Genomic DNA, 121,896 nt, shown 5'->3' on the forward strand with positions numbered 1-121,896 from the left:
ATCGGAATTTGGATGTTTGTGAATCGTTCTCGAATCTTCCACGGCCGAATCGCGAATAATCTAAGAATCGGAAATTTTGCACACCTCTAGCTGCGACTGTGACATACTTTAATTGGGAGGGGGCAACAGTGAATAGAAATCAAAACTGTCATCAACACTTTCTGGCTGTGACTCAGTCAGTCTGCCTCTTTTCTTCCTTCAACCTCTGCATCAAAACTTCCTTCCTCAACTTGTTCATCTGAGAACAAACCACATCAGATGGTCACTGAGCCACCAACAGCACAGTTTTCTTAAAACTATTATTTCATTATTATCCATACTTAACAACTCTAGCACCTAATGATTAATAAAGCAATGACATAAAAATCTTATAGAAAAATAACATTGTAATTGTGTTCGTAATTGTATTTAATACCAGACTATCCTTGCAAACTTGTTCTTACCAGGTCTGCTATTCACCCAGCTGATGAGGTATCCACTGCCTTTAGCAGCCTCATCTAACTCCTTTTTTTATCCCTCAATCTCCCTTCCCAACGATGCATGTCATTGTAATGAAATATAAATATTCAAAAAAACAAAAAAAAACAGACTCCCCAGTGGCTTTTAGTTTTAAAGCTTTCTTAATTTCTTTCTCAATAACGATGGAGGTAGATTTGTGTTTTTATTATTCAATCAAAAACAAAGTTACTTCTATCAAAAACAAAGTTGCTTCAATCAAAATACAGTATATACTTTTAATCCCCAAAAAGTCACTTCAATTAAAAAAAAAATGTTTTTGACTGCAAAAATAAATTTGAGACAAAAAAAAAGCATTTGAAAACTATTTTTCTTGATTGAAACAAATTTTTCAATTGAAGTAATGTTGTTTTGCGTTTGGGCCACATTTTGGCTAGGACATTTGTGTCTTTATTATTCAATCAAATAAGTTGCTTCAAACAAAAAAATATATATAAAAAGAAAAACTTTGCACATGTGTCAATCACCGTTTACCAAAGCCTGAGAGGGTTTGAGTAGACTCACTATGAAGCATTTAATAAAGCCAAACATTTTGTTACTACTTTATTCTTGTTTAAAAATAATTCGGTGGGGCAGTAACATGTTTAAAACTTATCATAATTCTTACATTTTAAAGTGCTTGAAAACCATTTATAAATGATACTTTGATGAAAAAAGTGAAAAAACATGTCATATATATATATATCTTTTTTCCAATGTAAAATCTGAATAAATGCATTGAACACGCACAAAAAAAATGGGGGGGCGGGGGGGGGGGGCGCTACTTCGCGGTTTTCACTTATTGCGGCGGGTTCTGGTCCCCATTAACCGCGAAAAACGAGGGATCCCTGTATTTCTGAAAAGCTTTAAGAAGCAGGACTCATTCCCACCACTCGTCGGGCCGGTGTTGTGCCGACACCGGCCGTCAGCTCAAATCCAAGCCGAAAATAACGCGTCTCCGGCGGACGACGGGAGCGATGTGAGGCGCCCCCTCCATCCAAGAGCATGCCCCTTAATTTGACTCAACAGTGTGTTTCTTCGTTTATATTACCGCTAAATACACAAGCTTGACGGCAATTTAACGGGAGCTATTTTTTTTCATGGGAGATTTGGCTAGCTCTAGCAGTGTTCAACGCAAGATGCAACGAATGGCAGTAACTTTTTATATCGCAAAATGTGAAAATGATTGAAACCATTACTCACCAAATTCAATCTGCTGGCAAATACAGGCAAGTGTGTATGCTGCGCTCTGGTCTGCCCCGGTGTGGATAAGGCCTGCTTTTTGTTTTCGCAGCTTTGCAATGCAACCAAAGGCTCTCCGAGCACTCCATGTACAGTAAAGAGTGCGCGCGTTTGGAATAATGGAACGCAGCTTGGGCCGATGATTGGTTCTCGTCAGCGAAGCATCTAGAAGGATTTGCTGACTGTGTTCTTAAGTGCTCAGTTTACGTACTAAGTTAATCACATGATGATAATAATAATAATAATTAAACAAAACCTCCCGACCCCCCCCCCCCTCCTCCCAAAAAGAATTTCTCCTCGGATCTACGCAATTCACGTAGGTCGCCCTTTTTTGACTTCAAAACGGCGAATTTCGCCGAAAGGTGAGAGATTTTCATGCCTGTATTTAGATTAATTAGTTCAATTAATAACAATGGCTCTCCATTTGATATATTGTGTTGTTTGCATAGAATTTAAACTTTGTAACATATATATATCCTTAATTTTTCCTCCATTGTAGGTGGGTCTGAAATGCATCCCTTGAGATGCTTCAATGTCTATCAAGAGCAGCACTGCGTGTTAAAACACTTACCTCCAAATACGTAGAGATAGCTGTCTACCACCGCTGCTGCATGGTTGGCCAGATTGGGGGCGCCCCCTGTGTTTGGAAAGCCAAGCTGCTGCCAATCATCTTGCAAGGGGCGGTACATCCAGACATCGCTCGCCAAGGAGCCATTGGCTAGTTCCCCTCCGAAGATTACCATGTATCCTGCCCACTCCACAGCAGTGTGGGAATGCCGCGGCAACTGTGGGCCAAGAGCATGCCATTAATACAGAAATAAAACTCACTCACTTTTCACTCTGCTGCCTTTTTGGGCAAAAACATTCCTGTTTTTGTAAACAGCACTTACAGGAGAGTAACCATAAGATCTGCTCTCCCACTGGTTGGATGTGAAGTTGTATTTGTTCAAGTCACCAAGCGCTCTGTTCAAGTCAAATCCTGGAGGTTTCAAAAGAAAAAAACAGACACTTAAGTTTTTGACTGAATGAATTTAACCTTTAAAAAAATGGAAAAACAAACAATCATAGTCTCACCTCCAAACAAGTACATGGCTCCAGTGGAGGACAGGTACACACCAGCAGAACCCGTCCGAGGCGACATGTAAGGGTCTCCCTCACTGACGCGCCACCACTGCCCGGCCCCATTGTCATCGTGGAGACCGAGTTGGCAACTGTGACCCAGGAATCCAGGGTTACATAGGCAGCGCTCTCCTTTCTGATGTTAAAAAAAAAAAAAAAAGGTGGCAAACAATCAACTCCTTTGGCCAGCACAATTACAGTCATAGACGTCATAATATATTGACGGGACACGGGGAGCGGGGCCGATCAATAGGGGGCAGTGTTTCCCACAGGATTTTAGGAGACTATGGTGGGAGGGTCTCTGACCCTCGGGGTAGGGTGTGTGTGTGTGTACATTTTCAAGCCTGGTGTATCTCTTTTTTTAGGGCATTTTGAGGTATATGAACATAACAGGTTGGTATCATCCTTAAGAACACACAAAGGCATATCAGGAATATTTCAAATTTAATCTTGAATCAAAAAGCCATGACACAAAGTCATTAATTCATTCACTCACTCATTCAATCCATTGTTCATTCACTCACTACTGACACACTCTCCACCCTGCCATTGAACCTTTAATTTTTCCTGGCTTTGTGAAGAATATTTCCATAGCTCTTCCAAAATTGAACGCATCAGGGCTTAGTCCATTTATAGAGACTCTCAGGCAGGCAGCAAGGTGTTCTTGCAGTCTGTTCCTGAGGTCTGATTTGACCTTGTACTCTCCTTTACTTGACAATTATGCACCATATACCCCTTTCCCACTGAAACTAGTGGGTCACCACGCGTTTTTCCAAGCCGATGCAACCCGCTAGCAATTGGCATTTGGCACCTTTCCCATTGACAAAAAAAAAAAAAAAAAGCCGTGTCTTTTTTTTTTTTTTTTTTTCCCACCCGTCTAACCACCAACCCCTCCTCAGCCGTGCGTAAGGTTCGTGACGTCACCACGCTAAGATGCGCTTCGACAACTGCGCCCGAATTCATTCAGTTCAAGGAAGTAAACAATGCAAAGCAACATAGAAGCTTCCTTTCCGTTTGTGTTCTCTGTTTTCATGCTTTTTACTGCCTTCAAAATAGTCGAAATGCAGCAAAGGATCAACACTCTGCTTGTGCTGAGGCAACGTAGGCGACGTGAATTTTGGCTTGAAATTGAAAGGAGTCGTGTACGTCACAGAAGGAGGAGTAGAGCCTTTGTTTCATTTGTTATGGCTATTGCTAACGCTGCTACACCGACTGTTCGCTCTATTGTGGATCCGAGCTAGAGCACATGGTTTTTGTTTTTGTTATGACGCATCACGTACTATCCTACGTCACCACGTAGATTAGGGTGTTGACTGTTGACCCGGGGTTTTGCTTTCACACTGCATGGCGATCAGAGCAGAGGTGATTTTAACGCGGGTCGCTTGGCGGGTTGATTGACACGGCTCGAAGTGGGTCGCTGCACCTTTCCCACTTCCACCAAAAGCCGATTGTTAGCGGATTGACACGGGTTTTTTGGCCAGTGGGAAAGGGGTATTACATTCACACCAAATATTATGCAAATTTGGCACACCTGTCAGCACCCCTCGTCATGCCCTTACCCTGTTCATTGTGGAGAAGTCCCTCTCGCAGTTGACGCTGGAGACTGGAATGACCAGAGCAACTCCTGCCAAGTCGCTCAACGGGAGAGCCGGCAATATGTTCCAATCCGCGGTAAATTCGGTTTTACATGACCAAAAACACATCGAGTCGCTAAAACCAACAGTGTCTCGCGCTAGCCATGTTGAATATGCTGAAATGTCTCTCGCTAGTTTCTTGTAGCTTTACCGACGTCGCGTCAGCCCGTCGCTGATTGGTCCGCTCCGCTGTCTATTTGCTGTGGCTGGCGCCGCCCTGGAATTTTTTTTCTGCTGAATGGTGGCCAGACAGCTATGAGTCTGGTTTACCAGGCTAGTAGTCCCGTCTATGAGCGCGACCTGTTGGCGCGTGTGTCTGTGTGTGTGCACGCACGCACGCACGCACGCGCGCTCTCGCTTGCGCGGGTAGTAGAGTGAAGTGGGCTACAGCTGACTGACGCATCAGATTATTATCTTTTTTTTTTTTTCCGGCATTTTTCCGGCCGGGGGGGGGGGGGGGGGGGGGGTCAAACGAGACTGTGGCGGGCCCAAACAAGACTGTGGGGCCGCCACAGTCTCGTTCATTGGTGGGAAACACTGGGGGGCCTATCTCCATCAAAGCTGATCGAGTGGAAACACAGACAAAGATTTTTTTACGTTGAAAATTCTTGTGAATAAATGCTTAAATCCCTGAATTCTTTATAGATATGGACGTAAAACAGTCTGGGGAAAAAAAAAACAAAAAAACAGGCAATTAGCATTTATTTTTTGTAAGTACGTCGAATGTGCTGCTAGTCTTTAAGCCACTGTGGCGCCGCCTTATCACAACAAAGAGCTTTTTACGTTAAAATTTTTGGGAATAAATGCTTATTTCCCTTAATTCTTTATAGATATGGACGTAAAACAGTTTCTATTCTTGGTTAAAAGCAAAAAAAAAAAGGGCAGTTAGCATTTATTTTACGTAAATATGTCCAATGTGCTGCTAGTCTTCAAGCCACTGTGGCCGCGGCCTTATCACCACAAAGAGCTTTTTACGTTGAAATTTTTGGGAATAAATGCTTAAATCCCTGAATTCTTGATAAATATGGACGTAAAACAGTCTCGATTCTTGGTTAAAAGCAAAAAACTGGGTAGTTAGCATTTATTTTATGTAGGGCTGTCAAAATTATCGCGTTAACGCGCGGTAATTAATTTTTTTAATTAATCACGTCAAAATATTTGACGCAATTAACGCACATGTCCAACTCAGACAGTATTCTGCCTTTTGGTAAGTTTTAAAGCAAGGTTTTTTTTGTGCTGTCTAACAGCAAACTCTTGTGGTCGCTTTGCGACATGGTTTATTGCTTTCTTGCCAGTTCAATATGGCTGCACGACGTCTCGGGCTGACGCCTACGTGGTAATGTTGTGCTTATATGATCCTTGGACAAGATTTGTCCGTAAGTATGGTTGTTGTAAAGAATGTACATATAACGTTAGTAAGCGAAATGTTATATTTTTTGTATGAAACGCTTTTTGTTTATGTTTAGTGAACCTGTATAGCGTGCTAAGCTAACGTTGTTGCTAATGCAATGCTTGTGTACTTTTTTTGGGGAGTTTTACTACGGTCTAAAGAAGACAATGGTTTGAGGCCATTTTATTAATAAATCAGATGAAAAAGGAAGAAGTCTGATTATTAAGGCGTCGTTCACTAGCTTTGGAAAAAGTAGACGCTTCGGAGTGAGGACAGCATAGACAGATTTAAATGACAGTAGAGTCAAATGCCCACTACAGTCCTTATGTACTGTATGTTGAATATATATATCCATCTTGTGTCTTATCTTTCCATTCCAACAATTCATTGTACAGAATATATATATAATTTACGGAAAAATATGGCATATTTTATAGATGGTTTGAATTGCGATTAATTGCGATTAATTACGATTAATTAATTTTTAAGCTGTAATTAACTCGATTAAAAATTGTAATCGTTTGACAGCCCTAATTTTATGTAAATATTGCGAATTATGACGCCATTGCCGTCGCAGTAAATTTCTCCTATTGATTTTTTTCACAACGTCTCAAAATGCATGCATGGTTCGAAAAATACATGAATTACCTTGAATCCTTGAACAAATCACTCCTGAGACAATCCTTCCTGTTTGTATGCGGTATAGCTTTTGTACTTTTTCAACCTAAATCCGACGTTGGATCGCTGCATGTATTGAATAACTTGCGACCGACTTCAACTGACTGAAGCGGAGTGTAGGATGGGCCCCTACCTGAACGCTTGGTGCAGTGTCTGGGGAGTGTGACCCGTCAATATCATTATGAAGTATAGTTTTTGTGCCATCCGGTGGCATCTCGGTATCAAGGATGTATGCTAAACTGAGATTAAGAGCTTCCTTTAAATGTAAGTAGTTCTCTACTGCCATTTTGGGGGGTGTCAATTTATCGTGGCTTTTCCTAGTCACTGTTCCCCATTAATACAGATATGCAAAAAACATGTATTGTTAAATTCATTAATCACTACCTGTGTGCAGTATTTCCAGAACTCACCTTGTCACACTGGCCACGTGCCGCGCATGCGTGGGAGCACAGCGGTGTCGTGCAAGCAGACCCACCCCAGCCCTGGTGGCAGTGACACTTGTGCGTAGATGGGTCACAGCGCCCGTGGCCACCGCATGCACCGGGGCACACAGAGAACGTGTAGGTGGCGTTGAACCCCAACAGATTGTAATTGGCGTCGCTGAAGAGATGAAGGAGCATCTAGGAAAACAAGAAGAGGGATGTTAGGATCCAAATTGAAGGATGTTGAGAAAGGTATGGAGAAACGCACCTTTCCAGATGTGGCCTCAATGGGCTGTGGTAGAGTGTTGCCACTCAGACTGGCCAGCAAGGGGCTTTGGTAGGAGTCTCCATCATACACAAATAGGTAGTCGTAGGTGCACTCTGTGTCCATGAACGTGAAGTTCAATACAATGCGATAGCTGCTGCTCGGTGCTGGAAGGACGGAAAGATGAAGGGATTAATATTTGAAAAAGTAATTCTTTGTAGAGTGGAACATGATTCCATCTCAGGGATTTGAAAATCAGATATGTCCTTCCTGTGGAAATAATAAGCTAAATATAAGCTGTGGCATATTACTTGTATAGAAAAAAGGTTAAAATTCAACAAATTCCAACAAGGTACCATTGCATTTTATACAAACTAAAATTGTAATAACAACCATTGATGAGCCACTCGCAGTTGCCATTAACCGAGTAGTTCCCTGGTCCATCAGTCACATAACCCGGTGGCCCCCTCAAAACCTGCCGGTGACCCTTGCAGTCGCCCGCCTGGCTCGTGGGCCACCCGGCCAGTAGCACCAGCACGAGGAGGAAGTAGACGGGCATGGGAGAGGCCATCACTGGCACTGCCTGCGTATTTGGTAGACAGAAATATAAGTAATATTAATTCTAAGACTCATTTTAATACATGTACATTCGTGATTCCCGACCACTATCCTACACTTTCACTAAACTGGTCCAAAAATGTATTATTTATTCATTACAAATAATGATTCTTTGTTCATCTATTACAATGTCGTCTAGTGACAGACAGAACAATGAACTACTCTGTCATTACATGGACCCTTTCAGACATCTGATATAGTCGGATATTTACCCGGTATGCACTACGTGAGCATGCATTTTCCGGCTCAGATGATACGGACATTAGCCAGAACTACAACTTGCGAACTGGTCAAAATGTCGGCATGTGTGAATGCAGTAGGTAATGTCTGGCTTCAGAGTGCAGAGGTTGATGGCGTAGCTATCTCGTGAATACACTACATTTCCTCCATTACCTTCACCTTAAGATGAAATAACAACATTTGACAAACTGTAAACAAATAACCTATAAAATAACTTCATAACGAACTATATCTGACAACTGTTCGACGATCTCAGGGCTTACCCCGGTAAACAGCAGGCACGTCTACGGCGTGACAACGTTGCCACCGCGTCAACGCACTACTGACGCTCGCCCCCAATTTCCATCGGACGCGTTTTACGATCAGAGCGCCTGTGGAGTGGCTCGATCGGTTCACGCGAGGGTTGCAAGATCGCGTAAGAGTAGCGGGTATTTAAAGATAATAATACAACATTCATTTACCTTTCAGACCCCGCGAATTAGTCAGCTTTCTTTTTGAAACAAAGAAGAAAAAAGAAGCCCTGTGCTAAAGAGAAAAGCAATCCCAATAACAAAGATTTAAACATGTATTTTACAAATGAAAATCCTCAATTAATCATTTTTATTTCTTATGAACGGTTGACACAAGCTTTATGGATATATTTTCTCAAGTTAAAGCGCCTCGCAGAAATTAATAAAATTTAATTGCATATTATTTAAAAATCGACCTGATCCACTGTATTTTTACACAAGTGACTTCCGGTCGGCCCGATCCTACTTAATAGATCCCAATCACATGACGTTACAACTCCGCCCCCCTGACTGGAGTCGCCATATTGTCCGTCAGCTCGTCGTGTTTACACAGTACCGCTACGTACATGCCTCCTATTGCGGCGTGTTTTTCTGCTCGTTAACATTAATAATCAAAATGGTGAAGGCGTGTGTGGCGGTTGGACTTGAAGTTCTACCGTATTCCGAGAGACCCGAAGAGGAGAGCGAGATGGACTGCTGCAATTCGACGAGAAAACTGGGCACCAAACGATCACCACAGACTATGTAGTAGTCATTTTATACCTGGTAAGATGCATTTAATATATATATAGAGGGTTTTGGGCTGACAACCACAATTAAGATCTTTGCGAGGCTAATCGCCGACAACATACAGTTTCAAATTCAAGATGTTTATTTCTTCCGCTATCATTATTTTTTGAATAATATTTAGCTGGTACCAAGTGAAAGAAGCTGGCCTTGTCTCCGGATCGTCAGTTAAACAGGGCTGTCCAAACTTTTTGCAAAGGGGGCCAGATTTGGTGTAAAAATGTGGGGGGCTACCTTGGCTGATTTACGTAGAACAATATATTTAGACAAATTTTAGCAAGCCCTTCTGTGTGTCACATTTGCTTTATTATTATTTTTTTAAATTGATAACTTCAACAATATCGCCTTTGTGGCGTTCTCGTTCGACACTCGGGCTCTTGCGAAATACTGCTGCTGTGAAATTAAACTAGCTACAAGTTGCTATAATTTCTCGCTGCGTATCTTCCCTGTAATGTTGTCGTACATGTCAGCGTGTCTTGTTTGGTAATATCGCGTCACATCGAACTCTTTGAAAACAGCGACTGTCTCCTTGCAAATGAGACACACAGTTGTTGCGTACTTTATTGAAGAAATAGTCCAATGTCCACCTATCCTTGAAGCGTCGGCCATCGCAGTCCACTTTTTTTTTTTTTTATTGATAATCGCCATTTTAGAAAATTGGAAGTAAAGGGTCACACGGGGTAATGTTGCTTAGACTGCTGCTCTTAAAGTTTTTCAAACTTTCGTGAGAATAGGCTGAGTTTCTGTGGACAAGATAGTCGTAGATATCAGGGTAGCAGATGTCAGGCAGAGACGGCGAAGACAGCGGGTTGAAAAATATCGATTTCAAATATGGATCTGGCGAATGGATCGACCGAAGCTTTTCCACATAACGCCTTTTATGCAACACATCCAATGAGTTTACAGCGTCTGAAAGCACCGGTGCTTCCATGAATTGCACTATAAATTGCACGATAAATTGAGACCATTGAGAATACGGACACACAATGACGGACAATATGGCGGCACAACACAGCGATCACGTGATTGTGTGACGTTGGTGATTGGGGTCTATAGTATTGATGCAGGAGGGTCGCGTCTCGCATCAAGTAATAAACTCTGTTCTTTTCGAGTGCGACGCATCGAACCGCTTCTAGGACACGTCTAAAACGCAGCCGCACTGCGACTGATTGACTTTAACGGCCGCGTTTCACTTCGTTGATGCCGCGGCAACGTTGTCGTGCGGTACACGTGCCTGGTGTATTACCGCGGTTAGGAAGAGACTGTTAACCATTGAGTACCCATGGCTGAGCAAAAGCATTTTGGGATGTGTTATAAACTATATTCCAAAATAATTCATATACTATAATTTATTTAATAAGTGGAAACAATAGAATAGAATAGAATAGAATAGAATAGAATAGAATAGAATAGAATAGAATAGAATAGAATAGAATAGAATAGAATAGAATAGAATAGAATGTCAGACTTCTGAAAAATTTGCCTTTTGACATTTTTAAAGACAATACACACAAAAATTGTTGACTACAATCTTCCGGATGACAATCTACGCATGCACATTAGTTATACAGTATGATATGATAATAATGTTAAATTTAAAACTCACTAGAGATCGTGCAACTTTGCAAACGATATGCGCCTTGGCTCAATAAAGGTTAGGAAAGGCTTGTGTACATTATGACAAATTAATAAGATTCACAAACAAAACGTTTGTAAATTAGCATCTAGATTCACACAATAACTGTGCTTTTCCAAATAACATGTTGCACCAGCTAACTCTTGTTATTTGAATATTAATCTCTGCATATTATAATACATAATGCCGCGAGAATGACATTGACAAGCATTCCAAAATTGATGCTATGTAGCTAAGCTAAACCAGCACTGGTAATCAGCACCGGCCCGTTAGCTCACTAGTTAGCCACCTAGCATTTGTTTCATGACGTTTTGCCGCCTTTCAGTACGTACCAGTCCCCGTCTCTTCGGGCCTGTATCCATTTACATTTTGTTTCTCTCTCTTTCTCCCCAAAACGGAATTAGCCACCCGCTTGCTCGTGGTCGTTTGTACAGTGAGAGAGGAAGCCGCCCCGTTAGCTTGCTGCTAACAACACTGTTATCCACTCGGTGACTCTTCAACGCAGCCTCAGTCCCATTCCAGATGCGCAGTCAATCCAGCCATTATTGATAGTGAGATGGGGGGCGAATTTAACACGCGCTCCGGCCGGATCGTTTTGAAACTGACAAGGTCAATAAACGGAGGAGTGAGGAGTTTCGGAGTACTGGCAGCTCCAAGACAGATGCCCCTTGTGTTGTTTTGGTGGTCGCCAACACAAAAGATAGTCAGTCAGTCACGCCTGGCTCGGCGGCGTCACCCAGTGGAGATGCAGCATAGGGCACATCTGGATTCTGCAAAAATCGTTTTGATGACTGATAAAAGGCGTGGATTATTTTGGGATAACATGCAAATTTCGGCTGAATTTGAACCCACCCATAATTCCCCAAAACGCATGCAGAAATTTGTAAATGAGCATAAACGTATAAAAGATTTCTACACTTTTGGTCCAAATTTGTCATGCTCGCGCTTTTTCTCCATACAAGGCGTGCGCAATGGTAGTACACACGATGGATAGCTTACGTACTACTACTAGGGTACTACAAAGACAGCGTTCTATTTCACCTACAGTGTATGTTGGAGGTTTTGTATTGGGAAAAAAAAGCACCTCTGTATTATAAAGCAAATCCCCGCAGATAGATGGCGCAATGACACAAAACCACATTTAAAAAACTAAAATGTTCTATAAGCCTTGGTTAACACCAAGTTTTCACAACACTGAAATAAATTGCACACTAATGTCCAACAGCGCTCTGCACGGCGACAGCTCAACAGCAACAACAAACAATTTAATATGGCTACAATGCAAACTATTTGAAGTTCTCCACGGTCTAAATCTGCAGCTAACTTTTCCTCGCTGGGTACTATTATAAATTAACAAAATGAACTTCATTTTCAACCTTGAATTGAATTATAGAAAATGTAGCTGTTTTTGTCAGCTTTGTTTTGGCGCTATGACACCTCCTCTGCCAACAGTTAAATTTTAATTTCCAATAGCGTCTTATCCAACGTGACATGGCAGCAAACAAGGTGTCAAACAAACAAAAAAAAACTTTTTCAACATATACGTTAACACCAGGGGCGGACTGGTAATCTGTGGCTTCTGGAGGATCACAGAACGGCCGGTGCCCTGGACGGCCGGTGGCCGCCATTCATTATACATCACTGTTTTAATCCCCCCTATCCTCTGATTATGTACAGTTCGCATCCTATCCGACAGGTGGCAGCAATGCGCCTGGCTGTTCACCGCCAATCTGATAGCGACGAGCGTTAATGCACAATATGGATGGTGGTGGCAAAAAAAAGAAAAGAGAAGGGTGGCGCGGAGAAGGAGGTGGTAATGATAAACTGGTGGAAGCTCCCCAAAACAAGCGCAGAGCAAGTAAGTAGGGATGAAGAGGTTTATTTGCTCGGTATACTGACAATTGTTATCCACCAGGTAGCTCCATTTTAAATGAAATAAATGACAATTATAGGGTTAGTGCCAGCTAGTCCATGTACCCGTTTTAAATCGTGTCAAGTTACAGTATGCTAGTCCTACAAAAAAAATATTTTAGCTTTAAAACAACGAATGCACACGCAGCAGCAATATTAATTCATAAGAAATATAAAATATTAATGAAATGAATGGTTTTACTTTAAAGTTTAGGTAGCTAAATTGATATATATTTTTAATCATTTATATATCGTTGTTTTCTGGTTAATACTTTTCAATGAAGGTTATGTATAAAGGATTTGTCTTCAAATGTTTATTGTATTTTCATTTAAATTTATTATTTGTGTGGTAAGATTAATTATGGCATAGACAATGAAGTCATTGTATAGACACGGGGGATAGGTGCTATTATAATCAATTGGATACATAAAACTTGCTTTAAAAAATATAAATTCTTTAATTTGTTTGTTCAGGTTGATCACAGAGCTAGGGCAGAAGATGAATCCAATTCCAGTTCAGCCTTGTAGTACTTTGAGCGCAGACAGTCAGTCACAGTCTAGACACATTTTTTACTTACCACCCTCAGAAGACAAAACACCTGACTGTACAAAGAGTATTCATACGCAAAGATGGCACAGATAGAAAATGGCTAACATACTGCGAAGAAAATAATAAACTATATAGTATATGTATAACAATGCAATGTGTAGTTCTTCATAGCCGCTTCATTTTTTCTCAAAGTGCACGAAATTGATGCATTTTACAATAAAATGTAAAAAAAAAAAAAAAAAAAAATTCTCCCAGGGGGCATGCCCCCGGACCCCCCAGAGGGTCTGTTTCCCTTCGTACAGCGATTCTTGTGGGCTGGGCTGAGTCAAAGTCCAGGGCTGCTTTTTGGTCCCAGTCCGCCCCTGGTTAACACCCAAAGTTAAATGCACTATTGTTTCAATGTTATATTTATTGATTTGTTAGGAAAAAAAAAAAAAAAAAAAAAGAATCTACCCAACACCAGGGGGTGCTGCAGAAATCTGATGCCGAAACCTGCGGATTCCAGGGGGGATAATTATGATTCAATGATGGGACATTGTTGAGCAAAAATGTATAAGTAAACAATTTGTATCTGCAGTCACAGCGTGGACAATATTGCACTTTTACAGATTAGCTGAACTGTAAGCTCTGCATGGCAACAAATCAGTCACAATTCACAGAAAGGGCTTGAAAGGTTGAACACAATGAACAGGAAATTTAAAGAAAAAAAAAAAGTGCCAAAGGTTGGTTTTTGCGGTTTCAAATATTCTTGTGTAAAACTTTCTTGCAAGGTGACATGGAAAACCAAATACCTAATACATGAATACTACATTATTTTAGTCAAGTCCTAAAAATATTATCAAATTGATGATAACAAATGTTTACTCAGTTTTTTACTTTTAATTGAATAAAAAAAAAAAAAAACTAATATAATCATTTGTCTTCAATCAATGATTACTAAAAAAAAAAAAAAAAAAAAAAGTTTTGTTCATTTTCGTCACACAGCATTTTCCCAGAAACAATAACATATTAAAAATATTCTTCCAATAAAAATACATACACAGTATTTAATATATTGTTTTATTAATATATATTTAGAATGGCCAATAAATAAATATACAAATAATTAAAATATATACAGTACTGGCCAAAAGTTTTGACACACCTTATTCTTACACAAAAAAATGGTCCCAAACCCACTGATTAAGCAAACTTGTTTGGAAAATAAAAAAATATTTCAAGTAGTCACATTATTAGAATTAATAATAATAACAACCGTGCACATCCAATAAAGTGAACTTTAAAAAAAAAAAAAAAAAAAGAAAAAAATACAACATTTATGTATTCTTATTGCATTTAATGGACAATAAAGAAATCCAGCAATAGATTTTATTAAAAATACATACGGTACATGATGCATTTATAAATAACAAATAGACAAATTAATTGATCCTATCTGGCGTAAATTTTGGGTATGGAATTTAAAAATATAGGTCAAAATTTGAATGGAGCAAAACTTGGCTGCAACATAGACTTCATAATTATATTGACAGGATGAAATCCACAGACACTACGCCACGCCTTCAAGTAGGGGGTCGTCCCACATTCAGCTTCAGTCGGTCGCAGTTATTCTCAAACAGATGCAGCGATCCAACGCTGGATTTAGGTTGAAAAAGTACGAAAGCTGTACCGCATACAAACAGGAAGGATTGTCTCAAGAGTGATTTGTTCGAGGATTCGTGGTAAATATTTTATTTTTCGTACCATACATGTATTTTGAAACGTTGTAAAAAAATCAATGGGAGAAATTAACCGCTATGGCATTGGCGTCATAATTCGCAATATTTACGTAAAATAAATGCCAACTGCCCAGTTCTTTGCTCTTTTAACAAAGAATTGAGACTGCTTTACATCCATATCTATAAAGAATTCAGGGATTTAAGCATTTATTCACAAGAATTTTCAACGTAAAAAACTCTTAGTCTGTGCTTCCACTCGGTCAGCTCTGAGGGAGATAGGCCCCCTATTAATCGGCCACGTGTCCCGTCAATATATTATGAAGTCTATGGCTGCAAAATCAGTCACAAAATCAATGAGATGGGCTTCTACAATATGACAGTACTGTATATACTTCTTAATCTGTCAAGTTATGGACTTGCAAACTTTTTTTATTTTTATTTTTTATTTTACTCAGTACAACAGCTCGACCAATTTGGCATATAAAATCACATATTTTTGGGCACCCACTTTATTTTGCATTGATTCAAATGCACTGATAATCCGTAGATAATGTGAGGTATACCATACCCTCGCAAAATATGCTCCTAAACCATAATGCGGTCAGACCACCGAAAAGCAAAAAGAGGAAGGGAAGTTGTAAAAACATACCTGCGAAAATAAATGTGCATATTCTGCATTTTTGTAACACGCAAAAAGTGTGGGTGTGTGCATAGTGCACACAAATCTTGCAAAAATGTGGCTTACATTGTAGCTCTTGAAAAAACACGTGCTTTGAGTTCAATAAACAAGTGTCAATATGTATTTATTCACCACTTGATGGTTGTAAACACAAGCCATGTTGTGTCTGTTCATACTAAACCGTCATAAATTAAATTGTATTGTAGTGCAATGTGCAACTAGTGTGGAACGTCTGTAAGCCACACAAAGAGCACTTTTAAGGCTTTTATTTCATGTATGAATATTACAGAAAATTCATTCAATACTATTCTTATTTGTGTGGGAATTAAACGCAATTACACAAGATATATAGTACTTGCATTAAATACCAATTTAAACAAACTAAATATTGAATATGACTAATAAAATGATATTAAAAATCAAGTAAACTGGATTCAGAGATTGCTCTCTAAATTCATCTGAATAAAAGCACAGATCTGTGTTTTATCTACAAATTCTGTTTCCCTACAGACCAAATACCACCTTTAATGCGAAAGAGGAAGTGTCACCATTAGATACGTCTTCACAAGTGTTGTAGAATACATAACTGTGAAAAGTGAGCTGAGATTTTGTACATTGTGTAAATATGATTATAAAACTACAGAATAATACAGCCTACTTTGGTCCACAAACAATTGGACAGTAAGTTTTTATCATATACCAATTTATTGTATCCTGTACAGTAGGTACCATTCATATCATTGTTTAATTTCTAAATTGTAAATGTTACAACTCTAATTAAAGCTAAAACGTTTGGTTCAAATGCACCGTGTTGGTGTACAAACCACAATCGTTAAAAGTGTCATTGTCAGTAGTGCTGCACTGTGTTGCTGTCAGATGGTAAAGAACAAAACAAAAAGTAGAGAAGTAAATGTGCAAAGAAAACAGGAACACGTCTCGAAAAAACATCGACGGAATAGGTTCGCTTACAGATGTCAGTCAGGTCAGTGCAACGCAAACAATAGAAAAACAAACCAATCAATTTATAATAAGACATTGTATACTAAGATGGTCGTCCAAACAGAAGGTCAGAAGAGACAATGAAATAGTACAGTGTACTGGAACTGAAACAATTTGCCAGGATGTAACCAGCCTGCCTTTTCCTCTCATTCAAATACTGCAAAAATGTTTACTTTTAATGCTCGGCATCAACTAAAATGCGTAATTTTGAGAATAATTCTGACATTTCTTGAACGAGATTATCTCTCATGTCCTTTGTGATGAATATTAGCGAACAAGTGAAATATCACAATTTTTCTATAATTATTCAGGGGAAAATAATCTTTAATAACTTTTAATATAGAACCACTGGCAGAACAAAACAGGGCCTGTGTGCGATGAGCAGAAACGGGACCTCCCAAGGAAAGAACAAGTTGAAAGCTAAAAAAAAAAAAAAAAAAAAAAAAAGATGCAAATACGATTTCTCTAATTCCCCTTATCTTAATGTAACAGCTTGTTCTCGAAAGGCAACACCCCCACGTCTTTTTCTAACCACTTATTAAAGTCATATGCTGAAGCAACTTAAAGCAAACCCATTACAACTATCAGTAAATAAGTAAGTAATTGTAGCTGATGGTTTCAAAATAGTTTTTATACCCCTCCCACATGCTTTGAACACTTGTAAAATTGCTGTAATCTACTTTTTAAAATTGATTGAAAAATTATCTGAACGTACATGAAGTAGTTTTTCGTGAAAACTTCTTTTATCCCGGGCAATAGTGTCTTTCAATATGAATGCATGTAATCTAAACTAATTTATATGGGGAAAATTGCTCTGATACAGCGCACAAATGAATTAAATTAGGAGCAGGGTCATGGAATGCACTAAATTGAATGCACAAAATAAGTGTACAGTGGGGCAAATAAGTATTTAGTCAACCACTAATTGTGCAAGTTCTCCCACTTGAAAATATTAGAGAGGCCTGTAATTGTCAACATTGGTAAACCTCAACCATGAGAGACAGAATGTGGAAAAAAAAAACAGAAAATCACATTGTTCGATTTTTAAAGAATTTATTTGCAAATCATGGTGGAAAATAAGTATTTGGTGAATACCAAAAGTCCATTTTCTCAATACATTGTTTTGTACCCTTTGTTGGCAATAACGGAGGCCTAATGTTTTCTGTAACTCTTCACAAGCTTTTCACACACTGTTGCTGGTATTTTGGCCCATTCCTCCATGCAGATCTCCTCTAGAGCAGTGATGTTTTGGGGCTGTCGTTGGGCAACACGGACATTCAACTCCCTCCACAGATTTTCTATGGGGTTGAGATCTGGAGACTGGCAAGGCCACTCCAGGACCTTGAAATGCTTCTTACGAAGCCACTCCTTTGTTGCCCTGGCTGTGTGTTTGGGATCATTGTCATGCTGAGAGACCCAGCCACATCTCATCTTCAATGCCCTTGCTGATGGAACGAGATTTTCACTCAAAATCTCTCGATACATGGCCCCATTCATTCTTTCCTTTACACAGATCAGTCGTCCTGGTCCCTTTGCAGAAAAAACGCCTCAAAGCATAATGTTTACACCCCCATGCTTCACAGTGGGTATGGTGTTCTTCAGATGCAATTCAGTATTCTGTCTCCTCCAAACACGAGAACCTGTGTTTCTACCAAAAAGTTCTATTTTGGTTACATCTGACCATAACGCATTCTCCTAGTCCTCTTCTGGATCATCCAAATGCTCTCTAGTGAACCGCAGACGGGCTTGGACGTGAACTGGCTTCAGCAGGGAAACACGTCTGGCAGTGCAGGATTTGAGTCCCTGGTGGCGCATTGTGTTACTGATAGTAGCCTTTGTTACTGTGGTCCCAGCTCTCTGTAGGTCATTCATTAGGTCCCCCCGTGTGGTTCTGGGATTTTTGCTCACCGTTCTTGTTGTCATTTTGACACCACGGGATGAGATCTTGCATGGAGCCCCAGATCAAGGGAGATTATCAGTGATCTTGTAAGTCTTCCATTTTCTAATAATTGCTCCCACAGTTGATTTCTTTACACCAAGCGTTTTACCTATTGCAGATTCAGTCTTCCCAGCCTGGTGCAGGTGTACAATTTTGTCTCTGGTGTCCTTCGACAGCTCTCTGGTCTTGGCCATAGTAGAGTTTGGAGTGTGACTGACTGATATTGTGGACAGGTGTCTTTTATACCAATAAGGAGTTAAAACAGGTGCCATTAATACAGGTAACCAGTGGAGCTTCATTAGACCTCATTAGACCTCGTTAGAAGAAGTTAAACCTCTTTGACAGCCAGAAATCTTGTTTGTTTGTAGGTGACCAAATACTTATTTTTCACAAATTTGGAAATAAATTCTTTAAAAATCAAACAATGTAATTCCCCCCGCCCCCTCCACATTCTGTCTCTCATGGTTGACGTTTACCCATGTTGACAATTACAGGCCTCTCTAATCTTTTCAAGTAGGAGAACTTGCACAATTGGTGGTTGACTAAATTCTTATTTGCCCCACTCTATTGTAGCGTCTACAAGGACAACGCCAACTTCCTGGTAATACGTACCTACATTCATACATACAGTTGTATGTTAAAATAACTGTCCAGTAGTTTAAGAGCACGCTCACCATTAGCATTAGCCTAATGTTAACGCGAATTCTATGCTAATGCTACGAGTTACATTTAGTATGGGATGATCACTCAGCATGGACCTTTAAAGGCTACAGCAACATTGCATTTTCTCTCTGGCCAAGATAAGAAAACAAAATCTAACCATGTGCGTGTGTGCAAGTCTTGAGAACAGCAGCACGTCACATGAGTGACACAACCAGACACTGCTACGATGCAGGCTAACTACACATAAAATGTGACACATTGTAAACATGTGACGGAAACACAATTTTGTCTCGTTCTCGTCTCGTCAGTCGAAAACCGGCACGAGTCTCATTATGTTTTAGTCTCGAAAACCACTTTTTTAGCACGTTATCGTCATGAAAAAAAAATGTTGTTTTAACAAAATATTTTTGTTAAAGTCATCGTTGACAAAAACAACACTGCCACACTGATACAAAAAGACTAAGGGCCTTCACTGTGATGTCATTTGCATTCACCTCCATGCATTCAGGACTCTGCACACCTGCTTGCAATGTGGTTTTTACTTTCTCTCTCTCTCAATCTCTCTTCCTTTTAAAACGACTGTACTTCCTCTCTTATAAAGGCAGAGTTATTGATCGAGTTGAGTACCTATTGTACATATTTTTGCTGTGGTATCAACAATGTCACATGAAATCAGCTTGGTAAGTTATTATCATTATTGTTATTATTTATCATTATTATTATTCATTCATTCATTTTGTTGTTGCTGCTATAATATTTATTTCTTTAACCTAAAATTTAGTTGATAGCATGTTTATTATCATTATGAGGGCTTTGTCCGTGTCCTGCTGTGGTTGAAAGTGAAAAACAAAAAGATCAACTCATAAAATAAAGAACATAGAGGCTTTACCACTGAAGTGGTTCTAAATGCCATACATATGGTGCAACAGTTTGTAGAGCCAAGGTCACCACCCTTTTAAGACTGAGACCTACTTCTCAGGTACTGATTAATGCAAATGGCAATTTTAAATATAAAATTTGCTCTGCTGCAGATGTGTGAGTAGCAAACTAAGGAGCAGGTGCTTTCAAATAGTATACGTTTACATGCCTCATTCTGAACTGGCAGGATTATTTTCTCATTTGAGCTGTACAGTTCAGGTATTTTGTTTACCAACAATTTGTGAGATTTTATCAAACCCAATTTTTTTTCATCCAGGAAATGCAGCGGAGTAAATGTGAAGCTGGAAAACATTTCAAAAATGTAAATACATGAAAGTTCTGCTCGTGGTTACACGCGGTATTTGAACACCAGGAGTGGGAGCCATTTAAGACTCAAAATTAACCACGAGTGCAACTTTTAAGCGTGAATTGCATTTTGTTTTTATGTTGCCTGCTGATTCACAAACGACTTGTTCAGTGTGTGTAGTTTGAGTTTGACTCCAGACACTGCGATTGACTCCAAATGATTGTTCTAATCCGCATGAAATCATCTGCAACACCGATTAATGTGACAATCGGTAGCTAAATTGCACCATCATGTGGTAGTAAAAATCATTTTCAGTTGCTTGGCAGTTGGAGCCTATCCCAGTTTATTCGGGCTAAAGGTGTACTAAACACTGCACTGGTCGCCAATCATAGTACACATATACAGTGGGGCAAATAAGTATTTAGTCAACCACTAATTGTGGAAGTTCTCCCACTTGAAAATATTAGAGAGGCCTATAATTGTCAACATGGGTAAACCTCAACCATGAGAGACACAATGCGGAAAAAAAACAGAAAATCACATTGTTTGATTTTTAAAGAATTTATTTGCAAATCATGGTGGAAAATAAGTATTTGGTCCATACCAAAAGTTCATTTCAATACTTTGTTATGTACCCTTTGTTTGCAATAACGGAGGCCAATTGTTTTCTGTAACTCTTCACAAGCTTTTCGAACACTGTTGCTGGTATTTTGGCCCATTCCTCCATGCAGATCTCCTCTAGAGCAGTAGTGTTTTGGGGCTGTCGTTAGGCAACACGGACTTTCAACTCCCTCCACAGATGGGGTTGAGATCGGGAGACTGGCTAGGCCACTCCAGGACCTTGAAATGCTTCTTATGAAGCCACTCCTTTGTTACCCTGGCTGTGTGTTTGGGATCGTTGTCATGCTGAAAGACCCAGCCACGTCTCATCTTCAATGTCCTTGCTGATTAAAGGAGATTTTCTCTCAAAATGTCTCGATACATGGCCCCATTCATTCTTTCCTTTACACAGATCAGTCGTCCTGGTCCCTTTGCAGAAAAACAGCCCCAAAGCATGATGTTTCCACCCCCATGCTTCACAGTGGGTATGGTGTTCTTCGGATGCAATTCAGTATTCTTTCTCCTCCAAACACGAAAACTTGTGTTTCTACCAAAATGTTCTATTTTGGTTTCATCTGACTATAACACATTCTCCCAGTCCTGTTCTGGATCTTCCAAATGCTCTCTAGCGAACCGCAGACGGGCCTGGACGTGTACTGGCTTCAGCAGGGGGACACGTCTGGCAGTGCAGGATTTGAGTCCCTGGCAGCGCAATGTGTTACTAATAGTAGCCTTTGTTACTGTGGTCCCAGCTCTCTGTAGGTATTCACTAGGTCCCCATGTGTGGTTCTGGGATTTTTGCTCACCGTTCTTGTTGTCATTTTGACGCCACTGGGTGAGATCTTGCATGGAGCCCCAGATCGAGGGAGATTATCAGTGGTCTTGTATGTCTTCCATTTTCTAATAATTGCTCCCACAGTTGATTTCTTTACACCAAGCGTTTTACCTATTGCAGATTCAGTCTTCCCAGCCTGGTGCAGGTTTGTCTCTGGTGTCCTTCGACAGCTCTTTGGTCTTGACCATAGTGGAGTTCGGAGTGTGACTGACTGAGGTTGTGTACAGGTGTATTTTATACCGATAATGAGTTAAAACAGGTGCCATTAATACAGGTAACGAGTGGAGCCTCGTTAGAAGAAGTTAGACCTCTTTGACAGCCAGAAATCTTGCTTGTTTGTAGGTGACCAAATACTTTATTTTCCACTCTAATTTGGAAATAAATTCTTTAAAAATCAAACAATGTGATTTTCTGTTTTTTTTTTTTTTTTCTCCACATTCTGTCTCTCATGGTTGAGGTTTACCCATGTTGACAATTACAGGCCTCTCTAAGTAGGAGAACTTGCACAATTGGTGGTTGACTAAATACTTATTTGCCCCACTGTATATAATTATTGACCTGGATTTGAATCCAAGCTGACACTGTTATAGTCACAGCACCTAAACAATGTGTCTCATTTTCAGAGCTCTCTGCTAGAAAGCGGTGAAGCGGTTACCTTAGACGTGGAGTCATTGGCCTTGGACGACCTGCTGGAGGGAACTGAGGATTACAGCAACGAGTCTGTGATCGGCAACAAGTCATTCATTGGTGTGTGCAACCTGAAAGAGGGCAGGCACTTCGAAGCTGTTTTTATACCTGTCCTGTATTCCGTGGCCTTTATCGTGGGCATCGTGGGCAATGGGGTGCTTCTGGGAATTCTGGCTCGGGGCAGAAAGACGTGGAGTGTGACGGACACCTTTATTCTGCACCTGGCATTGGCTGACATCCTGCTGTTGCTCACGCTGCCCATGTGGGCCGTGCAGGACGCCCAAGGTGTCGGTTGGACCTTCGGCACGCCTCTTTGCAAGATCACTGGCACTGTTTTGACAGTAAGATAAAATATTATGTCATTATTATACTATTGTACTGACTAACCGACTGACGTATCAATGGATTAGATGCTGAATTGTTAAAACACAGTTAGAAGTGCTGCAATAGATAGACTGATGAGGGATTGCAAGACAGATTGTCAGACCGATTGATGGTTGAACAGTAGAAGACAGACTGACAGAACACTGTGATGCAGTATAGACAGATAGACCTACTGACAAACGTTGGAGTGATTAAGCAGGCAGCTAGAAAGACAGAATGACTGACAGATTTTTTGATAAACGAACTATAAATGAATGAACAGAGGAACGGATTGAAGAACCAACTTTCAGTCAGATAGATGGCTGGATGGATTAATGGAAGGTTCTTGGCTTGATGGAAATACAGATGAAGTAATGATTACAGACAGAAAGATGAATGGGTTGATAAATGGGATTGGTAGGTGCAATGTCAGATAGATCGATGATATGACAGACCGATCATGGAAGATCAAAAGATTGACAGATGTGTGAATAGATTGATTGGCAGACATGTGAACCAACAGACAGACAGATGGTCTCTTAAACAAAGAGGTGGACGGACCAGCTAACTGATGACAGTATGCGTACAGTCAAAAAGATGGCGTGATTGACTGTATGGACAGACAGGCAGTTAAATAGAAGAACAGAGAGCTTGGTTTATATGCTTATAGAAAGAGATAATTCTTTGGGTAAATCCTGAAAACAAAACCAACATGTTGTCATTGAATTTTCAGATCAACTTCTACTGTGGAATCTTCCTTCTGGCGTGCATCAGTCTGGACCGCTACCTGTCCATCGTGCATGCCACTCAGATGTACTCCCGCCGGAAACCCTGGGTCATCCAGTCCAGTTGCCTGGCTGTCTGGCTTTTGTCATTTTTCCTCTCCGTGCCAGACTGGATCTTCCTGGAGGCGGTGAAAGATGTAAGGCGAAACAAGACCGAGTGCATACGAAACTTTAACTCCTGGCAACTTGCATCGCGTCTCCTCTCCCACATTGTCGGTTTCGTGCTGCCATCACTTGTGCTCATCTTCTGCTACTCGTGCATCCTGCGCCGGCTGCGTTGCGGCACGGTGGGGCTCCAGAAGCAGAAGGCATTCCGGGTCATCGCTGCTGTGGTAGTGGTGTTCTTTCTCTGCTGGGCGCCATTCAATGTTGTCCTCATTGTGGACACGGCCTCTTCAGATGACACCAGTACCAGTTGTGAATTCAGAGCTTCCTTGGCAAAAGCTTTGATTATCACCCAAACTATGGGCAACCTTCACTGCAGCCTGAACCCCATCCTGTATGCTTTTGTTGGGGTCAAGTTTCGCCATCAGCTCTTGGACATATTGAAGGTAATCACCTGCAAATCCAAGACGGGCATCAAACTTCAGTCAGTGGGCAACAGGAGAGGATCCATTTGGTCTGAGTCTGCAGACACTTCCAACTCCACAGCAATCTGAAACCAATGTTAACATAACCATGCACAATGCACACACCCCAAAACAAAAAAAAACGGTGTGAGGTGTGGGGAGGCGCATATAAAGAGAAAATTTCATTGTATTATAATAACAACCCTGAATTGCTTTGTTTGGGTATGCCCAAGGACATACCTTTACATGTATTTCTGAGAATGTCTTTTGTGAATACAACCATTTTCTTTGCCCCCTTTTTTTAACAAGCACTGATATATGTATGCATACCACAATATTGCAATATGCTGTTCCATTTACGCATATACATAAATAAATGTTTTTTTCCCTGATTTGCACAATGAGAGGTAGAAATACTCCAACTGTGGTTGTTGATGTTGTGACATTTATAAAAAATGCAGCCGACAAAACAAAGTTATATACTCAGTATAGGCCTATACAGTATGACACGATATAAGACAAATGCGACAGAGGGGTCACATTCATTTATGACACAGGGTACACGGTTGGCATGCAACAAACAACTAAACACGGCGGTTCTACAGCCAGGCTGAAACACCCCAACCAGACTCCAAAGAGTGGAAACGTGACCAGATCGCCAGAGGCGTAGCAAGGGTCCCCGGGGGCCCCAGGCAACAAGCAACATGGGGCCCTTCGAGCGTGTGCAAGTAAGGGGGACAGTTGGACTTGGAGCAATAGCATATTTTAAAAAAGTGTAAAAACGCTTTGGTCTCATAGAGCACTTTTTAGGACACTCAAAGTGCCCGGCTTCTACTACATTAGGACATAAAACTACAGTAACATAGTACACTCACCGCTGTCTTGCTTCCTTTTCTCCTCTTCTGCTTTTTTTTTTTTCTTTCTTTTGTCGCTTCCACAAGGATAACTTTTCTTTATTTTGGATATCCACCAATTACCGTATTTTTCGGACTATAAATCGCAGTTTTTGTCATAATTTGGCTGGGGGTGCGGCTTATACTCAGGAGCAACTTATGTGTGAAATTATTAACACGTTATAATATCATTTCACATGTTATTTTGGTGTTTTGGAGTGACACTGAAGGTTTGGTAAACTTGTTAGCATGTTCTTTATGCTATAGTTATCTGAATTCATTCCAAAACATGATCAGGAATTCGTCAAAACGTTTCTTTTATCCCAGGCAATAGTAGGTGGTTTATTTACCTGACTTGTTTCGGCGAACACTTCCACCTTCGAAAAGTTTTGACGAATTTATAAGTGTTTCGGTGAAGCGGAAGTGTTCGCCGAAACATGTAAATAAACCACCTACTATTGCCTGGGATAAAAGAAAAGTTGACGAATTTAACGTGTAGGCAAAATGAACTCAATACAACTATAATCGGGGATTGCCTCGACTTAGCTTTCGGCCAACGTTGCTAGCTTCTACTGTACAATGCACAACATGATTGGGGTTTTGCCTCGAGTTAGCTTTCGGCTAACGTCACTACCTTATGCTGTTCATTCCAAACAGTTGGCGCTTGCACTACTTTGACAAAGTAATCATTCCATAACAGTTGGCAGCTCTGCTAGATAAAGTAATCAGTCATCTATCCAAAAATCACACTTACTTTTTTGCAAATCCTTGATCATAAGCAGTCCGGTTAAGGAAGCAGGCATCTTCGAAGTGTTTGTAGCAGATAACACTACTCGATGATGGCGTGAAATTCATTCGCTTCGTGCGAACGAAAGATGTGCCCTGGTATCCTTTGGCCACTCAAACAACTTTTCGTTAGAGTGAGAACAAAACATCGCCACACACCGCCGTGGCATCTTACCGAGAAGCAATGCAACAAACAATACTGTGTGTATGGTGGACTTCCCCCACAGTTCTCGGTGTGACGTCAATTCCGAAGATTTCCGAAGATTGCCGAAAAAAAGCATTTTCGCTGTCAAGGACGTTGCTATGGGTTAAACAAAGAATCTGGAAGGGTTGCGTTAAAAAAAATAATGAAAATATGCTTATAATTGTTTAGCCATTGATATTCAAAAACGTGGTTGGCCAACCTAACTTCACATTAGTGCTTTAATAGCTGTGGCCACGTTCGCGTTCTGCCATTGGCAATGTGTGTTCAATTGTATTATTGACTTTTTTATATTGAAATGCATGCTTTAAGCTTGTGGCGCTTGCACGCCCACGTGAGGGCGCACTTGCTCTTGTTTACGTGAAGAAGAGCGCTCACACGCCAGAAGAAGATCGACAGCTACGTACGTAGCTCTGACTGAGTGGGCGAGTTAGCGAGAGAGAAACACTGCTGCAAACCTACGCTCATTGTTTATGCTTGTTAAAATATCTCTACAGAGGCAACGCCTGTGTGTATCATCTTTTCCGTTGTTGTTGTGTGTTTTCCACCCGCGATCGGACACTTAAGAGCCAGTTGTGTGGTTGTTTGAACGATGCGCTAATGCTAGCGAACACATGCTAACCGTTTGTGTCATGTCATTGCTGTAAAAGCACCTAGTTATCATTTATTTACGTTGATGCGAACCTGTTTGGTATCGAGGGCGAAATTGATTCAGCAAATTATACGGACGTCCAGCATCGTCATTTGGGAGTTTAGCCCACTGAATAGCCAGGACCGAGCTGTAGCGTCCTGGTGAGGACAGTATATTCGCATTTCGTTGTTCATGCACTGTACACTTATTCAGCATGTTGTTCTCTATTGTATTTTTATATTAAATTGCCTTTCAAGATGACATGTCTGTTCTATGTGTTGGATTTTATCAAGTAAATTTCCCCGCAAAAATGCGACTTATACTCCGGTGCGACTTGTATATGTTTTTTTTCCTCTTCGTTGGGCATTTTATCGCTGGTGCGACTTATACTCAGGTGCGACTTGTAGTCCGAAAATATGGTAGAAAACAAAAAAGCCAAATCGCTCGCTTCTTCAGGGAACTCAGACACCAGGCTTAAGGCGACAAGTGCGACACTGCAGTAAAGCTGCGTGTGCTAAATCTGTTGTCCCTCTAGGGGCCACTGCTGGCTGGGGGCCCTAGGCAATTGCCTGGTTTGCCTAATGGAACGCGAGGCCTCTGCAGATCGCAGCCCTCTGGGCCCCCACCGTCAGCCCCAGTAGTCTGCATTTGGAATGTCAACTAAAAGTTCATCTCTTCAACATGGGTCCTTGTCACCAAAACGCCACAAGATGGTGGTGTAGCCTCTACTAGGAAATCTCAATTATGACGTCAGTTTTGTAGATGGCTAATTAAGGTGCTTACACCATTGCTGAACACATTAATGCAAATGAAATGGAACAAGGGGAAGCGTTTGAAACTGGAATTTACTTGCCATATTAGCTAACATGCTTCTTCTTCACCTCTACTGTATGGTGCCACTTTTCTTCTTTCTATTTTCAGTTTGAGTTTCAAGTCTAGAAGTCATGTGGCATTGTTCTGCTCACAAATCAGTTATGTTGCAATGACAAACATGTCAGTGTGTTGTGCTGTGCTGATTATCTTAATTGTGGTACATCACATACATTAACAAGCAGTAAGCACATGCTAAAGTTTAATCTGTGATGATTTAAAATCAGTCAGTATTTTTTAAATTGATATTTTCATGCCACTTTAATCAAAGCCTGTTGCCTTAGAAGCAAGGGCGTAGTTTTGATCTCAACATTGGTAAGGACGATGTAACAGCATCAAGCCCGTCGACAGGGGGGCGCAACCGGGCATGTTGTCCCAGGCCTTAGGACAATAAGAGCCCCTGACTGATCCTTAATTTATTTTATTTTAAATTCACATATTTCTTTTTTTTAAATTGAAATCATTGTCTGATTAAATATTATGTTCTACTCAATATGCACTTAAAATTTTTAACGTATTAAATTTTTCAAATATATATTTTTTCCGTTTTTGCAAAAGCCCCTCCCAACCCCCTCTGTCTTAGCAGAAAATGGTTTGATGCCACTCTGGTGCACTCAAGGCTACACTACGTACGTGCCCTGAAGCGAGAAATTAAAATCTATCATTGTTATAAACTCTAAACATGGTGAGTCGTCATAAATCAGGTGCGCAAAAAAGAAAAGAAAAAGTGATGAAGATCATAGAGGTGAATGAGAAAAAATGTTTTAAAATGGGGACAAGAAGCCAGAGAATTAGGGCTAGAGTTGGCTGTGGACAGTGCTGTCGATACGTGAACAACAGCCGCTAACACTGAAGGTTAACATTCGCGATCACCGTGACCAAAGCCCGATTCAAGTCTTTCACCGGCCGCTTGTAGCCTATTGAGCTGCGGTATGACAAGACATGCTGCTCGCGTTGAGGAGAGAGAAGGTGATGGGAGATCAGGGATATATGTTAGTCTGTGGGGAGCAGGCTGAACAGACTCGGGTCCGGTGGCTGGATTTATCTTGGGTTTACAATCCACTGTGTATTATAGCAAATGCTAATACGAATCCATCACCAAAACAGCACAAAGGAGCAGCAGAGGAACAGCAGAGGAGCCTGTCAGGGAGCCCACAGTCAGAGCTGAGGAGACAGGCCTTCAGTAAAATGAAAATAATTAAAAACTTGCTCAGAAATTGGATTTTACTGATGTAATAAATGACTTTCCTGTCCAAAAATCTAGGCGTCTCACTGTTTGAGGGCTTGATAACCCCAGGGATGTGGAGGGGGCAGGCACAGGATGTTTAGTTATACTGTTTTGTTGCTTAGCAGGCAGGCATAGCACTCTCAGTTGTATTGTATTGTAGCCCACATGGGACAATAGATGGAAAGAGTTTGTTTATATTGTGTCACATCACATTAAGGTCTGTTAGATTTAACTGTCCTTATTAAGTGAAATAATTTGAAAATTTTCACTGTCATTGCATGCAAAGAGCTAAAAGTATTGCGTATGTTGTCGTGACAAGCCGGTGGCATAAATTTCTCTTGTCTCCGGGTCCCTGCAAGTCTGTTGACAGCCCTGAAAAGCATAACCTGCATGTACGCTTCAGGGGTTCTGGGTTACATTTCTCACGAATATGAACCTAATTAATTGATAGGCTAAATGATCAATGCAAAAAAAATCTGCATTGATTATGCTAGATTTCATGTGTATTGGTTCAGGTGATACAACGTTGGATTCAAACCTTTGTTTTCAAAAAGTACGAAAGAAACATTTTGAAGTGAAAGTCCCTTTATAAAAAAAAAAAAAAAAAAAAAAAACGGGGAGCTCTACAAAAACGGGTCCACTTCTGGGGGAGACTGGAGCATTCATTGACTCAAAGTATTGTAATATGAAAGTGATTTGGGAACAAAAATAATGGATAAAAATCTGAAATATCCAAGGACCGATCTACATCTGAGGCATACTACACAACCCCATGACTTGAACCAAATATTCTCATGAAATGCCGATGTGTAATTTCATTTCACAGATTTTTTTTCGTGTCAATTCATGTCCATGTTAGTGTCCCCCCGAAGTGGACCGGTTCTTGGATAGCTCTCCGTTTTTCTTTTTAAATAAAGGGACCGGCACTCTGAAGCCTGCTCGTTGCATTACCATAATGCACATAATGCAAACAATGATCCAAATGCGGACAGCTAGCTTGACTTTGTTTTTCCTTGTGGGGAATGGCCTGACCACAGTAGTTATGCAGGATAGCAAGTCAACTTGGAGAAATTCACACAGTTTAATGTTATGCTAAATCTGATACTGGTCGGACTTTCAGTCGCAAAATTAGTGGTGTTTCTCCCACCTCCACAACATTGGCATCTTTTTGCATTACTTACAGTGGCTGCTGCTGGTCAAAAAAACTTGTAATATCCCTCCTCTTTGAAGGGGGTAGAGGATGCGGCATGTTGTCGACATGAATCTGTCTGGGCTGTGTGAGTGTGCGTGTGTGTCTGTGTGGCGGAAGGGGGGGTCAAGTCATCAGCCAATCAAACTTGCGTTTGAGGGGAAAAATGGAACGGCACATTCAGCAAGTAAAAAGGGATAAATGTAGGTCTGAACATAATGAAAATAGTTCACTTAATAATGGAAGGGTCTATTTTCTCCTTACAACATATGGGAAGACAATCTAAATTACCAATATAACTGAAGTCATTATATAATGCAAATAAGGTTGCTTAAAAGTTGGTGGGGACAATTTCAGCATTCTGAAAAGTGTTAGTGTTATGACCCTAACGTCCCTATGCAAACCTACACCCTTGCTTAGAAGTAATAATTGTTCCTTCCTTTGACACTATCAGAGGTACATAGTCATTTCACAAAATGTTGCCAGATTGCATAATAAGCTTATCCACAACACAGCTGTGGCAGATATTGGAGAAAGTAAAATTTCAACATCAATTGCACTCATACTCCCCACAATAGTTTTCCACATGATCACTTTCATTCATTTTCGGTACTAATTATCCTCAAAAGGGTATGGGTGCTGAAGCCTAGCCCAGCTGACATGGAGCGAAAGGTGGACTACACCCTGAACGGGAAGCCAGACATTCACATACCGAAAATGATTCATCTGTAGCAGTGGCGCTTGCAACTTGACAGCAAATTAGATGTTAAGGTAAAATAGCACTTTCATAATTGCTTAACACTACTGTAGCTGCTCTTAACCTAGTGAGGATTAAATGAAAATTTTAATCATAGGAAAAATCGTACTTCTGCATAGAAAAAAAGGCTCATAAAATAAAATACAGTAGGGTAAATAAGTATTTAGTCAACCACTAATTGTGCAAGTTCTCCCACTTGAAAATATTAGAGAGGCCTGTAATTGTCAACATCGGTAAACCTCAACCATGAGTGACAGAATGTGGAAAAAACAACAGAAAATCACATTGTTTGATTTTTAAAAGAATTTATTTGCAAATTACGGTGGAAATAAGTATTTGGTCAATACCAAAAGTTCATCTCAATACTTTGTTATGTGCCCTTTGTTGGCAATAATAGAGGCCAAACGTTTTCTGTAACTCTTCACAAGCTTTTCACACACTGTTGCTGGTATTTGGGCCCATTCTTCCATGCAGATCTCCTCTAGCGCAGTGATGTTTTGGGGCTGTCGTTGGGCAACACGGACTTTCAACTCGCTCCACAGATTTTCTATGGGGTTGAGATCTGGAGACTGGCTAGGCCACTCCAGGACCTTGAAATGCTTCTTACGAAGCCACTCCTTTGTTGCCCTGGCTGTGTGTTTGGGATCATTGCCATGCTAACAGACCCAGCCACGTCTCATCTTCAATGGCCTTGCTGATGGAAGGAGATTTTCACTCAAAATCTCTCGATACATGGCCCCATTCATTCTTTCCTTTACACAGATCAGTCGTCCTGGTCCCTTTGCAGAAAAACAGCTCCAAAAGATGATGTTTCCACCCCCATGCTTCACAGTGGGTATGGTGTTCTTCGGATGCAATTCAGTGTTCTTTCGCCTCCAAACACGAGACCCTGTGTTTCTAACAAAAAATTCTATTTTGGTTTCATCTGACCATAACACATTCTCCCAGTCCTCTTCTGGATCATCCAAATGCTCTCTAGTGAACCACAGACAGGCCTGGACGTGTACTTTCTTCAGCAGGGGGACACGTCTGGCAGTGCAGGATTTGAGTCCCTGGCGGCGCATTGTGTTACTGATAGCAGCCTATGTTACTGTGGTCCCAGCGCTCTGTAAGTCATTCACTAGATCCCCCCGTGTGGTTCTGGGATTTTTGCTCACCGTTCTTGTTATCATTTTGATGCCACGGGCTGAGATCTGAGCCCCAGATCGAGGGAGATTATCAGTGTTCTTGTATGTCTTCCATTTTCTAATAATTGCTCCCACAGTTGATTTCTTTACAACAAGTGTTTAACCTATTGCAGATTCAGTCTTCCCAGTCCGGTGCAAGTTTACAATTTTGTTCTGGTGTCCTTCGACAGCTCTTTGGTCATGGCCATAGTGGAGTTTGGAGTGTGACTGACTGAGTTTGTGGACAGGTGTCTTTTATACCGATAATGAGTTAAAACAGGTGCCATTAATACAGGTAAGGAGCCCCGTTAGACCTCGTTAGAAGAAGTTAGACCTCTTTGACAGCCAGAAATCTTGCTTGTTTGTCGGTGACAAAATACTTATTTTTCACTCTAATTTGGAAATAAATTCTTTAATAATCAAACAATGTGATTTTCTGTTTTTTTTTTCCACATTCTGTCTCTCATGGTTGAGGTTTACCCATGTTGACAATTACAGGCCTCTCTAATCTTTTCAAGTAGGAGAACTTGCACAATTGGTGGTTGACTAAATACTTATTTGCCCCACTGTATGTGGATAATTTAGGTGATTAGCATTTACAGTAGTTGTTGCAAATCTGCAATGCCTGCCTTAGCGAGCACTCAGGAACACACTGGAGTGTGTTGCGCTAAGGTCAAACTCCCAAAATCAGGAGAAATAAGTCCTGCTTGAGGGTATACAAGATACAGGATGAGAAGTTTATCTGGAGCACAGTTCACCATAATTGCATTAGTTAGCAATTGTGTACCACAGTAAAAATAATTTTTTAAAAATGAAAAATTTAGGTAAATTAGTTTTTCCTCAATTGCTTAGGTACGTTTCTCAGATCAGAATTGAAATTCTTGAAACTACGTGTTCAATCCTCACAACACATCGCACAAGTAGCAAAACAACATGGATTACCTGCATAAGCCTGTTTTCTGTGCAAAATACTTTATCGCTCAAAATTAAAATTTCTGTGTCAATGAACATGTCAGTGCTGTCAGAATGATAAGTCCTTGTTTCATTGTGTACAGAAGACAGTCTCATTGCTTAGTCATGCTCTCAATTGAACAGTTACTCTGGTGGACGGCTCTGATACTGATGATGGTGTACGTAAATTTTGATGAAAATTGCAAATTACACCTTTGTGTGTGGGAGATTGATTGCAAGAGGCTGGACAAGATTCAGTTTACACTTTTACTGTTTTTACAAACCTTTAAAGACCATGTCATTGCAATACCGAAAGCAAAAGACAGCACTGAGTATCACAAAGAAATATAACATAAAAGCAAAATTAGAAATGTGAACATAAGACAATCAGCGCAACTAAACTTACTTTCAGGATTACTCACCCATTCTTTCCACACATTCCTCTGTTTGGCCACAAATTTTCATCCACGTCACAACGGATGTCCTCTCTTGCTATACAGCGTGGAGAGAATCTTCTTGAATGCCTTATACAGCCTCTCAAGGCATCTGCTGTGATGTCAATGCATGCTGCATTAATGGCATCCAGGAGAGTCATTTAATTGTGAGGCTGGCGATCATAAACTTGCCATCTCCATGTGGGAAAAAATATTCTATGGGATTGAGAAATGTGAAGTATAGTGGTAGGAACTTTATTACCATTTTGTTGTGGGTTGCAAACCATTCCATGATTATGTTGGCGTGGTGGACATTCACATTGTCCCTTTTACACATTTTGGCAGGTTAAAATAAGTTACCTAAAATAAGTAATGAAAATGCTCAGAAATAAGCACACACGTTGACATATTCTGACAAAATGTTCATCCATTTTGCATATAAAGGCTTATGCAATGAAGTAATGACTAGATGTTGTGGGTGGTGAGCCGTGTTTTTAATAACGGCGTTAGAAAATAACGGTGTTACTAACGGCGTTATTTTTTTCAGTAGTGAGTAATCTAATTAATTACTTTTCTCATCTTGTCAACGCCATTACCGTTACTGAGGCGGGAAAGGCATGCGTTACTATGCGTTACTAAGTTGGATGAATAAAAAAAGTCTGAGAGAGACGGACTCACGGAGACGAGAGAGCAGAGCAGGAGTGGGGAAGACGCCATTGCAAACGCGATGCTAGGTGGCTCCAATAATACCTGACTGTAGCCGATAGCCTACAAACTACGCCCACATGATACGGTAGATATCACATATAATAGAACTAGATGCAAATGACAGACACGGCTGCATTGGCAACATGTTTTAAGGACAACATGCGTTAGTAAACAGCCGGCATCTTAAAGCAGTAGACCTCTTAGGAAGGCTGTGTTGTAGAGAACCTTCCTACCGAACCTAAGAAACTTTTTGATCTAAAATGCTCCTAAATCGGCAAAATCTTGACTTAAATCTATCTTTAAATGATGAAACAGTTTTAAAACTTACACATGTTGAAAGTAGACAGAAGGGAACTAACGCAATAACGGGAGCAATTTTAACAACTTTAAGGGTTGATTCACAAAATTAAATGACTTCCACACATAGCAAAGGTTACTACCTAGTTATCGCAATACCCCTGTGTCTAGTTAAGTGGAGGGTAAAGAATTGGGCTAGGGCCAATTGTCCCAAAAATCCTTTAAACTTCACATTGCGTGACCTTTTTTTTTTTTTGGAGAAAAAAAAAAACATGAAAATTATTACAAGTTACTTTGCGAAGTAACTAATTACTCTTACATTCAGGTAACTGAGTTACTAACGCAATTACTTTTTGGGAGAAGTAATTTGTAACTGTAATTAATTACTTTTTTAAAGTAAGATTAACAACACTGGTGGTGAGACTATTCAATAGAGACCTATGATAATCCATTCTGACCATCATGGCAGACGCAAATGATCACGTAGGAAACAGCAGAGAATTGTACAAAATCATTTGCATGGATACACAAAAACACCTGCAACTTGCTCAAAGGAATGAGAAACTGCTTTTTTGATGTGCACTAGTGATGCGATGTTGTGAGGATTGAACAAGTAGTTTTGAGATTTGAAAGTCTGACCTGAGAAACGTACCAAAGCAATTGAGAAGAACTAAAACTTCTCTGAACGTGTCAACCCAAATGAGGAATATCTTTGAGAGGCATCAATCTATGAGTACGCCCCAAGTCAAACGTTTTGAGACACCGTCTCAAACCTCAAAACACATATCTGTAGGCTACTTTCAGTGAGTTGCTCAGCTTTAGAGTTTTTAAAGTTGACAAACAGACAAAAATCACTGTCACACGAATCGATGGCAACTGATGTATTGCAAGTTTTTTTTTGTAGAGTATTAAAAAAAAAAAACAGGACAGAATTCTTTGCAATAATTTATATTCACCACAATGACAGCTCATATCACATCTTTTCACAAATAAAACACATAACACAAATGCATTAATGCAGGCTGTCACTTGAACTTGCAGCCAGAGGAATAAAAATCCTCTTACATGCTGACACAGTACAGGTTAATAATAATATTAGCGGCCCTTTATATGGTTAATGGAATAAAATTGTCCTATTTTCTTTTATATGTACAATCGTAGGCTCACCATGTCTGCTTGACAACGCTCAGGCATCACCATAAAGATGATGTACCCTACAAAATTGAAGCACGGCATTAAAATAAAACCTTGTCTCCTCTGTAAGCCAGAAACATAAAAGAAGAAACTACTCTTGCATAGATTGCTTTAATATTATGTCAAGGTATCTGAATAGCTGTAGTATATAACTGATGTTTTGCTTTTTTTCTGTACAGGAGTTGAATCAGTACATTAACTTCTGCCATTTTTTCTAAAAACACAAGTATATACTTGTACAATGAGTAGTCAAATAAATAGACATGCAAGTTTGTCACACGAACACAACACATTAGAGAGAAACATCTGGTAGGATTCTGACAGGAAACGAACGGAGGAAATACAGAAACGCAACCTTGTGCAATATGTGGTTCATGCAAAAGCAAAAAAAAAAAAGAAAAAATCAGACGATAAGGAAAAGTGCAGAGGCCTGCAAACTTCACCAAACTATGCAAGAGTGTGATCAATCTCCCACGGCTTTTATCTTTAGTTGCTAGTTGTAACATGTTTTTTTCCTGTACATGACACAGATATTTGCTTATTTGAGGAAATGTAAAACACAACTGAACCCACAAATACTTAGAATACACATTTTTTTTATTGTTTTCATACATTTAGTTCAGGCCTCACAGGATTTCATATACACTAAAGTCCCCCCGCCCTGTTGTACACAAAGAAGCATTTGTGAAAGTCTTTGCATTGACACGACCTCAACTTACAAATCAGGTTGGTCTGGTTAGCTGTGCGAGACGAACCTTCCCAAACAGACAGGGAGTCGAAATGCAAGCGCTTTTTATAGTCTAGCAGACACATGATCGATGACCTCACCCAGGTTTCTGTGTCAACACATGTTGTAACAGTCAAAATTCAAAAAGCAGGGCAGGATTTGCCCCAAGGAAATTCCCTCGCATACATTAAATTTCGTGTATTGCATAACTGCGTAGTTCTTAGAGTAAAATGGCCGGATTACTTTGTCATAATGGTCGACTTTATGACTACTGTAATATTTAAATACTAAAACCCAGGTATAAAACCCCCCCGATGTACTCAAGTCAGAATACCTATCGCTCTGAATACGGCAAAGTCTCGTTGATAATATACAGTGGATCACAAAAGTGAGTACACCCCTCGCATTTCTGCAGATATTTAATTAAGTACCCTAATTTTCGCACTATAAGACGCACCTGACTATAAGCCGCAGCCCACCAAATTTGGCACGAAAACGGCATTTGATCATAGATAAACTGCACTGGACTATAGGCCGCAGCTGTCCTCACTGTATCATGGGATATTTACAACAGAAGATATTAACCGGTAAAACTTTATTTGACAGCGGCATCATACGACTGTCAAAAGACCAAATGAAGCACCATGAAGCTTTGAACCAATTGGCTGCAAAGCTTTATTGCTTCAAGAAGCTTCATTTGGCCATCACTGCTCCCTTGGGGGAGACAGTCAACCTCTGCTGCCATCCGTTGTCAACACTGTTGTCATCCAACATGCCTCTTAGCATGCACTGCAGCACAACAGATGTAAATAACAATCAAAAATCATTTTCTGTGCTAAATATTTCTTCAGTTACTGTTCCAGTTGTTTCATCAATTGCTAGTTATGGTATTTGCTAACACTTTATTTGACAGTGGTGCCATAAGACTGTCATTACACAATCATAATAATGACATGTCTCTGTCCTGAGCATTCATGAATGCTTATAACAGATGTCATTAAGTGTTATCCGGCAAATGATCTCACTTTTGAATGGATGCAAAACATCCAAGATGGACAAAAACTGAGTTAGTGACATAATTTGCCAAATGACACTTAATGACATAAGCATTCAGTAATGTCCATGACAGTGTCATATCATAATTTTGATGATCTTATGACAGTCTTATGACACCGCTGTCAAATAAAGTCAACAAATAAGCCGCATTGGACTATAAGCCACAGGTATCAAAATGAAAGACAAAAGTAGCGGCTTATAGTCCAAAAATTACGGTATATCTTTTCATGGGACAACACGGACAAAATGACACTTTGACACAATGAAAAGTAGTCTGTGTGCAGCTTACATAATAGAGTTAATTTATTTTCCCCTTAAAATAACTCAAAAAATAGCCATTAATATCTAAACCCCTGGCAACAAAAGTGAGTACACCCCTTAGAAAGTAGGTACATCCCTAAATGTCCAAATTGAGTACTGCTTGTCATTTTCCCTCCAAAGGTCATGTAACTCGTTAGAGGAGTGCTGTCAGCATTGCTGCAGAGATTGAAGAGGTGGGAGTAAGCTTGTTAGTGCTCAGACCATACGCCGCACTCTACATCAAATTGGTGTGCATGGCTGTCACCCCAGGAGGAAGCCTCTTCTGAACACAGTACACAAGAAAGCCCGCAAACAGTTTGTTGAAGACATGTCACCAAAGCAGATGGATTACTGGAACTATGACCTATGGTCTGATGAGACGGGCGGGCATTCTTGAGTACCGTCTTCAGAGGAGGCTTCCTCCTGGGGTGATAGCCATGCACACCAATTTGATGTAGAGTGCGGCGTATGGTCTGAGCACTAACAGGCTGACCCCCCCCCCCCCCCCCACCTCTTCAATCTCTGCAGCAATACTGATAGCACTCCTGTAACGAGTCACATGAAATTTTGGAGGGAAAATGACAAGCAGTACTCAATTTGGACATTTAAGGATGTACGTAGTTTCTAAGGGGTGTACTAACTTTTGTTGCCAGGGGTTTAGATATTAATGGCTATATTTTGAGTTATTTTGAGGGGAAAATAAATTAACTCTATTATAAAAGCTGCACACTGACTATTTTTCATTGTGTCAAAGTGTCCTTTTGTCAGTGTTGTCCCATGAAAAGATATACTTAAATATCTACCAAAATCCAAGGGGTGTACTCACTTTTGTGATAAACTGTGGATTCTAATGAGCTGTATCTTTAATTTTCCCAATTAGTCTTTCAAATTCTAGTATAGCAAGAGCTATTTTTCATTTTAAACCTGGTCAGGATTAACGGATTACTCTTATCAGAGCACTTTAGAAACAAACGACTCTGAATCAAAGTGTTGAAACATATAAATATTCAACAACTTAAATAATTATTAAGTCATGTCAATATCAAAACTTCCATGTCATGTGAAAAATAAAGCGTGCCTTGAAGATTAAGTTAACACACGAGGCTTTAAATCTATTTGGATAGGTAATACCACACATTTTTTTCTGTGCTAGGAAGTGCATTGGACAACAAAACAACAATAATAGGCATTAAAACTAATTTACAAAGCATTGTTATGAAACGGTAAATAAATTACGTGTTTCCAGTGACAATAAAGTCATCACACCTCCTCTATCCTTGAAGCACGTGACTTCCCAAATTACTTCCCTTTAAGAGCACATTAATACAATAATAATGACCTAAGTGGCATAGGTTACATGGTTTCCATGTGTGACATTAATATATATATATATAAGAAAAATCACTTTTCTTTCATAAAAAAAAAAAATAACACACTATCTTAAGAATGCAGATTTTTTAAATGTAAAAACTTGGTAAATTAGGTCAACTGAGACCTTGACTAACAGGTTTATGCTGTTACATGAAGAAACTCCTCATCGCCTGTTTAATGACCGGCTGGAAGTGCATCAGCAAACGAGGCAAAAATAAGAAAATCACCCATATGACAGCTTGTAACGCAAAAAAAAAATAGTAAGTTAAAAAGCGTAAAAGTTAAATTCATGGTAATATAATGGCAGCTGTGGTTGCCAGAATTGTACTGTAAAAAACAGGAAAACCATAAAGGGTTTACAGTCAAATTAAAAAAATACAATGAAAAGAACTATATTTTGACTGTCGTTTTACAGCAAACGACTGTAAAAAGTATGTACTGGTATGTGTAACTGGTCTGATGTATGTATTGACATCACTGTGCCCCTTTCACAATCAACACGCTCTTCAACCAGGGTTTGAATCCACATTATCACTACTGTAGTTGAGCATGATGACTACTGATCCAAGTCCAGTCTAGTTATAACTGCAGTACATTCTTATAAGTTATTAGAGCGCAAGATTTTCCTGACCCTCTACTAGGGCAGCAGCTGTCGATTATTTTAGCAGTCGATTAATCTATCAACTAGTTAGTTCGAATAATTGAGTAATCGGATTACGAAAATCTAATGCGTTCCAGAATACATTTTAGGAGATGTAAAACAATGGTTTGCTCAGATTGCATTTTTAGAAGAGCATTAAATGCAAACACAAAATTTCTGAGTTTTCTTCAAACTATACAGAATTGCACTTTCATATAAAATAAATTAAAATACCTTAGCTTAGCCTCAAACGGTATTAAAAATTAAATAAATGAAGCTCTAAATATAACAAAAGAAAAATTGGCTAACTTGCATACCATAAATCCGCTAGCTTAAATGCTATAAAATGCTAAGTTTTTTTTTTTTTTAACAATACTCTTAACAAATCGTTGAAACACATGTCCCCACAAAAAAGGTAAAAAAAAAAAAAAAAAAAAAAAAACTGGCTAAATATAACTATTCTAAATTACGAATGCATTAAAAAATAAAATGACTTTATGTTGGTCCTAACAGGGAGCAGCTGGAGTCAGCCATCTTAAATGAGTTAATGTAATATTCACTGTTGCTACTATAGGGCAGTGTATCCACCCCTCCCCCGTAAAAAAAAACTTAATGCAAACTCTTTAAAAACAAACCACAATAACTAGAGGTGGGAATCTTGGGGCACCTCACGATTCGATTACGATTCAGAGACTACGATTCGATTATAAATCAATTATTGCTGCACAACCCCCCCCCAGCTATTAGATGCTTTTAATAATTCGTACATTAGTTACAAAAATAGTACAAAACTCCTCTCAGGCGTAAATAAACTACAATTTCAGTATCAAGTTAATTGTTCAAAACGGTAAATTAAATACTGTAGTCCCCATTACTACATTCAATTAATTTAATGCTGTGAATCAACCGTTAAATTTGTTAAAATTGCTCCCGTTATTCCATAATTTCACTTCTGTCTACTTTCGACATGTGCAAGTTTTAAAACTGTTTCATCATTTAAAGATAGATTCAAGTCAAGGTTTTGCCGAATTAGGAGTAATTTAGATAAAAATTTAATTAGGTTTGCTCGGAAGCTTCGCTACAACAGAGCCTTCCTTAGATGTCTACTGCTTTAAGGTGGCGGCTGTTTACTAACGCCGGCGAGTCTGTCATTTCGCATCTAGTTCTATGTACATGTGATATCTACCGTACCATTATGTGGGCGTAGTTTGTAGCAACATGGGCGAAGTTTGTAAAAACTGAGTGTTGTATGTAGCAGCTGTCGGCGTTTTTTTTAATCTAGCGGCATGAGTTGTGGAATGTGGATGTTTACTCTCGTCTGTTCCTCAATGCGTCCCGAAGACCGCGCGCGCTGACTGTGTTTTAGTTCAGCTTTACTTAGCATATTTAAGAAATCGAAGCTTTTTTTGTAATCGAATTATTCGAGGTAATCGATTAATCGTAGCAGCACTACTCTATACCCACAACAACCAGTTTTTAGTAGCTCGGTAGTCAGAACGCTCGACTACCTAGACTGCCCGGTTGAAAAGGGGGGAGGAATAGAACAGGAGCTCAGTGACATCACCACCAAGACCAGTATACAGTATATATTTACACAAATCACAGTCTAAAATAATTCTGAAATTTAAATTATCCTCCCACAATATTCAGTTAAAAAAATATACCGTACAAAAAATAGTTTGCTGGGGCACTACAGAGTTTTTACTTGTTTTTTAAGAATTTTCCGCTTATTTCCCTGTTTATTTTTCGCATCACGTCAGCCAAATGTGCGCTAGGGTTTTGTTGCTGCACCAGGGAGAGGCGTGTGAGCCTTTTTGGGTTTCAAAAAGTTCCCGTTCCGCAGAGATTGGCCAAAACAAGTCCAACAACTGCGGGACCGTTGGACTCACGAGGAAGTGAGTAAACATTGTGTTTTATAATATGTTAAATACTGGGATCATGGCACACGTTTTAATAAGGAGGTGGCTTGCATGTTGTGGGGCTGAGAATAAGACTTGGAAACGCCGCCGGTTTGGGTTAGCATGTCAGTTAGCTGTCACGCCTCCTGGTTTGTTTACGCTCTCTGAAGCCGGGGCAGGGAAATGACAAAAGCCGGACTAGCTCTGGTGGAATAAAATATCATTTGGGAGGTACAAGACCTTGACGGTTTTGACCATTGTGGAGTAATTTTGCCATGTCGTACTAAATAAATGCATTTTTAATATTTGATATTCCATTTAGCATAAGACTGTTATTTGTCATGACCATAACATTTATTTAGCAAAAGGGGAAAATACTTAGATAAAAAGAACATCCTGTAAAAATATTGGTGTAGAAAAGAGTGAAACAATGACATTTTGCTGCTCTCTTCGTCGCATTTTCCTCAATGGGCTGAATTCTATATCAGATGAAATCGTGACCCTGCCGACGTCATCCTCCAGCTGGGGACGCTAGAGTGCTATGATGACAGGCGGGACTAAACGACTGACTAAAAAACTAATTTCTCATCATCTGCGCTTCGCCAAATTGTTACATACATCTGAAATTTAGATTCTCCTCCCACAATATTCAGTTAAAAACAATATACCATAAAAAATAGTTTACTGGGGCACTATAAAGTTTTTACTTGTATATGAAGAATTTCCCGTTTCCAATGTTAAATTCTGGCAAAAGCAGCCGCCAGTATTTTACAGTAAATGTAACTTTTTTTTCTTTCTTCTTTTTTAATAGTGTAGTGCACTGTCGAGTCCAGTTGAAAGTTGTCACCAAGCAAGTAACAAATCCTAAATTTAGTGACTTAGGTCAATTTCTTAATCTGAGTCACCACTTCTGCTACGTGGCCATTTTCACCTGCACTTGCTGGTCCACGCTGGCAAGCTGCTTCAGCTGCTCGGTCTCTGGGTTCTGCTCAAGCAGGGCGTCGTCGCCTACTCCCAACTCCCACACGGATCCCTTAGGTTCCGCTCTGACGCAACTCAGCATCGCAAGAGTCCACTTCCTAAAATCGCTGCTCAGGCCGAGGTAGAGCAACGGCCTGAGGCAAGCGTGAACGCAGCCCAATACAGCCGTGACTTTCAGGGCAGTCCTCCGTGAGCTTCGGGGAAGCCCGGATAAAGCGTCCGAGGTCGTCTCTGTGCCACGAAACGTGTCAATGACGAGTACGACGTTATACGGAATCCAGCAGAGTGAGAAGACCCCAACCAGAATAAGTGTGACCACTCTCTTTCGGATGGTTTTAGCTGAGCGCTGGAGCCATGGTGTCCCACAGGAGAAGAAGATGACCACCCCGGCAGCCGCGCTGAACACATGGTGGGAGATGCGCGACCCCAGGTGTTTGTTTGCAGTGTAGAGACCGAGGAAGCACTGGGTTTTCTCCTCCTTCCACGGATGGCGCTCCAACGGCATGTAGAGCCACTCTGGAATGGTAAGGAGCAGGGAGACTAGCCACACTGAAAGGCAGCTAAGGTGGGTCAACATGGGTTTCTTGTGGGAGTACAGCTGCTTGGCATGGACCAGTGACAGGTAGCGGTCCAAACAGATGATGGCCAGGAGAAAGATCCCGCAGAAGAAGTTGAGCTAGGGAGAGGAAAACAATGGAAGCAGGTTTAAATTTAAATGGCAACGTAGTGTGGGAAATCTACTTTGTAGTTATTTTAGTTTTTATTATATGTAACGTATTTTTCGGACTATAAGTCGCAGTTTGTTTCATAGTTTGGCTGGGGGTGGGACTTATACTCAGGAGCGACTTATGTGTGAAATTATTAATACATTATGATATGATTTCACATGTTATTTTGGTGCTTTGGAGTGACACTGATGGTTTGGTAAACTTGTTAGCATGTTTGTCATGCTATAGTTATCTGAATAACTTAATAGCTATGGCCACGTTCGCGTTCTGCCTTTGGCAATGTGTGTTCAATTGTATTATTGACTTTTTTTATATTGAAATGCATGCTTTTAGTTTGTGGCGCTTTCACGTGTGCCACTTGCACTTGTTTACGTGAAGAAGAGTGCTCACACGCCAGAAGAAGACCAACAGTTACGTACAGTTGTGATCAAAAGTTTACATACACTTGTGAAGAACATAATGTCATGACTCTCTTGAGTTTCCAGTTATTTCTACAACTCTGATTTTTCTCTGATAGAGTGATTGGAACAGATACTTCTTTGTCACAAAAAACATTCATGAAGTTTGGTTCTTTTATGACTTAATTATGGGTGAACAGAAAAAAGTGATCAAATCTGCTGGGTCAAAAATATACATACAGCAGCGCTAATATTTGGTAACATGTCCCTTGGCCATTTTCACTTCAATTAGGCGCTTTTGGTAGCCATCCACAAACTTCTGGCAAGCTTCTGGTTGAATCTTTGACCACTCCTCTTGACAGAATTGGTGCAGTTCAGTTAAATTTGATGGCTTTCTGACATGGACTTGTTTCTTCAGCATTGTCCACAAGTTCTCAATGAGACTTTGGGAAGGCCATTTGAAAACCTTAATTCTAGACTGATTTAGCCATTCCATTACCACTTTTGATGTGTGTTTGGGGTCATTGTCCTGTTGGAACACCCAACTGCGCCCAAGACCCAATCTTCGGGCTGATGACGTTAGGTTATCTTGAAGAATTTGAAGGTAATACTCCTTCTTCATTATCCCATTTACTCTCTGTAAAGCACCAGTTGCATTGGTAGCAAAACAGCCCCACAGCATAATACTACCACCACTGTGCTTGACGGTAGGCATGGTGTACTTGGGGTTAAAGGCCTCACCTTTTCTCCTCCAAACATATTGCTGGGCATTGTGGCCAAACAGCTCGATTTTTGTTTCGTCTGACCACAGAACTTTCCTCCAGAAGGTCTTATCTTTGTCCATGCGATCAGCAGCAAACTTCAGTCGAGCCTTAAGGTGCCGCTTTTGGAGCAAGGGCTTCCTTCTTGCAAGGCAGCCCCTCAGTCCATGGAGATGCAAAACACGCTTGACTGTGGACACTGACACCTGTGTTCCAGCAGCTTTTAATTCTTGACAGATCTGCTTTTTGGTGATTCTCGGTTGAATCTTCACCCTCCTGACCAATTTTCTCAGCAGCAGGTGATAGCTTGCGTTTTCTTCCTGATCGTGGCAGTGACAAAACAGTGCCATGCACTTTATACTTACAATTGTTTGAACTGTTGCTCTTGGGACCTGCAGCTGCTTTGAAATGGCTCCAAGTGACTTTCCTCACTTGTTCAAGTCAATAATCACTCACAAGAAATTGCTAATTCGTGTTGCTGTATGTATATTTTTGACCCAGCAGATTTGATCACTTTTTCTGTTAACCCATAATAAATTCATAAAAGAACCAAACTTCATGAATGTTTTTTGCGACAAAGAAGTATCTGTTCCAATCACTCTATCGGAGAAAAATCAGAGTTGTAGAAATAACTGGAAACTCAAGAGAGCCATGACATTATGGTCTTCACAAGTGTATGTAAACTTTTGACCACAACTGTAGCTCTGAGTGGGCGAGTTAGCGAGAGAGAAACACAGCTGCGAACCTACGTTCATTGTTTATGCTTGTAAAATATCTCTACAGAGGCAACGCCTGTGTGTATCATCTTTTCTGTTGTTGTTGTGTGTTTTCCACCCACGATCGGACACTTAGAGCCAGTTGTGTGGTTGTTTGAACGATGTGCTAATGCTAGCGAATGCATGCTAACCGTTTGTGTCATGTCATTGCTGTAAAAGCACCTAATTATCATTTCTTTACGTCGATGCAAACCTGTTTCGTATCGAGGACGAAATTTATTCAGCAAATTATACGGACGTCCAGCATCGCATTTGAAAGTTTAGCTGAATAGCTGAATAGCAAGGACAGAGCTGTAGGGTCCTGGTGAGGACAGTATAATCGCATTTCGTTGTTCATGCACTGTACACTGTACACTTATTCAGCATGTTGTTCTCTATTGTATTTTTATATTAAATTGCCTTTCAAGATGACATGTCTGTTTATGTGTTGGATTTTATCAAGTAAATTTCCCCCCAAAATGCGACTTATACTCCGGTGCGACTTGTATATGTTTTTTTTCTCTTCGTAGGGCATTTTATGGCTGGTGCGACTTATACTCAGGTGCGACTTGTAGTCCAAAAAATACGGTTGTATAAATTTGTTTTTTATACTTTACAATGGAAAACAACAAAATATAACATTTTTAAAAACATGTCTTCAGTGATATGTAATTTGAATTTTGAATTTGAATGGAAAAGCTTAAAGGAAAAGAAGAAGACTGATTCTGTCGATAAAATACAAAAACGCAGAGATTAGTGTATTTAATTTCGATACTTTTTAGTTCGTTTTGTTAAAACTACAGTTTCAGTAACTTTTGTTCTTTTAATTACAGATTGCATTTGATTCAGCTAAAAAAAATTTTTTTTTTTTTTCCAATTTCTAGTTTTTGTCATTTATTTTCATTTCTATTAATGACAACAACTTTGATAGAAAAAAACACTGTGGTAAGTTACTATAAAGTGTGTCACAATTTTAAAGGGATCCATGGATAGAAAGACTTGTAGTTCTTAAAAAATAAAAGTTATTATGAGTTAAAATAATTTGATATTAAAACCCTCTTGATATTTTCGTTATTATACAATTTCTAAAATTAGTTTAACTGGTAGGTCGCCATTGTTATTGACGTCACAGGAAGCTGACGTCACATGGTTGCGCTGCCGGGCTTCCAGAGTATGACCCTAGCGACTTAAACATGTCATCTGTTCAACCCTTTCAATTTAAACCCAAGACGAACATTAATCAGTAAGACAGCACTGTCGGTATTCCACAAAATGAGCAGCAAAAGCAAAATGAACAGGAAAGATGGGATGAGACGAGACGAGAATAGAAAAAAAAAACGGTGTTCTGCTAAGATGTGCTGCACCGGCGAAACATCCGACAAGAGGCGAATTTGACACCCAAAGTACTACCGTAAGCTTTCAGCTTGTTTTGTTTAGACATACAGACAGAACATACTAAAGATGCATTAAGAAAATACTTAAAGGTGTTAAATCAAATAAAAGTGGTTTAAATATGCTTCCTGACTAATGTGGTCAACGGATCAACAATCTGCTATAAAGCTACCACAAGAAAACACAATGCTTAAAAGTATGAGAGGGAAACACATGCAAAAAGTATTTTGAGGCAATGAAAAAGTAATAAAAAAACTCAATAAAAACACAAATAGGAAGTACTCGCTGCTTTTAACCAATGAGCGCATGTGTTGTGTGTCAAAACATGTACTAAATATTATAGATTTTTAAATCAATGGCAATATAATATGTGTTTCTAATAGCATATTTTAGGTAAAGAGAACAGTTGTGGCTTATTAGAGTCTACAAGTCTTTAAGTCAGAGGTTCCCTTTAAGACATTTATCACTGAATAGCAACTACATCTCTAAAATGTATTATTTTAAATGAAAGCACATAAAAAAAAACATGTTTTAAACAGTAGGGCAGGGGTCCCCAAACTTTTTCCTGTGAGGGCTACATAACTTTTCCCTTCTCTGATGAGGGGCCGGGGTCAGTTTGTAACAGAAAAAGTGTGACGATTGCAGGAGTGCCTAAATGTAAAAATTGATTGTTTTTCAGAAACCCACAATCAAATAACCCTTTCTGGATTCTTCATGGAACAAAAGTAAATAGTAAAGTATGGTATAGTATAGTAGAGTATAGTATAGTATTGTATAATATAATATAATAATAACACTATTAATTAAATAGATAATAACCAAATAACCCTCTCCGGGTTCTTCACAGAAAAAAGCCAGGAAATAAATGACACTACTGGAGGGTAAAAAAAAAAAAAAAAATCAAAATGGTCTCTGGTATTGTTCAGGGGACGGACCAAATGTGGAGGTGGGCCGTATCCGGCCCGTGGGCCGTAGTTTGGGGACCCCTGCAGTAGGGGGAAAAAGCTTAATATTGTATGTCTTGTAAGACATTATAACTTTTGTTTTCCTTTTCTGGGACCCCTGTTCCAATTCTCTGAAATGCCTGGGGAGCTTTCACTTTCACTTTAACTCATGTCTGCTCCACTCTTGACCTCAATCAGACGAAGGTCTCCAAAAACAGTGGAGAGGAATGTCATGATTTTTTTTTTTTTTTTTAAACTCCCTTGGCCTCACATTCAGTCTATGTTCATCACAAGAACTACAGGATTACTGTTATACACTATCATCTGTTCGCCTAATGTCCATATTTTACCACAATTACATTCTGATCACAAGAAACACGTAAGAGGCTTATTATGCCATATGATAAAGTAATCCAAAATCATTTTAAAGAATTTATGTCTTTACATAAGTGACTTTTATCTCTTTAGATTTGTATAACGTACCCATGTGGAGACAAACCAATAGTTTAAATATGTGGAAAAATGTAGTCCAAATTGGAACAGAACATATTAGGAAAGTTAAAAGGTAAAAAAACAAAAAACAGTCCCAAACCTTAAAAATAACTGCGCTGATCCTGCAAAGAGCGAGTCCGATGCACCAACCGCAACTCTGTGTGGCTTGTGCGGCCCACAGGGGCAGCGTGATGAGCAGCAGGACGTCGGCCACACTCAGGTGGAGAATGAATGTGTCTGACGTTCTCCACGCTCGCTTCTTCAGCGCCAGCGCCGCCAAAAGCAGCCCGTTCCCGAATAGACCTAGGATCAGCACAACTGAGTAGACAAGAGGGATCCACACTGCTTGTCCTCCCTTTAAATCTGGATCGTCATCTTTATACACGTAGTCCTCGTCGTAGTCGTAGCTGACGTTTAGGTTGAACAATCCATCCAGGTGGACGTCCATCTTGGTCCTGCTGATGCAGAGACAACAGTGCTGTCTTCAGAAGTGCTTAAGAACTTTTGAGAATGTCCAAAGCAGAGTGCTCTTAAAGTAGACAAGCCTAGATCTCACATGGTGAGATGTCATCAGATGAGGCAAGAGTGGGAGGTGGGTTCAAATCGGAAGTTTCCCAGCCACATACATGCATAGTCAATGAAAAAGCTGAGCTTTAGGAAACACCCCTTGAACTGTTGTGTGACAGATAGAGCCAACACTTCTGCTTTTTAAATAACACGAGATCTATGCAGATGTCATGGTTAATTTGTGCAATGATGATAAGGCAAAGTTTCAAAAAACAAGTGCCACTGCTAGTGAACCTCATGTTTCAGACACACTTGTAAAAGGTTTCAAATTTGAAACGTATAGACACTATTCGATATATATTTTTTCCCTTTTTAACCTATACAGCAGGGGTCCCCACCCGCCGGGCCATGGACCAGTACCGGCCCGTGGCACATTTGCTACCGGGCCGCAAAGAAATAATATTTTATTAAGGACCGCATTCTGGCGGATTAACTTTAGCCTGTGCCCCTGCTTAACACATCAATATCCCTGTCTACTGTAGATATAATACTACAGTATACAGTGGGGCAAATAAGTATTTAGTCAACCACTAATTGTGCATGTTCTCCCATTTAAAAGTATTAGAGAGGCCTGTAATTGTCAACATGGGTAAACCTCAACCATGAGAGACAGAATGTGAACCCCCCCCCCCCCCCCCCCCCCCAGAAAAATCACGTTGTTTGATTTTTAAAGAATTTATTTGCAAATCATGGTAGAAAATAAGTATTTGGTCTATACCAAAAGTTCATCTCAATACTTTGTTATGTACCCTTTGTTGGCAATAACGGAGGCCAAATGTTTTCTGTAACTCTTCACAAGCTTTTCACACACTGTTGCTGGTATTTTGGCCCATTCCTCCATGCAGATCTACTCTAGAGCAGTGATGTTTTGGGGCTGTCGTTGGGCAACACGGACTTTTAACTCCCTCCTCACCCAGTGGCGTAAAAATGACAACAAGAACGGTGAGCAAAAATCCCAGAACCACACGGGAGGACTTAGTGAATGACCTACAGAGAGCTGGGACCACAGTAACAAAGGCTACTATCAGTAACACAATGCGCCGCCAGGGACTCAAATCCTGCACTGCCAGATGTGTCCCCCTGCTAAAGAAAGTACACGTCCAGGCCCGTCTGCGGTTCGCTAGAGAGCATTTGGGTGATCCAGAAGAGGACTGGGAGAATGTGTTATGGCCTGGATGTGTACTTTCTTCAGCAGAGGGACACGTCTGGCATTCTGTCTCTCATGGTTGAGGTTTACTCATGTTGACATATACAGGCCTCTCTAATATTTTCAAGTGGGAGAACTTGCACAATTAGTGGTTGACTAAATACTTATTTAAACCACTGTAGATTAGAATGTCGTCATAGAAATACATTGATTGGACTGCATGCAGTACATCTTGTTTTGTGTATACAGTATAATATACTGTATCTATGGGCGCTTGTCTTCCATAATAACGTATGACTAGGCCCCGGGCGCAGCACATTTGTTCCCCCATACTAGCGAAAATGACTGGAAAACACGTCTTTGGAGAGATTTTTTAAGGCGAAAAAGTATATACAGCGGTACCTCTACATACGAATTTAATTCGTTCCAGGACCTTGTTTGTAAGTCGAAATGGTCGTATGTCGAGCAGGATTTTCCCATAGGAATACATTATAATTCCATTAATTCGTTCCAAAGCCTAAAAACATACACTAAATTCTTAATACTGCTGGCACTGTTACAAATGGCAATTAAACATAGAAAAACAAATAAGTTATAAATAAATAATTCAGAATAATATAATAATAAGAAGAATAATTAATAATTATTCCTGTAAATAATGTAACGAATCGGATTCTAATATGGCGGACACTTTTTACTGTCCCTGAACGCACCGCGAAGGTGACGTCTCAGTGAGATAGGTCGGTGCGGTAGAGATAATACTTTCGTTTTCTTGAGAGCGGTCAACTGCTTAAGACAATGGGCGTTTTGTGTTGGATAAGTTCTTAAATAAATGATAAAAACGAAACGAAGCTGGCGATTTCCTTGGCAATGTTACCACAATAATAATTGTCACCTTAACTTATAAATAGTGGCGAACGGTGGTCGGAAGAGGACCATGGAGCTGTATTGTTGAGCCAGTTCAGGGACGCGCACCCCAAGCTCATATTTTTCTGTAACTTGCATCTTCATTTCAAAGGTAAGCATCACTTTTTTCCTTGTTTCTCCAACTGTATCAACTTTTTTTGAAAACTGTGTTGATTTCTCACACAAGAAAATCCACCGTGCGTTCGTTTGCAGTGCTGTCATGTCGCCGTATTTCGAGCAACTCGTCGGATGTAGAAACAAATGGCGGCTCAAATTTTACGTCGGATGTCGAAAAGATCGTGTGTCGAAGTGATCGTATGTAGAGGTACCACTGTATATATATATATTTTTTTAATGCTGTCACAGGCACTTTAAACCAGCGTTTATTGGACCTTTTAGTTTTCAAATATGTTTGTCTGTCATTTTGCCGTCTAGTTGTGGGGATTTGCATTATAATACACGGGTGCTTCTATTTTCAATACAAAAACTCCAACACACACTGTTGGTGAAAAAAAAACGCTTTCTTTGTAGTAACCTTGTAGTAGTACGTAAACTATACAGCATGCGTTTGTACTGCCATTGTGCATGCATTGTATGAAGAAAAAGTGCCAATACGACAAATTTGGACCGAAACGGCTGTTTTTGGATGGGTAAAACAAAATTAGATTCTCGGCACCCCCTGTTATGAATGACATCCAGCGCCCCTGCTAGGAGGGGTGAATAAAGGAATTTGTTCATTCGCAACTCCTAGTCAAAATAGATAGGACATCTAGCACCGTCAATGGCACTGAAACATGAGCAAAAAAAGCCAGTGTTCCTGGTTTAAATGAACTGGACACCTATTCTTGTCAATGGCGAGCAATGAGTTAAATACTATGGGAAAAAAAAAAAAAATCTACTTTAGATTGTTTCTTGTTGGCATAACCAGTGTGTATTTCAGTTTACAATTATTTTATACATTTCATTAATTTAGGTTTTATTAACTTTGTGTTAATTAACACATTTATTTATTACGAAAGTGTATGAATATACAATAATGATTAATAATAATAAAAAAAAATAGAAATAATAATAATAATTGTTTTTTCAATGACCAAAAATCAGTAATCTGCTCTATGAGTGGTTAAACGTCTTAAGTACCAACTTTTGAATAGCTGTCCACTATAGTGATTACTGCCCCTGAAGAAATTAAATTAGTTTCATCCATTTTCCACTACTTTTTAAACACATTGCAAAAGTATTTGAAAACACACAAAAATAAAAATGTAAATTTATACTGGTCAATAACACCAGCGGTGTAATCAATGTGTAGTTTGTCACTTTGATAAGAAGTTGAGTACTGAACAAACACGTGATTAGCTAGAACTTCCATTATACATAGTCATGAAGTCCCCCTCATGAAGCACCCATGACACCAACCATGCACGTCACCTTGTCATATTTTTACACTTGCTTGTTATATGATTGTTACATCAACATTACTCATTCTTGGGAACGTCTGTGTTGTGACAACTGACTTACTTGAAAACTGAAGAGCTTTGTGTGTTTTGCCCTCTAGGGCAGTGGTGTCCTAATATTTCACCGAGAGACACAGAAATATTGAAGGAAACAAAAAGTCAGTGTTTTGTTTTCCTTAAGAAATGGACTCAAAGCTTTCAAATACACGTGAACTAAAAACAGGTTTTATATCTGAAAATAGTTTCTTTTTTATTAAATATGAGGAAATAATGTCTGCGCTGTTAGTGATAAAGATAAAAGTGTTATGTTTTGGGTTTTATTTGGTTTTATTCATGACAAACATTTTGTGATTCCTTTAAAAAAATACTTCTTTGTTACTTTTATTTAGAAAGGTAATGTTGAATGATAGGTTACATACTGTATCTAGAAATACCGTTATTTAAAAAAAATCAAATTTGGAACATGAACTGTAGTAAAGTTTTCATACTGTATAAATATTGTAGATATCTAATTGTGAGAATTCTTCTCACGTGAAATTTAATACTATTTTTCGTTTAAAAAATATTTCATCCATAAACGTTTTACATTTACAATTCAACTTTTAAAGCAACAACAGGTAACTTTTCAAGCTTTATAAAATATTTTCATCATAGACTTCATTACCTATTGACATGACACGAGAAACAGGGCCAATCCGTAGTGGGCCTATTTTCAAAAACTTCATATTCAAATATTTTCAAAACCAAAGCTGCTACCAACACCTGACCTAAAACCAAACAGGCACCTAAATATCTTTCACCCTGGCACTTACATACTCATTCATTTCTCCGGGGGGAGTTGGGACGGGGCCATACAGTCCTGGCCTGGCTCCCCCCTGTTTTTAATGCATCACACACCAAGGTTGTGGGATGGTTGGGACATGGTGGGATGGGGGGGGGGTGCCTCACAGTTACCTCCTCACGGCAGGCCCTACCATCCCTGCACCTTTTTTTAACGCACCACACACATCATACTCCACAGGAGAAATCTGGCAAAGGGCGGTGGGACGGGCAGCTGGGCTGAATTTCCATGCTGCGGTCCCACTGCCCCAAGCAAAGATCTCCTATTTTAATGCATACATAGCACTACCCTCCCCTCACAATCCCATCACGGTGCTGGGTTATAGCTGCCAGCCAGGAACCTGGCAGCCACAGTAATAGGGTTGTAGGTGGGTCCCACACGTCTTTCTATGGCATGGCTCCCGAGGCGTGGCCTCCTCTCTGTCTGAGCTGCCGGCCGCGGGAGTGGGGGGAGGTCGGGGCTCCGGTCTCGCGTCGCCCCATGGCGGCTCCTTGGCGTTCTCCTGCCTCCGCCTTCCCCTCTCTTCTCTAACTGGGTATCCGCCCTGTGCTCTGCCGCGGATCGCTGGCTGGGCGGCGGAGTATGTTGCCTGCTACGGCGGGGGACCCTGCCCTGCCCTGGGCTTTGTGGGCCGCTGGGGGCCCCGTGGCATGCCGTGTCGGCTGGGGAGCTGCGGCGGCTGCTCGCGGCCCGGGTGGGCGGACGGAGTTGCGGGATGGGCGTGGGGTTGGTGGTGCGTCCCCTCTTTCCATCCCCAAGGGCCGGTAGATGGGCGCGCGGGTGGCCCAGGGGACCACCCGGGGGACGAGGGCTCCTTTGCTGGGTTGCTGGAGGAGGGATGGGCTGCGCTGTACCCCCCCATGGCTGGCTGGGTGGGGGCCGTGGCCCTGTGTGGCCAAAACTGAAATGTTACCTAGTGTTGCTTTAAGTGTTTGGAATGTTAAAAATAGTGGTCTAAAGTTATCAATTTTAAAAGGTTTGATCTTTTGTAACATTGTTATAATTTAAGTTTTTTTTTTTTGAAATACTTTAAATCAGTCCAAAATGTAATAACATTTTGTACAAAATATACTATAACATTCCAACATTTAGAAAATAATTTATACAAAAAAATGCTTTCTTGCAACATTCCAATTCTAAAAAATAAACTGTTTAAATCAAATTGAAAAGGAAAATACAATAGAAATAACCTTAATTAGTTAACCCGTTTGTTTAATCTTTGTGGTGAATGTTTATTGTCTTGTTTGTGGCTAGGAAGGTACCTTTATCTTGAGTCTTTTTCAGAGAAAAGCTAATTCTTTTCTGTGTCATCTAAACTTCATTATTCACTGGTCTCTCTGTGTTTGCCTATATCCATCCCATTAACGTGTGAAAATTCAATAAAATTATTTGAGAGAGACAAAAAAACCCCACATTTTAAACAATTAACATAAATCTTTCAATGTGGAGAATAATTTCATGATTTAAGTGGGGAAAAAAATATGCCACGGCCCACAGATGCCCCCCTGGCAGACATTAGGACCACTCCACGCAACTGGGCCTTAAATCCGAAGACGTACAACTTTCTGCGCAAAAAAAAAAAAAAAAAAAAAAAAAAAAAAAAAAAAAAAATTTCATATAAAACATATAAAACAGTATGTCTGCCACATTAATGTTTTTAGTTACATTGCATTTTACATTAACTTTCTATGTTAAATTAACACTTTGCCCATCCCTACCATCATTTGAGATCAGGCCATGGTAATATTGACAGGGATTACTGCTATATGAAAAAAATAAATAGATAATAAATTTAAAAATAGAAAGCAAGAAAGAAATAACAGTCATTGATCACTGTCAGTGATGTTTACCTGTTACTTGAGCAGTAAAAGTGCATTTAAATGCATTTAATTAAAAATATGAATTAAATTTTTTTCACCATGGCACAAGATCATGCACCTAATCCACACACCTACGCCATAAACAAACACAGTGCAGCTCAGCCTCTGGCTTAAAAACAAAAAAACAAAAAAAAAAAACTAATGCAGCGCACTCTTTCAGCATCATTTAAACATCCTGCACATGGTGTTTTTGTTGGAGTCAAAGTTATAACAAAAGCCATTATAAGGGGTTTTAAAACACATTATTTCACACTGTTCATGTCAGCATCCTTCATTTCCTATGAATAAATTTGCTGTTTTGTCTACTTGAAAATATATTTTAAATTATTTACTTCTATTTGATTTTTTTTTGTTACCTTGGATTACCCAAAGTTAACCAAACTGAGACATAAAAGCAATGTAGATATTAAACCAATTTAATCAACTATCAAATTTGTGAGGAAAATTTTCCCCAAATACTAAACCATGCATAATGAAAACACAGTTCTGTTGTCACAGACCCATGCATACTAATGAGTAAAGTCAATTGAGTTACAACCATACACATGCACATTTATGGAGTATGCAGGCAAAAGTAGGGGTGTGACAAAATATTGAAATGATGATATATTGTGATACTTTGTATCCCAAAAGGTTATCGATATGCTCCTGCCAAGAATCAAGATATCGTTTTAAAAAGGTTTAAAAAAAAAAAATTTAAAAAAAAAAAAAAAAAGGAACCAACAAGTTGCTACCAAAATCTTCCACCATAATAGTGTCTCAGTTAACTCTAAGCCTGCATGCATTGGTGGTGCTCGACGCCCAATCCATTTAGACTGGGAAAGTTTGTTCATTCGAAACAGTTATTCTGTCCGATTTTCAGGACATGCACAGGTCACTTGCTGTTCATTTTAGGGCATTTACAGGTCATTTCCTGTTGAGTTTGAGTCACTGTCTATTCATTCGGGTGATTCCCAGGTCACCTTGTGTTCTGTAACTCAAAATGAACAGGAAGTGACCCATAATATACCCCCAAATCAACAGGAAGTAACTGAAAATCAACAGGTAAATGACCTTAAATGGCCCAAAATTACCTCATTGCCTAGCATTGGCTGTCACTGACGGCCATAGACGTTCAATCCGTTCAAATGGATTGGACGTCTACTCGCGATAAACTCATTCCAATTCACAGAAGAAGCTTGTTCTTCTGTTCATTAGTTGTTTGTAGAATATCCTAGAATGATTTCCTGAACAATGTATCGATAATCGTTGTATCGCCATTTCGTCAGATCATCGTTATCGTGAGCTTTGTATCGCAAATCGTATCGTATCGTGAGGTACAAAGAGGTTCCCACTCCTAGGCAAAACCATCACAAACATACTATTACAACAACTAAACTCACTTGACAATCCAACAGTAAAATGGAATTCTTGGAAATCAGAAGGCAATTCTGAACAGTGAGGGATAAGGTTTGAATTCAAGATATTCTATCCCACCCTCAGTCAGCTATGTTTACATGACACTATTCTTCCATTGAAATATGTTTTTATGGGCAATTTAAGAGTCTTTAGTAAGTGCAAAGCTGGTACAACAGGGAAAACATACTGTTATTCAATATAACTTTAAAAAACACAAGTAATACCAAGCAAGACCGAGCTTAAATACCCGAAGAAAAACCACGCGACCACTGGAATAACATGCAAACCTCACGCACCGATACTGTGAGGTAAACGTTTAAAAATATGCTCACCTGTATCAGATGATGAAAGTTGCAAGGTTCTGCTCGATAGTGGTCCAACAGAAAAACAAGAAAAAAAAAAAACCAGTCAGCTCTTTCACGAGGCACTGCAAGACCTCAAATCCAGAAGAAAAAGGAAACCCAGAAGAACCCCATTCTTCACGCTGTCAGGGGGGTCGGAGTTGAGAAACGGAAACAGCACGATGGTAATTGAAGGAGTAAAAAAACAACACAGATAAAGATAAAAACTAGGATAGTGACATACTCCGCAACAATCATGCGTTTTGTTAAATCGTGACAGGACTTAATGAGTAATTAACTGTCTGCGTCTAGATATCTGCAAGTCAACAAATGTCACTTCAGCTCAGAAAAAGCCAATTTGCTACTACGAAGGCAGCAATAGCTTGCTAGGTTTTCAAAATAAATATTTATTGTCACGACTACATGAAAGTAAAACCATGAAATTAATTTATGTGTTTTTAAACTTTAATTTATTGAGAAATAAGTATTAAATAATTAAAAAACAACAGCTATGTGCTGTTGTAATCAGGAGTATGTAGAGCAAAGATTTGTTTTGAAGGCTACTTTGGGCGCGTTTCTCATTTTCCGGAGAGCGAAGGATGTGTCTTGACGCTCATAAACAAAGAGGGATACAATGCGGGCGCAATGCAAGATCCTGATACATAGAGGGCGCTCTTTAGTCGTGTTCAACTGTTTTGTGAAAGAGACAAAACGTGTCTCCAAACGTCGAGTTTAGAGAAAGTTGTATAAACTTTTAATGTCGACATTAATACAACAATATTTATAAAACCAAAATACAGGGGATACTATCCAACAAATAAATAGATAAACAAACAAGATTTGAATATATATACATATTTTTTTTCAACAAAATCGTATATCAAACTTAAACGACTAGGGAATACAAAAAAATATTATTAGGATAAATTGGGAGTCTTAATCTAAAAAAAAACAGTATTTAAAACTCTAACCCTAAAAAAAGGTCTACATGCATGTATTTTATTACGCTGATGCTCCTACGCAGATGCTGCTACCCTATGGGTAATTAAAAAAAAAAAAAATAAAAAAAATAAATAAATCAGTTTAAAAAAAAACAACAACAACAAAAAAAACCTATGAATACAAAAATCAGAAATACTAATACAAAAATGAATAGCTAATTAAATAATAGTATAAATATGAATGAATGAATAAATAAATATATTTTAATATATATATTAAAAAATAAGAAATTACATTAAAAAGTTCAGGATAAAAAAAGATAAATGTGGGAATTAAAAAAAAATTAATACATTTTAATTTTAATAATTATTTATATACTGTATTTTTATTTTAACAGCTTTGGTCCTCCATACTACCCTCCCCTACATTATAGAATCCAGATGAATGCTGCCATCTACAGGCGATAAACAACTACCTCTGTATTTGGGAATCAAGAGAAACAGTTTGCAATACATTGAAAAAGGAAGTACACAATTGCGGTTAATATCTGAACGCAATGCAATGCAAACATTTGTGAAAATAAAGACCAATAATTTGAAATCTAAAATGTACGACTTAATTCTTGTACGACTGACACTTTTCTTGACTGGAAAATAATTTTCCAACAATATACAGTATTTCCCCCTCTTTCTTGAAGTATGCAAGTTGCATACTGAAAATAAACTTTTTCTTGAAAATATTTTCTTCTCTAAATTACACAACTTGTATGACTATATACAGCTTTCCCTTTAAAATACAAACGTTTCCCCTCCTCCTCTGATTATACATTATAATATCAGAATCACAACTTCTTCCCACAGGAAAATAATAGTGAATAATGCAGCTTTTTCGTCCCTTTTCTACACAACTTCTAACTACACATACAGTTGAAACAATTCACACTCACACTCTTTTAAGGGTAATTTTGTGTCTTCAGTTTACCGAAATGAAACTGAAATTTTGCCCTATTAAATTTCATACGTGAGTCACGCACAATCATTTCCTCTTTTTTTGCAACGTGTGTGCGCTCCACACAGATGCGGTCCAATATTTTGTTTGACACCCCCCCCCCCCCCCCCCGCCGCCAAAAAGACAAACTCAGCAGTTTTTTTTCTTCTTTTTTTTTGCTCAACAGGTGAGTAAAATGAGAATGTACCAACAAAATAGGTCATGCCCCCCACACACATTAAAAAAAAAAATCAATAACATTCATAATACTGATACAGAGAACATTTTCCAGTCTTTATTCACACAAGACAATGTATAGGTGCAGTCCGTATTCCCCAATTAAGTTCCATACATTTGGAAGCGGAATTATTTTGCAGGATTACCGTTCATCCATCAATTTAACCCCATTTTCCCTTACAAAACAACAAAAAAACAACAACAACACACTCGGTAAAAATAAAGCAAGAGTAAAGCAAATGAAGCAAGACAGAACATCTTCCAGTCTTTCATCACCCGATTTTGTTTGGGTGTATTTTCCTTCTTGGACTCATCTGTCCATTCACTTTAAGAACCTCCTGATATTGGGGTTCCTCAGGCAAAATTTTCTTCAGATATAAAAATACAAGGAACAACTTTAAAATAATATATAATTATAACAAGGCTTTTACTATTGATGCAATTTCCAATGTGATTAATTTAGGGCTGTCAAAATTATCGCGTTAACGGGCGTTAATTAATTTTTTAAATTAATCACGTTAAAATATTTGACGCAATTGACGCAGATGTCCCGCTCAGACATATTTAAATGACTGTTCAGTGAAAAACTCACTTGTTGTTATGGAGTTTTGCCGCCCTCTGCTGGCGCTTGGGTGAATGACCATCTCGCATATTGCCTCAAACAGATATACAATGAGGCCGTTTATGGGCATTAAGAGTGAAGAGAATGCCACCGGCCGCTTGGGGGCAGCGCCGTTCCATACTCATGTTATTTCTTCAAAACGTGGGAGAATTAGTAGTTGTGAGACGTTTATGCTGTATTCACAATGCAACGCAAATTGCTATTTGTGCTCCACACATATTTCGGTAAGTTTTCTTTCTTTTAGTGGCAATTATGTGTCTCTTGTTGTATTTTGGGTAAGATATGTACAGATATATTTAATACAGTAAAGGCGAGTGGACACAGGCGTTCTTTGGACCGCGCCGTTTATTGGCAACTCCTTCACAACAAACATACAGTGGGGAGAACAAGTATTTGATACAAGTGTATCAAATACTTGCCCTCCCCAATGTAAGTATCGTTTAGTGAAAGCACAACAAAAATAATATTCCTATCTCTCCAAAAAAAAAAAAAAAAAAAAAAATTCACAAAAAGACAAGCACTTCAGTCTATAGTAATGAGGCCCTATTCTTAAACAACAATGCAAAATGAACTGGCATTCCATATCCAAATAGCTATGCAAAATACACGTAAAACTTTGGTCACTCTATTTTTATTATTATTTTTATTCTTCTTATTATTATATTAACTCTACTTTTGATTGAAAATTTTACAAATTTTATTAAAACGAAAACATGAAGAGGGGTTTTAATATAAAATTACTATAACTTGTAACTATAACATTTATCGTTTAAGAACTACAAGTCTTTCGATCCATGGATCACTTTAACAGAAAGAATGTTAATGCCATTTGTGGATTTATTGTTACAATAAACAAATACAGTACTTATGTACAGTATGTTGTATGTATATGTCCGTCGTGTGTCTTATCTTTCCATTCCAACAATAATTTACATAAAAATATGGCATATTTTAGAGATGGTTTGAATTGCGATTAATTGCGATTAATTACGATTAATTAATTTTTAAGCTGTAATTAACTCGATTAAAAATTTTAATCGTTTGACAGCCCTAGATTAATTCCTTATTTAAGACATGCAAGACTTTTTGTTCTTCAAAATATATACAACTCCACTGATGGAGGCTTTTTTCGCAAATATTTAGTCCCAGTGCTTTTCCTAAAAATATGCAACTCATCATAATTTTTCCCCCCTAATTCATATACATTATGATGTTAATACAAAATATACAACTGTTTTTTTCTTCTTCAGAAGTTCTTCTTCAGAACTTTTCATTGGTAAATTGATTACTTTTTTCAGTCACAACATTACAATTTTTTGTTGTGGTTGTTTTCAAAACTGGTTCATACAGCAATTTTTTCTTGAAGGTAAAAAGTTTGAAGGTTTGAGGTTGAAAGTTTTTCCAAAGATATACAATTATTCTCACATGAAAAAGACTTTTGTTTTGAAAATATAATAATTTCCCCCTAAATGAAGTATATGAAGATAGAGTTAAAAGGAACATGAAGAAGTAAATCCAAGTCGGTCTGAGTGTCATTTTCAGAGGTGGGTAGGGTTGACAACATTTTTACTTAAGTAAGAATAGCATTACTTCCAAATAATATTACTCAAGTAAATGTTAAAAGTAGTTGTCTAAAAAATGTACTCAGGTACAGAAAAGTAAAAGTAAAAAAGTATTTGGTGTAAAAAAAAAAAAAAATACTGAAGTAATGAGTAACATTGTGAGTAACACTGCTTATATTTTTGTTGGATTTTTTTTTTTTTTTTTTTAACAATGGTATTTTTTTCTCTGAGCACAAAGTATATGGACTATTGTTATAATGATACTGTACAATAACCCATTACATTAAGCCACAGAAATACAACAATAACAAAAACAAATCATTGAATTCCGACGAGAGAAAAAAAATTACATAGATTAAGCATCATTCGTTCAAAAAAGCATGACTGCCCTCTGGTGGAGAAAATAGTTCCCAGTTTGAAAAGTGAATAGTTCCTTCATAATGATTATTTTGAAATTAAAAGGATCATAGCTCCGGTTTCCCGTGGTCAATCGGTGCCAAATAAAAACTGAGAGAGATTAAAATCCACACTTTCGAGTCATGTTCAGGGCAGAGCTCTATATCAAATACTTCATTTTTTACGGTGCTTTAAAGACACCACATGATTGAACAGGCTGGCGTGAAGCAATAACGGCAATCTTACTTCTGATTGGTATAATGGAGTCACGTGATTAATGTTGCAACGTCTCATTGGTGTAATCGGTAGAGCTACCCCGGTAATACACTCTTGGCATCGCTGGCAAAAAAATAATAAATCTAATATTTTGAATAAAGAGGAAGAACGTAACGACACTTGTGTAGCCCAAAGTAGAGGAGTAAGAGTTGCATTTTTCCTTCACAAATCTACTCAAGTAGAAGCAAAAAGTATAGCTTAGTAAAATTACTATTAGAAGTACATTTTTGTCAAAAAGTTAATTAAGTAAATGTAAAGGAGAACACGTAACACATATACTCCCCTCTGATCATTTTTAAATGGTTTTGGATAATGCCCTTGAATGCAGTAAAGAACAAATATATGCTCTCTCTATAAATTATGGATGGATTTTTACCTGTTGTGGTTGTTTATTATTATTTTGGAAGAGGAAGACATTAGAAGATTTGCATTCAACTTAGTCGAAATGTCATTCTAGCCAAGTCCAGCAGTACTGCGCAACGGAAAAGTGGCACTGTTCTTCACAACATTTGGTGAGCTACCTGTCCACTGCTGAATCATCTTCCTACTATGACCGAGTAGCGTGTGTTTTCACTCTCGGCGGAGCTGTAGGAGCCAGTGGTTTTCCTCTTCCTGTCCCTCCATTCTTCCGCTCCGATCCAGCCTCCCTTCCCTAGCAGCCCCTTGCACATACGAGACATCTCCCTGCGGAACTTGACACCCACGAAGCCGTACAACAGCGGGTTGAGGGCGCAGTGCGACAGCCCAATGCTCTCAGTGATCACGCTGCCCATGTCCACCACGCGGCCAAACTGGCAGCCTCCGACCACTGCACCCAGCCTCTGCAGGCCGTCGGCTAGCTGGAAGCAGTTGAATGGCGCCCAGCATAGCACGAAGACAGACACCAGGGAGACGATGAGATGGAGGGACTTGCGCTTTTGCCGGCGGGTTGCGTTGCAGAGCGAGCGGAAGATCCGGATGTAGCAATAAAGCATGATCAGCAGCGGGAGTCCGAAACCCAAACTCACACTGATAAGCTGCAGGGCTGCCTGCCACTGCGCGGCATTGTCGGTGAACCACACCTGGCAAAGGAGCGGACCCCGCCCATCTATGAGTTTCACTTCGCTCACCTGCTTGTAGATGATGTCCACCCCTCCGAGTCCCAGGCAGCACACCCAGATGAAGGCGCAGGCCACCTGGGCCTGGCAGGTTTTGCGCTTCCATACAGAACTGATGGCGTGCACGATGGCCAAATAGCGATCGAAGCTGATGCATGCCAGGAAGAGGATGCCACTGTAGCGGTTGAGCGAGAACAAAGCGCCGGAAAGCTTGCAGACCGCCTCACCAAACACCCACTGGTAGGCCCACTGCGTGGCGAAGAGCGGAAGTGTGAATGCCAGAAACAGGTCAGAGATGGCCAAGTGGAGGAGGAAGGTGTCGGTCAGGGAGAAGGAGCAGGCACCGCCACCGCTGGAGTTGCGGTAGCGTTGGATCACGCACAGAACGAGCGAATTGCCAACCACGGCTAGGAAGAAGACCAGGGTGTAGACCACGGGCAGGTACCTCTGCGCAAAAGCGTAGATGTCCTCATGGGGGCAGGGGGCTGCGTACGTCTTGCTGGTTTCAGGGGAGAATGAGTAATTGTCATAGTCGAATAACTGCGAATGGAAATGACACATAAGGTGGTTAGTTTCAGTTAACAATGTCAGCCAACTGGGAATTGAAGCCCATACTCATTTTTTTTTTTCAAATATGGGGTTTGCTGCAAATTTGTGGAATATTGGTGCCGATAAACTAAGTTGAAGTGATTTGAAGAGCCTCACATAGCGCTTAATTGCGATCATGTGACATGTTAGTTGTAGTTACCGTTGTCCCGATACCGATATACCATATGCAACCAACATCAACCCAGAGAAAAATATAAAAATATCTTTGGCATATAGAGTTAGGTATCAAAACACGGGGCTAGCTGCGTGCTGTTTCCAACGTAACTGGTCAAAACCAAACCAAATAAAAACTGTCTTTATTAATTGTTTTCAAAAGCCGTGTTATTTATACGGTGTCGGCTGGTACCCTACAGCCATGTAAAAGAATCGATATCTGGTGCCCAAGAATGGTATCTGTACAACACTAAGGCTAGGTTCATACCGCAGGTCTTAATGCATGAATCCGATTTTTTCGTGTTTTTCTGACTCGAGTGAAGCATTAACTTGACCGTCTGAACTGGAAAAGTCGCATAAAAGTGGACCATTTCCAATCCGATCTAGTTCACTTTCGTATGTGGTTAAAATCTGATCTGGACCACGTTTTTCTAGAATGTGGCTGCAGTCTGAACTGTCAAATCAGAATTCATGCAGCAATTACGTCAGCAAAGAGCGAGAGAGACAGGGCGCTACTGTAGCGGTGCAGCTGTGCATTAGCGTTAGCGCCTAGCTTAAACACAGCTCTTGGGGAAGGAGCGGGCTTGACAACAGTCATACAAATATATATTGGTTGTGGATAAGCCTGAGAATGCTCGGTTTTCTCTCTGCTCCAAATGAGCAATATTTCAAGATTACTTACAGGGCAGGGAGTCGGGGAAACTGTTTGTATGTGTGTGTGTGTGTAGCATGTGTAGTCATTTGTTTTCATGCTCCTGTCAGTTTGCTCAGCGCATCTCGGACTACGAATTAGTGCGCTTGCCTGATACTTGAACAGGCTCAATGGACAAAAGCAGTCTCAACGGGCTTGCCCCCACAAAAAAAAAAAAAAAAACAGATATAACAAAAAATCATAATTGTGCATTATGAGCTGTGGTATGAACCGACCCAAATTTTGGTGTACACATTATGAAGGTTTTGGTCAGGTCTCAAACTCGCCTCCCAAATAGAATCGATATCTGTTTTGTTATGATCTTGATCTAGGTTTCCATGTTGGACTTGGTCTCGATTTTATCTCCAAAAAGTCTTGATCTTGACCTGGTGTCAGTCATTTGTGGTTTTTGGCAAATTTAGCTTCGGTCTTGACTACAACACTACTAGATTAAGGTGAGGTAAAGATTATCATGTAGAAACTTTCTCTGCCATATTGTGTTAGGTAGGGTTTAGGGTTTAGGTTAGGGTTTATGGAATGTTTGTGCTGCTAAACTTTAGTTGAAGAGCTCTGTCAATTGTTTTAGTGACATTTTGTTGCCAAATAACCAAGTTCAAGAGAGTTAAGGAGTTTCATGTTGTGCTTTGCTGCTATTTGTGGCATCAATTCAAAACCGTTTGAGCAGGGGTGTGCAATTGTTAACCATTAGGTGGATGTGCCACTGAGGGGGAAGTAATCCTAAACTGACAAACCTCAGCATACTCGTTCATACCCTCAGCTTTATTTCACACTTTTTTTTTTTTCAAGTGCAAATTCTGCCACAGGACTGTTTGTAAAGTTTACAGGTCTGGACGAAAAAGTCAATTTATGTCTGGATAAGAGAAATTTTCGTATGCCCTAATTGTCTGCACCATTGGACATGTGGGAGGATAATATATGTATGTACTTGTTACTTTTCCCAATCAAACGTTTAGTGGACTCCATATTGAGGGAAAACTCATTTTTATGAAATGTTTCATTTGGCAGAATGTATAAAATTAACAATTTTAAAGTTAAAAACACTTACCGTAATCCAAAAAAAAAAAAAAGTATACACTATATACAGTGAAGGAAATAAAGTATTTGACAACCCTGCTATTCTGCAAGTTCTCCTACTTAGAAATCATGGAGGAGTCTAAAATTTTCACTGAAGGTGCATGTCCACTGCGAGAGGGATAATATAAAAAGTAAAATCCAGAAATCACAGTGCATGATTTTCTAAAACACTTTGTATGATACTCCTGTATATAGGTATTTGAACACCTGTCTATCAGGTAGAATGGCCCTGAAAGACCTGTTAGTCCTCCTATTAAAAGTCCACCTCCACTCCATGTATTATCCTGAATGAGATGCACTTTTTTGAGGTCGATGGCAGCATAATGACACCTGTCACCCCCATACAATTAGTAAGACTCAAACTTGTAACATGGTCAAGACCAAAGAGCTGTCCAAAGGCACCAGAAAAAAAATTGTTCAACTCCATAAGGCTGGAAAGGGCTACGGAGCAATTGCCAAGCAGCTTGGTGAAAAAAGGTCCACCGTTGGAGCAATGGAAGAAGCTAAACATGATGGTGAATCTCAATCGGAGTGGAGTTGCATGTAAGATATCACCTCGTGGGGTCTCAATGATGCTAAGAAAGGTGAGGAATCAGCTTAGAACTACACGACAAGAGTTGGTCAATGACCTGAAAAGAGCTGGGACCACCGTTTCAAGGTTAGTGTTGGTAATACACCAGACATCATGGTTTGAAATCATGCATTGCATGGAAGGTTCCCCTGCTTAAACCAGCACATATCAAGGCTCATCTTAAGTTTGCCTATGACCATTTGGATGATGAAGAGGAGTCATGGGAGCAAGTTTTTTAGTCAAATGAGAAGAAAATAGAACTTTTTGGTCATAATTCCACTAACCGTGTTTGGAGGAAGAATAATGATAAGTTCTCAAGAACAACATCTCTACTGTGAACCATGGGGTCCTTGGGTCTTCCAACATGACAATGACCTGAAGCACACAGCCAGGAAAACCAAGGATTGGCTCCATGAGAAGAATGACAACGTTCCAGCATGGCCTAGCCAATATCCAGACATAAACCCAATAGAAAACCTTTGGAGGGAGCTCAAACGCGTTGTTTCTCAGCGACAGCCCAGTAACCTTGACTAATGGGTGGGCCAAGATCCCTCCTGCAGTGTGTGCAAACTTGGTGAAAAACTACAGGAAATGTTTGACCTCTGTAATTGCAAACAAAGGCTATTGTACCAAATATTAACATTCGTTTTCTCAGGTGTTCAAATAGTTGTTTGCAGCTAGATAGCACAAATAAATTGTTTTTAAAAAATCATACATTGTGATTTTGTGATTTTTCTTTTTAGATTATCTCTTTCACAGTGGACATGCACTTACGATGTAAATTTCAGAACTCTCAATGATTTCTAAGTGTGAGGACTTGCAAAATAGCATGGTGTTCAAATACTTATTTTCTTCACTGTATGTTGTATATGTGAAAATACTGTATGGCACACAGCTAGCGGTGACTTTTTAATATGACTTGGGGAAAACACTTGCACGCAATCAGATTTTTAGACTTGCATTACTTATTATATTTTCCACTTAAAGTGCTTCCAAGTTTGAGAAATTAATATTGTTTGTAATATAAAGCAGGAAAGTTCTCATGTAGTGGCACGATTATTATCCAGCAATTGACCCTTTAATGTGGAATAAAAACAAAGCCACTTACCCAGTAGTCCTCTGTGGTCACAATGTAATCGTCCATGGTTGTTGCAGAAGAGGAGGCAACACAGTGACCTGCAGTCTTTAGAGCTTATGGGGAAAAACTTTTTTTCACAGCAGCACTGAATAGTGGTACAAAAGAAGAAGCTGTGATTTCGGGAAGCGACTCCTCACTTGCTGTAGAATAGATGCAAACATAGCTTCTCTTTGGAATGGATGAGTGTCTTATTTTTGTCTCGAAGGAAATTGTGACACACTTTGAGTAAAAAAAAAAAAAAAACTCGGCAGACAGGTTTAAAAGATCATCTAGGGCAGACAGACAGTTTGTGACTGATGGGGATGATATGGAAAAAGGATCTGTACCTGCATCATCAGTTTTTATGTGTAATGTTCATAAGTATAACACATTTTCAAAACAAATCCGAAAAGGAACCAACTAATATGAATTACATATGTATTGACCTCCTTAGTGTAAAATGGCAAACTCATTCATGTGTTTGTGTTATATTACCATAGCTGTACATTTTTATAAAATATCTCTATTATTCAATCATTTATTGTTATTATATATTTTTAAAAAAGCTCAGCAGTGATGGGACATTGTGTTTTTCAAGGAACGGATAAAACTTAAAAACTTGTACATACAAAGATTTCCATTGATGTGTACTTCCTATTTTGGGAAATCGTAGTTTGTACTTTCCATGCAAAATTATTATCATGTTTATGTGATTGTTAACAGAGGGACTGTAGACTGGCATTGGCAGTTTTATCAAAGTTATGAAAGTAAAAGCACAGGGAATAAACTTTCATGAACACGGTAATAACATGGTGTATGTCTGACAGCAACCAAGAATCGGAAGCACTGACCTAACTACGAACAAAGGTGAGGGGACAACGAGGAACGACTGGTTACGAGTAGCTGAGAAATGCTGATTGGTCAGTGGTGGATGAAGTACTTACTTTTTTTTACCGGAGTAAAATTACATGTACAGTACATGGGCAAAAAAAATTATAAATAAAGAATTATATTCAAAGAAAGAACCAGAAAATTCATTGACTGCTCAATTTTATTTAAAACTGTGCAGAATGGAGAAGATAACCCAAGCAATAAAATTTACTGCACAGTAAACAGAATCTTAACAAGCTCAAGAAACCCTAAAATTTAGCTTATTGGCAGATTGCAGGAACTACCGGATGCATACCCCCACCTCGTCTACAAGAGTGTGCAGAATCCATCTGAAGGTGCACTGCTTTCACTGTTGGTTTTTACCAAGTAGGTCCAGCTGCGGCCGGCAGTGAGTGCGGTCAGAGGTGTACTGGCCATGGGCCAACACACATTTTTGGCCTGGTGATGCTGTTTAATAAAATTAAAAACAAGTTTCTCGGCCGTGGCACGCAGTCCATTAGTTGGTCTGATTTTTGTTAGTCCAATGAAATATCTCGGTGCTCCGCTCACCCCGCCCCCGGATGACTGAGATAGAAATGAATGACAGATGTAGAGAGTTAGTCTGAAAAGCCTACAGGTTGATGAGGCCAAATTTGGAATAATAATTGACATGTATATCCACACAAAACCCTGTAGAGCAGTGTTGTCCAAACTATTCCACATAGGGCCGCAGTGGGTGCTGGATTTCATTCCTACAAAACAAGATGACATCTTTTCACCAATCTGGTGTCTCACAAGTATAATCAGTTGATTGCAGTCAGGTGCTGCTTGTTTTAGCACAAACTTCATTGGTTAAACTGTCTGTGCTCGATTGGTAAGAACAAAAACCAGGACCCACAGCGGCCCTTGTGGACAGGTTTGGACACCCATGCTGTAGAGCAGACATGTCCAAAGTCTGGCCCGGGGGCCAAATGCGGCCCTTGGTCAAATTTCATCTGGCCCCCAGCCTCCGTCATAAAATCAATAACGTCTGGCCTGCACATACACTTAAGAAATTGGTCAGCAGTACTGCTACCAGCATATGAAGTGGCTTACACACTAAATGCTGCTCCTCATTTACCCACTAAAAGGCAGCAGCACAGCAACATTACCCCGTGTGACCCTTTACTCACAATTTCAAATCTAAAATGGTGACAATCAACAAAAAAAAAGTTGACTGCAGACGATTCAAGGATTAGTGGAAATTCGACTATTTCTTTACTAAAATACGCAACAACTGTGTCTGCCTCATTTGCAAAGAGAGTCGCTGTTTTTAAAGAGTTCAATGTGAGGCAATATTACCAAACAAGACACGCTGACATGTATGACAAGATTACAGGGAAGATACGTAGCGAGAAATTAAAGCAACTTGAAGCTAGTTTAATTTTACATCAGTAGTATTTTGCAAGAGCCCGAAAGTCGAAAGAGAACGACACAAAGGCTAGTTGCGAGATTGTTGAAATTATTAATAAAAAAAATAATAAAGCAAATGTGACACACGGAATGCATTGCTAAAATGTGCTATAATATATTGTTCTACGTAAAGCATGTCAGCCAAGGTCGGCCCCCCACATATTTACCAAACCAAATCTGGCCCCCTTTGCAAAAATTTGGACACCCCTGCTGTAGAGAGTCTGCAAAAGCGCGTACGTCGACAGGCGCTGTCACTAAAGTGGGGGCATCGCCATGTTTCTTGCACGTGCACACGAGTGTGTGTAAAGAGAGATTGATACACGCAGTGGCACCTCCAGAAATTTTTCATTGGGGTGGCCAGATGGGCAACTCAAACTCTTGGGGTGGCAGACCAAAATGTCATAATTTGTAATTTAATGGAAACACTAAATTTTCTGTATGATGTTACCATCTAGCTTAGCCATCAATTTCATTGTCAGGGCCATATAGTCGTAACTTTACCTGTTGGTCCAGGAACAGGTCGAACACCTTCTTTTGCGGAGTCCTGCCTCGCTTCTTTGACCAGTGTTGGTGCTGACTAACTCTGTTATGCTGCTGTCTGATCTTCCTCATCACTATGCTCTATCACTGATGCTGGCTGTGCATCAGTCATGCTGCTCTGTCTGTTCCTTTGCTCCATCCTCCTCCTTGTTCTCCTCCTCAAGAAGCCTCTGTTGCTCCCCCAGTAATCTGTTTCTCCCCTCCTGTGCTAATTTTCTTTTTAAAACAAGAAATGTCTGTCAACTTTCTCTTCTGAAAATTGACAAGTAGCAGCTAGCATTAGCTACATAACTTAGTCACACAAGTCGAAAACACATAAAAAATCTGCTCTAACAAGTGTGTAACAGCGCCATTTAGCTCTTAAAAAGCACATATTACGATTGCACATATTTCCTCTTCTTTTACAAAACAATATTCTGATTTATACAGTATATTTACTAGTAGTCTTCTCCGTCTTCTCTCTGAACGTTTGTGTAATTCACTGTTATCTCATTGAAATAAGATATCCATCAATTTGTGCTACCTATTCACACTGCGCATACAGCAGCAGGGGTGGGGCGGGGGGACTGCTGTGAAGGTGAGGAGCAGCGGCTTGCCTGGCTGTGCATTTGGGATGAAATGCGTAACTGATGCTACTACAATCTAAACAGCGGAGTGGCCAGTAGGGTGGCCACCCTTGACCCCACCCTGGTGGCGCCAATGAATACACATAAAGCAAGAGTGATTAAAGTGATTATTAAAGAAATGAATCAGTGAGTAGACGAGACTCTAAATTACAGTCTTATCAGTTTGTTGTCCGTTTGCATGTCCTACAGTTTATAGCTAATAATAAATAAAAAAAAAAAAAAAATATATATATATATATATATATAAAATCAAATGAATTATTAATTAATAAATCAACAACCTGTGCCCCTCTCTTGCTCCATTAGTAACCCAGATTGGTGAAAAAGGAGTGGAGGAGTCACAGGGATATCAGGCAGGTTATTATTATTTCTAAAAATATTGGTGTACTGGTCCTTCTCACAAAATTAGCATATTGTGATAAAGTTGATTATTTTCTGGACTGTACTGATAAACGTTATACTTTCATATAGTTTAGATTCATTACACACAACTGAAGTAGTTCAAGCCTTTTATTGTTTTAATATTAATGATTTTGCAAAAAAGTCAAGAAAACCCAAAAATCTCTAGCTCAAAGAATTAGCATATCATGAAAAGGTACTCTAAAGAAGCTACTAACCTCATCATGTTAATCAACGAATTAACTCAAAACCAGTGCGAAAGATTCCTGAGGCTATTAAAAACTAGCCTGTTACCCCAGACTCACTGCTGTTCCAGCTATTGAGTCTGGCCACCATTCAGCGGATACAATTTCCAGGGCGGAGCAAGCCACAGCAAACAGACAGCGGAGTGGACCAATCAGTGACGGGCGGACGTGACGTTAGTAAAGCGACGTGGGCAGGACGAGGGACTTGCACGCGGAAGTAGACATACAAGAAGAGCGGAGTTTATTCAACATGGCTAGCGCGACACAGACTGTTGTCAATGACTCGTGTTGATGTGTTTTTGGTAATTTAAAACTGATTTTACCGTGGATTGGACCATATTCTCGGCTCTCCTGTTCGCCATCTGTGTTGTTGTGGAGATGACTTCCGACGCGGAAGAGTTTGAAAAATACAGGGAGAACAGTCTGGCTGTGCCAGGCAAATTAAAAACTCCCAGCCTGGTTCATTACTCAAAACCGCAATCATGGGCAAGACTGCTGATCTGACTGCTGTCCAGAAGGCCATCACTGACACCCTCAAGCAAGAGGCTAAGACACAGAAAGAAATTTCTGAGCAAATAGCCTGAGTGCTGTATCAAGGCACCTCAGTGGGACGTCTGTGGGAAGGAAAAAGTGTGGCAGGAAACGCTGCACAACCTAGAAGAGGGGAACGCAACCTGAGAAAGATTGTGGAGAAGCGCCGATTCCAGACCTTGGGGGACCTGCAGAAACAGTGGACTGAGTCTGGAGTAGAAACATCCAGAGCCACCGTGCACCGGCTTGTGCTGGAAATGGGCTACAGGTGCCGTATCCAAGCCACTTTTGAACCTGAAACAGCAGCAGAAGCGCCTGACCTGGGCTACAGAGAAGCAGCACTGGACTGTTGCTTAGTGGTCCAAAGTACTTTTTTCAGATGAAAGCAAATTTTGCATGTCATTCGGAAATCAAGGTGCCAGAGTTTGGAGGAGGACTGGGGAGAAGGAAATGCCAAAATGCCTGAAGTCCAGTGCCAAGTACCCACAGTCATTGATGGTCTGGGGTGCCATGTCGGCTGCTGGTGTTGGTCTACTGTGTTTTGTCATGGGCATGGTCAATGCAGCTAGCTAGCATGAGATTTTGGACCACTTCATGCTTCCATCTGCTAAAAAAGCTTATGGAGATGAAGTTTTCATTTTTCAGCACAACCTGGCACCTGCTCACAGTGCCAAAACCACTGGTAAAGTGTTTACTGACCGTGTCATTACTGTGCTTAATTGGCCTGTCAACGCTCCTGACCTGAACCCCATAGAGAATCTGTGGGATATTGTGAAGAGGAAGTTGAGATACACCAGACCCAACAATGTGGATGAGCTTAAGGTCGCTATCGAAGCATCCTGGGCCTCCGTAACACCTCAGCAGTGCCACGGGCTGATTGCCTCCATGCCACGCCGCATTGAAGCAGTCAATTGTGCAAAAGGATTCCTGACCAAGTATTGAGTGCATAGCTGATATAATTAATTGAAGGTAGACTTTTTTTGTATTAAAAAAACACTTTTTTTGTATTGGTTGGATAAAAATATGCAAATTTTTTGAGATAGGGATTTTAGTTTTTTTTTTTTTTTTTTTTACTTTTTTTTGCCAAAATCATCAATATTAAAACAATAAAAGGCTTGAACTACTTCAGTTGTGTGTAATGAATCTAAAATATATGAACGTCTTATGTTTATCAGTACATTACAGAAAATAATGAACTTTATCACAATTTGCTTTTTTTTTTTTAGAAGGAATAGTATATATAATACGGTATATGGCGGAAAACATTCAGGAGACCTGATGTACTGCTCTGAGACTCCCAATTTGGCCAAATTTCAAAATGGTCTTAGAACAATTTTGAACAGGTGGGTATTTAAAAAAAAAAACAATTAAAACCCTAAACCCTAACTCGAGGTAACACTAACTCGAGGTGAGAGCATGAGAGAGCATAATTAAACACTCCGTGATTTTAAAGAGATATCGCGTACTTATCCTTGTTTCGATACAAAAACTCTGTGTAGCATGTTTCACTGAGTGTCAAGATACAGCTGTGAATGGCCACAGGCTCACAGCCTGACTTTTGGGGGATTTTATGGGTGAACCACAGTAAAATAACATGGGTCGCAATGCAGAAACTGCAGACATCACGGAGTGGTTGAAATTTTGTTTTCCAAATATTTACCTTTTTAAACGATGTTTCTTTTAAGTTTTTCTTTGTTTGGATCGATTATTTATCATCTAAAATATTGGGGGAAATGCGAGAGTCACAAAAAAAAAAAAAAAAAAAAAAAAAAGCAATTAAGCGATAGTTATAATGATAATAATAATAATCCATTTTATTTATAGAGCACTTTTACCGGTGCTCAAAGGTGCTTTACAGTTGAGGGGAAAAAAATAAATAAAGCTCACACAACGTGGGCAGTACAGAACAATAGAGAAAAGAATTACAAATTAAAAGCCAGTTTAAAAAGGTGAGTTTTTAACAATTTTTTGAATGTGGGAAGATCAGAACAGGTGCGGATGGTTTTAGGGGGTGCGTTCCAAAGTGAGGGGGCAGCAATGGAGAAGGCTCGGTACCCCCAAGTACGGTGTGTTATTTGTGGGGGCAGTGTAAGAATGTTTCCATTAGATGAGCGGAGGTGACAGAAGGGGGTGTGGGGACAGAGAAGGTCCATGAGGTAAGGAGGAGCCAGGTTATTGAGTGCTTTGTATGTGAGAAGGATGATTTTGAAATGTATCCTGTGTGAGATGGGAAGCCAGTGCAGTTTGTGAAGGACGGGGGTGATGTGATTCCTGTAGGGGGTACGGGTGAGAAGGCGTGCAAATTATGAGATATATTTGTGTGACCTATTTACAGACACAATTTTTTTCATTGTGATGTCATTTGTTTAAAGGTTTAAAATAAGCTAGTGAATAATTTTATAATTTTTAATACTAAATATTGGACATCAATGATTCTAAGCTAAAAATGCTATACATTTCGAATTATAAATATAATTACCTTCTTTTTATGCCTGGGTTGAAACAAAAGCGGTTGCGCGGTGTCTGTATACTGGGTTTCCAGGGTGAAATGAGCAAATTGATAATAGTTTGGGGTCTTAATGCGCCATGAAACTGCTATGGCAGCATATATGCATATTGCTCTTCCAAACACAGCAGTTCTTTTGGCTTAAAATACAGCAGTTTATTTTAAAGAGGGGTGCAAGAGCAGAAACTGCTTCTTCACCCTTGTCTGTGTTTTCTGCCATATATTACTGCTGTCAGGCAAATACAACATTTCTAACTAAAATAATTACAATAATTACAGGATTTGTAATTAATTAATCAATCACATTAATCACATTTTAATGTCATATCTGCTAAATGTCCCCGAATAAAGATTTTGAATTCCAGGACATTAAAAAAACTGTAGAGCATGGATAATTAATTGAGTACAGTAAGAAGAAAAGCATAAACCTTACTATCATAGTAATATGTGATAGTGAAGTCCATGAAGAGAAGATTTGAAATCCAAATTTATTATTGCCCTATGACCATAGACGCAATTTTTTTTCCCACCAGCCCGTACTTTCTAGGGGATTTTCACAATCTAACTTAAGTACAGTATCTAAAATGTAAATCAGAAGACAAGAAATAAAGGGAGACAAAACAAGGCCAAGAACAAAACTTTTTCAAATAAAGGAAAGCGATATGAAACATTTCATCGCCAAAATCAAGACATAATTAAAGGTAATTTGGAGAAATGTGTTGTTTGTGAAGTGTGTGTCAAATTGAATTTGTTCTGTATTGATCGCCTTCATAAGAAAGAGTGAAAAATAATACTATTGAAGAGCATCAGGATTACTTTATAACAGATTCATTGTCGTGCTGTACAAAGGTGCAGTCATAAACATTTTTTTCAAAATACTTTTGTCTCCCACGAACTCCTAAAAACAACTGAAGTTTGATTTTCTCATTGCAGTCTCAGCAAAATGTGCAGCTTTTCAGTTTCAGATTTGCGATAGTAATGAAGTTCTTTCCACTGCCATATATTAGGGCTGGGGGGAAAATCATATTTACTTAACAGATTTCTGTTCACAAACATCTCATCTGGCCAAAAGTGTGAGGAACTGAATCATCTTGTGGTTAAATTTATCCCGACAGAGGGTCTTCTGGTAAACGCTGTGCTTGCACAATTGTGCAGATGTTTCTTCTGCTTCTGCTCTGGTCAAAGTTGTTGTGAACGAAATGACCTGTATTTTGATCAAGTCATGAAAGCCAGTTGTGCTCTGTATTCCTAAACTTCAAATGTAAAAGGTCAGACTTTATAATGTCTTGCAAACAAATGTTTGAGTGTTTAGAGTGTCTCGATATTTTCTTTAATCTTGTAATTTGCTGTCTGTCAAATATTTTCAATAAATTCCAATATGTATTGTTTCAGGCTGTGCAGTTAATCATATTTTAATCCTGATTACAATTTGGACTGCCATAATTAAATGAAACGAAACGTCTGCTTCCCATCTCATCAATCTTTCTCAAAAGTCGGCCAACCACAAGGGGGCAAGCGCACAGTAAAGGATACAATAAGCGGCCCAAATACAGTGGGGCAAATATGTATTTAGTCAACCAACAATTGTGCAAGTTCTCCTACTTGAAAAGATTAAAGAGGCCTGTAATTGCCAACATGGGTAAACCTCAACCATGAGAGACAGAATGTGGAAAAAAACAGAAAATCACATTGTTTTAATTTTAAAGAATTTATTTTCGAATTAGAGTGGAAAATAAGTATTTGGTCACCTACAAACAAGAAAGATTTCTGGCTGTCAAAGAGGTCTAACTTCTTCTAACGAGGCTCCACTCGTTACCTGTATTAATGGCACCTGTTTTAACTCATTATCGGTATAAAAGACACCTGTCCACAATCTCAGTCAGTCACACTCGAAACTCCACTATGGCCAAGACCAAAGAGCTGTCGAAGGACACCAGAGACAAAATTGTAGACCTGCACCAGGCTGGGAAGACTGAATCTACAATAGGCAAAACGCTTGGTGTAAAGAAATCAACTGTGCGAGGAATTATTAGAAAATGGAAGACATACAAGACCACTGATAATCTCCCTCGATCTGGAGCTCCATGCAAGATCTCACCCCGTGGCTTCAAAATGATAAAAAGAACGGTGAGCAAAAATCCCAGAACCACACGGGGGGGACCTCGTGAATGACCTACAGAGAGCTGGGACCAAAGTAACAAAGGCTACTATCAGTAACACAATGCGCCGCCAGGAACTCAAATCCTGCACTGCCAGACGTGTACCTCTGCTGAAGCCAGTACACGTCCAGGCCCGTCTGCGGTTCGCTAGAGAGCATTTGGATGATCCAGAAGAGGACTGGGAGAATATGTAATGGTCAGATCAAACCAAAATAGAACTTTTTGGTAGAAACACAGGTTCTCGTGATTGGAGGAGAAAGAATACTGAATTGCATCCGAAGAACAACATACCCACTGATAAGCATGGGGGTGGAAACATCATGCTTTGGGGCTGCTTTCTGCAAAGGGACCAGGACGACTGATCTGTGTAAAAGGAAAGAATGAATGGGGCCATGTATCGAGAGATTTTGAGTGAAAATCTCCTTCCATCAGCAAGGGCATTGATCATGAGACGTGGGTGGGTCTTTTAGCATGGCAATGATCCCAAACACACAGCCAGGGCCACAAAGGAGTGGCTTCGTAAGAAGCATTTCAAGTTCCTGGAGTGGCCTAGCCAGTCTCCAGATCCCAACCCCGTAGAACATCTGTGGAGGGAGTTGAAAGTCTGTGTTGCCCAACGACAGCCCCAAAACATTACTGCTCTAGTGGAGCATGGAGGAATGGGCCAAAATACCAGCAACAGTGTGTGAAAAGCTTGCGAAGAGTTACAGAAAACATTTGGCCTCCGTTATTGCCAACAAAGGGTACATAACAAAGTACTGAGATGAACTTTTGGTCTTAACCAAATACTTATTTCCCACCACGATTTGCAACTAAATTCTTTAAAAATCAAACAATGTAATTTTCTGTTTTTTCCCCCACATTTTGTCTCTCATGGTTGAGGTTTACCCATGTTGACAATTACAGGCCTCTCTAATATTTTCAAGTGGGAGAACTTGCAAAATTAGTGGTTGACTGAATACTTATTTGCCAAACTGTATGTGCTGATACTGCTGTGTTTGACTGCATATCCTAATCATCGGTAAAGCACACGACAGCTCTGGATGCTAACAATCTCTAGATTGACATTGGAATAAGTTTGATCACAAAATAACTTTCAGTGAAAATCTGCAAACTCTTCTTATGTTTATCTAAGAAATACAATTCCTCATAACCGCGTTTACTTTTAAGCCTAAAAACAAGTTAAATATAAAAAGGCAGGAAAACTTTTTGGCAGGTGACAGGAGTTGAAGGGAGGCCAACAAGGAAGTAAAACGACATTTCTTGTAAAATAATCACATGATGTATAGAATTCAGTGGCGATTGCTCTAGCCTGCAAGGTAAGCTCATCTTCCCCTAGAGCCGCGGGTCAGCAACCTGCGGCTCTAGAGCTGCATGCGGATCTTTAGTGCTGCCCTAGTGGATCCCTGGAGCCTTTTCAAAAATGTTTGAAAATGGAAAAATATGAGGGAGGGAAATATTTATTTTGTTTTAATATAATTTCTGTAGGAGGACAAACATGACACATTCTTCTAATTCATTAATATTGTAATGAGGCGGCATTGTAAAACAGAGTAGTCATGTGGTGCGTCATTCTGTATAGGTTGCACTGCAGTGACAATAAACATTTAATCATACAGGCTCATTATGTATTTGTCGGCAACTTAGTAATTTTGATAGTAAGCTAATAAAGCTATTATAGATACATAAAGCATGTGTTGCTTTCATTTTAGGCATATATTTTTTCCGGCTCCAGACATACGTATTTGATTATTGCTTTTTTGGTCCAAGATGGCTCTTTCAACATTTTGGGTTGCCGACCCCTGCCCTAAAACATCAAAAAATAAGTGATCAAATGCGTACTGTTGTGTGTACATGTAATCGAGGAAATATGCACTAGAACACCCGCAACTTTTGTTCAGAATCAGCTTCTATCACTGGTCACGACACGGATTACTTTTCGTTCATTTACGCAGCTTCACAGTCCTTTAAAGTGCCTGTGACACGAAAATGCATGTTTATTTCATAATACACGCGGTATTTTATGCTCCTGAATGATATGGACCGCTTGGATGTGTGTGGAAGCGATTGCTATATTTATTTAGTTTTTTGAATCCCGCGCCAGGAAAATGAGTGACTTCCGGCTTCGGTCTTGCATTGAGGAGGAGGGCGCTGTGACGTGTACGGTAGAAGACGTCCTCTTCACTATACAGCGTACTGTTGTGTATGGGGACGAATGATTCAGCTGATTTTGCGGATTAATACGTTTATTTTTCGCATCACGCCAGCCAAACGGCTGCAGAAAAATCATTCTGTATGAGGGAGAGGCGTATGCGCCTTTTTGGAGTTTCAAAAGGTTCCCATTCACCGTGGATATTTACTGTGGGACCATTGGATTTACGAGGAAGTGAGTAAACATCTTGTTTTGTATTATGTCAAATACGAATACAGCGATTACAAAGTCAACACTACAAACTTCCTTTAAATGAAGGACTACTTACGTTTGATCATTGATAGGCATGTAAAAAGCTGTCCTAATGGTCATTAGCAGCAGCCCGTTAGCTGCACAACAACTCCAGCCACCCTCCTCCGGGGAACGAACTGTAAATTGCTCTCCGCCGGGCGGTTTGCCGATCCGCGACGACAATAGACAACCGGGTCGTCATGTCAAATAATCCAGGATAGTTATGTGTGATTTTCCGCTTTGAAGACTATGAAACATCACTCGGTTCGGGTTAGCATGTCGGCTAGCTGTCACGCCTTCTGGTTTGTTTACATTCTCCGAAGCCGGGGAAGGGAAATGACATAGGTATGTCCGATTTAGGTGTCATAAAATATAGTTCGGGAGGTGCGACAGTAAAGGTGAAGTCGACAGTTTTGACCATTATGGAGTAATTTTGCCATGTCGTCCTGAATAAATGCATTTTTGTTATTTCATATTCAATTCAGCACAAGACTGTTATTTGTCATGACCATGCCATTTATTTAGCAATTGGGGAAAATACTTGGATTAAAAGAATATCCTGTAAAAATATTGAAGTAAAGAGACAGAAACAATGACATTTTGCCGCTCTCTTCGTCGCGTTTTCCTCAATGTGAATAGTTCCCCCTCGACGGGCTGACTGGTCCTTCTCAAGCCATTTATATAGCTAATGGGGAAAAATACTTGGATAAAAAGAATATCCTGTAAAAATATTGAAGTAAAGAGACAGAAACAATGACATTTTGCCGCTCTCTTCGTCGCGTTTTCCTCGTTCTGAATAGTTCTACCTCGACGGGCTGACTGGTCCTTCTGAAGCCATTTATATTGCTATTGGAGAAAAATACTTGGATAAAAAGAATATCCTGTAAAAATATTGGAGTAGAGAGACTGAAACAATGACATTTGGCGGCTTTCTTCGTCGCGTTTTCCTCGTTCTGAATAATTCCCCCTCAATGGGCTGAATAGTAAAATCGATGAGCCCAGTCTACCGCTGACGTCATCCACCTGTTGGGGACGCTAAAGCCCTATAATGGTAGGCGTGGCTAACTGGCAGATTTAAAGGCTAATTTCTCGTCATCTGTGCTTTGCTAAATTGTTGTATATAGTCGAATCGTCTCAAAATATGATTCTAATTCACATAATAATGCCATTTAAGACTTTTTTTCTCGTGTCGTATGCTCTTTAAACAGTGTGGACGTCGTGCGTCTCCAGAATTCAGAGTGCATTGTTCCACGACTGCAAAACGTGATGTCATTGGCTAAAGGCTGGGTTTGTCCCACCCATCGGACACTGTGCGTCTCTGGAGGTCTATAGGTAGTGGGCGGGGCTTCGCTGGCCCGGACGCTCTGCTTCTCTGCATGATGATTGGATGATCTGTCTGAGCGAAATGAGCGAATCAGCAATTTTGTTGTTTAACATCGGTGGGAAGAATTTTTCAATTTTTGTTCCATTATTCTGAGTTGAACTGGAGACGTTGCTAATCTTCCTAGCAACACTATATTCGTTAAAACGACTAGAAAAAAAATTGAGCTTCTATTTCTTGTTTTTTTTCTTCTTTTGTAGATGCTTGTGTTTGGAGACTGACTTCTGTCACTCGTTTCTTTACTACCAAGCAGCGGGTGGCGCTGAGCCCCTCTACCATCGCACTCACAGGCAGAAACACTTTGAGCTTCCCAACTGGTAGAATTGTAGTGTATTGGTGGAGGAAAATTTCCACATTTAATAAGTATTTTTGTTACTAACGGTTTAGTCGTGGTCACAAATAAAGTCTCATCTGTTTGTCACTCCCGATATATGCTGCCATCTCAGTTTCGATATGTGACATGCTACTCACATGAATGAATACCAGTCATGACTGAAAGGTCCGCATACAGCGCATACATCTTGGATGTTGTGTTTATGTGTATTTGGACTGTTACTTCTTTACTATTATGTGGCTTTTATGAATCGTGCTATGCCGCCCTCTACTTGTGTAGAGAGGAGAGCAAGTGATCAGCGTTGCCATGTTGTTCATGACAGCCAGATGACAATTTAGCACTTTCACTTCCCGTGTTCTTGTGTGGGGGTTTCATAGAGAAATGAAGCTAAATTTTTGCGGTTCCCTTTTTATGTCTTAGGAGTGTTGTATTTATACAACTAAAGCTAGAGACGATTATAAGTGCAGCTGTATACTCGAGACTCATGACTTAAATTAATTCAGTGAACAAGTCATTTAATTTACTCCTAGGTCAAAACAGTTTATTATTTGTGTTTAAAAAAATTTGGGTGACCTATTTTGGTCTCATATATGAGCCATTCCACCAAACCTAGACGCTTCTTGCATCGCACCAAAGTGATGATAAAGTTGCCATGTAGATACAATGGCGTACCGCAAGCAACACGTCACTTCCGCTCATTAATATTCATGACATTAGCTACTGTTGCTAAGTAAGGACAAGCCACCGTTTGTCCCTAATAGGAAATAAATGGAAATCCTGTACGAAGGAGATGTTTACAGAGCTAAACCTACCAATTTGCTCCGAAAATGATGTGCCTGGTGCCAAATTCACTGGCAAATGTGTGGAAGAACATAAAAATGTTCAGTTAAAAAGATGGCTTGAGTGTCGAAGGCTGAAAAAGACGGAAAAAAACGAGCTGACCTAAGCATAGCCTTAGCTTTTTTATCGACGCGACTGACAATGACATTCTCCTGTTTCAACAAGCTATCCTTTACCATCAGCCCCTGTCTTTCTTATATATCCTCTGGTTGTCCTACGTCTCTGACTGATCCTTGGGCTAATTTAGTTAGCTTTGTGTAGCGATCGCAAATGGTACTTAGTGACAGCCAACGAACACTTTTAATTTTTTCATTGATAACAAATCTTAATTCTATATTTTATTTACACTTCCCCCTTACTAAAGTTGTTAAATATATATATATATTAGGGCAGTCAAACGATTAAAATTTTTAATCGAGTTAATTACAGCTTAAAAATTAATTAATCGTAATTAATTGCAATTAATTGCAATTCAAACCATCTATAAAATATACCATATTTTCTGTAAATTATATATATATTCTGTAAAATAAATTGTTGGAATGGAAAGATAAGACACAAGATGGATATATACATTCAACATACGGTACATAAAGACTGTAGTGGGCATTTCACTCTACTGTCATTTAAATCTGTCTATGCTGTCCTCACTCCGAAGCGTCTACTTTTTCCAAAGCTAGACAGCTAGTGAACGACGCCTTAATAATTAGACTTCTTCCTTTTTCATCTGATTTATTAATAAAATGGCCTCAAACCATTGTCCTCTTTAGACCGTCGTAAAACTACAAAAAGTACACAAGCATTGCATTAGCAACAACGTTAGCTTAGCACGCTATACAGGTTCACTAAACATAAACAAAAAGCATCTCATACAAAAAATATACCATTTCGCTTACTAACATAATATGTACGTTCTTTACAACAACCATACTTACGGACAAATCTTGTCCAAGGATCATATAAGCACAACATTATCAGCCCGAGACGTCGTGCAGCCGTAATGAACTGGCAAACCATGTCGCAAAGCGACCACAAGAGTTCGCTGTTGGACAGCATAAAAAGCCTTGCTGTAAAACTTACCAAAAGGCAGAATACTTTCTGAGCGGGACATGTGCGTTAATTGCGTCAAATATTTTACGTGATTAATTAAAAAAATTAATTATCGCGCGTTAACGCGATCATTTTGACAGCCCTAATATATATATATATATATATATATATATATATATATACGTATACATATATATATACGTATACATATATATATGTATACATATATATATATATATATAAAACAGTGGCAGTCAGATACCATTGTAAATTTTTTCAGGTCATTCATTGTCAGACAGAAGCAGTATGGCACAACGTTACGCTAAAAAAATAAGTTAAAAGTATAAAAATGGCTTACCTCTTTGTCTTCTGAAAGACCATGCCAACCCAACAAAATGTGTACTGCATATGAAATGTGAATGGATTCACCGAGCTGGTGTTAAAGTCCGGCGCAAGTTGATTCGGTCTTCACATTTTTTCCTCCTGAGTTTTTGGTTTCCGGAAACGTATGAAGAATACATCCTTCATGTGTCGCAATGTCTAGAGTCGTTTCTACAAGTTCCAAAAAAGCAATGCGTGATCGGCATGTTCAATTTTGAAAGATAACCGGGGAAAAGTAGCACAAATTATGTTGTTTCTATGCGAGGGCGGGTCTATAATGTCCCACTTCGGCTTTACTTCCGCTTTACGATGCGACGTCACAGTCTAAAAATAGCATGCGTGCGGTACGCCATTTGTAAATTTTTACAAATAAACTCTCACCCTAGAAACTTTCACTTTAAGGTTTTCGTTCTCAAGGTGGTTTTCAGTGACCTTTATGAACAGAAGCATCATAACGAATTAGAAAACAGCTAAAAATATTATTTGTGTGTGCCGTGTAATTTAACTGGTGACCAAATGAGGGTAGAGTTTAGTCCGCTTTCAGGCCCCAGCTCAACTGTGACCTTCTGGGGACAAGCACTATAAGAAGAATGACTGGTTGATTTATTTCTTTTTCTTGTATAATACATACCGCAAAATACACACACATTTTCAACAATTCACCTGTCCATTGTAAATGTTGTGTACACTATACCTGCCCCGCGGACACACCTGCTCCCTTTTGTTTTGTGAAGAAAAAATAAACCACTTCTTTCTCCTCAATTACCGAAGGCTAATAAAAAATGAAATACACCAATGAATCACGATGGGTGCACCCTTTCGAATTGTACGCTACGCCCCAAAATTAAACACTCGAGTTGGACCACGGCGTATAAGAGCCCACCCGAGAGCACTAGCCCACATGGGTGAACATTGGACTTCCCGCTCGCAGCCATGACTTTCCAGCCAAGCGTGATTAGCTCCCAACCTCAAGTGAACGTCCAGCAGTTCACAGTTTCCTCCGGCCTGTCTGACTGGACCTCCGGCACGCTTGAGTGCTGTGATGACTGCGGCATTTGTATGCATTGAAACTGCCGAGCGGCGTCTTCACGACAATGTCACTTTTACGCTGTTTTTTGCCCACAGGTCTGTGTGGGACCTTCTTGCCATGCATACTGGAGTGCAAGGTGGCCCAGGACAGCGGAGAGACCTGCTGCGTGGCATTCCTCCCTGGCAGCTCGGTGGCATTGAGGACCCACATACGTCACAAATACCGCATTGAAGTGAGTTTAGCCAAAATACAGTTTACACTTAACAAAAGTAAAAATAAATGGCTTAACCTTAAAAAAAAAAAATATATATATATATATATACTGTATATATATTAAGGGTGTAACGGTACATGTATTTGTATTGAACCGTTTCGGTACGTGGTGCTCGGTTCGAAACGGAGGCGAACCGAACGAGTTTCTGACGTGATGTAACCCTTACTTTTCGAGGCTGTGAGTCGATCGGGTTACAGTTTCTTTGTGTAGATTATATTTACTCCGTCTTCTGTACTATAATGAGGACCAACACGGTAGGACAGTAAAACCCAGAAACGTTGTTATGGGTTGTATTTAGCTACATTTACAACACTTTCATTGAATAATAAAGTGCTGTTTATTTTCAAACACAAAGTATATTGAGGCAGGTTTAATGCTGAAAGGGTGCATTATGTTACAGTGGCTTACAATAATTTCAGATATAGTTATAGTATTCTAAAGTAGTTTTGGAGGTGGTACTTGATGGAAAATGTTTAAAAATAGTGTGTTAGTGTAAGGACTTTTTTCACCTACAGGTGCAAATCAATTATTTTTAGGGGTTGGCCTTATTTGTGACTCTTTGATGTTACTATCCAGGAATTGTTAGACAAATTTTTTAAAGTCTTATTGTCTGCTTTGTGTAGTTCTGCTTTTTTGTTAACACTTAAGACTATGTTTTGGGTCCAAAATTAGAAAAAGTAATAGGAGAAGAGAACTTCAGGTCACTTAATAAAAGTAACAATAGGAATGAAATTGTTATCGAAAAAGCCATTGCAATTTGTATTTTAGTGTCTCGCATTTCATCCTTTTATGGACTGCGCGCGTCAGGGGTAAGGCAGAGCCACCCTGTGTACACAGTGGACTGATTTGTAGATTTGTATTGTAGACCAGGGATGTCAAACTCATTTTGGTTCATTAATGGCAATTAAATCACATGTGGGCCGGATCAGTTTATTTAAGGGCAAATACGTTAATTCACTAGCTGCCATTGTTGACAGTGCAAGATGTTCAATCCATTTTGATCCAATCCAAATGGATTGGACGGATAGTGCCAATAATGGCACTGCAATATGAGCATTCATATCTATTCATCCCAGTTTAAGTGAATTGGATGTCTATCATTGTCAGTGGAAGCCAAAGAGTTAATTTGAAGTCACTTCCAAGTAATTTTAGGGCGCTGACGGGTCAACTTCCCGTACATTTTTGGGCATACCAGGGAATTTCTAGGTTACTTCCTGTTGAATCTGGGTCACTCCTTGTTGGTTTGGGGGCATTTTTGAGTTGACTTCTTCGTTAACTCATTGGCTGCCATTGACTTTGCTAGACATCCAATCTATTTTGACTGGGAGGAAGCAAATAAACGAATGTGACTGCAGACACAATAAATCTTTTAAAAAGTTTTATCGCCCCAATTTCAAAGTAAAAGCACGTGATTCTGTACGTGCAGTACAAATGAGTTGCAATGTGCCCGTCAGGCAGAACAAATGGCCCTTGGGCCATAGGTTTGACACCACTGCTGGAGACAACAAGGCTTTTTCCCGTCAAATTCACACCCATGGGAAATCTTGTGGCTTCAATGAACCTAAAATGCATGTTTTGAGATGCTCGGGGAATTCATAGCGCCAGGAGAAAATGCACATTCACTGGAAGACCGTTTGAACTCCTAAAAGAAAATACAGACTTGTTTTGAACTTTAAAATTGTGAGGTAGAAATGCAAACAAGTCTTCCACTTGTTACGCTTAGCACATTGTTAAAGAAAGTATACGGCAAGTAATGCTATACTTCTTAAACAAGGTTCAATTATAAATGGATTAAAATGACAAATTTGTTTTACAATGTACAGTGGGGCAAATAAGTATTTAGTCAACCACCAATTGTGCAAGTTCTCCCACTTGAAAATATTAGAGAGGCCTGTAATTGTCAACATGGGTAAACCTCAACCATGAGAGACAGAATGTGGAAAAAAAACTAGAAAATCACATTGTTTGATTTTTAAAGACTTTATTTCCAAATTAGAGTGGAAAATAAGTATTTTGTCACCTACAAACAAGCAAGATTTCTTCTAACGAGGTCTAACGAGGCTCCACTCGTTACCTGTATTAATGGCACCTGTTTTAACTCATTATCGGTATAATAGACACCTGTACACAAATCAGTCAGTCACACTCCAAACTTCACTATGGCCAAGACCAAAGAGCTGTCGAACACTAGACACCAGAGACAAAATTGTAGACCTCCACCAGGCTGGGAAGACTGAATCTGCAATAGGTAAAACGCTTGGTGTAAAGAAATCAACTGTGGGAGCAATTATTAGAAAATGGAAGACATACATGACCACTTATAATCTCCCTTGATCTGGAGCTCCATGCAAGATTTCACCCCGTGGCATCAAAATGATAACAAGAGCGGTGAGCAAAAATCCCAGAACCACACGGGGGGACCAAGTGAATGACCTACAGAGAGCTGGGACCACAGTAGCAAAGGCTACTACTATCAGTAACACAATGCGCTTCCAGGGACTCAAATCCTGCACTGCCAGACGTGTCCCCCTGCTGAAGAAAGTACACGTCCGGGGCTGGCTGTGGTTCGCTAGAGAGCATTTGGATGATCCAGAAGAGGACTGGGAGAAGGTGTTATGGTCAGATGAAACCAAAATAGAACTTTTTGGTAGAAACACAGGTTCTCGTGTTTGGAGGAGAAAGAATACTGAATTGCATCCGAAGAACACCATACCGACTGTGAAGCATGGGGGTGGAAACATCATGCTTTGGGGCTGTTTTTCTGCAAAGGGACCAGGACGACTGATCTGTGTAAAGGAAAGAATGAATGGGGCCATGTATCGAGAGATTTTGAGTGAAAATCTCCTTCCATCAGCAAGGGCATTGAAGATGGAACGTGGCTGGGTCTTTCAGCATGACAGTGATCCCAAACACACAGCCAGGGCAACAAAGGAGTGGCTTCGTAAGAAGCATTTCAAGGTCCTGGAGTGGCCAAGCCAGTCTCCAGGTCTCAACCCCATAGAAAATCTGCGGAAGGAGTTGAAAGTCCGTGTTGTCCAACGACAGCCCCAAAACATCACTGCTCTAGAGATCTGCATGGGAGACTGGGCCAAAATACCAGCAACAGTGTGTGGAAAGCTTGTGAAAAGTTACAGAAAACGTTTGGCCTCCGTTATTGCCAACAAAGGATACATGACAAAGTATTGAGATGAACGTTTGGTATTGACCAAATACTTATTTTCCACCATGATTTGCAAATAAATTCTTTAAAAATCAAACAATGTGATTTTCTGTTTTTTTTTCACATTCTGTCTCTCATGGTTGAGGTTTTCCCATGTTGACAATTACAGGCCTCCATAATATTTTCAAGTGGGAGAACTTGCACAATTAGTGGTTTACTAAATACTTATTTGCCCCACTGTATATAAAATCCACAAGTTTTCAAATTATCTACGACTAGGATGGACAAATCAGATTTCTTTGTGTTTTTCGGACTCGAGTAAGGCATTAACTTGACGGTCTGAACGGAAAAAGTTGCGTAGAAGTGCAGCATTTCAAATCCGATCTAGGCCACTTTCGTATTTGGTTAAAATCCAATCTGGGCCACATTTTTCCAGAATGTGCAGGCGGTCTGCACACTCAAGTCTGGCAAAATGGAATTCATGCAGCAATTACATCAGCAAAGAGAAAGTGAGAGAGGCAGGGAGGACGTCAGCAATGGAGCTGTGCATTAGCATTAGCACCTAGCTTGAAGTCAGCTTTTAGTGAGGAGGTAGGGTTGTCGGTCTGACCCCCCTGTCCTAGAATGGTGTAGAGCAGGGGTGTCCAAACTGGTCCTCAAGGGCCGCTGTGTCTCCTGGTTTTTGTTCTTACCAATTGCGCACAGACAGTTTAACCAATGAAGTTTCTGCTAAAACAAGCAGCACCTGACAGCAATCAACTGATTACACTTAAGAATCAGATATTAAGAAAAATCGGAATTGCGGTCTCAACCTAGCCTAATTGGCACCATGTGGCAATCACAGACTATGTATTTATTAGCATTGTATCATCACACCTTTGTTATCTTTTGAAAATATACATTGCATAGTATTATCAAACTAACTGAATGTTTCCCCTTCGCTTCTACAGGGCTCGGTGTGTAATGACTGGTGTGTGATGGCCTGCCTGTATCAGTGTGGACTGTGTCAAATGGCGCGAGAGCAAAAAATGAGAGCTTAAGATTAGGGGGGAAAAAAAGCAATGGATAAAATTTTAAAATACAAATCACAATTTGATGGACGTCCCGTTTCCAGTAACATTTAGGCATTTTTACGGTAAATTGTAATACAAGGTATAAAGTCCATTTCTGTCAGTAGTAGTAAATGAGTTACATTTTCTTCACCAATTTTTGTTGATGTTTTAGGATTAGTTTACATGTCAGTAAATTGTCTTCATGCATTTTAATCACTTATTTATTTTGTAAATCACATCATTCCAATAAAAAGTGTATTACGCAGTATGTGTGTCTGTGTTGTCAAACCCATCCATTCACATTCACTAAATTGGAACTGAACCTATAATGCCTGCACAAAACTCCCTCGCCACCACTGAACATTTTATCAAATTATTAATGATGCATTTTTTTCACTCTTTGGATTTGTTAAATTTGACGTCAGTAATATATGCGAGACTGAGACAAAAGTCTCGCCTTCCTCTTTCCGACAAACAAGAAACACAAAGCTTTGAGGCACATTTCCTTTGATCGGGTAAGAGCCAAAATAATATCTCCATTTTAATTCTTCTTTCTACACTGTTACTTGCCTTTTTATGCGAGGTTATATGTAGCCAATGCAAAGGCTGTGTTCACATACGGAGAGTTGAAGTAGTTGAAGCATGCTTATGCAACTTTTAAAGAATGTTTTTTTTTCCAAATAACAAATGGAGGGGAACTAAAATATTTTATACTCGCGTGGTTCTAAGGGCTACTCATATTACAGAAAAGTGCAGTTATACAAATTGTAGATGCCTTTTTTTTTTTTTTAACTGCATTTCCCCCTCCAGTCTCTCACTGTGAAGCACACAGATGTTTTATATAATGATAGAAAATGTATTTACTTGCAGAACTATGTATGTTCACTCTATGAATTGAATTTTACACAATCCGGTTAAAACAGCTGTGAGCAAAGTATGGCTTATGTGTCACATAAGCCCTGCTTACCAGAAAGATTACCGTAGCTACCCCATGCCCTCTAAAATTGGCTGAATGAAATGTAGTTGTTTTAAATTTGAATAAAAAATGAAAAATTTCAGTTCCCTCCTAAAATACAACGATATATAACTTCTCAATTTTCCTTAAAAACTCAATAAAAAAAAGACAGTAGATCAATAGCATGCTGTGGGAAAAAGGAAATGAAAATTTTATAATGAGGAAATGTAATATAAGTCTCGGATTCACGTTTACTGACATACTGCATGTACAGCTGAGGTTCCACATGCGTCACAATCGTATTTAACTTTTATTTATTTTTTTTTACTTTAATCAATAAAAGTTAAATTCACATTAACTAAATTTTATCCCGTAGAAATTAATTTTAAAAATAGCGGGTTTCTATCAGGTTTTCTAAAATGTAATTATTTTACATACTTAATTTTCCTTTGTTGAGTGTGGGGCTTTAAGGAGTGTGGCTTAGTGAGTGAGATCATGTACTGGAGTCAAGCACCTGCCACCTCCAAGCCTCTCACCACCCAAGCCCAACCGCATCATCAGAACCCCCCACCCCGATTAACTAGGACGGTGGTACAATTTTGCAATATATTACAGTCTTCCGAAAAAAGACAAAAACAGTTGAGTTTTGTATACAAATAGGTGAATCTATTAAATGATTTCACTTTTGATAGAAATGTAGGCGAAGAGAACAAAAAACTTGCAACGACTCAAGTTGTTAGCGAATGCCGGGGTTCATAAATAATTTGATTTATGTATAACATTTTCTGAGAATTAGGGTCTCGATTCTCTCACGATGCTTCTTTTCATAACCAGTGTTGTTAATCTTACTTTAAATAAGTAATTAGTTACAGTTTCAAATTACTTCTCCCCAAAAAACAATTGAGTTAGTAACTCTGTTACCTCATTGTAAGAGTAATTAGTTACTCAGCAAAATAACTGACTTTACATGTTCTACACATTATTACATTATACATCTTTCACATCAAAGATGTTTATATTAACTGATTGAAGTGATTTTTTAGAAAAAAAAACAACCCCCCCCCAAAAAAACGAAACAAAACAAAAAAACGGAGGTCACACTTTTTTTTTTTTTTTTTTTTAATTTCACCTACATAAGAGTTTAAAGTGCTTATGACACCAAAAAGCATGTTTATTCCATATTCCTTGCGGTATTTTATGGTCCTGAATGAAATGGACCACTTGGATGTGTGTGGAAACGATCATTTTATTTCTTCAATTTTTTTAATCCCGCGCCACGAAAATGAATAACTTCCTGTTTTGAGGAGGAATGCGATGGCGACGTCACCCGGGTCAGCATTTCACAATACAGCATTGCTTTTTAGCATGCAGATGGACTGCGGATTCAGCTGATTTTGCAGATTAATTTGTTTATTTTTCGCATCACGCCAGCAAAATATGCTGCAGAAAATTGTTGCTGCACCAGGGAGAGGCGTGTGAGCCTTTTTGGGTTTCAAAAGGTTCCCATTGACCGCGGATATTGGCCAGAACAAGCCCTACTACTGTGGGACCATTGGAATTACGAGGAAGTGAGTAAGCATTTTGTATTATGTCAAATACAGGGATCATGGCACAAGTTTTAATACGGAGTTGGCTTGCATTTTGTGGCTGATTGTCCAGCGAGAATGCCACTCGACCGACAACAGGCGGCTTGTCGCACACTCACTTCTATACTCGGCTAATTGCCTTCTTCGTGTGCCCAGTGTTCTGTCAAATTTTCAATCCAATTAGAAATTGCAACTTTGTAATCGCTGTATTCGCAGCCATTTTTAACACACAGTAAACACTACAAACTTTCTTTAAATAAAGGACTATTATATACGTTTGATCATGGACGGACATGTGTTCCCCTCAGACACATCCTGCCATGTTAGCTGCACAACAACAAAACGGCGCTTTCGTATGACTCTCTCATTGTTTACGTCTTCGCTGTGTAGTAAAGTAGCACTATTTTACGCCAAGTTTGTGTTTACCATGTGGCAACTACGGGCTCTTCCGATGTCGGCCGGTTTGTCCGGTGGTCTTTCTCCTTTTTGTACTTTACACACATAGAAAGGTGCACATAGTAACTCCATCCTAGGGCTGGAACGTATTAATTCCATAATGGCATCGGTTCACAAAATTTTAGGTTTGTAAACCGGGATTAATTAAATTCAAGAACTGGGGTTCCCATCTTTGAGATTTGTATTAGTGGTTTGTGAAATGCAAAATATTCTAGTAAACGCTGAGATAAGTAAACATAGGAGAAACAGAACGGTGGCAATGATAACAACTTCATTTTCTCTACCCTTTCTGTCCACAGATTTACACCTATGAAGACCCAACACTAGTTGGAAGAAAGCTGAATCATGGCAGCACTTGTCTGTCATCTGTCATTGCTCATGCTCATTCTGGTGGCTGTGCAAATGGTTGTGCCGTACACCTTTAAGAACTGCGTTGAACTGAGGAACACCAGAAAGCGGAGCTTCAAATGCACCACTCGAGAGTGGAATATATCTGTCATATTGGAGGACCTGCCGCCGTCCGTCATCAATCTCACCATTTTGGCAAGCCCTATCAAAGACATTCCTGACAAAGCCTTCGTCCACATTAAAGACCTTCAGCATCTTGAGTTGGGCAGAAACCGTTTGAGGACCATAAGTGACTTGTCTTTTGATGGACTCAATCAACTCAAGTTTCTCGACTTGTCGTTTAACAACATCTCCCAGCTAAGGCCCAAGCTTTTTGCGAACCTGCACAATCTCACTTTCCTCACTCTGAGTGGCAACCACATCAAGTCCATGCCAGTGGACATTTTCTCAACTAGGCAGCACATGCTCGACACTTTAATATTGCAGAGCAACCGTTTAACAAACTTCTCAGAGATTGTTGAGGCTGTGTCATACTTAAAGAATCTGAAGGAATTAAACCTTTGCCAAAACAACTTAACATCTCTGCTTCACTCCAATATTTCGCTCCCTCAATCTCTCACCAAGTTGGTCCTGTGTAAAAACAACCTAGACATGTTAGGATGCGGGCGCCACTTCTTCTCTGGGATCAAAATCTTAGATTTGTCTTTAAATTCTCAACTGACTACAGAGGCTTTTCAGGATGTGGATTTAAATGGGACAAACTACCTCAAGTTGAGCTCAACCAAGGTAAATGTGACGATCCTTTTAAATATCAGCAACATAAAAGCAGGACACATCGACTTCACAGGAACAGGTGTGAAAACCAACACTATGTTACTTGAGCTGTGCAAGCTTTTAAGGAGCAAGGTGAAAAGTCTTAATACGTTGCGTCTGAGCAACAATAGCATCACTAACCTGCAAAATGATACATTGTCCCAATGCCCAACAATCCGTACAGCCTTGGATCTATCCAACAATAACATGGGAAATGCTCAAAACAAGATATCATCAGACTGCCTAAGATTTATTGGCAAGAATAAATATTTGAGAAAGTTTTATTTTGAACACAACCACTTGACCTCCATTGCCTCTTGCAAGAATGTAACGTTACGCTTTAATAAAATGGAAGAGCTCAGCTTACGATACAACCGCATCCTCTCAGTGGATTCTTACGCTTTTTATCACACACCAAATATAAAAACCCTGAAATTAAACATCAACATCATCGCCTTTCTTCATCATGAAGCTCTTAAAGGACTCTACCAGCTTGAGAACCTACGCTTGGACAACAACCTTCTCACCGACCTTTTTGCTGACACTTTTGAAGATCTGATTGTGCTGCAATCTCTTAACCTGCGAAACAATCGCATCGCAGTCATTTTCAACGGAACCTTCCTCCATCTTGAAAATCTGACAACTCTGGACCTCGGAGGGAACAAGATTTCCCACATTGAACCCTCGGGATTTCAAGGACTACGAAGCCTCTCCAAGCTATACCTAGATGGAAACAACCTGAAACAGATTCATACATCTCTCCATGGGGCGTTTCTGGACACACTCACAGTGCTGGATTTGGAAAGAAACCTGATTATGTTCCCGACCAAAAGAGTACCCTCACCATTTGTGAAGCTTAGCAGACTCAATGACTTGAAGTTAGGTGGACAGCGTCCATACGGTCTCACCCGATTGCAACATAAGTTCTTCCGCGGCCTCCGCAACCTAACTTCTCTCTACCTCGCCAATAATCAAATCTCGTACATTGCCGTTGACGCATTTGACGACCTGACGAACCTGATTTTCCTCACCTTGCAGAAGTGCTGCGTCGTGAACATAGAGCTGAAACCGGGAATTTTTAATAGTCTTCGGAAATTATCCTACTTGTCTGCAGAAAATGCCGGCTTCCAGACCTTCTCTAGGGACGTGTTTGGCAATCTAACCGGGTTGCAGACATTACAGCTCAACCACAATGGAATGCAAACACTCGATGTAGATGTGTTGGAAAGTATGTCTCATTTGCGATACTTGGACATACGCAACCTTTCGCTCAGCTGCACATGCCAGAACAGTTTGTTGCAGAATTGGACAATGAAGAACCAACAGGTCCAAGTAGTGTATCTTTACGATCTTCCTTGCCAGCAGGGGGAAAATAATAACTTCTACAACTTCAACACAGATGTCTGCTATGTCGACCTCGGCAAGTATCTCTTCTTCACCACGTCAACTGTGGTAGTGTTGTTCACATCCTTTCCGCTGCTTTATGTCCTACTTTATTGGAAAATGAAGTATGGCTACTATGTGTTTCGCGCCTGGTTCAGTGAGCAGTGGCGCAAGATCAAAGAGGAGGAGGAAAACTGTACATATGATGCTTTTGTTTCCTACAACTCCAGTGACGAACAGTGGGTCATGGTGCAGCTTTTGCCCAACCTGGAGGGCAACGGCTCGTCTTTGAAACTCTGCTTGCATCATCGCGACTTTGAGCCAGGTCGGGATATTGTAGACAACATTGTGAACGCCGTGTACAGCAGTCGCAAGACCATCTGTGTCATTAGCCGAAATTTCCTCCAAAGCGAATGGTGCTCCTTGGAAATCCAGCTAGCCAGCTACCGGCTTTTCGACGAGCACCGCGACGTTCTCCTGCTCATCTTCCTAGAACCAGTCTCCGAGCGTCAAATGTCCTCCTACCACCGCATGAGAAAGGTCATGCTGAAGAAGACGTATCTGCAGTGGCCCGGCTGGGACTGCCTAAACCCCGAGCAAGCTCAAGAGCTGTTCTGGAATAAGCTGCGTCATGCAGTAAAGACAGGGAGCAAACAGGAGACTGAAGAATATGAGACTCAGGCATCTCCTAACAATGACGATTTGGGAGATTCTGACACTCAGACTCTGATACCGGACGGAAACTACTATACATATTAAATAAGCACTTCCCATCAAAAAATGTGTGTAATTTTAGTCATCTAAATCATGGTCAGTGCCCTTTAGCCTGTGGAAAAAAAGTGCATTGCTTGTTTCTTCTGGCATCTATTACCATCAAATACTATTTTGTATGTGCTTCAAATACTCTGGGAATTTCAATATTCGTGGCAGGGCTCACTTTTTAATAGGGGCTCACTATAATGGATTTCAATGTTCGTATTGAATCTGTAATGGTATTGAATGCTTTATGTTCGATTTAGCATAATTACTTGCAAAAGATGATTCCCTTCTTGGCTTTTCCAATAACCATGCAGGATTGGTAAAAGCTAATAGCCGGCAATAGCCAGCTATTTACTGATTGGCTGAGTGCTGAACAGCTTCCTCCACGGGGGAAAATACAAACGGTGATTTGATTTGCCTTAAGTTCCATTAATTCCAATGGGGAAAGATTTAAGAAACAATTGTTTTTAGAATTGAGTGTTTTCAATGAATAAATATATGTATCTTGTATCTGAAGGCACTACTTTATGTGATGTTAGCGGAGTTCCAATATGAAGATGGAATGAACTTTTTCAGTTTTATTTTAGTATTCACATATAAATTTGTAATGACACCGGCTGGGTTTATTATGACAGATTTTAATTCAAACAGCACACCTTTTAGTCTACATCTGTCATAACAATAAAGTGAACTAGGATACACGTTTACAAGTAAACAAAAATACGCATACAAGATGTAAACAAAAAAATTAGGTAAATTGTTTGTTAGTACAGTTTCCTGGGGGAAAAGGGCCAGCGTTTAGGTCGTGTCATGGATGTGAATATAGGTGACGGGCTCTCAAGAATGTAAGGTTGCATGTAATGGTGGCCGGGAGGGGAGAATAAAGCATGAGAGGAGAAGATGGGGGTGAAGGGGTACTCTTGACGTTCAAATGAAGCATCATTTTTAAGGGGAATGTGTTGCCCAGGTGAATATCGGAATTTCAGCTCTTGGCCAGGACTGATTTGAATGTAGCTCGGCTGCGACCAACTCGTACTCTGCTGCGCATAGCAGTCCCCGAAGGGTTCAAATTTGGTGTGAGTTTCACCAAAGAAGTGCACTGGTGGTTTCTTAGACTGAATGAACAGCTGGTGAGTTACTGTAGGGGAAGGACTAAAGTCTATATGGAACTCTGGTGAGGTGCGAAGCCTAAAGATTTCATCCAAGTGACCCGTCGAAGTGTCCACGGGACTGGTTGGCCAAGCTGTAGTCTTCATAAGAGACAAGATGAGGTGGAGTTAGTTGAAGATAGTTAAGAAAAAGAAAAAAAGATAACCAAGCTTACCTGGTCCAAGCGCTGCTGTGGCGGTGAACTGAGATCCCAGCGCAAGTGCTTTTTTCCCTTCCTTTTGTTTTCGAAAAGGGCATTGCCCTCACTTTTGAAATGTATGTCATGTCCAGAGTCGACTGGAAATGGTGCTGGGAACACATCCAAAAAAATGTTTAAAACTGACAATTTATTTCAATAATCGTTGCGACAGCTTCATATCAGTTATGCCTTTAACTTATTCAGTTCCAAAGATGTGTTTTTTTTTTACAGGTGGAGCGTAGAGCATCTGAGGTCAGACGACTGTGAATTCAAAATTTGTAGGCAAGATTAAATCATTTGCTGCCATTGACAGCAATGATCATTCAGGTAGTCTTTTTATTCATGTGAATAAAAAAAAAAAAATTAGATCATTCAGTACCAGCCCGCCCAGTTCAAATGTAATGGACATTTATTGTGGTCACTGGTCAGTAGCAGTGAAAGAGTTAATTGTGAGAATGACACAAAATACTCAAACTAGTTTTAGAATTGCAGAGTGAATGAGTGGTAAGCACGTCAATCTGAGAGTTCTGAGGTCAAAGTTTTGAATCTGGAATCTCACCTTCCATTGTGGTTATAGATGTTCCCCCTCTGCTTGAGAGTTTCTTTGTCCATATACTGGCCAGAAATACGTGTTGGTTTATTAAAGAGCAAATTGTCCATATAGGTTCTGGATTACTCGTGAATTTAATGAGGGCAAGTGGTACAGATGGTGGGTTTTAAAAAAAAAAAAAAAAAAAAAAAAAAAGGATTGTAATTTAGTAGTGTCTCATTTTGTTAAATTGTTTTTCCACATTTACCTGGGACTTAAAATTTACTCGCTGTCATGTGCATTATGTATGTGCAACAACATGATTCCTTGATGTTAATTTGATAAAATAACTTGAATTAACTAGCATAATCAAGTCTGCGGGCATAACTTAAATTTCTGAGTAAACTGAATTTGAAATAAGTTAAGTGTGCAACTCACTCCTGATTTTTTCAAAAGGGCACGATAGCAACAGGGCAGCCAGCTAGGGGGTTTAGAACAGCTGTCTGCACTTTCCGCTGCCATTGTGACAGCCTTTCCGCTGCCATAGTGACAGCCTAAGTTTGAAACTCGCTTGGAGTAACTTTTTATACATTTACTGGTTCTTAAATAAGGTCTGCTTTACTTAATATACTGAGTTCAAAGTATTTAACAGCAGTCCGTTTACTTAAATTTTGAATTTAAGGGGTTAACCCCCAATCAAAACTTGAGAATTCAAGTGAAATGAGTTGATTATTATTTTTACGTAGACAACAGTGTGCAGTATTCCACATAGATGTTCTTATGTATGAATCTAGAGCTTGAGTACATACCTGGCGTCCACTGCCGTTTTTTCCGCTTTGCCTTTTGCTTGTGGACGTCTCCCTTGGGTTGAGGGTGAAGGTCAGTGCCCGAGTGCAGGTGTTTGAGGTTCTGTTGAAGGTGTTTGCCATGTGCCTCCCGCAGGGCTCGCAGCAGTACTTCCCTGCTCTCTGCCACCAGATCCCGCTGCCTAAGTAAAGGGAAGCGCAAGGAGTTGCACAAGCGCCGCGCCACCGCGCTGACTGACTTTGGGGCGATGCCTTCTTTTTGGGCTGGACTGTCAACCCCGGTTTTCATGGCAACATGCCGACGCCGTATCAGGCTGGGTGGTTTTCGTGGCTCAGGGAGCTTCTTTCTCTCAGGCGAGCACTCTACGGAAGAGGGTAGCTTTGGGCCTGGACGTGTTATTGTCCTCTTCACAACCGGGCTCTCGTCAGAGGTAATAAGTAAAGACGGCTCTTTTTCTCTTTGGTCCAGGATCACTTCTGATGTTTGACTTTTCTCCTTGCTCTCCTCAGCGGCCTCGGTGGCTTGAGGTTCTTCATGGGGTCCACTGGCATCATTGAAAAGGGGAGACGACGTCTTTGCTTCCTTGGTTGTTCTCTCCTTCTTATCCAGTAACAGGCGCTGGATATCGAGGGACTTCACCTGGTGGTTGAAGATCCCCCGGTGGCTAATGAGGCGGGACGCTGTGATGAGACTGGCTTCCTGCGTGGGAGCGCGCGTGACTGGGACTGGAGGCGGCGACACGAGGTCCCTCTTACAGGTGTTTTGGCTGCAAGTGTGCAGGTGTCGAATATCCAGGTTGCCCTGAAGGCAGCAGCCGTGCTGTTGCGAGTTGACCCTGCAGGGGTCCTGGCCGCCGCTTCTTTTCTGGCTGCGCTCCTTACGCGACTTTAGTCGTTTAATTTTGTGCATGCTGTTTTCCAGGTGGCACTTGCAGGTGCTGCTGAATTGGCCCACTTCTGTGTGTCTCATCCTGACCTTTGCTTGGCTAGAAAAACAAAGTTCAAACTTGTACTTTGGTTAGTTAACAGTGCAGGTCCTAAAGCAGTCCTCAGAAGACATAGGAGTACATATTTGGGAAGGTACGTCTACCATTCCACGAGTGTTTCTGGTAAAATCGGTCAACGCGGTTCTTGGAATCGGCATTTTAAACCGTGGCGAATTTCCAATTGAGGCCAATAGGGTGCTTAGTATACCAGCTACCGCTCACCCAAAAAAATGTGAAAAACTTAATGAAAACTACATACTAAAATTAAAATATTTCTAAATATTAATTTACTGTGGCTTATATTTGATGTGAAATGCAGTCATCCTTATGATTTTCATGATGCAGTATTTTCAAGCTACACGAAATATTGCGAAGAGCACAGCATAATGTAGTCAAACCCACATTAAAAATATTGTTAGATTACGAACAAGACCGGAGGTTTAGTTTTTGAGTGTACAGGTAAACCTACCTAACGTATAACGTTATTCTTACTTACAGAGTAGCGAGGTCGCCATCTTCTGGAAGTCAGCAGTCAAACCAGGAGACGGATCTCCATGCGAGAAGGCCATCAATATGGAAGCGTTGACAAACTGGTGCAATTTTAACACAAGACACACCTGAATTAAGTTACAACATTACTACTTCCTAAATTGCTTCGAAAAAACTGAGCAGAATGTGATTAACTGAAGCAAATCAGTCGTGTGAAGTTAAAAACTTAAGATATTTTTAAATGTAACGGCCGAAACTTATCGACATCACGACGACTCTTACGTTAGAAACAGCGGTAGGATGACCTGACGCTGTGGAATACATCGGGATAGAGCAGCATAACACACTCAAATGCCTTGTGGTTGGAGCAGTCCATTGACACATTCACACAGGGGACATTGGTCGCAACCTAACTCATCTTTTACCTTTATTTCCTCATTTGAACGAGTTTAATCTCTGTAGTTACATACATAATACTTAGTTAATCTTTAATATTAAAATTTGGTTGTAAAATGGAAAAACAATGCGTGAAATGAAATAAAATGAAATTCGCTGTTACCCCCAAAAGGTGGTGCCATCACCGTGAACGCTCACTTCCTGAAACCGATTTTTGGAGACGATGACAGGATTTTGTACTATTTAATTGCCTATTTTCTACGTGCATGTAAGTCAAAATGGTTTACTGTAATACTTAGAAAGACGCATAAGATATTTTTAACCACTAAGGTGTAAACGAGCTGCTTCTTCCTATAGATATATTTAAAAAATAATAATAACAATCATGCAAGCTAGCAGCTTGTGCTATCTAATTTGCAATGGCGTCTTAAGCTACTGTCCAACTAGTCTTGTTAGCGATTGTTTCATTCATGTCTTTGGTTTATTTCGTTGAAATAGAAAGAGCCGAAGTCATACATGCCTGTTTTGGAACAGTAAACGAGGCCGAGTCATGAGCGCCGACGAGTGGAACCCGGCCGCCACACCCACCGCCTGTGAGGATACCCAGGGAGATGGGCGATGGATGTCTATGGTGTGTATATTGTCTTATAGCATTATTTTTAATGTGCGTTATCATCCTGAGACGATGTGCCAGGAAAACATGCAGTGGTGTTGCTATTTAGGTAGCTACCTGGAAAACCTACTTCCCATTATTGTGGACAATAGTTATCGATAACGGGATGTCCTTATCAAAGCAGATTCTTTACTTGAAGAACGGGATGTTTGGCTTTTCCCTGTCAATGCACTCGCGCTACTTGTTTGGAACAGTTATTAGTATTTCAGCTGCTCTTCTTGATGCAGCCCTCCCATTATATTCAGACTTCTGTGACTAGGAACTGCCACACCTACCAGGAATCGAACATGTGTGAAACAAAGCAGCATGTAGCAGTGACTGTTTTTAGTGATGCACGATAATACATTATTCAACCGATACCGATAACCAAGGGCGTAGGTTTGCATTGGGACAGTAGGGACATAACACTACCAACTTTTCAGGATGCTCAAATTATCCCCACCAACTTGTAAGCAACCTTATTTGCTTTATATAATGACTTCAGTTATATAGGTCATTTAGATTGTCTTCTTATATGTTGTAAGGATAGAATTGATCCTACCATTATGAAGTGATTTACAGTACTTTCATTATGGTCAGACTTACACTGACCCCTTTTCACTCGCTGAATGTGCCAGTCGATTTTTTTTTCACTCAAATGCACGTTTGATTGGCTGATGACTTGAACCCCTCCCCCGCACACACACACGCGCATTTACATCCCGACAGAAATACAATCTGCCGCCTCCCCCGCCCCCTTCGACGACGAGGGATATTAGAAGTTTTTTCTCCTCCAACAGCAGCCACTGTAAGTAATGTAAAAAGACGTCAATGTTGTGGAGGTGGGGAACACACCACTAATTTTGCTACTGCTACAGTGCTTCAAGTTAATTTTACTCACTTGGATTTTTTGAAATAAGAGCTAGCTCAAAATGAGCTTAACAGACTTATTTTAAGCAAAAAGTTTGTATATTTAATCTTAAAAGAAAAACTTGTTTGTCAGAAATGTTCTTAATTTTAGAATATTGTTCAAAACATTATTGGAAAGAATTTTTTTCTTGATTTAGGTGAAAAATGGCCAACTTTTAGATCTATGGGCTCAATACGAACAAATATTAATGTTTACTTAATGTAAGTGGAAGAATCTGACACATTAATCTATTAACTAGCCTTTAACCCCCCCCCCCCAAAAAAAGATGGAGAAAATTATTTGACTAGATTTAACAAAAATTATCAGATTAAGACATTATAAATTTGCAGTGTAAAGGTTAGTATAGGTCAATGCAGATTTATTTTGCATTGATCATTTAGCCTATCAATTAATTAGGTTCATATTGGTGAGAAATGTAGCCCTGATCCCCATTCACCAAATATGTTTGGTCTAATAAATGTCCCGTCCCCAGCAAAAGGTGGACATGCAGGTTATGCTATTATATTGTCCCTACCAATATTAAGACCAAACCTATGCCCTTGCCGATAACCGATAATTTCCTCCTCCTTCCAGCCGATAACCGATAATGTCAAGCCGATAACTCTATAAAAAGATATATGTAAAATGTTAAAGTATACACAAGAGCAAATGTTACTGTGCAAAAATAGAATTTATTGCTACTTTCTCTACATCAAATGTGAACAAGTGGTCAATTCCAACAGCTAAACAATAACATTGTATGACAGTGTGTCTAAGCTTTCGGCTACAATTATTTAAAGTAAATGCCTAAGTTGCACAAAAATGCCTTTAAATGTAGGCCATTCTTAAAATATATAACATGACTACGCTGCAAAAACAAACTTCCTTAAAACTAGTTAAATTCCCTTGTTTTCAGTGCAAATCTATTGGAAATTAGTGAATGAATCTGGCAGTGCTTCAAGTAAATTTCTCTCCGATTTTTTGAAATAAGAAAAATAGCTCGCTGAAAATAAGCATTATTCTAAGATATAAATTATTGTGTTTAATCTTAAAAATTAGCTTGTATCAGAAATGTTCTTTATTCAAGAATAGATATGGTTAAAAACATTATTTGAAAGCAAATTTTTCTTGATTTAGGTGAAAAATGACCAATTTTTATATCTATGGGCTTTATAAAAACAAATTGTAATATTTACTTCAAGTAAGTGGAATAATGTGACAAATTCATCAGTTAACTAGTCTTCAACACTCAAAACAAGATGGAAAAATACATTCGACTAGATATATGAAAAATAATCTGAATTAGACGATTAAATTTCCAGTGTAGTGAATGCATTATTTGCCTCTGCGGTGTTAGCCGGGCAGTTTTGTGAGTAGAGTGTGGTTTGGTGCATGTTGACATTATCATCTAACCACTGTGCCCATCATGTTAAGCATGCTTACCTGACTGACATCACTTGTCCAAATGTCCATGGTGAAACTGATGTGATCAGCATATATTTTACGAAGAATATTGGTCATATGAAGCAGGTAAGCGTGCATCCGAAAACTAGTGGCAATCAGTATGTGGTAGCTGGCCTCCAATGCGGTAAAAGCAGCCGAAACCCCATGTCTTCAACGACGGTGAACGGCTGGTCATCAAAGGCAATAAACTGCATTATGTTTTCATCCAGGTCTTTGGCTCTCTGATCACTTCGGTCAAACCGTCTCTGCTTGTCAAAAGCGTCTCCAATGGTCACAAGCACCGCAGCTTTGCATTTGTTTATTTGTTAGCCTTAGCGTTCGCGCTACAAATCTTTGGGGTGCAGCTTTAAATGGCTCATCAGGTTAGTGGTGTTGAATGAGGACGCTTTCTTTCCACCGCGTGAAACTTCTGCACTGCATGTTTTGCGGATGGGGAGAGCGTAATTTGTTTCACACACGGAAAAATCAACCCATGCTGGTAACAGAGCCGCCATGATATCCAACTGCTTCAAGGTGCTTCAGAGGGAGGAGGGGTTGAGGCGGCGGTGCAGAATTGGTGACGGGTAACTCATGCGACAGGGGCTTCAGAAGGGGGAAAGGTTGAGGCGGCGGTGCAGAATTGGACAAAACTGCGTCGACTGTGCTCATTTGGAGGCTAAATCAAGTATATAATTATCAGATTGCATTATCGGTTGAATTTTTTTTTTATCGGGATTATCTGTGTGACGTCATACCTGCCATTATCGGCAGATAATTATCGGTAACCGATATTATTCTGCATCATTAACGGTTTTACTTAGTATTGGATTGGTCAGACTCAAAATTTAAGAGTCAATACAAGCTATTGTGATTTACTTGGTTCCACAACAGTCTGCCGAATCAATTTCCTGTTCTATACTGTATATGGTTACTCTCAACTTTTACCTATAAACCTTTTCTGGTGATGTCTCAAGAAAAACAACTTCTCTAATGGATACTTCTTCATGTGTGCAGCACAATCGCTTCCTGTCAGACAGCAAAGATAAAGAACCAGAGGTCCTCTTCGTTGGTGACTTTCTGGTGCAACTCATGCATCAGTTTGGTGTAAGAAAAGATCCCTTATACAGTGGTACCTCGACATACTATCGCTTCAACACACGATCTTTTCGACAGCCGACGTAAAATTTGACTCGCCATTGGTTTCTACATCCGACGACATGCTCGATATACGACAATTTTTGACAGCGCCGCAGTTTCTTTGTTTTGCCGGAAGACGGACGCACGGCTAATTTTCTTGTGAGCGAAATCAACACTGGATCCAAAAAAGGTTAGTGCAGGTGGAGAAAAAAGAAAATGTGATGCTTACCATTGAAATGAAGAGGTAAATGATAGCAAAATATAAGCATTGTGTGTGCATCCATGAACTGGGTTGACAATAGGTCTATAGAATTGCGATCTCGGCCGGCGGTCCACTTCCGTTAGCCCGTCTTATAGCGTTGACAATTCTTATTGTGGTAACATCGCCAAAGAAGTCGTCAGCTTCGTCAGGTTTCTAATTATTTATTCCATCAACTCACCTAGTGTCCGCTGCTGTTGACGCCAGCATCAAAACAGTAAAATAGAACTGCGCTTTCTTGCTCACGTCACGTCACCCAAGCGGTGCGTTCAGGTACAGCAAAAAAAGTCTGCCACATTAGGACCCGATTCGTTACATTATTACAGGTATTATTATTATTACTTTTATTATATTATATTATTATTCAGATTTTTATTCATAATTTTTTTTGCTCCTTGTAATTGCTATTTGCAATAGTAGCAGCAGTATTTATTAAGGATTTAGTGTAGGTTTTTGGGCTGCGGAACGGATTAATGGAATTATAATGTATTCCTATGGGAAAATCATGCTCGATTTACGACCATTTCGACTTACAAACAAGGTCCTGGAACGAATTAACTTCGTATGTAGAGGTACCCCTGTAATTTTTTCCCAATTTCAAACTTGTATTCATATTAACGTTTAATTTCCTTCCGCGTTTGTCTTAGGTGTGGCGGCAACTCTTCTCCCCACTGCACGCCCTTAATTTTGGGGTGGGCAGCGACGCCACACAGCACGTGCTCTGGAGACTGACAAATGGTGAACTGGACCACATAAGCCCAAAGGTAGTCTGTAGATTTATTCTATATTTAGTACGTCACACTGCTACATATCATTTTTGTTGATCCAGATTGTCGTTCTTTGGGTGGGGACCCAAAACCGGGGACATACTGCCAAGCAAATTAGCGGGGGCATCATGGAAATCGTCCAAGTGATCAAGAACAAGCTGCCGCACGCTCACACACTCGTACTCGTAAGTGCTCTATATACCTTCTTACAATACAGTATTAGAAGTGAATCCTTGTGGACTCACTGGTGTAAAACTACACCACTAAACAACTGAGAACTGTTGCTCATATTTCCCAGGGGTGTATATCAACAATTTTATGACATTACGATATCTTTTCCTTGGACAACAATGTAATAAATACTGATATTACAAAGTTTGCCTCAATTCGATTTGATTCAAACACTTTCAGTCGATTTATTGACATGAACACATTTAACACCATGAGTTGCATTTTACCTAAAGCCATGAAAAATACAAAGTACATTTTTTTGATGAAACATTTGAGACGTTTGAATGAAAACATAGTTTTTTTCAATGAAACAGCATTGATAAACAATGACAGTCAATGTTTTGCATTTTTCTCAATTTGATCGGAGTGTATAGATGTATCATTACACCCCTAATATTCCGTCACTGGAGTGTACATATAGTATAACATACCCCACCCCCCTTCCCCAAATATATTGCTGTTAGCAATGCAGAACTCTTATTTTTGTTTGGAATCTTACAGGTAAGTATTGATTACTTAAACACATTCAAAATATTTATTTGGGCATTCACAATATACAGTGCCTTGCAAAAGTATTCGGCCCCCTTGAATCTTGCAACCTTTCGCCACATTTCAGGCTTCAAACATAAAGATATGAAATTTAATTTTTTTGTCAAAAATCAACAACAAGTGGGACACAATCGTGAAGTGGAACAACATTTATTGGATAATTTAAACTTTTTTAACAAATAAAAAACTGAAAAGTGGGGCGTGCAATATTATTCGGCCCCTTTACCTTCAGTGCAGCAAACTCACTCCAGAAATTCAGTGAGGATCTCTGAATGATCCAATGTTGTCCTAAATGACCGATGATGATAAATAGAATCCACCTGTGTGTAATCAAGTCTCCGTATAAATACACCTGCTCTGTGATAGTCTCAGGGTTCTGTTTAAAGTGCAGAGAGCATTATGAAAACCAAGGAAAACACCAGGCAGGTCCGAGATACTGTTGTGGAGAAGTTTAAAGCTGGATTTGGATACAAAAAGATTTCCCAAGCTTTAAACATCTCAAGGAGCACTGTGCAAGCCATCATATTGAAATGGAAGGAGCATCAGACCACTGCAAATCTACCAAGACCCGGCCGTCCTTCCAAACTTTCTTCTCAAACAAGGAGAAAACTGATCAGAGATGCAGCCAAGAGGCCCATGATCACTCTGGATGAACTGCAGAGATCTACAGCTGAGGTGGGAGAGTCTGTCCATAGGACAACAATCAGTCGTACACTGCACAAATCTGGCCTTTATGGAAGAGTGGCAAGAAGAAAGCCATTTCTCAAAGATAGCCATAAAAAGTCTCGTTTAAAGTTTGCCACAAGCCACCTGGGAGACACACAAAACATGTGGAAGAAGGTGCTCTGGTCAGATGAAACCAAAATTGAACTTTTTGGCCGTAATGCAAAACGATATGTTTGGTGTAAAAGCAAAACAGCTCATCACCCTGAACACACCATCCTCACTGTCAAACATGGTGGTGGCAGCATCATGGTTTGGGCCTGCTTTTCTTCAGCAGGGACAGGGAAGATGGGTAAAATTGACGGGAAGATGGATGCAGCCAAATACAGGAACATTCTGGAAGAAAACCTGTTGGTATCTGCACAAGACCTGAGACTGGGACGGAGATTTATCTTCCAACAGGACAATGATCCAAAACATAAAGCCAAATCTACAATGGAATGGTTCAAAAATAAACGTATCCAGGTGTTAGAATGGCCAAGTCAAAGTCCAGACCTGAATCCAATCGAGAATCTGTGGAAAGGGCTGAAGACTGCTGTTCACACTCTCCATCCAACCTCACTGAGCTCGAGCTGTTTTGCAAGGAAGAATGGGCAAGAATGTCAGTCTCTCGATGTGCAAAACTGATAGAAACATACCCCAAGCGACCTGCAGCTGTAATTGGAGCAAAAGGTGGCACTACAAAGTATTAACGCAAGGGGGCCGAATAATATTGCACGCCCCACTTTTCAGTTTTTTATTTGTTAAAAAAGTTTAAATTATCCAATAAATTTTGTTCCACTTCACGATTGTGTCCCACTTGTTGTTGATTCTTGACAAAAAATTAAAATTTTATATCTTTATGTTTGAAGCCTGAAATGTGGCGAAAGGTTGCAAGGTTCAAGGGGGCCGAATACTTTTGCAAGGCACTGTATAATCAGAGGAGGAGGGGAAACGTTTGTATTTTAAAGGGAAAACTGTATATAGTAATACAAGCTGTGTAATTTATGTATATAATATTTACAATTATATCACTGAAACAAAGGTTTTGCTCAACATCAACCTTTACACTTTCTTTTTCCCAGAATGTACAGCTGTTTTATCATTAAGTTTCATACCGCTCTTCATAACAGGGACTCCTACCGAGAGGTAAATCCCCAAACCCGCTGCGGGAGCGTAACACTGAGGTCAACCGGTTGGTGCGGGAAGCCGTCAGCTGCCTCCCTCACGCCTCCTTTCTGAACGTTGACCCGGGCTTCGTGCACTCCAACGGTAGCATCTCTCACCAGGATATGTACGACTATCTTCACCTGACCCCGCAGGCCTACCAGGCTGTGTGTGAGCCGCTACACGCTCACCTCAAGTCCATGCTAGACAGGTCTGCTGAGAACTGACCAACACACACAACTCGCACCAGTGCTTAACACTCTGCTAGCTTAGCAAGAATGATCAATAGAAATCGGTTACGATGTGTCCATGGATGAAGTGGTCACTGTTACAAATAGTGGGACCAAAACACTTAGTTAAATAAATGTGACACACTAGAGAGAACGGCGAATGTCCCGCTTCAGCTAAGCTCCCACTCCCATTTTCTTCCTATGATTACCCTCCATATATTATGCTATATGTGACATCGCCACTTTCCTTAAACCCTTTTTTGCATCAGCTATTGTACTTAAAATCAACAGATGAGAGCCCGTTTCACCACAAATTTGTATGTTGTATAAGTCGTACAATGGAAGGAAGGCCCTGCTTGGGTATGGCCATGAGTACCATTCCGCTAAGATGAGAAAATGCATTAAAGAAAAGCAACAGCGTGCTTTTAGTGTGTTGTGTATTATTTGTCTGATTCCTGTTATCTCCATACCAGTCTTGATGACATGCTGGATTCTACCATTTACTTAAGTAACATCTATCAGTTTAAGATATCACTCATGCTACCAATCCTATGCCCTCTCCGATTTCTGGTTACTGGGTTGTCGTCATTTCCTGCCATGTTTTTGAATGCTATACCAGAAATACAACATTAGACTTGATTGTAAATATATAAGAAGTAGCAAGAACCTGAATGCACCAAGAAAATTACTTTTTTCCAGCATAACTTAGAAGGCTGGGACGATCTGATCCGTATCCCGACACGTGTGCGGCGATCCAATACGTATTGCAATACTTCAACTAGGGGTGGGAACCTCTTGGTTCCCCACGATACGATACGATTTCCGATATGAAGCTCACGATAACGATGATCTCACGATATAGCAATACAGCGATTATCAATACATTGGTCAGGAAATCATACTACAAAAAAAACTAATAAACAGACAAAACAAGCTATATTAATCCTTCTGCTGTAAGTTTATGTCCAGTCCATTTGAACTGGGAGGGTGGCAGCAAATGAACCCCTCCCACTTCAAACAGGCCCCTCCCACTTCTATAGCCAGAAGTGGCAGCCAATTAATGCCAGGCAAGGAGGTGATTTTGGGCCATTTTAGGTCATTACCTGTTGATTTCCAGTCACTTCCGGTTGATTTGGGGCATTTTATGGGCACTTACTGTTGATTTTGGGTTACAGAACACGAAGTGAGCCATGAATCCCACAAATGAATAGGCAGTGACTCAAACTCAAAAGGAAGTTACCTGTAAATGCCCTAAAATGAACAGAAAGTGACCTGTAAATGCCCTGAAAATCAGAAAGAGTGACTGTCAATGGTTGGCGTTGAGTTAACTGAAACACTATGATGTCGTAAGATTTTGGTAGCAACTTGTTGGTTCCTTTTTTTTTTTTTTTTTTTTTTTTTTTTTTTTTTTTGAAACATTGATACCTTTTCAAAATGATATCTCGATTCTTGGCATGAGTGTATCGATAACCTTTTGGGATGCAAAGTATCACGATATATCACCATTTCGATATATTGTCACACCCCTAACTTCAACTATGGAAACATTACCTTTTAAAATGTATAAGAACAAAGACTCATGGGCTTCGTTCATACTCCAGGTCTTAATGCACGAATGCAAATTTTTTTTTTTTCGTGTTTTTCCAACTTGAGTGAGGCATTAACTTGACGGTCTGAACGTGACAAGTCGCATAGAACTGGACCATTTCAAATCCGATCTGGGTCACTTTCGTATGTGGTTCAAATCCGATTTGGGCCACATTTTTCCAGACTGTCGCGGCGGTCTGTACTGTCCTGTCTATCAAATTGGAATTCATGCAGCAATTACATCATCAAAAAGCGAGAGAGACTCTACGGTAGCAGTGCAGCTGTGCATTATTAGCGCATAGCTTGCCTTGAACACGGCTTTTTAGGAAGGGTCGGACTTGACAACAGTCATAAAAAAAATTTAAATGGGTTGAGGATAAGCCTGAGAATGATCGGTTTTCTGTCTGCTCCATATAAGCAATATTTCAACATTGTTTACACGGCCGATAGTCGGGCAAACTGCCCGTATGTGTGTGCTTCATGCACGGACAGTGCGTGCATGCTATCGGTGCATATACTTTGAATATAAGCCTAGACGGGGATTATTTATGTCTGTTATTTGTGTCCTCTTTTTAAAAAGCAAAATAGGATATCCCTGAAATGATGGATGACAGCCAGCATGTGTGGTCATTTGTTTTAATGCTTCTGCGCATGCGTAATACTTGAATGGTCTCAATGGACAAAGGCAGTCTGAACGGACACGCCAAAAAAACAGATATGATAAAAAACCTGTATTAAAACCTGTAGTATGAACCTAGCCATGGTTCTCCGTTTAAACTCGATGCCATTTGACATTTACTCTTTAGTCTACATAGCAAAGTGCATTAACTGTTTCAGCAACTGTTCCTGTGCTTTTTTGTTTTAAACATGTTACTGTGCCACTGAATTATTTTTAAACAACAATAGCATAGAAAAATACTTGTCTTTAGTAAATGCTTCATTGAGTCAGTCCACTCAAATCTGCTCACGCTGTTCACTTTCACACACACGCAATGAATTGCCACTCACACTAGCACAAGTGTTTAACAATCTCGAGCGCACGTACCAAGAAAAGAGGCAGGACAGAGAGTGATTGGATCGGGACATCTCTAGTTTGTTGGCTTGTGGACGGAGCTGGGTTGGCGCAACACATTAGAAGTATCTAAAATATCGATACTCAGATCGTGACATAAAGGAACGCGATATATCGATAGATGATATTATTTCCCAGCTCTAACTTCACAATATAACACTGCACAAGGACCAACCAATCTTAAAAGTTTTATTGATTAAGAAATAAATAAAAATGAAAAAAAAAAATCAACCCATTAAAGAATTCATACATTTTTCTCACAGTTTGATCTCATGTGACTGGGGGGAAAGTGCAAGAGGTGATTGTTAGCAAGTAAATAATGGTGCCACTTTGAAAGTTGCCCAGTGCAAAAACAGCAATAATCAAAACACGCAACACGAATTACAATTCAGACTATCAGATTGTCACAAATGTCAATTCTGCTTGACCGCCTCTTCAAACAAAAAATGAGTACTGCATACTTTGTGTTCTTATTGTTGGTGTAAATGCAAAATTAGGGAAAATTTGGAGCCATTCAGCGAAAGAGAAGTGGTAAAGACATTATAAAAACACTTACAATCACAAGGATTTTTTGGGAAGGGCAATTAAGGCCAGAAGCAGAACCTGAAAGATATATACAGTACATATATATTTGGTCAGTTTAAGGGAATTCATTTTATGGTCTCAATATGGTGCCATTGAAGAAATGCCATGCAGTCATACTCACTAAAGAACTTGGTCTTAGACATGGTGATATTGGTCACTGGATTCGTGGCCTTGCATGTGAAGTTGGAATTCACCACCGGGATTTCAATGAGACTCTCGGTGAAGGACGGTAACTCTGCGTCATTAAGAAACCACTGGTACTCGCTTTCTGGTCGCGAATCAGCGACACACTCAATGGAAATGGCAAATTCTGTTGGAGAGATATCTGGCCCAATGATAGTTACGCTGACTGGCCCATCTGCAACAGCACAATGTCCATTTTAGTTGAAACAGAAGAAACTTTGATTTGTTGATACCACTCAATTCCCTCAGTTAACTTACAGTTAACCAGGAGCTCGTACGGGGGACTTCCTTGACGACCAAGCAGATTGCTGGCAACGCACATGTATGTTCCGTCGTCATATCGCGTCAAGGGTGCAAAATGAAGCCGATTCTCATGTATATAGTAGTGCGAATGATTGGTGGTGGACTTGTTTGATGGGAGATCCTCATCGTCCTTCCTCCACTGAATGGATGTGTAAGGGCCATCCACCTCACAGGTGAGCGTAAAGTTTTCTCCTTCAATGGGAATAGTGTTTTGTTCCACCCTCACCGAATTGATGTCCTCTAAAAATGAGAACACACAGTTCGGAAGTGGAGTACATATTGATTCTGAATTCTAAAGGTATGTTGCTATTTACATATAGAAAACATTTACACATTTGGGAATCTTACCAATGACTTGCAGCATCAGTGAACTGCTGCTGTTTTTCCCTGACACAGGATTTTGGGCCTTGCATGTGTAATGTCCACTCATGTTTAGCATTACAGAGTCAATTGCCAACACTGAACTGTTGGCAACAAGGCTCATGTTGTACCACCAGCTGAAGTGGCTACCAGGCCGCGACACAGCAGAGCAGGTGAATTTTACCGATTCTCCCTTTGCAGCAATCAATGGACCACCATTGATCAATGGTGTGTCTGGTCCAACTGCAACGATAGAAAAACAAGCATGATTGGTAAGTGCCTTTCCAGATTTTTTTCCTACTATGTCCATGTCATACTCACAGTTTACATCGAGTATGTGAGGATGGCTCGCCATGGTTTGAACCCGATTAATAGCATAGCAATGGTATTGTCCAGTATCATTCCGGTGCAGCTCTTCAAAAGTGACAGTCAGGTTATCAATGGACATCATGACCCTGTCGTCCGCGACTATCAACTGTCCGTTCTTTAACCATAAGACTTGGTCAACAGGCCCGGACACGTTACAAGTCATGGTGTAGTTATATCCTTCCACGGGAGGATGTGTGGGAACATTGATGCGTACATCCTTGATTTCCTCTGTGAAAGGAAAGGTAATCTTTTGTTGGAAATATAATAGAAACTGTTTTTTATAAGATGTAGAGAGAAAAACATTGTCAGACATTGAACACCCAAGTGAGGTGTTTTAGCCGGAAAATGTTCTTATGGTCTTACCGATAACAGTCAGCATGGTGTCAGCGGAGCTGTTTTCACCCGTGATGGTGTTGCGTGCCTCACAGGTGTATGTCCCACTCATGTTCTGGCTAAGAGCAGGTGTTAGGTACACCGAGGTATTGGCCACAGGGGTGCCATCGAAGAACCAAGTATACTGGCTTGGAGGGTAAGACATGGCACTGCAGTTGAGTTGGATGCTGGTTCCTTCCAGGGCCTCAAGAGGTTTCGTCACATTTGGCACTCCGGGTCCAACTAAAACATAAATCACCGATTGTTACAATGTTGACACACTGGTCATATCTGCTATATGTCATGACATAAGAGTTGATAAACCAGTCATTTCCTGTAGCCTTAATGACATGGCATGGATAAACTAGCTCCATTTTATTCTGTCATTTCATAGCAGTTAAAAAACAAAACAAAAAAACAACTCACATATGACGTTGAGGTTATAATTTTCACTGGTGAAGTTACTCAAAGGGTTGTACGCTTCGCATGTGTAAATCCCATTGTCTGAAAGCATCAAAGGCTCAAAGGTGAGGGTAGCGTTATTCATGGTAAGGCTCCTGGTTCCGTTTGTATACAGCAGAGCTCCATTGTGCCTCCAGGTAATGGACTCAATGCTTCCCTCTGCCTCGCAGGTAAGATTAAACGTGCCGTTCAGGATAGGATGTGTAGCTGGTGCCGTTACATTAGCCATGGTCACCGGTGCTGTGGACAAGTTAAAGAGACCATCCGAAGGGGAAGTTAATATCCAATTTTCTCATATTGTCACCAGGCACTGCTTTTCATTTCATTCAGACCTTTACAGTGGCTCACTTTTTTGCCTTATTGGAGAAACTATTCACATACAGTTTGTTAGCAAAAGAATGACTACCCAAAACAGATGAAGTATAGCATCTGACCCCCACGTGCCCCCCCGAAAAAAGTTCCTCCATTTACCCAAGACTGTAAGCATGTGGTAAGCGCTGCTGTTTCTCCCGGTTATGTTGTTGAAGGCCATGCAGGTGTACGTCCCACTCATGTTTAATGTCAACGGTCCTGCCAGGTAATTTGCTGTGGTAGCCACCTCGGTATCATTAAAGCTCCAGCTGTATGTACTCGGAGGATTGGAGGTACTGGAACAATTGAGGAACACCTCGCTTCCAGTCAGGGCCACAGATGGTGCTGTGATCATTGGTTTGTCTGGGCCAACTACGAAAACATGCAAACATGGGTTAAGTTAACTATACTGTTACTTTTAAGCAATTACTAAGCTCCATAATAGAATCTAATTATTTGATATCCTAAGTATTTGATATGCTCCACACGGAGTTAAAATCAGTGTACTAGTACGATCTTTGTCCTCATTAGTAAGATAATTTAGCACACAAGAACAACTCTGGCTTATTAGCAACCGTTTCTTACTACCCACTACACTGTCGCTCTACCAGTGTTCTGAATTAGTTTTACCATTTATTTGCTCTCCTTGTCATCCAGTTTAGTGTGGTCTGTCATGGTAGTGCATTGATAAGCCAGTATATTGGCGATACACGATACAGCATCGACACACCACATCTGCCATGATACCATCTGCAATGATGCTATAATTACTTGTACCACCTATGGCATTGATTCTTAACCTGGGTTTGCTCGAACCTCAGGGGTTCGGTTCGTTAGTCTAAGGGGTTCGGCAAAGGTTGAGACACACTCTATTTTCAAATGCTGTCTAAAGGCAAAGTAACATTTTAAAATAGGTTTTGGACTGGTTTGCCACCCATTTACAGGCTTTATTCCACTCTTTCAACTGCTAGCCCTCTATCTAATGCGAGAAGAAACTGGTTTGCTCAGTGGAAGGTTGACTCGGACTTGGCATGAGGAAGTATGATAACAAACAGGTGGTGTGGGGTGCACAAATAATTAAACATTTGCCTCATTTTATGAAATGAAAATAAAGTATGTGATGCAAGGATAACGACAATAAAATGAGAATATAGACATGAAAACAACAAAAGGAAAAGTGTGAAATCAAAATATCATTTTCCAATGTGAAAATCAACAGCAAAAGGCAAAATTATGTGTGGTCCATTTGAAATTTGAACAGGATTTCACTTAGATATTAACTCGCTAGCTCAGCTATATCAGTTTAAAATTTGAAAAAAAAAAAAAAAAGCTTTTTCATTAAATTCCAAAGGGTTCAGTGAATGCACATGTTAAACTCCTGGGGTTTGGTACCTCTAGCAAGGTTTAGAACTGCTGATCTATATCCATTGGTCATTTCCATATACAGTATGTGCTCTTTGTCATGTTTTTTACTGTAGCACTTTTCCTATCTTAAGGTTTTTTTTAGAAGGTTTGACAGTAACGCTGTTTCAATCTTGTCCGATATGTACTGCAAGTTTGACCACAAAGTTGACTTTGATTAAACATGGATGCATTTATCTGTCATAACAAGCTCCAATAAAGCACACCATAGAGAAATACTATTATAGAGAGATTAGATTGTTCAAAATCAATGGAGTTCCAGTAGAATTCTTACACTACCATTGAGCTCAAACTAAAAAAAACAAAACATTTGTGATCAGTGCATTTTAAGTGGAACAAGTGCTTTAACTTACAGTTAACTTCCAAATAGTATGTATCACTGGTCATGTTGCTCACAGCGTTGAAAGCGTGACACATATACAGGCCAGTATCAGAGGGATAGACTGGGTGGAGAGTTAGCGTCTTGTTCCCTGCACCAAAGATCGTGGTGTTGTCAGCAGACACCGTGTCGCTGTTCATCCACCACAGGATCGTTTCTGCTTCTCCGCTCACATGGCAGTTAAGGGTGAAGGGCATCCCAGCCACTGCCGCCATGCCCATGTCGTTCACCATCACGGCTGTTATTGGTGCTGTGGGATACATTGTTTATTGCAAAACATCACTGCAAAGATATCTGACATCATTAGTTTCGTTCTCAAAAAGTATTGGAGCTAACTCTTTGTCCTAAGCATGAAAACTAACCCTGCACATAAGCCCATATGAAACCAAATATCTGTTTGGGATAGAAGCAACACGAGGTTGTCTGTACGGGCACTACCGTCAAACTGAAGAGACATTTGGTGTGATGTATCACAATCTGGCCATCCAGTTTCTTCTGCTTGTGCTGCCCAGGGTCAGACTACACCCTGGATTGGTTATCATATACAGTACAGTCATATATCTATTTTCTACTGCTTTTCCTGTCAAGAGTCATGGGTCACAACTGGAGCCATCTACCTATCCTTAGTTTCCCATCTAATTATCATGTTAAGTGTCATAGGGCTGGAGCCTCTCCCAACTGATTGGTTTATGCTACACTCTGGATTGGTTTCTCGTCATTCACAGGGCACATACAGATATCTATTTTCAACCTAACCTTACCTATGATTCTGATCATTGCACTGGCACTGCTGAATCTGGATGTCACAGAGTTGTACAGGAGACACTGGTAGTCTCCTGAGTGGCTCTCTGTGGCCGTTGTTAAATTAAGCTCTGCCTCAGAGTGGTTGAGATCCATCCCATCTACCATCCAATGGATTGTCGCTGCAGGCTTTGACTCAGCTGAGCACAACAGGGTTATGTTTGAGCCTTCTATGTGGGTGTCCACCTCAGGAGTGACTGAAACGATGGCATTTGTAGGTCCGTCTAGAGAAATGAGACAAAGGGTCACAGTGCATAAGACATACACTACTGGACTCTGAAGTATAATACTGGACAGAAACTAGCTTCTGAGATACAGAAAATCTTTGTTTACTCTGGGGGGATGTTCAAGCACCTCCTGTGATGGTGTTTAAAATGTGACTATAGAGAATATAGACAATAATGCAGTGTCTTTGTACATATATGTGACTTGATGAGGCGGAACTTGCTAGGGTCATGTATGGCATTAGTGAATGTGTGCGTGAGGGTATGGGTGAGAGCAGTGATCAACAGTAGCTTCTGAGTGGAGTTTTTGCGTATTTTACTGTTGTTGTGGCAGTGTTGACCTATTTGCAAGGTGATAGGAACGGTCCCTGCTGCAGATATTAAAAATCCACTAGTAATCGACACCCACCCCCCAAAGTGTTTGCCTCAGATACCACAAGATTGCAGCAAAGCACTATTTTATTCTATCTAGATTTGTTGGAACACCATGTAACGATAATGCTTTTAACTCACAACTGATGTTCAATGTTACAGGTGGGCTGATTTCATTGCTGACGCCATTGGTCACGTTACACCTGAACGGTCCCTCGTCGTACCGCGTCACCTGGATGATGGTGAGCTGGGAGCTGTCGGCGCTAAGCTGGACAAAACTGTCGAACACTACCTCCGACGTGTCGTTAAGCCAGGTGTAGTGCAGAGAGGTGCCCGTGGCTGCAGCGCAGGTAAGCACCGCCGTGTCATTACTCTCCACCAAGTCAGTGCCGTTTGTGGTCAAGCTAACATTTGAAATGGGCTCTGTATGGAAAGAAGAGCCGACAATCATTTTGTGACCATTGAACAAGGGAAAGAAGAAGGATGAGAAAAGTCTGAACCTGGAATGGAAAGAGTAGTCATACTATATATTTGAGTAGAAACAGATTCTTATTTTAGAAACATTTGAAGTATTGAATCAACTCGTTAATTTTAAATCCATATTTGTCAGATGATCCCCAAACACGCATTATGTTGTTGAGTCTTTTTATCGCAAGCCAGGGAATATGGATCATTTTGCATAGATCAACGTAGTATTTGAGGAGATCATGTTGCCAAATTCTGATGAAGAAATGCCCTTTGAAGGAGTTTTTCAACATAGCTCCAAAACAAACAATCTGGAGCCTATCCAAGATGATGTGCACAACAGGCAAACTACACACTTGAATAGTTGCCATCCAATCAACAAACTGTCTGGCAAACCTCAACTATCCAACCACTTCCCTCTTCATCTAATGTTCAGGCCAATCAGGAGAAAGGCGGAAGTTGCAGATTGACCTGGAAGCAACCATCTGGTTAAATACAATGTTGGAATCAGAACAGTTTTGTAGATAGGTCAATTTCCCAAGTTTTGTCTGAAATACACTTAATTTCCTTTTTAAAAGAGGAGCATTAAAACCTTTTTTTTTTTTTTTGATGGGAAACGATGTTTTCGCGAGTGTGACCAGAAGAGCCATCATCCAATCAGCAGCCGTATACAATATTTTGAAACAGGTTTCAATTGGATCTTTTCTAGATTTATATGCGAAAAATACATTCGTAGTGGATATATGGAACAATCAATCTAGTGTGCCAGGTTACTGTCCAGGGTTTCCTCTACTTATAAAAGATTGTGGTGCACCGCTGCACCAAAATAAAAGCCACCACGCCTTGAAAACGAGATGTCGTTTCAAAGTAGCGGGAGCCTATTGTGAGGCATATTTATATCTGTGCTATCAGGCTGTTTCGGAAAACGGATATACGGAATCACGGCTAACGAAACCTTGATAAAGGCGCTTTTTTTTTTTTTTAAGTTTCGCAAGCTCTGAGACACATGAAAAATGACTCATAGCTCTCCTTACTAAGGTAAATGTTATATCGCTGTGCGTTTGTGATGAATTGCAGTTCACGGACAACAAAAAAAAACTATTTACCTTCTCACTGAAGCTAGTAAAGCTAAATGTTATATCTCAGTGCATTTGTGAGGAATTGCAGTTCACGGACAACAACAAAAAAAAACTATTTACCTTTTCACTGAAGCTAGTAAAACATGGCAGTTATAATTTCCCCCTACTCCTTGAAATAGGAAAAGTCGCTGTTTTGTTGCGCAACAATGAAAAATGAACACATTGGTGCTTGGGACTATATATTAAATATGCTTAACGCTTTTCACTTCCTGACAGCGTCTATGCCAGGCTACGTGGCTCCTCCCATTTTGCGCTTGCCGTAGACTGCTCTTAACACAGGGCTGACGCTATTGTGAGAAGGCCTTTGAGATTTAAAGATACATTGTAATTTATAATTTGTATAATTTAACAATACATCTAAATGAATATATATAGCTCATTATTTACATACTATTTGCCAGATGTCGTCTGAAATAGCACGTTAAATTCAAATTGTTCCTTTAAACGCTTTATTTTGAAAATCACATCGGTTCTTCTATCGCAAGCTTGTGCCCGACTACGTTTGCGCGGAGTTGGAAATCGGGAGAAAAATCCACAGGAAGGTATTTCAAGTTGATGAATGCGATTCTGGTTTAAGCCTGTTAAAGCCACCTGAATATTGACATTGACATAACATTTCAGTTCTGTATTGCGTGTGTTTGACCCGAATCATCGTGTCCTAGCATAGTGTTTGTTCGTTGCTGATGTCGCTGGTTGTAATTTCAGATGAGTATTTTGAAGTATTTAGAGAAAAGTTTTGAACGACGACGTTCCGTTAACAGAAGGACTATTATTGTTGTGGTAATGTGGTACTTATTAAGGCCAAATAAAAGGAAAAGGAGGGACTACGAGATGTAAGTCGTATTATTGCTCCGAGAAAAAAAGTCGTATTATTACGTAGGGGTAATGTAGCTGTAATCAGCTACGCATTTTCCGTACATGTACCGTTGCTGAGAGCTACGTTATTAGCCTGGCTAATGAAATATTTTAAATAGATCTTTGTTATGGTACTTCTTGGGAAAATAAATGTGGGGGAAAAAAATCTCATTTGTCAGTATATGAAGCAATTTCGCCGTGCATGCAGACCCGTGCCACCCATAAGGCGATTTAGGCAACCGCCTAAGGGTGCACCAGCGTCCAAAACGGCGTCAAGAAAAATATTCAAATAATATTTGATGATAGCAGTATTCAAAAAATTATACAAAACAATAAAACAAAAGAACAACAAAAACGTTCATAATAAGTATTTAAATAATAATGAAATCATTTTTCTAGTGTGCCTTCTGCCCGTTTCACTTTTTCCTGTAATGCGATAATTTCACTACAGACCCTAGTCTCACTCACCACCCAGCAGACCAGCAAGCTACCTGAAGGTGCTATTTTTAGCCTTCGCAATTGAGCGACATTACAGTGACAAGTCAACTTCATGAAAAGACAAAAGCCCTACGGGACCAAGAAGAAAAAGAAAGAAGACAGCAAACACGTGAAGAAAAACAGAGGTTTGTTGTGATGATTTTTTTCAACAGCATTAGCATGTAGATTTAGCGCAACTGCAAGCTAGCAGTTATTTACATAGAGCTTATATGACTTAGTGCTAAAGCCAGGCTGTTGTTTTAGAAATATTTTCAGTATTCAGCCAGCTGTGGATTAGTTTCAGTTAAATTTACTCCCCCTCCAATTTTAGAGAAATTTGGACAAAGTGTATGGGAGACTAAAATTGTCTTGCGGATCTTCATGTGATGTGAACCACTTTTACCTTGTGTTAAATTGTGCTTTTCAAATCAATTAGCCTTGCCTAAAAGTGGCGAGGTTAATTAAATAAATACACCATTAAATATGGAATTAATCATTTCAAAGTTCTGGGGGACTAAAAGTGCCACGGATTTAAATGCAAACATTTGTTATTAAATGTGTCTTTAATTCATTAATTTTTTTCGCTATCATATATTATTTAATTCATTATTATTGGATAGTCCTGTGTAGTTGACGTGTTTCAAGAATTTATTTTCTTTTAACAACACCCATCAAAGATAGTGGCCGGATCCAATAAACCGGTACAGTAGGCTGTAAGAATTTAGTCGTTATTATGGTTATGTCATGCTGGTTTCACAATCAACAGCTGTTTGACTAATATAATGTAACATTCCACTTTCTTCTCTTTGTAGATGCTCTTCTGAAATATTTTCCTTCTACCTCTGTACATCCTGAGCCATCTTTTACAGCGAACTTATCCACATCAGCACCAAGTCCAGGAAAAAAGTGCACCTTCCAAAACAACGGTCACATGAAAGTGCAATAGATGCTTTTGCATCAGCGAAGCCAAGGTGAGTAAGGTTATCGGTCAAGGTTATAGGTCATATTGTAATTCATTCATTCATTTTCCATGCCGCTTTTCCTCACAAGGGTCGCGGAGGTGCTGGAGCCTATCCCAGCTAACTACGGGCAGTAGGCAGGGGACACCCTGAACTGGTTGCCAGCCAATCGCAGGGCACAAGGAGACATACAACCATTCATGCACACACTCATACCTACGGACAATTTAGAGTGTTCAATCAGCCTACCATGCATGATTTTGGGATGTGGGAGGAAACCGGAGTTCCCGGAGGAAACCCACGCAGGCACGGGGAGACCATGCAAACTCCACACAGGAAGGCCGAAGCCCGGGATCGAACCCTTGATCTCAGAACTGTGAGGCAGACGTGCTAACCACTCAGCCACCGTGCCGCCTCATATTGTAATAACAATTCTAATTTATTTAATACATATGTTTTTGAAGTGTTTTTTATTGGTGCTTTTGAATAGTTATTACAGCATTTTTCTTTTAATTTATGCACTTGTTCATTGTCTTGTTATATATAATAAATTAAAAAGAGAATGTTCTTTTTCAGTGTGAGTGTTTAAATATCTTGATGAAAATGGAGTGTGGGGGGGCAACAAATGTGTTGCTTAGGGCAACAAATTGGTCAGGAACGGCCCTGCGTGCATGACATGGTGAGGGTGTCCGATTCCGATGCAGCCCACCACCACAGCGTCAAAAAATTCTAGGGGAAACCCTGCTGTCCATGGTCAAAACTGAGAACCTCGGGCAACTACATCCTGATCAGTAGTAAGCCAGGTCAAATACAGACAGACAACTACTGAGTCATTCAACCATTATTTACTGTTAATCTTAACAGAGTTACACTCTTCAAAATTCTCCTTACCTTGAACCGACAGCTCTAACTGGGAAGCATCCGAAGTCACATCCTGAAGCGAATATGTCCCAGAATCTTCCAGCCTGGCCGAAATCACAGTCAACGATGAGGTGTTGGGATTGAATCCCACCCTGTCTATAAAATTGGGAGTGATGATTTGCCCTCCAGGGAAAAGTAAGACCAAAATTTCGTTGTTAAAAATCCATGCTCCTGTGTTGACTGGGTGGTCGCTGAAAAGAGTGACATTTGTCCCCACGGGTATTGGGTTCTCCGAGGCAGATATACCCTGAGCGCGCACATGATCTGCAGACAGAGAACAGGTGGTCTCCAATACTTCATCTGATTAGAATTAAAGAAAATTTACAAGTCCTTACCTGTTGTGTAAGCTAACACCGATATGATGACAATACATACTAACGGAGCTTCCATGGTGTGTTCCCTTGGCCTTCTGAGCTAAACTTAATCAAATGCGAAAATAAGGATGGCTCCCGCTCTCTTTCTTGATGGCAAATATTTGCTGTGCTCCACCTTCTGTTGATGCAAATGCTCAGCACTGCCACCGCAAAACCACCACGCCCTATTTTGCCCTGATCCAGCCAGAGCTGCGCCACAGGAGTGTCCATTTACTGTAAACCTTTTTTCTTGTCCTGCAACTTTCCATCCTCCAGTTGTGGGAGTGGGAGAAAACACTTGACACCTTCTATTCAACTTAACATCAAGACCTTTGAGCTTTAGCAACATTCCTTCAGTTAGTGAATAAGCACTGAGAAGTTTACTGTGTAACAAACAATTTCAAATCAGGCAGTTCCATCCAATTATAGATAGACAAACACAAAAATTCATTTTCATAAATGTTTGGTGATTAAGAAAGCACATGGTTTTTGTTTTGTTTATTAATTCATTGGTGGGAAAATGTTTCCCTTCCGAGGCCCATTTCAATAGAGCTATGTTGGCCATAGAAAATATGTGAAAAATTATAAGCAAAAGAAATGTATGAAATCCTCTTTTCGTATTGAAATGAATGTTTAGGCCTTTAATCTGTTCCAACCTGTGTGAATCATTTAGGCCTTCCATGTTTAGAAAAAAAACAACATTAAAAAAATTTTAAAAAACTGGTTGCTTAA

General features: G+C 39.9%; 9 protein-coding genes across 14 annotated transcripts in view; 4 read left to right on the forward strand and 5 right to left on the reverse strand.

The window, feature by feature from the left end:
- The window catches only part of megf8 (multiple EGF-like-domains 8), a 52,207-nt gene extending 40,689 nt beyond the window's left edge, over nt 1–11,518 (reverse strand). The window contains exons 1-7 of the mRNA XM_057834202.1: nt 11,148–11,518; nt 7,639–7,828; nt 7,249–7,412; nt 6,969–7,178; nt 2,812–2,992; nt 2,628–2,716; nt 2,309–2,522 (exon numbers count right to left, since the gene is read on the reverse strand). Of these exons, the coding sequence (XP_057690185.1) occupies nt 2,309–2,522; nt 2,628–2,716; nt 2,812–2,992; nt 6,969–7,178; nt 7,249–7,412; nt 7,639–7,828; nt 11,148–11,177 (1,078 nt within the window). The 5' untranslated portion in view covers nt 11,178–11,518. The remainder of the gene's footprint in view (nt 1–2,308; nt 2,523–2,627; nt 2,717–2,811; nt 2,993–6,968; nt 7,179–7,248; nt 7,413–7,638; nt 7,829–11,147) is intronic.
- Nucleotides 11,519–19,848: 8,330 nt separating this feature from the next.
- On the forward strand, nt 19,849–24,739 carry cxcr3.1 (chemokine (C-X-C motif) receptor 3, tandem duplicate 1). Its single transcript, XM_057834676.1, has 3 exons — nt 19,849–19,954; nt 22,558–22,962; nt 23,718–24,739. Exons 1-3 carry the CDS (start codon nt 19,934–19,936, stop codon nt 24,426–24,428), a joined length of 1,137 nt encoding a protein of 378 aa, XP_057690659.1. The 5' UTR covers nt 19,849–19,933; the 3' UTR covers nt 24,429–24,739.
- A 13,739-nt stretch (nt 24,740–38,478) lies between these two features.
- Nucleotides 38,479–56,955, reverse strand: LOC130915173 (C-X-C chemokine receptor type 3-like). 2 transcript variants are annotated; one of them, XM_057834991.1, is made up of 3 exons: nt 56,616–56,955; nt 48,188–48,542; nt 38,479–43,293 (listed from the first exon to the last, which is right to left on the reverse strand). In XM_057834991.1, exons 2-3 carry the CDS (start codon nt 48,533–48,535, stop codon nt 42,550–42,552), a joined length of 1,092 nt encoding a protein of 363 aa, XP_057690974.1. In that variant the 5' UTR covers nt 48,536–48,542; nt 56,616–56,955; the 3' UTR covers nt 38,479–42,549. The 2 variants fall into 2 exon arrangements, with proteins under 2 accessions (XP_057690974.1, XP_057690976.1); XM_057834993.1 differs by having other exon boundaries at nt 48,188–48,545.
- A 1,869-nt stretch (nt 56,956–58,824) lies between these two features.
- cxcr3.2 (chemokine (C-X-C motif) receptor 3, tandem duplicate 2) lies at nt 58,825–67,174 on the reverse strand. The gene is made up of 2 exons (XM_057834990.1): nt 66,971–67,174; nt 58,825–63,283 (listed from the first exon to the last, which is right to left on the reverse strand). Exons 1-2 carry the CDS (start codon nt 67,004–67,006, stop codon nt 62,183–62,185), a joined length of 1,137 nt encoding a protein of 378 aa, XP_057690973.1. The 5' UTR covers nt 67,007–67,174; the 3' UTR covers nt 58,825–62,182.
- cnfn (cornifelin) lies at nt 59,364–88,382 on the forward strand. 3 transcript variants are annotated; one of them, XM_057834994.1, is made up of 4 exons: nt 59,364–59,636; nt 62,104–62,158; nt 83,862–83,998; nt 88,151–88,382. In XM_057834994.1, the coding sequence occupies exons 1-4, from the start codon at nt 59,427–59,429 to the stop codon at nt 88,238–88,240; spliced, it is 492 nt and encodes a 163-aa protein (XP_057690977.1). In that variant the 5' UTR covers nt 59,364–59,426; the 3' UTR covers nt 88,241–88,382. The 3 variants fall into 3 exon arrangements, with proteins under 3 accessions (XP_057690977.1, XP_057690979.1, XP_057690978.1); XM_057834996.1 differs by lacking the exons at nt 59,364–59,636; nt 62,104–62,158 and adding an exon at nt 78,388–78,693; XM_057834995.1 differs by lacking the exons at nt 59,364–59,636; nt 62,104–62,158 and adding an exon at nt 83,654–83,793.
- A 327-nt stretch (nt 88,383–88,709) lies between these two features.
- Nucleotides 88,710–97,306, forward strand: tlr21 (toll-like receptor 21). The gene is made up of 2 exons (XM_057833985.1): nt 88,710–88,767; nt 91,549–97,306. Exon 2 carries the CDS (start codon nt 91,595–91,597, stop codon nt 94,550–94,552), a length of 2,958 nt encoding a protein of 985 aa, XP_057689968.1. The 5' UTR covers nt 88,710–88,767; nt 91,549–91,594; the 3' UTR covers nt 94,553–97,306.
- Nucleotides 95,171–99,066, reverse strand: si:dkey-250k15.4 (uncharacterized). Of its 2 annotated transcripts, none has more exons than XM_057833988.1 (5): nt 98,993–99,066; nt 98,718–98,811; nt 97,239–98,221; nt 95,877–96,010; nt 95,171–95,802 (listed from the first exon to the last, which is right to left on the reverse strand). In XM_057833988.1, exons 3-5 carry the CDS (start codon nt 98,203–98,205, stop codon nt 95,317–95,319), a joined length of 1,587 nt encoding a protein of 528 aa, XP_057689971.1. In that variant the 5' UTR covers nt 98,206–98,221; nt 98,718–98,811; nt 98,993–99,066; the 3' UTR covers nt 95,171–95,316. The 2 variants fall into 2 exon arrangements, with proteins under 2 accessions (XP_057689971.1, XP_057689972.1); XM_057833989.1 differs by having other exon boundaries at nt 98,718–98,838; nt 98,993–99,023.
- A 197-nt stretch (nt 99,067–99,263) lies between these two features.
- On the forward strand, nt 99,264–107,581 carry pafah1b3 (platelet-activating factor acetylhydrolase, isoform Ib, gamma subunit). 2 transcript variants are annotated; one of them, XM_057833992.1, is made up of 6 exons: nt 99,264–99,374; nt 99,605–99,737; nt 103,126–103,215; nt 104,155–104,271; nt 104,337–104,459; nt 106,890–107,581. In XM_057833992.1, the coding sequence occupies exons 2-6, from the start codon at nt 99,657–99,659 to the stop codon at nt 107,148–107,150; spliced, it is 672 nt and encodes a 223-aa protein (XP_057689975.1). In that variant the 5' UTR covers nt 99,264–99,374; nt 99,605–99,656; the 3' UTR covers nt 107,151–107,581. The 2 variants fall into 2 exon arrangements, with proteins under 2 accessions (XP_057689975.1, XP_057689976.1); XM_057833993.1 differs by having other exon boundaries at nt 99,269–99,374; nt 99,641–99,737.
- A 1,889-nt stretch (nt 107,582–109,470) lies between these two features.
- Nucleotides 109,471–121,316, reverse strand: ceacam1 (CEA cell adhesion molecule 1). Its single transcript, XM_057833984.1, has 13 exons — nt 121,147–121,316; nt 120,782–121,075; nt 116,137–116,418; nt 115,360–115,623; nt 114,573–114,848; nt 112,918–113,169; nt 112,411–112,686; nt 111,976–112,227; nt 111,565–111,840; nt 111,232–111,486; nt 110,839–111,123; nt 110,519–110,755; nt 109,471–110,415 (listed from the first exon to the last, which is right to left on the reverse strand). Exons 1-13 carry the CDS (start codon nt 121,199–121,201, stop codon nt 110,327–110,329), a joined length of 3,093 nt encoding a protein of 1,030 aa, XP_057689967.1. The 5' UTR covers nt 121,202–121,316; the 3' UTR covers nt 109,471–110,326.
- Nucleotides 121,317–121,896: the final 580 nt, after the last annotated feature.

The sequence above is a fragment of the Corythoichthys intestinalis genome, chromosome 4 (genome assembly GCF_030265065.1).
Source record: "Corythoichthys intestinalis isolate RoL2023-P3 chromosome 4, ASM3026506v1, whole genome shotgun sequence".
NCBI classification, from domain to species: domain Eukaryota; kingdom Metazoa; phylum Chordata; class Actinopteri; order Syngnathiformes; family Syngnathidae; genus Corythoichthys; species Corythoichthys intestinalis.

Coding starts and splice junctions, on each gene's coding strand:
- cxcr3.1 (XM_057834676.1), top strand. CDS start 19,934: ATGTCACATGAAATCAGCTTG. Junction 19,955..22,557: donor TGTCACATGAAATCAGCTTG/GTAAGTTATTAT, acceptor TCTCATTTTCAG/AGCTCTCTGCTAGAAAGCGG. Junction 22,963..23,717: donor TCACTGGCACTGTTTTGACA/GTAAGATAAAAT, acceptor TTGAATTTTCAG/ATCAACTTCTACTGTGGAAT.
- LOC130915173 (XM_057834991.1), bottom strand. CDS start 48,535: ATGGACGTCCACCTGGATGGATTGTTCAACCTAAACGTCAGCTACGAC. Junction 43,294..48,187: donor TCAGCGCAGTTATTTTTAAG/GTTTGGGACTGT, acceptor TCCTCTCCCTAG/CTCAACTTCTTCTGCGGGAT.
- cnfn (XM_057834994.1), top strand. CDS start 59,427: ATGACCATCTCGCATATTGCCTCAAACAGATATACAATGAGGCCGTTT. Junction 62,159..83,861: donor ACTGTTCTTCACAACATTTG/GTGAGCTACCTG, acceptor TTTTGCCCACAG/GTCTGTGTGGGACCTTCTTG. Junction 83,999..88,150: donor GTCACAAATACCGCATTGAA/GTGAGTTTAGCC, acceptor TCGCTTCTACAG/GGCTCGGTGTGTAATGACTG.
- cxcr3.2 (XM_057834990.1), bottom strand. CDS start 67,006: ATGGACGATTACATTGTGACCACAGAGGACTACTGG. Junction 63,284..66,970: donor TGACCACAGAGGACTACTGG/GTAAGTGGCTTT, acceptor TTCCATTCGCAG/TTATTCGACTATGACAATTA.
- tlr21 (XM_057833985.1), top strand. CDS start 91,595: ATGGCAGCACTTGTCTGTCATCTGTCATTGCTCATGCTCATTCTGGTG.
- si:dkey-250k15.4 (XM_057833988.1), bottom strand. CDS start 98,205: ATGAGACACACAGAAGTGGGCCAATTCAGCAGCACCTGCAAGTGCCAC. Junction 96,011..97,238: donor AAAACGGCAGTGGACGCCAG/GTATGTACTCAA, acceptor ATGTGTTCCCAG/CACCATTTCCAGTCGACTCT. Junction 95,803..95,876: donor CACAGCAGCGCTTGGACCAG/GTAAGCTTGGTT, acceptor TCTCTTATGAAG/ACTACAGCTTGGCCAACCAG.
- pafah1b3 (XM_057833992.1), top strand. CDS start 99,657: ATGAGCGCCGACGAGTGGAACCCGGCCGCCACACCCACCGCCTGTGAG. Junction 99,738..103,125: donor ATGGGCGATGGATGTCTATG/GTGTGTATATTG, acceptor TCATGTGTGCAG/CACAATCGCTTCCTGTCAGA. Junction 104,460..106,889: donor ACGCTCACACACTCGTACTC/GTAAGTGCTCTA, acceptor TCTTCATAACAG/GGACTCCTACCGAGAGGTAA.
- ceacam1 (XM_057833984.1), bottom strand. CDS start 121,201: ATGGAAGCTCCGTTAGTATGTATTGTCATCATATCGGTGTTAGCTTAC. Junction 113,170..114,572: donor ATACTATTTGGAAGTTAACT/GTAAGTTAAAGC, acceptor ATGTTTTCGTAG/TTGGCCCAGACAAACCAATG. Junction 111,841..111,975: donor CACCATGCTGACTGTTATCG/GTAAGACCATAA, acceptor TTCCTTTCACAG/AGGAAATCAAGGATGTACGC.